The following is a 144179-nucleotide window of genomic DNA, read 5'->3' on the forward strand; positions in this document are numbered from 1 at the left end:
GATGAGATCAGGAGTTGTTGTACAAAGTTGTAGATGGTATCAGAGATTGTTGAACACAATGTGGATGATTCAGGTAAAAACTATAAGAGACTGATATAACGTAGCATGTCAGTACTGGTAGGTAATATACAATACACAAATACTGGCAGATAATCACAGCAATACAAAGTACCATCACAACAGTAGCACTAATGCAGGATGCTGTTATCATGCATTATATAAGAGCTGAGCAATATAACATACACAGCAGCAAAGGAGAAAGAAATATCTGACAACTAATGGCTGCTAGCTTTACACTCAGTGAATGGTGGATGCATAACTATCATGCAGTGAACTAGCATTAAAGGAGCTGAACATGCATTGCAAACATCATGAGGAATGCATTATGGCCAGCTAACAGAGTTGCATAACATATATTCATAAATGCATTAAACCTTACCGGAATCCGCTTGATATAAGCAATGGTTTGCAGTGAGCTGAGCACATGTCAGCTGCTCAGGAGTTCAGCAGGAATGGTTACATGCTGCAAAACCTGGGCATGAAGAAGGGTGGTTCTGAACAGTTAAACATTTGGGGAACAGAAGATTCCAAACACATGAATAAAAATGGAGGAGGGCAACTTATGAGACCTACTGGCGATAGCTTGAACAGCGCTTAAAATATCTAGCTGCACAGAACGAGCAGAACATCAATACTAGTCATGGCTGTGATTGAGCCAGAAGTGCCCACACCTGCAAAGCTTGTTGATAGACTGTGTGAGAAGTCCATGTTCGGGCTCCATGCAAGGACTCTAGGTGTTTGGTATGGACCTCAAACTTTACCGTTTGGGTTTGCCCATCCCTATTGGTGTCATATTTCCTTTAAGGAGGAAGCAGGTAATTTACCGACACCACAGACAAATGTCTACATTTCACAAACTCTAATACAGATATGTTACGTCTTGATAAAAGCACCAGTTACTGCAGATAATGGGATAATAATTTTATATATGTTTCTTTCATACACAGTTTGATAAAGAAGCTTACATTTTACTTTAAAATGGTTTCTATGGGTCTAATATACAGAATTAGTCGTTATTATCAGAAGTGGCTAATATCTTACAATCATTTCTTTCTTTTTCCGAGCAATTCTGCTTTTGTATTTATTTCAGATCTAAACAAAATAATAAAGCATTTAGGGAAAAACACACAACCTAAAAGTCCAGCACTGGAAGCCATCACTGCAAATATCTCCACAGCCACCATGGTCTTCCCCCTGGTGCTCAGATAAGCCGGGATCATGGAAATCCAGACACTGATGAACACCAGCATGCTGAAGGTGATGTACTTGGCTTCATTGAAACTGTCCGGTAATGTCCTCACCATGAAAGCCAGAGCAAAGCTTACAGCTGCGAGGAGCCCCAGATAACCCAACATGGAGTAGAACCAGATATCTGAGCCTTCATTACACTGAATGATGAGAATCCCAGGATAAGACTCAGCGTCCAGATCTTGGAATGGGGGAGAAATAGACAACCAGAAAACACAGATTACAACCTGAAGGGATGAACACAACAACACTATGGTATACGGCAGTTTTACACTCAACCATTTTCTCCAGGAGCTTCCAGGCTTGGTGGATTTAAAAGCAACACAAACGATGACAGTCTTGGCAAGAAGTGAAGAGACGGCTACGGAGAAGAAAAATCCAAAACTGGTTTCACGTAATCTACAAGTTACATCATTGGGACGACCAAGGAACAAAAACACAGAGAGAAAGCTGAGAAAGATGGAGACCAGGAGGAGGTAACTCAGGTTCCGGTTATTGGCTCTCACAATAGGAGTGTCCCGGTAGGAAATAAATATCCCAAACGTGAAGCCGGTCACAAGACATCCGAAGACCGAGATACAGGAGAGTACAGAAGCCATTGTGTCATTCTGGTAAGAGATGAATTCCATCACTTTAGGCAGACATTGGTCTCTCGTCTCATTTGGCCATTTGTCACTTTGGCATTTCATGCAGCTCTCGCTGTCTGTAGGAAAATGTGATAACATATTACATATATTGTGGTAAAAATAATTATTATCTTTCTATCATCAATATATTATCTACTAGATGGAGGCGTGATACTATCTCATCGGGAGGGCGGTAATTTCACGATGGGGACAGGCTTTGCAGCATTGAGAATCTCTCCCCCCCATGTGCTCACCCACATATCCACTCTCTCTTTCCCCATGTTCTGACTTCTCCCATCTGTGCTCTCTTCTTTGACCTGTCTACCCCATGTGCTATCCCCCTTGTCTGCTGTCTCTCTCCTTCCTGTGATGTGTTCTCCCCTCATATGCTATCTCTCTGAGCTGTCTCCCCCCTGTGCTCTGTCTCTCTCACCCCTGTGTCTGACCGTGTACAGAACATACCACAGCTCCTGGGCAGGGGAGGAAGCAAAAGACAATACTGACATTACAGCAGGAGATCGCAGAGGATACATTTTGTGAAGTAAAATATTGTTTGAAAACAGTCAATGAAATATTTTACCTCACAAAAAGAATCCTCTGTGATCCCCTGCTGTAATGTCAGTATTGTCAGCTGGTACCACCAGCAGTTTCCATATTGAGACACCCATCACTTGGGTGTCCTACTATGGCAATCAGAGAACTTCCGCCGCTTGGAATTCTGGGATCTGGACACATGTGGATGGAACAGGATGTGAAGACATTACGAGGTAATTATATATTAGATATATCTATTATCTATTTCTATTATCTATTATCTATCTATCTATCTGTTATCTATTTATATATCTATTATATATCTATCTATCTATATATTATCTATCTATAATCTATATATTATCTAGCTATCTATTAACTATCTGCAGTGGGGGAAATAAGTATTTGATCCCTTGCTGATTTTGTAAGTTTGCCCACTGACAGACATGAGCAGTCTATAATTTTAAGGGAAGGTTAATTTTAACATTGAGAGATAGAATATCAACAATTAAATCCAGAAAATCACATTGTATAATTTATATACATTTATTTGCGTTTTGCAGTGAGAAATAAGTATTTGATCCCTCTAACAAACAAGACTTAATACTTGGTGGCAAAACTCTTGTTGGCAAGCACAGCAGTCAGATGTTTGTTGCGTTGATTATGAGGTTTGCGCACATGTCAGGAGGAATTTTGGTCCACTCATCTTTGCAGATTATCTTCAAATCATTAGGATTTTGAGGCTGTCGCTTGGCAACTCGCATCTTCAACTCCTTCCATAAGTTTTCTATGGGATTAAGGTCTGGAGACTGGCTAGGTCACTACATGACCTTAATGTGCTTATTTTTGAGCCACTCCTTTGTAGCCTTGGCTGTATGTTTTGGATCATTGTCTTGCTGGAAGACCCAGATTTTACAGTGCACAGCTCCATCCATTCTCCCATTGATGTGGTGAAATAGTCCTGTGCCCTTAGCAGAGAAACAACCCCAAAATACGTTTCCACCTCCATGCTTGACAGTGGGGACGGTGCTTTTTGGATCATAAAGCATTTCTCTTCCTCCAAACACGGTGAGTTGAATTAATGCCAAAGACCTCAATTTTTGTCTCACCTGACCAAAGCACCTTCTCCCAATCACTCACAGAATCATCCAGGTGTTCATAGGCAAACTTCAGATGGGCCTGCACAAGTGCCTTCTTGAGCAGAGGGACCTTGCGGGCACTGCAGTATTTTAAACCTTTACAGCGTAATGTGTTACCAATGGTTTTCTTGATGACAGTGGTCCCAGCTGCCTTGAGATCATTAACAAGTTCCCCCGTGTAGTTTTAGGCTGATCTCTCACCATCCTCATGATCAAGGATACCCCACAGTCTTATTGGTGGGTAGGGGATCAAATACTTATTCAAAATTCAAATAAATTTATATAATTTATACAATGTGATTTTCTGGATTTTATTTTTGATATTCTCTCATTGTTAAAATTAACCTACAATTAACCTCTTAACCCCCTAGGGTGGTTTGCATGTTAATGACCGAGCCAATATTTTACAATTCTGACCACTGTCCCTTTATGAGGTAATAACTCTGGAACGCTTCAATGGATCCCAGTTATTTTGAGGTTGTTTTCTCCTGACATATTGTACTTCAAGATAGTGGTAAAATTTCTTTGATTTGACTTGCGTTTATTTGTGAAAAAAAATGGAAATTTGGTGAAAATTTAGCAATTTTTCAACTTTGAATTTTCATGCCCTTAAATCACAGAGATATGTCACATAAAATACTTAAGAAATAACATTTCCCACATTTACTTTACATCAGCACAATTTTGGAACAACATTTTTTTTGTTAGCAAGTTATAAGGGTTAAAAATTAAACTGGATTTCTTATTTTTGCAACACCATTTTTTTGGAGGACCAAATCACATTTGAAGTCACTTTGAGGGGTCTATATGATAGAAAATGCCCAAAAGTGACACTATTCTAAAAGTTGCACCCCTCAAGGTGCTCAAAACCACATTCAAGACATTTATTAACCCTTCAGGTGCTTCACAGAAATTTTTGGAATGTTTAAAAAAATGAATATTTAACTTTTTTTCACAAAAACATTCATTCCGATCCATTTTTTTATTTTAACGGGAGACATTGGACTGCAAAAGTTGTTGTTCAATTTGTCCTAAGTACGCTGATACCCCATATATGCAGGTAGTCCACTGTTTGGGTGCATGGCAGGGCTTGGAAGGGAAGGAGTGCCGTTTTACTTTTTCAGTGCAAAATTGGCTGGAATTAAGATTGGATACCATGTCGCATTTGGAGAGACCCCGATGTGCCTAAACAGTAGAAACCCCCCACAAGTGACACCATTTTGAAACTAGACCCCTTAAGGAACTTATCTAGATGTGTGGTGGGCACTCTGAACCTCCAAGTGCTTCACAGAAGTTTATAATGTAGAACCGTGAAAATAAAAAATCATATTTTTCCCACAAAAATGACTTTTACAAACCAGCCCCTTTAGTGATGTCACAATCCCAAAGGTATAAGGCACTTTCCTTCAGTCTGCAGTCACTTCGTGCCTGGGAAACTGCTGCAACCAGACCCCTCAATGCATGGTGACGTCTGGCTCCTCCCACCAGCATGGTATGCCTGAAATGAACTAAGCAATACGTGAGTTTTATTTCTTCTCTTAATCGCCTTTTATTTGTATTCGCTTTGAACATAATTTAATTGTCTCATATTGTAAAATCTTTTTATATCTTCTGTAAACACTGCCTATCTTTTGGGAGTAAAATATAAAATTATTAGTTTCGTCTCCATGTTCTATTCCGAACTTTTACGTGCCTGAATTAATTACGCTACAAATTTGGGTTGGCTTCGTACCCCTTTATTAATTTTAATTATTAATAGAGAAATCAGAAGCTGGTGGCAGCAAAGTGTGCTCTGGGCTAGGTGGGCTAGCTGGCAGTGACGGAAGGGGTTTTATAAGCTGAGTGTCTGGCTGCAACCAGAGCTTTTATAATTCCCTCACTGCAGCGTGCCTAATAGCCAGCGCACAAGTGGCCCGTCCGGTGACTAATTATCCTAGGTGCAGTTCCCTGACTGACCTGAGGGTAAAGGGGGTGCAGGAGAGCTGCGACTTCCAAAGAGCAACTGGAAAATGGGATATAGATAAATACCAGCAGTTTGTAACACATCGTTGGCAGTGGTGGAATAACTAAAATTAGCCCCCCTGCAGTAAATTGTTAGGTCAAGACTAGCTTGCTGTTTTTCATCATAGTGTGGCAGTGGAGGGATAACTAAGATATGTCCCCCTGCACATGTAATAGCCGTGTGCGGCCAAAAGTCATATACCTCCTGATCGTGACATAACTGTTGAGTCCTAGAAGGAGAAGGATATCACTCCATAAAAGAGAAGCAAAAATCAAGAAGGTGCTTGAGCTAATCGCAAAGACCTTCTACAACCGAATTCCAGAATGACTGTCTGTCAAACCTGACACACCCATAACTATGAGGTCTGTATAACATACAGTTGTGGCCAAAAGTATTGACACCCCTGCAATTCTGTCAGATAATACTCAGTTTCTTCCTGAAAATGATTGCAAACACAAATTCTTTGGTATTATTATCTTCATTTAATTTGTCTTAAATGAAAAAAACACAAAAGAGAATGAAGCAAAAAGCAAAACATTGATCATTTCACACAAAACTCCAAAAATGGGCCAGACAAAAGTATTGGCACCCTCAGCCTAATACTTGGTTGCACAACCTTTAGCCGAAATAACTGCGACCAACCGCTTCCGGTAACCATCAATGAGTTTCTTACAATGCTCTTCTGGAATTTTAGACCATTCTTCTTTGGCAAACTGCTCCAGGTCCCTGATATTTGAAGGGTGCCTTCTCCAAACTGCCATTTTTAGATCTCTCCACAGGTGTTCTATGGGATTCAGGTCTGGACTCAGTGCTGGCCACCTTAGAAGTCTCCAGTGCTTTCTCTCAAACCATTTTCTAGTGCTTTTTGAAGTGTGTTTTGGGTCATTGTCCTGCTGGAAGACCCATGACCTCTGAGGGAGACCCAGCTTTCTCACACTGGGCCCTACATTATGCTGCAAAATTTGTTGGTAGTCTTTAGACTTCATAATGCCATGCACACGGTCAAGCAGTCCAGTGCCAGAGGCAGCAAAGCAACCCCAAAACATCAGGGAACCTCCACAATGATAAGAACTGAATGAGTTAAATAAAATCTGCTGGACATTATTTTTTCTTCAGGGATATGACTCAGCCATTTTCCCTTGTGAACCAAGGTCAAATATTTCCTGCTTACATGGCAAAGCTGTTGTAGAAGAACAAGTTGTGTAACTATTTTTCTTTTCTTTATTGCGCATGACTGTAAATATCTAAATTCCTTATCATAAAAGGGGAAAGCTTGACTGAGGGGGCAGAGGCGCTCAGCAGGCATCCCGAGTTGTATCATACAGCTTGTGTCTGTGTAATTCTTCTCGACGGGGCAATCAATTAGAGACATATGATGTCCTACACCCAAGAACATCGGTCCTTTGGATGAAAGAAGTATCTGAGGGATCCTGACAGTTTCCTGGCGCCCAAACAGGGACCTGAAATAGGCACCTCTCCGAGACCACCCGACCTACGGACCACTCCGGTTACTGATGAAATTGTGAACAGCAGACCTAAACACCTGGCCAGGTAAGAGATCATTCTTCTCTTCTCTGCTCTTCATAATATATCATTTTAACTAAGGTCCGTATCAAGGGGAATCTAGTAGAGGAGGGGGCCATAAAATCAGGTCCATATAAGAACTCTGAGGAAATAGGGTGTGACATACATATGTAACTTCTGCTCGAATGAGAGGTTATTGTAGATTCAGCCTGTATACTGCTATTTTTAGGAGAAGAGCTGATGCAAATCAAAATGGGTATGGTGCATGGACGTTTGCGGGAACAGTCCCAGGGTTGAATATACAAAAATTTCACCACGTACGTAAGGGAGATGAATGGTGGATATTACTAGCATTAAATACACATATCCCATTGAATGATACGTTGAGAGGTCTAACATTACGGAATCTAAGGCTGGGTGAACAGTTCATACTGCGCAGCCCGGACGGACAAGTTTTTCACAATAGACGATTCCGCGTTAGGAACCAAGGAGGTTGTTGAGTGGCTGCCTTGATTCGAAAGATTGTGGAAAGTAGAAAAATAAGCTGCACAGTAGGTATTCGTTCAAAGAGTGGTGATATTGCCTAACTGGGTTATGTGACAGCGTCCTTTCGGGGAGGTCACCGCCTAAGCTTAAATCAACACCCTTTACGAATAAACCTTGTGACAGATAAGAGTGTGACCGAATGAGCACAGGACCACGAAATGAGCCTGTGACAGGATATGACTGAAGAACCCCCGACAGATGGATACTTTGTTTACAATCCTGTGTGTTGTGGGAGTGTTTCTGTTCGGATGTTACATAGCATATAAGTACATGAAACACGTAGTACAAGGAGGAACAGACACCCCATTTAGCCTGTTAGCACCTTAGGAAGAAGGTAACGAGGTATAGTAGAGCCTAGTCTTGAGCTTACCCAATACACCACCTAAGGCAGAGGACTAACAGGAAGGAACAAGAGAAACTGGATAGAAAGATGGGGAACAGTCAGGGAAAGACACCCGAAGAAGGAGACCGATTATGTGATATAATTGAGGATAGATATGGAAGAAGTGCAGCAAGGAACCTAGAAAAGGTATTAAAAAAATTCAAGGTAGAAGGGAGAGAGGCTTTGAACGAAGACAAATGGAAAGAGATAAAAGACACAAAATCAGGAAAAATCACAGATGCGGGATGGGGGGAACAAGTTGAAGCATGTTTAAAGTGCTCACAAGTTGCTCAGAAGGAAAAGTGGGAATACAATGAGAAGACAGGGAAATGGGTATATCCAAAGAAGTCCATAATAGGGGACCTAGGAGAGAAAATGCATGAGCCCCCACCCTATCCAGTCCCTTTGCCAGTGCCACCACCAGTACCTGTGGCTCCTCCACCGCCGACTAAGCTGTACCCAGAGATGCAGATAGCTACCATGCCACCTAGTGGCAGTAATGAACCTGGATGGGTCTGCAGTAATTGTGGTCAACAAAACGCTAATTGGAGGGATGTTTGCTTTTTTTGTGGTGCACCTCGACATCATGCACCCAATATATTAGCCCCGGTTAGGACCTCCACTAGACCTTTTAGAGAGCCTGGACCAAATGGGGAACCTGTAACAAGGTATATACACACTTCCCATTATCAGCCTTGGACTGCAACTGAATGCATGGCTTTGTTGTCCAACGCCCCTGACCCGATTATCAATCCAGCCCGATTTGCTGCGTATTTAAGACAGGTGTTGGTGGTACACAGGGGTACTTGTAATGATGGAGAGGATATGCTTAGATTGAAGCTACCTTTGCCACTTCAACACGAGCTCTGGCAGGCTCTGATACCTAGAAAACCAGCAGAAAATGCGGAGAACAACCCCCGTACACAAGCATCAGTAGAGATATTTTTAGAGGTTCTTGATACTTTTATGGGAGGTAAACAGAGACAGCGAGGTTCGCAGACGGCTGTTTCACAACAACCAGGACAAACAGTAGCTGATTTTTATCAGACACTAGAAATGGGATTTAGCGATGAAGGACTGGATCTAACAAGTCCGGGGGTACAGAGACTGCTTGCTAAATCCTTTGTAGATGGGTTAACATCAGAGGTAAAATTGAAGTTGAAAAATTGTACTCCTGATTGGAGGTCAGCAGATGATGCCCATGGTCTGAGGCAGAGAGCCATGGGAATTGAAATGGACTTACGGGAAAACAAAAAAGAAAAAGGGAAAGTATTTTTCACACAAGATTCAGAAGGCTCAACAAGGGGAGCAAGGAGAAGGACTTTTACTTGCCATTACTGTAAAAAGCCCGGTCATTTCCAGAGAGATTGCCGCAAGAGAAAAGCAGATAGGGAATCTCAGTCTAGAAGGGAGGAAGCAACTGACTGACTAGGTTCAATTAGAATGCAACTTGACTCTAAGGAACCAGTAGTTAAAATTCAAGTCAATGGAAAAAAGGTGCCCTTTCTAGTAGACACCGGAGCAACCTCTTCGGTGGTCAATGACAAGGTAATAACTCCAGATCTACTTTCAGAATACTCAACCTTTGTCTCAGGATTCAGTGGACAATCTAGCCTAATTCCTTTTAGTAAACCTTTGCCGGTTAAGATAGGACCTAAAATGTTCCTGAATAAGTTTTTATTTGTCAAAAGAGCACCAATTTGCTTATTGGGAGTAGATGTACTAAAGAAACTACATGCAGATATCAAATTTGCTGAAGATGGTACAGTACACCTTACTATCCCAGATGGGGACGAGGACACTCTTGAGGCTTGCATGATAATTCAAGCTCTCGAGTCACAAGGTCCTGATGACACCACATCACAACTATGGGACCCAGCCCTAGACAAATTACCTAATAACTTATGGGCAAAAGGGAATGCGGATATTGGCCTACTTCCCGTATCCCCAGTTGTGGTAGAGGTGCCTATGGATACAAGGTTGCCACAGCTGCGGCAGTATCCTATCAGTGCCCAACAAGAGGCTGCCATTGAGGCACAAGTCACTGATCTTGTAAGCAATGGAGCATTGGTGTCACAAGATAATACACCATTGTTTCCCGTCAAAAAGAAAGGAGGACCAAGTGATGCCCCAAAATATCGCATGGTACATGATCTGAGAGAAATAAATAAAATCGTTGTCCCTCTGACACCAGTGGTGCCTAACCCACACACGCTATTGGCAAAAATCCCTAGTCAATCGAAATGTTTTTCAGTGATTGATTTGTCGAACGCATTTTTCTCAGTGCCCCTCCACAAAAGCTGTTGGCATCTGTTCGCTTTTACATTTAAGGGCAAACAATATGCCTGGACCAGACTGCCACAGGGCATGCAGCATTCACCCACACTGTACACGCAGGCATTGCAGTCTGTGTTGGCCGGCTGGCCACATCCACCTGATATTGTGCTCTTACAATATGTGGATGACCTGTTGCTTTGTGCACCTGATGAGACTAATTGTAAAATCCATACACTATCACTACTGATGTTTCTATCAGATAACGGATGTAAGGTCAACAGAGAGAAATTACAGTTCTGTCAACCAAAAGTCATATTTTTAGGGCATTGTCTATCTCATGGTACCCGACACCTAACTAATGACAGAATCACAATTGTCACCCAGATAAAAGAACCGACAACCCATAAGCAGTTGAGAGCATTTTTGGGTTTAGTTTCGTCTTGCCGCCAATGGGTCATACATGCTAGTGAACACATGCAGCCACTGTATGATTGCATCAACACAACACCTTTCCAACTGACTGACATTGCACGGACCTCATTTCAGTATCTGAAGAAGGCCATAGTGTCAGCCCCAGCATTAGGTATACCCAACTATGATATACCCTTCCAACTGATGGCCGCTGAAATTAGAGGGCATGCTACTGGCATTTTGACACAGAAACATGACAAGAAGAATAGACCCCTTGCATACTATTCTGCCAAATTAGACTCTGTGGCACAGGGAACACCATCCTGTGTTAGAGCAGTCTCTGCAATCGCATTGCTGCTTGACAAAGTTTCTGATATTGTACTGGATAACCCACTAACTGTCTGTACCACACATGACATATACGGTATCCTGAATCAGGTTTCTTCTAAACATATTTCTATGGCAAGACAACTCAGATTGCAATGTGCCTTGCTTATGCCTCCTAATGTTACTTTTACCAAAACTCAGAATCTGAATCTGGCTACACTGTTGCCAATTGCAGATTCTGAAGGGGGGGATATAGATGAGAACACATTATCACTTTCTTTTGAGCCCCCACACGAGGTTGAACATGATTGCATAGAACTGATGCAGCAAGAAGTTGTTGGCTTGCCCAATGTCACAGACACACCATTGTCAAATCCAGACTTTGTGCTTTTTGTGGATGGCAGCAGATATGCCGATGAGAGTGGAAAATTCCACACAGGATATGCTGTGGTGTCACCACATGAGATTATTGTAGCAAAGGCACTTCCACCCCAAATGTCTGCACAAGAAGCTGAACTAACAGCTCTGAATGAGGCATTAAAATTTTCCAAAGGAAAAACAGCAAATATCTACACTGACTCAAGATATGCCTTTGGGATAGTACATGATTTTGGGGTTTTGTGGCGCACAAGGGGTTTCATGACAGCAGCAGGAACACCCATAAAACATGCCACACTGATCAGAGAAATCCTCGAGAATGTGGCCCAGACACAGGGGGTGGCCGTTATGAGGGTGCCAGCACACACCAGAAAGGACAACATGGAAGCAAAAGGCAATGAAAAAGCAGACCAGGCGGCGAAACAAGCTGCCTTGGGGACTCCAGAAAAGGTAAACATAGTGCACCAAGATGCATCAGGATTGTTTACAGACTTACAAAAGTTCCAAGAAGATTCCACCCAGACGGACAAGGAAACTTGGGAGAAGATGGGTGCCGAAAAAACGAACGGAATATGGAAGAAAGATCAGAAGTACTGCCTGCCTAGGGTTTTGTACCCAAGGATGGCAGAAGCAGTTCATCTTCCAACTCACATGTCCGCCAATGGAATGACACGCCTAGTCACGAACGATTGGATTGCTCCCGGGTTTGGGAAGGTGGCGCAGCTACACTGTACCACCTGTCCCATATGCCTAGCACACAATCCTGGACAAGTGGTGAAGACTCCACGGAAACACAGTCCTAGGCCGTTATATCCCTTCCAGAGACTACAGATCGACTACATTCAACTCCCCAGAAGTGGACCATATGAGTATGTTCTGGTGTGTGTTGACATGTTCTCCGGATGGCCAGAAGCCTACCCGGTGAAAACGGCTACAGCTCGAGCCACTGCAAAGAGACTAGTGATGGAACTAGTACCACGATTCGGTGTACCTGAAACAATTGAATCAGACAGAGGTACACACTTTACTGCTGAGGTAATGCAAAATGTAATGCAAATGATAGGTGTAGAACAGGCGTTCCATACACCCTACCACCCACAGAGTTCAGGGAAGGTAGAAAGAATGAACGGAACACTGAAATTAAAAATACAGAAAACCATGGAACAGACCCATAGACCATGGCCAGAGTGTCTCCCATTAGCATTATTCTCAGTAAGATACACACCTGCGGGGAAAACTAAACTGTCACCCTTCGAGATATTGTTTGGAAGACCACCGAACACAGGGTTGTACTACCCACAGGTCTTAACACTTAATGTGGATAATTTGACGAATTATGTGATCCAGTTGCAAAAGCATTTAACTCAAATGCATTCTCTAGTTTTCTCTTCCATTCCAGATCCAGACAGTGTGGAAGGAACTCACTGCCTGCAACCCGGTGATTACGTATATGTCAAGAAACACTCCAGAAAAATGCTTGAACCCCGATACCAAGGACCTTACCAAGTACTCCTGACAACGCCTACTTCTGTTAAGTTGGAAGGACGACCAACCTGGATCCACGCATCACATTGCAAACTAGCCACAGGAGTTAGCAATACATAAGAGTGCATAATGCTTTGGTTTGGTTTTTCTGCATTGTCTATATTAATGATAGTAGCTGCGTGGGACAGTTTAAATTCTCCAATGTCCTTGAATAATAAGTTTATACAACATCATGAAAAATTACTGAAAGACTGGTCAAATGACACTCAGTCTCCAGCAGATTGCTGGATCTGCACACATTCACCAGTATCAGCCACTAGTATTCCGTTTCTGGTTATTCCTGTTCCACCTGAAGAGTTATTTGCCTGGACCAGTTGTTCTGATACACTTGCTAATAATGCCACAAATAATGTGAAGTTATGGAATATGACTGTTGGTATACCCATTGTGGGATGGGTAGGATACCCTTGGTGGCAGGGTAACCTTTCAGGAAGTAGTACACACCTTCAATATTTGGCATATAAAGGAGGGGTTTGGGTACCCAGGAATAGAACTCGGTTAACCTACCTGGGGCAAGTTCCAACATATGGTCTACAAGTTAGTTTTAATGTAACTTCTCACTCTACTGATGCCTTCAAACCAATGCTGCTAGAGAGAAGGTTACATAATATGTCATGGGAATATTCCAATTTATTTCCCCAGGGCACTAACGAAACTTGTATTGAACTTCCCGGTAATATGCCTTGTAACGAGTCCTCTGGATATGAGAAGGGAACCTCTCCTTGTGGAAATCCTGATGCAGGTTATTGTAGTCCCTTAGGACAATCTCCACCTTGGTGCATGCTCCAGAATGCATCTGCGTTCATAGATTTAGTGCATAGACTGGTATTACAACATTCAGCCCTATGGGACCTACCTAGTGACATGTACTGGGTATGTGGAGACAATGCATATAAATGGCTGCCAGTAGGGGTAAGAGGTGCTTGTACTCTGGGTCGTTTGACTCCAGCTACTTTTGTTATTCCGAACGACCAGTTGAATACTCAGAGCATACCTAAACACACGTTATACAAAAGAGCCGCTGACAATACACCTCGTCCCTCTGGGAGACCACATATAGTGCAGATGATTATGGCCAATAAAATTGTCAGCTTTATTTTTATTTATCCTATGATTACTCAAATGTGGGATAAATTAGTCAGGGCTACAGATTATTTGGATGATCAAATCTGGGATATACTGGATATACTGAACACCACTGTTGCTGTCCAAAATCAGCTTATTATAGTCACTAATCAACATACTATAGTACTAGATTATTTAACGGCAGCGCAAGGTGGTATGTGTCAGGTCATCGGACCCGCTTGCTGTCATTATATAGATCCCAACAGTACTATAAAGTTAAAATTAAAAATAGAGGATGTTCAAAGACTTAGAGATCAGTATGATAAAGACAATGATTGTACTAAAGATAGTTGGTGGTCAGACACTTTCTCCTTTCTTAATCCAGCTAATTGGTTTAAGGGTATTGGAGGCTGGATAGCTGGGATTATACTAAGTTTATTACGTATTGCCGTTTGTCTCCTTATAATATATGTGCTATTGAAACTTGTTTTGTGGTGTATCTCTGTATGCAGGAAAAGATGTAGAAATAGATAAGGAAGTTTGACTGTAAACTACAAGAATTTAACTATTACTCCTTTGAGTCCTAGGTTGACATCTCATTTCTGGCATGAAGGAGCGTACTCTTGCAATGATGGACATGGCTTCAGTATCTGGGGGATGGAGAAGGTAGAAGACCTGTCTCCCTTGGGCAACCCGTCGGCCTGGGATAGTACCTGGTGAACGAGCCACTATACGCTGTTGTTGCAGGATCCAGTGTTCCAGATTGTGGAAAATGAAGATGTCAAAGGGGGGAATGATAAGAACTGAATGAGTTAAATAAAATCTGCTGGACATTATTTTTTCTTCAGGGATATGACTCAGCCATTTTCCCTTGTGAACCAAGGTCAAATATTTCCTGCTTACATGGCAAAGCTGTTGTAGAAGAACAAGTTGTGTAACTATTTTTCTTTTCTTTATTGCGCATGTCTGTAAATATCTAAATTCCTTATCATAAAAGGGGAAAGCTTGACTGAGGGGGCAGAGGCACTCAGCAGGCATCCCGAGTTGTATCATACAGCTTGTGTCTGTGTAATTCTTCTCGACGGGGCAATCAATTAGAGACATATGATGTCCTACACCCAAGAACATCGGTCCTTTGGATGAAAGAAGTATCTGAGGGATCCCGACAGCCATGTTTGACTGTAGGGACCGTGTTCTTTTCTTTGAATGCCTCTTTTTTTCTCCTGTAAACTCTATGTTGATGCCTTTGCTCAAAAAGCTCTACTTTTGTCTCATCTGACCAGAGAACATTCTTCCAAAACGTTTAAGGCTTTTTCAGGTAAGTTTTGGCAAACTCCAGCCTGGCTTTTTTATGTCTCGGGGTAAGAAGTGGGGTCTTCCTGGGTCTCCTACCATACAGTACCTTTTCATTCAGACGCCGACGGATAGTACGGGTTGACACTGTTGTACCCTCGGACTGCAGGGCAGCTTGAACTTGTTTGGATGTTAGTCGAAGTTCTTTATCCAACATCCGCACAATCTTGCGCTGAAATCTCTTGTCAATTTTTCTTTTCCGGCCACATCTAGGGAGGTTAGCCACAGTGCCATGGGCTTTACACTTCTTGATGACACTGCGCACGGTAGACACAGGAACATTCAGGTCTTTGGAGATGGACTTGTAGCCTTGAGATTGCTCATGCTTCCTCACAATTTGGTTTCTCAAGTCCTCAGACAGTTCTTTGGTCTTATTTCTTTTCTCCATGCTCAATGTGGTGCACACAAGGACACAGGACAGAGGTTGAGTCAACTTTAATCCATGTCAACTGACTGCAAGTGTGATTTAGTTATTGCCAACACCTGTTAGGTGCCACAGGTAAGTTACAGGTGCTGTTAATTACACAAATTAGAGAAGCATCACATGATTTTTCCAACAGTGCCAATACTTTTGTCCACCCTCTTTTTTATGTTTGGTGTGGAATTATATCCAATTTGGCTTTAGGACAATTCTTTTTGTGTTTTTTCATTTAAGACAAATTAAATGAAGACAATTATACCAAAGAATTTGTGTTTGCAATCACTTTCAGGAAGAGACTGAGTATTATCTGACAGAATTGCAGGGGTGTCAATACTTTTGGCCACAACTGTAGAGGATATGCTCCAAACAATTTCAAATTCAGATCTAGCCTGCTGTATCACATTTGTCACAGAATATTATTTTTACTCTGCATGAGCTCTGCACACAGCTGAATTTCACCACCACAAAATGAGAAGGTGGATGGATGGTGTGCTGTATCACATTTGTAACAGAAAAAAAATGCTTTTTTACTCTGCAACAGCTGCGGAAAGATTAATTTCACCATCACTAAATGACAAGATGTGATATGGCGCGCTGTGTCACATGCCCCATGCTCATCATACACCACCATTATTTTAGCCAAAGTGCTCAAAATACTTTAGTTGCAATGCAAATATTTTCCTACACTTTAAACGAATGTTTCTGATTTTACCCGATTTTATGAAAATTTGCTTGTGTTTGATCACAAATCTGAATGTGCCATATTCGGGCCGAATTTATGTTTGGCGATCGTTTTCTGAACATATTCACTCTTCTCTAAATAGAAGGTGCCAGATGTCAGTTACACCCCTCAGACTGTACATACCGGTTATATTGGAGATCTCGCCTTCTGGACACGGGACACAGTCATAGCAGCAGATGTGAATTGTCGGTTTCGCCTTTTTCCAGGTTCCAGGTGAGCAGGGATCTGAGCAGCGGGATACTGGGACCTGAGAAACAGATGGGAACTATTATTTGATTGATGGAAATCAAATTTGTGTTGAATTTTAAGAAATTCACAGGTCCCAGCCAATGCAAACAATTTTCAATCTGATTCACACAAACCACCAAATAATTGCCGCCAGCATTTTATACATTGCACAAAATTACTTTAGATTCTTTGGAGTAAATTCATGGACTTCAGTGCGCTGCTAGACAAATTCACTTATCCAGGTTATGAGAAAGATTAACCGTTTATTTCCCAACGCGTTTCAAAGTGTATACCACTTCTTCATCAGGGGATGACATGTGGTTAATCTTTCTCATAACCTGGATAAGTGAATTTGTCTAGCTTAAGTTTTACGGTCATAGAGTTGACCTTTGGACGTGCAGCAAGCTGACTACGGATCTTATATGCCTGAACCTCTCCTGAAAAGGGTGAGTAGATTCTAATTTATTCTTCTAACAATAACCCGGATAAGACCCTATTGCGCTTTTTTGTTCCTTTAGTTTGATTACAAAATTACTTTAGACATAGAAGGCTCAAAAGACTTCAGGTGCAACTGCACAGTTATCTCTTCATATGGTATAGCTCAAGCAATCAGGACAGACTATCATAGGCAGTATAAAAGCTGAGGCAGGGACTGCAGCAGACATTTTAGAGTAATTTAGAGTAGTAAGAGAACAGCAACACTTATAGCTCAGCAACAGAGGTCAGAAGAGAAAGCTCTAAACTAATGGACTTAGGCCGGGATCACACATGTGAGAAACTTGGACATCTCGCATGTTAATGGCCGGCACTGCCACCGGCACTTGGAAGCGGAGCGAGCGGCTGCATAGAAATACATACAGCTGCACGCTCCTGTCCAAGTGCCGGTGGCAGTGCCAGGTGTTAACATGCGAGACTCGTCTGAGTTTCTCGCATGTGTGATCCCGGTCTAATACTCCAGAGATAGAATTACCGCCTTGCTTCCCTTTTTCTAATTGTTTTCCATGTGTTGATGTTTTCATATGCTAATGTTGGTAATGTCTATGATTAATATTGGTGGTACTGCTGCATAGTAATATGTACTATTGCTCACATGTATCGTACTGCCACATTCAGACATGTTTTACCATTCTTTGTAGAACTATATTGTATTATGTTGTGTTCCTTTAGTGTAATACTGTATACAGTATAATATAATGTGATGATGTGTACTAATTCTCATGTACAGTTTAGGGAAAGTAAAGTGCATCCTTTTGGGACATTAGAGGAGGTCACCTTAGTACTATAGTTCTTATAGATAAGGGTAGGTGTAGTTCCTTTGAGGGCCAGTAGATGGGGGCATACTAGTGTGCACTGTAGGTATAGTTTATAGGATGGTTTTAGGGTGTTAAGTGTAGGGGGGCTGCAGAGTGGTAAGACAGGAGTTTCTAGGAAGTTAGGTTAGATGGGGCAAGGGTGCCCGAAGTGTCCACATGTGCTAAAGGTCCGTACAGTTTGGCAGCCACATAATGTTAAAACACTGCAGCCCATGTTATCCACTGCCATTGTGCATCATAGCAGTGGGCCAAAACAGGGAAGAAAAGATGTGGCGACTCATCACCTGGGCGGATGCCTTTAGGGCAGGAGTTGGTTGGACTGAGGAGATGAAGGAAGTTGGAGCTTCAACAAGAACAGAACAGACAGGCCGGATACTTTACCTGAGGTAACAAAACCTGGTGACTCATGATTTCGAGTCTGGGGCAAAACAGGCAGAAGGAATTGTCATTATGGTGAGGTCAGGCCAGGAAGGAACTGAGGAGCAGTCTAAGACAGTCGGGTCTGGGCATGTGCTGCACAGAAGCAACAGCAAAGCAGGGAAAGATAAGGAAACGAGTGAATTCCATGATGTGCCAACTGTGGATGTAACGTGTGAAGTACTAGGTAAAGAGAATGTTCAAGTTATCCTCGACTGTGTCTCCATTATTGGTGGTCACCTGGAAGAGGGACTGTGGTCGCCTGGGAAGTGCCCGGGGGCACCTGAACTTGGAGATGTAGATATGCTGAGAAGAAGAATACAGTGTTTTACAGCCCGCTGTAAAACACTGCCAGAATGAATTAGTTTATCTCTGTGCAGCCTCCCCGTCTGACCAGAGATGAGCTAATAAGTGTGGGAAAGTTTCTGAACTTTTTCCCATGCTCATCAGTTCACCTCAGGTCAGCCAGGGGACTCCGCGAGCCTCACTGACGTCCCTGGCTGATGAACGTGGGAAAAATTTCAGAAGCTTTCCCACGTTCATTAGTTTATCTCCGATCAGCCGGGGAGGCGTCACAGAGATGAACTAATTCATTCTGGCAGTGGTTTACAGCGGGATGGTCGCATTAGCACTGGTCCCGTTGTAAACCACTTAACCCCTTCTGATGGATTGCAGCAGGGGACCTGACTGACCAGCGGAAAGGTAAGGATATTGTTGCTTTTTTGTTTTATTTTTGTTATAGGTCCATGGTTTATTTATGGATTAGCAGAGGTATAAATATGGTCAAAAACTTGGTGTCTCTATTTCATTAAAAGAATTTTTATTTAATTATCTGTGTATGGCTTTTTAACCGTTTAATAGTCTAGGGTTAATAATGAATAGGTGTCTTATTGACACCTCTCCATTATTAATCAGCTTAATGTCACCTTCCAATAACAAGGTGACATTAACCTATTAATATTAACCCATTAGCCACCGCTACAGGGCAATGGGAATAGAGAGGCTAAGTGCCAGAAAAGGCGTATCTTATAGATGCGCCTTTTCTGGGGAGTCTGGGGGCAGATTTTTGTAGCCTGGGGGGGCAAAAACAATAGTCCCTCTCAAGGCTATTTAAATCTGCCCTTACTCACTGGCTTTCACTCTCTGGTTGAGATTTTACAGCGGAAGCCCATGTAATTTTTTTCAATTAATTAACCCCTTTATTTAACATCTACATTTCCCAAATTTTACACACATACCCTAACCTAGTTATTAGTCAAAGACATATAAAAAAATGAAATGAAATGGTTTACTGTATGTAAACCATGTGTCATTTCATGTCGGGTTTTTTATTGATTGTTACAGAAACCGGCAATTGATTTAGAGGCTATTCTGCTATGTAGAACTCTATGAAATATATATATACAGTGGGGAAAAAAAGTATTTAGTCAGTCAGCAATAGTGCAAGTTCCACCACTTAAAAAGATGAGAGGCGTCTGTAATTTACATCATAGGTAGACCTCAACTATGGGAGACAAACTGAGAAAAAAAAATCCAGAAAATCACATTGTCTGTTTTTTTTCATTTTATTTGCATATTATGGTGGAAAATAAGTATTTGGTCAGAAACAAAATTTCATCTCAATACTTTGTGATATATTGGCAATGACAGAGGTCAAACGTTTTCTGTAAGTCTTCACAAGGTTGCCACACACTGTTGTTGGTATGTTGGCCCATTCCTCCATGCAGATCTCCTCTAGAGCAGTGATGTTTTTGGCTTTTCGCTTGGCAACACGGACTTTCAACTCCCTCCAAAGGTTTTCTATAGGGTTAAGATCTGGAGACTGGCTAGGCCACTCCAGGACCTTGAAATGCTTCTTACGAAGCCACTCCTTCGTTGCCCTGGCGGTGTGCTTTGGATCATTGTCATGTTGAAAGACCCAGCCACGTTTCATCTTCAATGCCCTTGCTGATGGAAGGAGGTTTGCACTCAAAATCTCACGATACATGGCCCCATTCATTCTTTCATGTACCCGGATCAGTCGTCCTGGCCCCTTTGCAGAGAAACAGCCCCAAAGCATGATGTTTCCACCACCATGCTTTACAGTAGGTATGGTGTTTGATGGATGCAACTCAATATTCTTTTTCCTCCAAACACGACAAGTTGTGTTTCTACCAAACAGTTCCAGTTTGGTTTCATCAGACCATAGGACATTCTCCCAAAACTCCTCTGGATCATCCAAATGCTCTCTAGCAAACTTCAGACGGGCCCGGACATGTACAGGCTTAAGCAGTGGGACACGTCTGGCACTGCAGGATCTGAGTCCATGGTGGCGTAGTGTGTTACTTATGGTAGGCCTTGTTACATTGGTCCCAGCTCTCTGCAGTTCATTCACTAGGTCCCCCCGCGTGGTTCTGGGATTTTTGCTCACCGTTCTTGTGATCATTCTGACCCCACGGGGTGGGATTTTGCGTGGAGCACCAGATCGAGGGAGATTATCAGTGGTCTTGTATGTCTTCCATTTTCTAATTATTGCTCCCACAGTTGATTTCTTCACTCCAAGCTGGTTGGCTATTGCAGATTCAGTCTTCCCAGCCTGGTGCAGGGCTACAATTTTGTTTTTGGTGTCCTTTGACAGCTCTTTGGTCTTCACCATAGTGGAGTTTGGAGTCAGACTGTTTGAGGGTGTGCACAGGTGTCTTTTTATACTGATAACAAGCTTAAACAGGTGCCATTACTACAGGTAATGAGTGGAGGAAAGAGGAGACTCTTAAAGAAGAAGTTACAAGTCTGTGAGAGCCAGAAATCTTGATTGCTTGTTTCTGACCAAATACTTATTTTCCATCATAATATGCAAATAAAATGAAAAAAAAAACAGACAATGTGATTTTCTGGATTTTTTTTTCTCAGTTTGTCTCACATAGTTGAGGTCTACCTATGATGTAAATTACAGACGCCTCTCATCTTTTTAAGTGGTGGAACTTGCACTATTGCTGACTGACTAAATACTTTTTTTCCCCACTGTATATATATATATATATATATATATATATATATATAAACTGTGTTCCAAATTATTATGCAAAAAGAGTTTAAGAGTGATAAGGTTAGAATCTTTTTGTTTGTCATTTAAACTCATTGCTGGTGATGTGTGTCAGGGCTCTTTATGTCACTGAAAGCAATTGCAGATACCTGTGCAAATTAGTTTGGCAGGTGTGTCCAAATAAAGGCAAGACTACTTAAGAAGGCTGTTCCACATTATTAAGCAGCCTACATTTTTTGCCAAAATGGGAAAGAAAAAGGATGTGTCGGCTGCTGAGAAGCAACAAATTGTGGAGTATTTAGGTCAAGGCATGACTACAATCAACATTGCCAGTACACTTCATCGTGATCATCGCACAATCAAGAAGTATGTAGCTGATTCCCAGCACACATGTCTGCGTGCTGATAAGGAAAAATTGAGGACTCTTTCCAACAGGCAATTGCGTCAGGTTAAAAGAGCAGCTGCAAAAATGCCTTGTCATAGCAGCAGACAAGTTTTTGAAGCTGCTGGTGCCTCCAACATCCCCCGAACAACAAGATGCAGGATCCTTCAGAGGTTTGCAGCTGTGTGTAAGCCATCCTGTCGACCACCTCTATCCACTGCACACAAGCAGAAACGGCTCCAGTGGCCAAACGATACATGAAGACTGACTTCCAAACTGTTTTGTTCACCGATGAGTGCAGTGCAATGCTCGATGGTCCAGATGGATGGAGTGGAGGATGGCTGGTTGATGGACACCCCATGAAAACACGGCTAAGGCCTGGATCACACTTCCGTTTTTTTAAATCCGTCCAAATCTGTCGTTTTCCGTTAAAAACGGATCCGCCATGTTTTTGGCGGATCCGTTTTTTTTCCCCATAAACGTGGCGATGGCTGCGGGCGGCAGCAGGTAGGCAGCAGCCACAGGCTGAAGTCAGGCTGTGGCGGACGCTGGGAGCGCGGATGTGCAGTTGGTATCTCTCCTGTCTGCGGTGAGTCTCTCTCCGGTCCCTCCAGTTGCTGCTCTCTTCTTCTAGCTCTCGCTCTCGCTCCCTCTAGCCTTCCTGCTTCTCCTCTCCCGCTCTGTCGAGTGCCCCCTGCTGGCATCCTCAGCTCCTTTTATACTTGCTCTGCCCCATCCCTTCTAGAACTCTCTCTGGTCCGTCCTCCAATTATGTCCCCCGGAAACAGTCCTACACTATTTCCAAGGACAATGAGAGGAAAATGGTGGCACCTCATCTTATATAGACACAATGACGCTATGCAACCAGCCGATCAAAGTAATGCCAGTAGCCAACATGCCTATGGCATTACTGTCATTGGCAGGCAATCCCGCATGTTTAACCTCTTCACTCCGAAGAATGTTTTCACCTTCCTGACCAGGCGATTTTTTCAATTTGGACTACTGTCCCTTTATGAGGTAATAACTCTGGAATGCTTCAATGGATCCCACTGATTCTGAGATTTTTCATGACATATTGTTCTTCATGATAGTGGTAACATTTCTATGCTATGATTTACGCTTATTTATGAAAAAATCAGAAATTTGGCAGAAATTTTGAAAATTTTTCAAACTTAGTTTTTAGTCCTTTAAAACATAGAGTCATTTCACACAAAATAGTTAATAAATAACATTTTTTTTCTGCTAGGAAGTTAGTAGGGTTTCAAATTGACCAGCGATTTCTCATTTTTACAACAAAATTGTCAAGACTCTGGACAGGATGGTGCCACAGGCTGAAGTTGAGCGGCGATGGCCGCGGGCGGCAGCGGGTAGGCCGCAGCCACGGGCTGATGTCAGGCTGTGGTGGCTGCAGGGAGCACAGACAGGCAGTTGGTGTCTCTCTGCTGTACGGCTCGGTGCCGTCTCTCTCCTGTCTGCGGTGAGTCTCTCTCTGGTCCCTCCAGTTGCTGCTCTCTTCTTCTAGCTCTCGCTCTGGCTCTCTGGCACCCTCTAGCCTTCCTGCTTCTCCTCTCCCACACTGTCGAGTGCCCCCTGCTGGCATCCTCAGCTCCTTTTATACTTGCTCTGCCCCATCCCTTTTAGAACCCTCTCTGGTCCGTCCTCCAATTATGTCCCCCGGAAACAGTCCCCCTTGGAACCTTGGTGACAGTCCCCTTGGCTCCGGTTCGGTTACACAGCGGGGACTCCCCCTCCTACACTATTTCCAAAGACATTAAGAGGAAAATGGTGACACCTCATCTTATATAGACAAAATGACGCTATGCAACCAGCCGATCACAGTAATGCCAGTAGCCAACATGCCTATGGCATTACTGTCATTGGCAGGCAATCCCGAATGTTAAACCTCTTCACTCCGACGAATGTTTTCACCTACCTGACCAGGCCAATTTTGTCAATTCGGCCTACTGTCCCTTTATGAGGTAATAACTCTGGAATGCTTCAATGGATCCCACTGATTCTGAGATTTTTCATAACATATTGTTCTTCATGATAGTGGTAACATTTCTATGCTATGATTTACGTTTATTTATGAAAAAATCAGAAATTTGGCAAAAAATGTTAAAATTTAGCGATTTTCAAACTTTTAGTTTATAGTCTCTAAAATCATAGAGTCATTTCACACAAAATAGTTAATAAATAACATTTTTTTCTGCTAGGAAGTTAGTAGGGTTACAAATTGACCAGCGATTTCTCATTTTTACAACAAAACTGTCATGACTGGACAGGATGGTGCCGCCTCCATCCTGGTCAGGTCAGGGTTTCATCTGCCTCTCTTTGGTTCTTGGGACGGCTATTTAACGTTGGCAGTTCCTGAATTGTGTGTTGGTGGTACCTCCGTATACTCGGCTAGTGGTTGCTGACCCAGGTTTACTTGTCTGTAAATGTTGTGCCTCTATGCTTGTGTGTCTTGCTGTATATGACTCGGTTCTGTTTCCTGACTTCTGCTTTTGCATTCTGCTTTGTACTGTTCTGTCTCTCCTGGTAATCAGACCCTGTGGCTTGTCCCTGTTTACTCTTTGTCTTATCCTTATGTACTTCACTCCCTTCTGACTTTGACCCTCGGCTCTCCTTGACTACGTTTTCTGTTTGTGCCCTGCACCCTGTGTGTTTAATGTCTTTCCCTGCATTCACATGAAGTGGCTCCTCCCCTTGTCACGTGACTTCTCAGTGTCAGGTCCTGCACTGCATTAGTTTAAGGTCCTTGAACTCGGCGTGCCTTGTTTCTGCACTCCCTACATTTATTCAAGTGCCCCCTAACAGCGCCTCCTAAGCAGCACCAGTGTGTCACGACAAAAATTTACAAAACCATTTTTTTAAGGAATGCATCACATTTGAAGTGACTGAGCGGTCTATGTGACAGAAAACACCCAAAAATGACAACATTATATAAACTGCACCCCTCAAGGTGCCCAAAACCACATTCAAGAAGTTTATTAACCATTCAGGTGCTTCACAGGAATTAGTGGAATGTGGAGAGAAAAAAATAAACATTTCACTTTTTTTCACAAAAATGTTACTTTAGATCCAACTTTTTTATTTTTACAAGGGTTACAAAAGAACATGTTGAGCACCCCCTAGGGCCATGTATATTACTCAGTACTGGGCCGGTACTTAAAGGGGAAGTGTCACAGCGGCAGTGACCCTGTCTGTGGCCCTGGGCATCCAATAAAAGTGGATATTTACAGGGGAAAAATAAAGAGTTTGTAAAGTGTTCTTGATGCCATCTGTGGTTTCTGGTCAGAGGCGACCAGCGCTGCAGAGCAGATCCTCTGGGACTGATGGTGTGATGCAGCAGAGTTGGTATAGCTCTCCACAGGCAGAACTTAGTCCAAGGACAGATGTAAGATGTAGAAGGTGAAAAGGTGTTGCAAAAAGAATTCAGAGGACACAGCTGAGTGCAGTTCCAAAGCTTTACTCTTGTGTGCACGGATACCCGCTTGGTGCTGCGTCCTCCAGGTGAGGGGTCCAGCAAACTTCCAGGCAGATGAAGAACACCTTTCCAAAACTCCCTTCAGTGTGTTCCTTTCCTGGCCGTCTACCTGTGGTGATTTCTTCCCTCCTCCAGCACCTTCACAAACAGTGTCACAAGCCAGCAGATGCGGATCTTGTCGGGAATAACCTCTAGGTCCCTGGATACTATGTGTCTGCCTTTTCAGCGCGTAATTGTGGATTTGGCTGCGGCACTTGCAATGCTCAGAGTCTCTGGTTTATCTAGCTGAGTCCATTGTCCACTACACTAGTTTTAGGGCCAGTCCCTATACTGCAACTGATCCCTCCACCCAACGTCAGCCAGCATGGAACGAGCCCTACGGACAGTATGGTCGCTGTACCGTGCCTCTAGGATCCCTTCCCTCTTCAGGGAGCTTCCTTCAGTCTCTTTCCATCCCAGCAGCTCCTCCTGACATGAAGCTGCTTCAGCACACATCTGTTACTTTCACTTTCTCCTCATGTTCTGTTCTCTCTGAACTGCACTGTCTTCTCCTGCTCTCTTCCTAATAGCTCCACCCACCTCCCAACACCCTTTAACACCCAGGGAGGGTTGAGATCCTCCTCCCATAGGGTACATCCAGATGCCCTGCTTCTATATGGTGTGTGTTGGGTGCAGGTGTTACAGTCCTGTCAGGTGCCTCCACATTATCTGTGGAGTGGGATACCACACCTTCGGGTGAGGTGCAGTACCTCTGTGGTGACTGAAACCTCAGGGGCACCACATAGCCCCCCTTTTAAATGCAGCATGTCCGCGGACTGGAACAGAGTAAAATGATGTTCCAGGAACATACAAAATTTTTGAACACACGTGTCAGCAGATAAAACATATTCAAACACAACTTCTCTTTATGGGAGGCACTTTCCCTTTAACGTTACATAACACTTAAATTACAAATAACTACATTTACTATATTATACTACTTAACATTTTCCATTTTTACATTAAGTGCTTTCAAGTCCTACAAAATGCAATCACTATCCTTCTCCAGGAACCTATGGGTAGCAACCGTCATTAACTAAAAAGTTTGCCACGAGCTTAGAAAACACTATTCCTACAAAATACTTAAAAAGTGGTTTGGTACCGTGTTAGCCAGTTGAAAAAAATATATAAAGTGCTCTTAGTGAGAGAAACAAGATAGGAATCTTGTGGGTGTGATACCTTTTAATGGCTAACAAATTATAGTGAATGATGTTACAAAGCAAGCTTTCGGGACTGCTTACGTCCCTTCATCAGGCTTATATAACAAAATATTTGAAGAAAGCTTATTTATATACAGTATGAAGCACAGGCTAGTGTGATACATGGACATTTCAGTAAACAAACAATGAGCTTGAAGAGAGAATCCTTAATTAGGTAAGATTAGACAGGAGGTGTGAAAGTTCTGTGAGATCAAAGGGCTGGTGGTGCCTTCATTGTTTTTGGAGGAAATAGCTCAGATATGGTAATGGACCATAAATCCTTCTGACAAATTGAGTCCTGTGTGAATAGAATCAAACATTGTAATGAGTTTGTGTTCCCACACTCTCCGATGTTTCTGTGATTTTTGTTCAGTGGAGATTTTAAGACAACAAACCTTTTAGAAGCTAAAAGTTATATGTAAAACCAAGAGGAAGCACCTTAAGAGGTGCTAAGCTATTTACAAGAACGTTTTGGATCATTCAATGTTCATGATCACATGATCCTATTACCTAGAAACCTGTGCAAAAACTTTAGCAAAACCCTACTGGGTTAACTTTAATTTTTACCTATTTACAGTCTTGTAGGTCCTCTGTTATTTACTCTGGCTGGATAGTGCATCTTCCAGACTGAAAGTAGCATCATGTGCTGTGGTCACAACAGGTGACGTACTTATTGCAGCAGGGATGGATTCTGCTTGTGAGCCTGTCACTGCTGCTGTGGTGGCAGATGGGAGTTCTGCTGGTACCTGAGATCTATCAGCCTCTGAATCAGAGTCAGTTACAGTACCTTGTTGTGAGTTCATTTTCTGGTCTACCAGTCAGGCTCCCTCTGGTGGTAACAGGAGGTAGTGAGGCTGATTTAATCAGTAGAGATCTGCCACCTGATAATGAGGATGACGATTGGACCTCAGGAATCTCAGATTGGATTTAAGACAGCCGACGCCCTACTCTGGTGCTGGTGATTCCTTCTGCTTGTCAGGTCTTGGCTCTCAGCTCTGTTCCAGTCAGCTCAAGCTAAGTTTCTCTGTTAATGTTCACACTTGATTTTGTTGTTCTATTCAGTTTTTTGTGTGGTCATCCAGCCCTGGCTTGGGCTGTGCTGAATTTCCACTCTTATTTATCTGTATTTGCCAATTTGCTTTTTTATTAGATTGGCCTCTTTTTGCTCTGTCTCAGAATATTTCAGAATGCTGATATAGTGGGTGAAGTCTAGTGACTTCAAGGTTAATTTTGTTATCAGAAGTGTTGGACATTATTTTGTAGGGTTTTGGGCAGATTGCAGACAGTGTCTGTCCTTTCCTCTCCTTTCTAGTTAGTTTGGGCCCCATCGTTTGCTCAGCCTATTTTCCTACCTGTGTTTGTGTTTTCATCTTGTTTCACCATCAATACATGTGTGGGGGCTGTCTATTCCTTTGGGGTCTGCTCTGGGGCAGTTAGTTTTCCCTTTTCTTTCTTTAGGCTTACTTAGTCCTCCAGCTGTGACGAGGCATCTAGGTTCATCGTAGGCACGCTCCACAGCTGCTGCTAGTTGTGTGGTAGGATTAGGGATCTGCAATCTGCATAGTTACCAACCTCTCTGGTTTTTCTGAACTTAGCATGACTAGGCTTTTTCCTCCTCGGTGACCCATTCATAGCAGAATCACCAGCCATACCGCAGATTCTAGGGTAATTAAAAGCAGGAAAAAGTTGTTTAAAAAAAAGTGTCAGAATTGTTTTCTATATATATATTTTTTCCTCTTTTTCTCTGGGGTCGTAGGAGGATTTTTTTTTCCCTAATGGAGATTAAGCAATTGTCTGATCGTGTGGAGCAGCTTGCTGCTGAAGTGCAGGGAATTTCCACCTACCTCATTCAGTCACATACTGCTGAACCTAAGATCCCTGCTCCTGATGTGTTTTCTGGGGATCGGTCTAAATTTCTGAATTTTAAGAATAATTGTAAATTTTTTCTTGCCTTGAAGCCTAACTCATCGGGGAGCTCTGCGCAGCAGGTTAAAATTGTCATCTCCTTGCTGCGCGGCGATCCCCAGGATTGGGCTTTTTCTCTGACACTTGAAAATCCTATTCTGACTAATGTGGATGCATTTTTTCAAGCCTTGGGGTTGTTGTATGATGAACCTAATGCTGTTGATCAAGCTTATACTTGGCACAGTAATCTCAATCGAACCATTATAATTGTCCACGGTCCAATTGACTGAAAAGAAGGAATCTTTATCTCCATTATTAAATATTGCATCTACTACTCTCCAAAATTCCTCATCTCGGGTTATAATGTTAATTTTCCTGTAGTTTTTCACAATGTCTTCCACACCAGACAAAGGTTGTGATGAAATGTCCACTACTAGACTTCGGTTCAATAATCGAAAGTCTTCATCTAAAATTATGTGATTGGAGACCCAGAATGGTGGAAAGATGAAAGTTTTGTTAATGAATAGAGGATCTACTTCAGTTGATATTCTAGCTTGATAACAGAACATCCCACACATTATAAGGACACTGACTTCTGGGTGCTTCAAAATTGATGAAATATTATCAAATGTTCCATCTTTTGCACGTTTTATGGTGAAGGCCACACAGATCCCATGTTCTCTCATGTGTTTTGTTAGTATCTGCAGTTCATTTTCTCCAATACCATCATCTGATATTAAAATCCCAACCCAGGTCCAGCCAAAATGCTTCAACAGTTTGGTGATTACCATATTGTGGATGTGGTGATTTTGGACTGTACGGAAAACATGTGGATAGTGGCGTCTATCAGATAATGAGTGATCAGTGGATCCATAGCTGATCTGCAAAACATGAAAAATTTTATGGGGTGACTCATTAAAGTGTTGGCAAAACACCTTAATAAGTCACAAAATTTTTGCGCAGCTTGGTAATTGGCAAAAAATGTTGCGACTTTTTGTGTCTGACCTCTTTCACACATCAGGTTTTCGCCGTCAGGCGCGATCCGGCGCTTTTGACAAAAACCGGATCCGGCGAAATGCAATGCCGGATCCGGTTTCCCCCCCATTGACTTGCATTAGAGCCGGATCGAGCCGGATGGCCATGCGTTTCATCCGATTTTCGCCGGATCCGGCAATGTGACGCGATCCGGCGTCTGGAAAAAACGGCTACTGTAACGTTTTTTGTCTCCGGCGAAAAAGCCTATGAGCGCCGCAATGCGCCTGATCCGGCGACAGCCGGATCCGGTGGCCGGATCCTTTTTTTTGGTCTGAGCATGCTCAGTAGCTCTGCCCACAAGACATATATAAAAGCAAGACAGTGGGACCCTCAGCCACACCCAACATGACACCCAAGCCAAGAACCAGGAGCAGGAGAAGGCAGAAGACATCTGCAGCAGCACCATCAGCACCACCCCAAATGGAGCAGCATGCTGAACAACGGGAGGGGAGTCCAGCAGCAGATGAGAGACGGTAATTATCAAATCCCCCATTCCTCCAAACTAGGGCTATGGAATATCAAGATATTCATTGGCCCTTTGTTTCTCTTTATTCAACAGCCGCCCAATAGATGCAGCAGCAGCAGCAATGGCGGCAGCAGCAGGAACACCACCCACAGCCATGGAGTCTGGCCATGAGGAAGACAGCACATCTTCTTCTGGGAGCCCTCCCTCGCATCGTCAGCGTTTGACGGTAAGTTTTTATTTCCAAAATCCATCATCTCTGTAATATATGTCTATTCATTGCCTTTTATTTAGAAACAGGAATCACAAGATGAAGAGGAGCTCCCAGAAGAAGAAGGAAGGGGTGGACAGACACTTGGAGTGGGCTCACAATTGGTAAGTTTTTTGCATCAAACGCAGAAACACAACATCACACTACACACAACACATAGAAAACAATGTTCTGCAGACCACACACAGCGAACAAATGCCTACATCCAAAGACATAACATTTTTTGTTTTCTTCTCTAGTCTTCCCAATCTGGTGCTCGGCCAAGAGGTCCTCGCAGTGCCTCCCGGGGTCGTCGGCGACAGCAACGCGGCGGTCACCAGCGTGTAAGTATAAATATTTTTGCTTTGTTTTTTTTGCACTTTTTATTTCATTTCTTTTGTGGAGGCTAATTATGTTATTTTTGTCTTTTTCTTTAACAGCCTTCACAGCGTGCTCCCGACTCTGACGGTGAGGATGGAGGGATTGATGTGGACCACCTCATCGATCTCGTCAGAGAAAGGGAGCCGCTCTGGAATATGGCTGACTGCCGCCACGCTGACCTGATCGTTACCCGACGACTCTGGGAGGAAATCTGTTCGCTCCTTGTGGACCGCTGGGAGGACCTCGAAGCTCGGGCCCAGATTAAAGAGCGTAAGTATATACAGTACCGGTTGCTTGATTTAAACCAGTGTTTCCCGAACTCCAGTCCTCGTGGTCCCCACGGATCATGTGTTCAGGATTTCTATTTACTTTGGAAATCCTGAAAACATGACCACTGGGGACCATGAGGACTGGAGTTTGGGAAACACTGATGTTGTATACTAACCACTTTGTCCTTTCTCGTTTCAGGGGAGAGAATTGTGAAGCGGTGGCGGTCTGTGAGGGATCGTTTCAAGAAGGAGTTCAATAAAGAGATGCGGGCCCCGAGTGGATCTGGAGGACGCAGGAGCAAGTACAAGTACGCACGAGCCCTGTCGTTCCTCCGGGAGACAATGCTCACCAGAAGGTAAATATTACACACCACATGTGACAAAAAAATGTTTAGATGTAACTTTTTTTTTTCAGCCAGGGCCATACCATGTCAGTATTTTAATTGTTTTTTTTCTCTTTATTCCACAGCACGGTGAGCAGCACTCGGGAGCCTGCACGATTGGACCCTTCTGAGGCGATCCCTGAGGAGACCGGCACCGAGGGACACTTCGACCGCCCCGGTACATCTGCACCTTCCCAGCCTTCCCACACATTCGACCCATCTGTCCCATCCACCAGCACAGGAGCATCGTGGCCGCCTATATTACATGAAGCTGCTGGTGAGGAGATCGCTTTCCCTTTACCCCACCCTTCTGCCCCTGCCACCTCTAGTACACCTGCGGGTACTGGGCGGCAGCGGCAGAGGGGTCAGGAAAAGAGTTATGCGCCAGAGTTCCTGCATCTGAATGCATCTTTCCAGAACTGTCTAAAAGTCTTGTCAGAGCAAATCTCCGCAGGCTTTCAGCAGATCAACTCCAGCATTCTGGAGGTGAAGACACTTCTGCAAACCATGCATTCAGAAGCAAGATCTTCGCCAAACCACACCTTTTTCAGGTCTGTTGTGGAGCGCATGGAAACGCTATCTCCTACCCAGCAGATGCATGTAATGCATTCGTGCCACGGTGCTCTACAGCAGGTTACCTCCCAACCTCCACCTCCCACCACTGTAGTTCCTCCACCTGCACCCCCTCCAGCCACTTTCCATCCTCCCCCTCCTATTACATCTGCACCCCCTCCAGCCACTTTCCATCCTCCCCCTCCTATTACATCTGCACCCCCTCCAGCCACTTTCCATCCTCCCCCTCCTATTACATCTGCACCCCCTCCAGCCACTTTCCATCCTTCCCCTCCTATTACATCTGCACCCCCTCCAGCCACTTTCCATCCTCCCCCTCCTATTACATCTGCACCCCCTCCAGCCACTTTCCATCCTCCTCCTCCTATTACATACCAGCAACCTGCCCAGTACCAGCAACCTCCCCAGTACCAGCAACCTCCCCAGTACCAGACATCTCCCCACTTCCAGCAACCTGCCCCGTACCAAACTCCTTCCCCGTACCAAACTCCTTCCCCGTACCAAACTCCTTCCCCATACAACTTTCCATCAACATCATCTGCTCCTACAGTCCCTGCCCAACCATCCACTCCACCGCCCACCACCTCTTCTGCCTCCCACATGTCCACCCATTCTGTAGCTTTTTCCACACCATCACCTCTAACTGTTCCTTCCCCACCACGATCCCAGTCCTCTCTCCACACTCCCAGTGTCGAAGTGTCCCGCAGCCCCTACAGCAGTATTTCCACCACACACTACACAGATTTATGATGTGTTTTGTAATAAAAATGCCCTAGAATCATAGAATCATAGAATCGTAGAGTTGGAAGGGACCTCCTGGGCCATCTGGTCCAACCCCCTGCTCAAAGCAGGATTCGCTAAATCATCCCAGTTAGATGTCTGTCCAGCCTCTGTTTGAAGACTTCCATTGAAGGAGAACTCACCACTTCTCGTGGCAGCCTGTTCCACTCATTGATCACTCTAACTGTCAAAAAGTTTTTTCTAATATCTAATCTGTGTCTCCTCCCATTCAGCTTCATCCCATTGCTTCTAGTCTTTCCTTGTGCAAATGAGAATAAAGTTGATCCTTCTACAATGTGACAGCCCTTTAGATATTTTTAGACAGCTATTAAGTCTCCTCTCAGTCTTCTCTTTTGCAAACTAAACATTCCCAAATCCTGCAACCTTTCCTCATAAGACAGGGTTTGCAGACCGGTCACCATTCTGGTCGCTCTTTTCTGAACTTGCTCCAGTTTGTTGATGTCTTTTTTAAAATGTGGTGCCCAAAATTGGACACAATATTCCAGATGAGGTCTGACCAAAGAGGAGTAGAGGGAAATAATTACTTCACGTGATCTAGACTGTATGCTTCTGTTAATACATCCTAGAATTGCATTTGCCTTTTTTGCTGCTGCATCACACTGTTGACTCATATTCAGTCTGTGATCTATTAGTGTACCCAAGTCTTTTCCACATGTGCTGTCACTTAGCCCTATTCCTCCCATTCTATATATGCTTTTTTCATTTTTATTGCCCAGATGTAGTACTTTGCATTTCTCCCTGTTAAAAAACATTCTTCCAACTGGATGTGCAGCCATTTACGACCACTCTTTGGGTCCGATCACTAAGCCAGTTATGAATCCACCTAACAGTTGCCTTGTCCATTCCATACTTAGTCATTTTTTCAATAAGGATTGTATGAGAGACTTTGTCAAATGCTTTGCTGAAGTCAAGATATACTATATCTACAGCATTTCCTTGATCCACCCAATCAGTAATACCATCATAGAAGGAAATTAAATTAGTCTGACATGACTTATTAGTTACAAACCCATGCTGACTCTGTTTAATCACTTCATTCTTATCCAGGTATTGACATACATGTTGTTTAATAATTTGTTCAAAGATCTTTCCTGGTATAGAAGTCAGACTCACCGGCCTATAGTTGCCTGGGTCCACCTTCTTCCCCTTTTTGAAGATAGGAACAACATTTGCTCTTCTCCAGTCTTCTGGCACTTCTCCTGTTCTCCAAGAATTTTCAAAGATTATGGAGAGGGGTTCAAAAATTTCTTCTGCTACCTCCTTCAGTACTCTGGGGTGTAATTCATCTGGACCTGGAGACTTGAATACATTTAGGTTAGCTAAGTGTTTCCTCACTATCTTTCTGTTTATAGATATCCTGGATTCTTCTATTCCCTTAATAGGACAGTGAATAACAGTTGATGTTACATTTCCTTTCTGAGAGAAAACAGATGCAAAATAGGAATTTAAAAGTTCAGCCTTCTCAACATCCTGTCTTACCATTTCATCATTTTTATCCTGTAAAAATCCTATAGCATCTTTGACTTTTCTTTTACTTTTGACATATCCCCAAAATCCTTTATTATTGCTTTTGACATCTCTTGCAAGCCTCAATTCATTTTCAGCTTTAGATAATCTGATTTGTGCCTTGCAGGTTCTGCAGACAGCATTATATTCTTCTTTAGATATGCCTCCTTCTTTCCATTTTATAAACATTTTTTGCTTCCTTTTTAGCATGTGCTTAAGTTCTGTGTTCATCCATCTTGGTTTCCTTAAATGCTTCCTATTCTTCCCTCTTTTCGGAATTGTTAACAACTGTGCTTTGAGAATTTCATTTTTCAAGATTTCCCATCCTTCCTGGACATTTTTGTCTTTAAGGATATCCAGCCCTGTTGGTTTCAAACCTTTATTAAAAAAGTTTTTTTAACTTTAAAAACAATTTACAAAAAAAAAATATTTTAAATAAAAGTTAAATTATTGTTTACACTGGTTGTCTGTCATTTCTTTCTGCGTCGAAATATGTTTAAAAAAAAGGTTAAATACAGGGTATTTAAAAGGTGAAATGGCATTCAAAACCAGGTATATAACTGTGGGTAAATTTTAGCTTTTTGCCACAGTTGTGTTCCTGGTTGTGTTTGAAGCAAAGTATTTCACCTAAAAAGTTGTGTTTATTGTTGGTGATTTCCTAACAATGTACACAACTTTTGATTAAAGGTGAAATACTTTGCATAAAACACAACCAGGTACACACCTGTGGCCTAAAGCTAAAAATAGAGACCATGACAAGATAGCCAACTTTGGTTGGCAAAGGTATATACTGTTGGTCCAGAAGGTACACATGTTTGGTTAGGGCACAAATCTTTCACACTCTGTCATCCTGCCAGTGTACTCTGCCTTGAGGTGACATAAAGTATAGTGCAAAATTGTCCCTCATTACTGAAACCGTCACAGAACTTCTAGTGGTAATGTCATGGTAATCTTGCAAGGTGGTTTCTTCAGAGGTGTCCTCAATGGAAATGGGTTCCTTGCAGATAACAAAATTGTGGAGTACCACGCAAGCTTTGATCACCTCGTCAACAGTTTCTGTCTTGAGGTTGATCGCAGTCAATAGGACCCGCCATTTGGCCAGAATACCAAAGGTACATTCAACAATTCTTCTTGCTCTTGTGAGGCGGTAATTAAAAATGCGTTTTGGTCTTGTCAATCCTCTGCTAGAGTACGGTTTCAAAAGGTGTTCTGACAGCTGGAAGGCTTCATCCCCTACACAGACAAATGGCATAGGTGGACCAGATGTTTGCGGCAGCGATCTAGGGGGTGGGAACTGGAAGGTGTTTCCATACAGTTTACGCCCCATGGCAGACAGTTTGAAAACTTGAGAGTCATTGGAGCAGCCATAGGCCCCAATATCAACAGCAATAAATTTGTATTCCGCGTCAGCGATGGCCATGAGGACAATTGAAAAATATTTCTTGTAATTGAAATATTCCGATCCCGATCCGGCTGGCTTTGCAATGCGGATATGTTTCCCGTCCACAGCGCCCAAGCAGTTTGGAAACTGACATATCTGTTGAAACTTGTCAGCAATTTCAATCCACCTCTCTGTTGTGGGCTCTGGTAAAAACTCTTCAGCTAAGGAGTCCCACAGTGCACGGCATGTGTACTTCACTATTCCAGATATGGTGGAAATCCCGAGTCTGTACTGGAAATGCAGTGATGAAAGGGATTCTCCAGTTGCAAGAAATCTGTGGGGAATTAAAAAACAATCAATTAATTTTAAATCACAGCATTACATACCAAAACTGACCTATAACACTTGGAGATACAAACTACCACCAACAAGATTGCAGTGAAAGTGTGCTCTGATGCGAGCATATCCAATAAATGTGGCTTACCTTAAAGTCACCATCAGACGCTCTGCGGGTGAAACGGAGAAGCGGCAATAGGTGTCCGCTTTTCTTATGAGGTGTGCAATGCGCTCCACCAAGTAATCAAAATTCTCCATTTTCATCCGAACATATCCAAAAAATTTATCCGGGTTTCGTCGAAGGTCCATGCAGAGTATAGAATAGACCCCACGCGTCATTCTCTTGGCTGTGATGGGGTGGATCCACAAACGTCGTCTACGATGCCTGATGCGCTGCTGTCTCGCTCTCTCCTTCTCCAGAACAATCACCCTCAAACGATTCGCCTCCGCTGTAAAATCCGCCAAATTCTTCAAAATATTTCCAATGACAACATCCATCTTCGCCAGTAACTTGCTCTTCTCTCCAACCTGCACTTTCTCCTCTACAACCTGTCAAAGGGCTGTAGGAACACGCTATATATAGTTTTCCAGTAGCCAATCCCGTTCGGAAGGCCACAAGGGTCAATTTTAAAAACCGGATCCGGCGTAATCCATCGAAAAACGGATAGAAAAACGGATGAACCGGATGAGACGGATCCGGTTTTGTCTGTCAAGAACAAGACGGATCCGGCAGAAAACCGGATCCGTCACATCCGGTTTTACTAAACATTTGCCGGATCCGGCGTTCCGGCACGACGCCGGATCGCGCCTGACGCCGAAAACCTGATGTGTGAAAGTAGCCTTTACCTGCCAGTCCTGGCCATCTAAGCAAATACGAGTGTCAAGTGTCGCATTGATGGGGCACAGTCTCATCTTTATGGACAATTCTCCATTGTCATGCTATCACTTATCAGAGCCCAGTCATGGGGGAAACGCGTTGAGAGTCTGGTGTTTTCATCTATATATAAACTTGGTTTGCAGGTAACTATGTGGTACATCACATGAGGACAGATAAGTACAGCTAATTTGTTATGACTGTTTTGTCCTTTTGGCTTATCTATCGTTATCCTTATCTACATGTATTGATGTAGTACCCAGGTGTGCTTTTACAGTAGTTTGAATATCGATTTTAAATATCCGTGAGCAATATTGTTGGGCGGCTGGAGCAGAGTTCTCTTCACTTGCTATTAGAGGAAGTGCTATTGTAACAAATGGAAGCAGAGGCAGAGATGGTGAAGTTCACATTCGTTTTTATTTTTTAAGTGGAACCTCGGGGCCACGGTCTGGGGGGCTCCGAAGGAGGCATAACTAGGGAGCACCAGGTACCCGTAGTAAAGCCCCTCAGGCAGGGCAAGAATGGAATACCCGGAGGACACAGGTGCTACCTCCAGTTAGACCCTGAACACGTGGCAGCTGTCCCAGCGGGACCAAAAGGGATAACAAGTTACAGCAGAGTCCGTAATGCGCTGGGTCCTGGATCCGGTTAGTTGGTACATAGTTGGTTCCAGTGACCTTCACACAGTCCTTGGACTCGGATGGCTGTAGACGGAATGGGATGGCTTAGGCCCAGATGGTTGCTGATATAACCAGGTAACACAGGATACTGATATGCTGTGGAAACAGAGAGCATTAGACAATGCACAGAGACTGCAGATGCAGCGCAGACAGGTTAGCATGAGAACCGGATGTAGCAATGAAAGATACTCGTTGCTCCGGCGCTCTCCCTATGGAGGAGAGGCCAGAAATACAGCCAGTGAGCTGCCATTGGTTGATTGCATTTTTTGAATAATGCACGCCGCCCCTTTAAGAAGGCAAGAGAGCGGGCGGGTGTGCCCTAATAGTCTTAGCTACAGATCTCCTCACAGGACGCCAGGAGGAGGAGGCAGGAGGGAGGACAGAACGCTGAGCAGCAGCATGAGAGGCTCGAGATGAGTGCCCAGAACGGAGAGCAGCGGCAGGCCTGGATGCAGCGCCAGGATGGGGGACAGGTGTAACAGCTATTTGCAGTCGGAGAAATATTGCACTGATTGAGGGACCTTCACACATTGGCTCTCCGTGGAAACACACTAAAGTGTGGAAGTACTCACAGGTTTAAGCCTACCGTTCCCTATCGCAGGTGGTATATTAGTCAAAGTTGGTGGCGTAGCAGCCACGTGGATCATGTCCTGGCTAGAAGCAAACAGGATAACCAGCATGAACGAGAGCACATGTGCAGCGTCATCTCTCCTGACAGGATGAGGCTTCACTCCTTTGTGGAGGAGATTATGAGGAGAAAGATGTCCCCTCAGTGTGGATTTTAATGGAAACTGCTGGGAACAGTAGTGTATGCTGGAGATGAGCGACTTTGCCTTTTATAGGGTCGAGTCTGGTTTCATGGATCCCGACTTTCGCAAAAGTCGGGTCGAACGGAATCGGCCGACTATAGGGAAAAGTCGGAGGCCGACTGAAACACGAAACCCAATGCAAGTCAATGGGGAAGCAAAGTCGGCAGGGAGTGGAGGACAGGAAACACACCTACAGTGCCCATTTCAATGCCAACAACATCAATTCTTATTACTGAAGCTTGTCAACCTTAATTTACTTTATAATAAGAGCTACGCATTGAAAACTGGGGATTATTTGGCTAAAGATGTGGGGGTGGTAGGGCTGGTCCAGGTTTTCATGTGCCCTGGGCCAAAGAGTGTCAGTGCGCCCCTTTAACACATGCCACAAGTCATGATGCTCCGATACGGCACAGAAATATAGATATAGTATAATGACAAATACTTCACTGCTTACATGACATGACTGATCTATTTTAAATTCTACATTAGCTCAAAAAAGGACAATATATTACTCCATACAGTATTATGGCCACCACATTGTGCGCCATACAGAATAATGAGCCCCATATATTTCTCCGTACAGAATAATTGGTCACATCTAATGTTCCATACAGTATATGCTGAGCTCCACATAATGCTACAGTATATGATGGTCCCCATGGACGATGCTCCAGTGTGTTATGGGCCCAAATAATGCTCCATACAGTATATAATGGGCCCCATTTCTAATGCTCCAGTGTATAATGGGCCCCGTAAATGCTGCTCCAGTGTCTGATGTCCCCCATTTGCAATGCTCCAGCATATGATGGGACTCATGGATGATGCTCCAGTGTATGATGGGCCCTAATAATGCTCCATATATAATGGGCCCCATTTCTAATTCTCCAGTGTATAATATGCCCCATAGATGCTGCTCCAGTATCTGATCTGCCCCATTTAGAATGCTCCAGTATATGGTGGGCCCCATGGATGATGCTCCAGTGTCTTATGGGCCCTAATAATGCTCCATGTATAATGGGCTCCATTTCTAATGCTCCAGTGTATAATGGGCCCCGTAAATGCTGCTCCAGTGTCTGATGTCCCCCATTTGTAATGCTCCAGTATATGATGGGCCTCATGGATGATGTTCCAGTGTATGATGGGCCCTAATAATGCTCCATGTACAATGGGCTCCATTTCAAATGCTCCAGTGTATAATGGGCCCCGTAAATGCTGCTCCAGTGTCTGATGTCCCCCGTTTGGAATGCTCCAGTATATGATGGGCCCTATTTTTAATGAACGGAGGCATGGTATATGAAAAGAGGTCCATGGAGTTATCTGAAGTGTGTACTGCCACATCCTTCACTTTTGGTGTGGGTGAAGGACACAAGGAAAGGGATTGCTCCTGACCAGAAGCCTGCACTGACGACTCAGTGCTTGCATTTTTTGAAACTTCAGAAGAGGAGGTGATAGAGCTGGAGGCTGTTTCAGCAATGTAAGCCAAAAACAGTTCCTGATGATCCGGCTTTAAAATCAGTCTACCTACTCCCAGAAAAGGGATCCTTCCAGGTCTTCCGGAGCTACACCATGACGCAGCCTCAACACCTCCTGCCATAGCTGCTATTGTGTTTTGGCACTACCAGCAGATGCACCACCATCACTAACAGGTGGTCCCCCATGCCCATGTCTGCGGCCTCTTCCACCATACTTCCTCATGTTTTTAAAAAGGGACCCAAAATACTAGCAGATATATGGTACTGTATCAGAAGCATACAGTTCTATACAGTCTAGGGATAACAGTAAATCTCCATATATATTTCATGAGTCATACACAGATGCTCACAGGCTCAGTATGGATTACACAATAAAATAAAAAGTTGTAAAAGGGTACAGTATCACCCGATACAAGGTATATATAGTATAGTGTAAACATTCTGAATCTCCGTATATATTTCAGGAGGCAGACACAAACGCTCTCAGGCCCAGTATGGATTACAGAAGAATATGAAAAGCTGTAAATGGGTAATTTAACACAAGCTTACAGCTGTATATTGTGTTGGGGTAATCTTAAATCTCCAAATATATTTCCGGCGTAACAGACAGACGTTCACAGGCTCATTATGGATTAAACCTGAATCTAAATAGCAAACAAGGTTACTGTATCAGAAGTGTACCTCTGTATACAGTGTTGGCCAAATTTGAAATCTCGGTATATATTTCCGGAGTCACCCTCAGACGCTCACTGAGTCTGGGTTTGACCATAATAAAAAATGTTGCTAAAAAGGTACTGGATAACAAGATAGCAAGTATATATATTATAGGGTACAATTGAAATCTCAGTATACATAGTCCCATAGTCACTCTCAGACGCTTACTCAGTATAGATTTGACCGTAACACTAAATGTCGACCAAAGGTACTGTATAACAAGATACAAGCTGTATCAAGTATAGGGTAAAAACTGGTATCGACGATTCACCGTATATATAGACGGCGTAAACCACACACGCTTACTCACTATGGATGATACCTTAATAACAAATTTTGAACAAAGGTACTGTATCAGCACATGCCAGGTGTATCCAGTCTAGGGGTAATTTTAAATTTCCGTCTACACTTCCGTAGTCAGACACAGACACTCACAGGCTCAGTATGTATTACACCAGAATTTAAAAAGTAGAAAAATGGAAAGTTATTCGAGGCGTACACCAGTATACAGTGTTGTGGTGCTTTTAAATCTTCGTATATATTTCAATCTAAGTAAGCCAGTCCAGACTCTCCGCTACTGGAAACTACATGGATGAAAGTACAGACGGAAAGTCGAGTGTTTGCAGAAATTTGGGAATTACTCATCGCGGGAAAACCTCCCGGTAGATGTTGCAGAGGCGATGCAGACCCTCGATTACTGTGTCTGTGGAGACAGCGAAAATGGTTCTTTGTGAAGAAAGGATTGATTTATCGCAGTAGCGTGGATCATGTCACCTTTACTCGTCTCCATCAAATTGTGATCACAGGGAGAGATGTAGTCATGGTCCTCACTGCCTATGTGTCTGGTCATTTTGGAGGGCAAAAGACAGAAGCCACAGGCCATAGGCAATTCTATTGGATTGGCATGAGAGGAGACATTGAAAAATGGTGGCAGGAATGTCACACGTCTGTGACTATCACAACTGTGAAACGTGATCATAAAGCACCACTGCATCCGCTTGTAAGTTGACGTCCATTACAAATGGTAGCCATTGATCATCTGAAGGTAGAGGCCAGCAGGATAGGCTATAGCTACATCTTAACCATCATCGATCAATACACCAAATTTCTAGTGGCCATCCCTGTGAAGGATTTAACTGCCCATACTACACAGTGGTGGAGTAGGGAAACATAAGTATTGCAACTTGCAAGTGCTGTGGCCATGACCAAGCAGGGGGGCACACTCATGGGTGACGGTACTGGCACAGGGCCCCTCATAGTACGCTGCTGTGTCTGATGGTGAGTGGGCCCCCCACGGTCAGAGACACTGTGTTGTACTATGAGGGGCCTTGTGCCAGTGCCGTTGGCCATCAGTGGGCCCATCCACCTGTTCAGAGCAATGGCACTTGGCCGGGTGCACCAGGTGTTGACTCCTGCCCTTTGGGGGGATGGGCAGCCCAGTTAGGGAGGATGAAAAAATGGCATATGTTGATGTCTAGGCTGGACACTCAGCAGCTGTAAATGGCAGAATTTGGCAAGTCCGAGCAAGAGGAGAACAAAAGCGAGGCAGTTTTCTGGCAACCTATGTGTCATTAGGGGAGGTGGGACAAAATCCTTTGAAACCAATGCATGGTTCATTTTAATGAAGGCTAGATCATCAACATTTTGGGTCGACAGACGGGTCCTTTTTTCTGTCAGGATTGATCCAGCAGCACTGAAGACTCTTTCAGATAACACACTAGCAGCAGGGCAAGTGAGCTCCAGTAAGGCATATTGTGCCAATTCAGGCCAGGTGTCCAGTTTAGAGGCCCAATAGTCAAAGGGGAATTACCTGTGAGGGAGACATCGATATGGGAGGAGAAGTAGTTTGTAACCATAGTTGACAACTGCTGTCTCCTGTCACTTTTAATCGATGCAGTATTAGCAGTCGTGTGAGCGGTACTTGAGAAATCAGTCCACAACGTGGTCATGAAACCTCTGTCACCAACGGCTCTTCGGCTGTGTGCACCATGAACACCTCTTCCATTGTGCCCGCTAGGACTCGTGGGAGAAACAGCACCGTTGCTGTGTGCTGGGAAAGCCTCAAACAAACGGTTTACCAGAGTTGCTTGTTTGTTAGCCAATAATACCTCTAGGTTCTCCTGTGGCATGATGTTGTGTAATTTGCCTTTGTAGCGTGGATTGAGGATGTTGGCCAGCCAGTAGTCGTCATCCTTCATCATTTTGGCAATGCGGGGGTCCCTTTTTAGGATCCGCAAGGCATAATCGCACATGTGGGCCAATGTTCCAGGTGTCAATAATGCACTGCCACTGCTGGGTGGAGGAACACTTTCTGGCAAATCCACATCCCTACAGTCATGCACAAACCCTGTACCTGACCTTGGAACGCCAACATTTTCTCTTGCCCCCTGAGAAGCATCCTCCTGCCCAAAATAATCATCCCCATCATCCTCCTCTCTTCCTCTTCTTCCTCCACCTCATCCAGGAGAGGTCCCTGACCAGGCAATGGCTGACTGTCAGCAAGGCTTCCCTCCTCCTCCTCCTGTTCCTCCTCCGCTGCAAACGCGTGTTCCTTAATGTGCGTCAAACTTTGCATGAGCAGACCCATAAGTGGGATGCTCATAGTTATGATGGTGTTGTCTGTGCTTACCAGCCATGTGCATTCCTCAAAACACTGAAGGACTTTGCAGAGGTCTTTCAGCTTTGACCACTGCACACCCGACAATTCCATGTCTGCCCTCAAACTGCCTGCCCGCGTATCCTCCCACAAATGCATTACAGCCTGCCTCTGTTCGCACAGCCTCTCAACCTTGTGAAGGGTGGAGTTCCACCTTGTTGCAACGTCTATGATTAGGCGGTGCTTGGGGAGGTGTAGCAATCGCTGCAGCTTATGCATACGACTGGAGAGTACGACCAAGCGACGGATGTGCGAGCACAGTCTTCGCACCTTATGGAGCAGGGATGTTAACTCTGGATAATTATTAAGGAAGCAATGCACCACCAGGTTCAAAGTGTGAGCCAGGCAAGGTATGTGTATGAGTTTTGCAAGGCCTATGACTGCCTCAAAATTACGGCCGTTATCACTGACTACCTTGCCTGGCTCAAGATGTAGACTGCCCAGCCATGACTCAGTTTGTCGCTGCAAGTAGTCGGCCAGTACCTCCGCGGTGTGTCTGTTGTCGCCGAAAGACATCATCTTTAACACAGCCTGCTGACGCTTACCACTAGCTGTTCGATAGTGGGACACCTCGTGTGCAACACTGCCTGCTGCGGATGGAGTGCTCGTGCGACTGCGCTCTGTGGACGAGCTCTCACTTATGGAGGAGGAGGGTCGAAAGCCTACAGGCAACTGTTTTCTATTCCGTGGGCTAGGCAGCACTGTTCCACCGCCGCTGTCCCTTGTGGAGCCTGCATCCACCACATTAACCCAGTGCGCAGTGATGGACACATAACGGCCCTGGCCATGCCTACTGGACCATGCATCTGTTGTGAGGTGCACCTTTCCACTCACTGATTGCTTGAGTGCATGGATAATGCGGTCTTTCACATGCAGGTGGAGGGCTGGGATGGCTTTTCGAGAAAAGAAGTGCCAACTGGGTAGGTCATAGTGTGGGACTGCGTAGGCCATGAACTCGTGGAAAGCTTCGCTTTCAACCAAACAGTAGGGCATATTCTCTAATGAGATTAATTTGGCAATGTGGGCATTGAAACACAGTGTATGCAGATGAGAGGATGAGTACTTTCTTGTCCTACTCAGAGTGTCTGGTAGGGTGAGCTGGACTGGAGAGCTGCATATGGGGGAAGTAGCGGTAGACCAGACGGAGTGAGAGGGGGTTGGTGATGGTATTGGTGGTGATGGCCTAGATTCAGTGTTGTGTTGCAAAACTATTGTGATTCCCTGAGTGCTTTGGCCTTGTGACGACACCTCAACATTTAATGCTGGTGGTGTGCTTAACTGTGGTGGTGGTGTTACAGTGGGGGAAGTGATGGAGCATTGCTGGCTAACTTAAGTCGAAGCAGGTGCACATGTGCTACCTGAGGTTTTGTAGTCCGTCCATGCTTGCAAGTGCATGTTGGTTAAATGACTAAGCATGCAACTGGTATTCAAATTTCTGAATTGTTTACCTCAGCTAAAGGTCCATCCGCACTTCTTACAGGTAACCTTTGCCTCATCAGTAGGATTTTGGACAAAGAAGAGCCACACTGCACTCTTCCTACTATGGTATACATTTTCTGGCCTTGCACGCTGTGCTAAGTGGACCATCTGGCCAAACTGTCCTGCAACTCTTTTATTTTTGGTCCACATTTTTGGACAGCTACGGGCCTGCCAGATAACCGCAGCTGCGATGTCAATGCCTGCTGCGGATTCTTCTCCTTATCTGAACTATTGCCAGCGCCACCCTCCTCCCCCAATGGATGCCAATCCGGGTCAAGAACTGGGTCATCCATCACCTCCTCTTCAAAGTCATCTGCACCTTCCTCTTTACCTTCCTCTGTGTCACCATGTAAGGTGGTATAGTATGCAGGGAGAGGCACCTGAGTTTCATCAGGGTCAGATTCTGGCTCAGTAGACAGCGAGTGCAATGTAGTGCTCTGGGTCAATGTACCAGCAGAATCATCTAGCATTGGCTGTGCATCAGTGCACTCCATGTCAGATTCATCTTGGACTGGGGAATTCAGGATTTGACTGGATAACCCAGGCATGGTATGTGAAGAGCTCCATAGAGTAATCTGAAGTGTCAGCTGCCGCATCCTTAACTTTTGGTGGGGGTGAAGGACACAAGGAAAGGTGTTTTTCATGACCAGAACCCTGCACTGACGACTGTGTGCTTGCAGGTTTCCAACATTCAGAAGAGGAGGCAATAGAGCTGGTGACTGTTTTGGCAATGTACGCCAAAACCTGTTCCTCATGCTAAGACTTTAAAAGCGGTTTTCCTACTCCAAGAAAAGGGAACCTTACAGGCCTTCTTGGGCCAGATGATGACGCAGGCTCAACACCTCCTGCCTTAGCTGCTATTGTGCTTTTGCCAGAACCAGCCGATGCACCACCACCATCAGTACCAGCTGCACCCCCCTGCCCACGTCGGCGGCCTCTTTCACCATACTTCCTCATGATTAGGATGTACCCAAAATACCAGCAGAGAGATGGTACTGTATGAGGAGCGTCCAGCTGTGTAAGGTGTATTAAAAAAATTAAATCTACGTATATATTTTGTTAGTCACAGACGCTCTCCCAGTATGTATTTGACTGTAATACAACAAGCAGGTATACGGTACTGTATCAGAAGTGTACAGCTGTATGCGTTTTTTGTGTAACTAACAATCTCCATATATGTATTTACGGAGTGTCACACACGCACGGTGACTCTGTATAGATGTGACTGTAATGCGAACAGCGGATATACAATACTGTTTGAGAATCAGACAGCTCAATGGAAAATCTCCTATGTTTGTTTTTCCAGCGTCACACACAGATAGCTTGTATTTGTCCGTGATACCAACCAGTACACGGTAGTATGTGAGGAGCATACACCGCTATACAGTGTCTGTATGGAAAATTGTAAATCTCCGTCTATTTTTATACGGACTGACACACTCTTTCTCTGTATAGTTTGGACTGTAATTAAACAGCAGATATACGAAACCCTTTGAAAAGCGGACAGCTCTATAGGGTGTAGGTCTGGAAAAATGGAAAATCTCTGCTTGTTTTTACAGACTCACACACAGATATCTTGTATTTGTCCGTGATACCAGCCAGTACACGGTAGTGCGTGAGGAGCGTACACCGCTATACGGTGTCTGTATGGAAAATTGTAAATCTCTGTCTATTTTTATACGGAGTGACAGCACGCTGTCTCTGTATAGTTTGGACCATCATCAAACAGCAGATATACGAAACTGTTTGAAAAGCGGACAGCTCTATAAGGTGTAGATCTGGAAAAATGGAAAATCTCCTCTGCTTGCTTTTCCAGACTCACACACAGATAGCTTGTATTTGTCCGTGATACCAGCCAGTACATGGTAGTGTGTGAGGAGCTTACACCGCTATACGGTGTCTGTATGGAAAATTGTAAATCTCCATCTATTTTTATATGGAGTGACACATGCTGTCTCTGTATAGTTTGGATCGTTATCAAACAGCAGATATACGAAACTGTTTGAAACGCGGACAGCTCTATAGGGTGTAGGTCTGGAAAAATGGAAAATCTCCTCTGCTTGTTTTTCCAGACTCACACACAGATAGCTTGTATTTGTCCGTGATACCAGCCAGTACACGGTAGTGTGTGAGGAGCGTACACCGCTATACGGTGTCTGTATAGAAAATTGTAAATCTCTGTCTATTTTTATATGGAGTGACACATGCTGTCTCTGTATAGTTTGGATCGTTATCAAACAGCAGATATACGAAACTGTTTGAAAAGCGGACAGCTCTATAGGGTGTAGGTCTGGAAAAATGGAAAATCTCCTCTGCTTGCTTTTCCAGACTCACACACAGCTTGTATTTGTCCGTAATACCAGCCAATACACGGTAGTGTGTGAGGAGCTTATACCGCTATACGGTGTCTGTATGGAAAATTGTAAATCTCCGTCTATTTTTATATGGAGTGACATACGCTGTCTCTGTATAGTTTGGATCGTTATCAAACAGCAGATATACGAAACTGCTTGAAAAGCGGACAGCTCTATTGGGTGTAGGTCTGGAAAAATGGAAAATCTCTTCTGCTTGTTTTTCCAGACTCACACACAGATAGCTTGTATTTGTCCGTGATACCGGCCAGTACACGGTAGTGTGTGAGGAGCGTACACCGCTATACGGTGTCTGTATGGAAAATTGTAAATCTCTGTCTATTTTTATACGGAGTGACGCACACTGTCTCTGTATAGTTTGGACCGTCATCAAACAGCAGATATACGAAACTGTTGTAAAAGCAGACAGCTCTATAGGGTGTAGGTCTGGAAAAATGGAAAATCTCCTCTGCTTGTTTTTCCAGACTCACACACAGCTTGTATTTGTCGTGATACCAGCCGGTACACGGTAGTGTGTGAGGAGCGTACACCGCTATACGGTGTGTGAAAAAATGAACGCTCAGTAACTGAGCAGAACAAATAATAAAAGCTGGAGTGCTTGGAAAAAAACAGTTTGAACAGCAGTGTGCACACACAAATGCAGCTATCAGGTAGCCTGAAAAGGCAGCCCCCCTGCCCACGTCCACGGCCTCTTCCTCCATACTTCCTCATGTTTAGGAAAATGTGCGCAAATTACCAGCAGAGAGATGATACTGTATGTGGAGCGTCTAGCTGTGTTAGGTGTATTAAAAAAATTAAATCTATGTATATATTTTGTTAGTCACAGACGCTCTACCAGTATGTATTTGACCGTAATACAACAAGCAGATATATGGTACTGTATCAGAAGTGTACAGCTGGATACGTTTTTTGTGTAACTAACAATCTCTGTATATGTATTTACAGAGTGTCACACACATGCTGACTCTGTATAGTTGTGACTGTAATGCGAACGGCGGATATACAATACTATTTGAGAATCGGACAGCTCAGTACGGTGTAGGTCTGGAAAAATGGAAAATCTCCTGTTTGTTTTTCCAGACTCACACACAGATAGCTTGTATTTGTCCGTGATACCAGCCAGTACACGGTAGTGTGTGAGGAGCGTACACTGCTATATGGTGTGTGAAAAAATGAACGCTCGATAACTGATCATAACAAAATAATAAAAGTTGGAGTGCTTTGAAAAAAGCAGTTTGAACAGCAGTGTGCACACACCGATGCAGCTATCAGGTAGCCTGAAAAGGCAGCCTAATCACCACCAGCGCTGCTGCACACAACAAAAATCCTCCCCTGTCACTGCACACTAACTGTACAGTGAAAAGCGCTAGCAGCAGAAGCAGTTTTTTTTTCTTCATCCCTGCCTAACGCTCTCCCTATTCAGAATCAGCAGCAGCACCTCTCCCTATTCTAAGATCGGCAGAAGTAAGATGGCGGTCGGCGGTCACGGCCTTTTATAGCCCCTGTGATGCCACGCAAAGCCAGCCAATCACTTCAATGCCTTTCTCCAAGATGGTGGTGGCCACTGCCCATGTCATCGCGTTGCCCACAGTGTGTGTCCTCCATCGTTGGCTGAAAAAGGCGCTGGAAGCATTATTTGAAACGCGACTTTGGCGCTCGGGTCACCAACCTCATGGCCGACCTCACGCTATGGTCGGATTTCGTTTCATGAAACCCGACTTTGGCGAAAGTCGGCGATTTTTTAATTTGACCGATCCGTTTCGCTCAACTCTAGTGTTTGCTTCTTCAAGCAGCTTGAACCGCCCAGAACTGGAATTTGCCTCAGGAAGAGTGTGAGCCCTAAGGTGGGAGACTCCTCCTAGCTATTTCTATGACAGTTTGTTGTGAGGCGAATTATCAATTAACTTTCATATACACATTGGCCAGTACATACATGGCAGCAAAGCACATTTATGAGTCATCAGTATACAATGCAATGTATTACATCTCCTAACTCACATTTCCCAAACTAATCCTGACACACTGGAAGAAATCTACTTCCACATGACAACTGCCTCATTTAGCAGCAGTGGAACTGGTACCGGGATACCACAAACTCCCCCTCTTAAGAAAAGCCGTCCTCGGCGTACAGTTGGAGGGTGAAGTCTTGTACAAATGACAAAGTTAGTGATACAGAGGAAAAAGTGCTATACACAAGTGTATGGCCAAATGGAATAATTACTAGTAAAACAAACATAGGTTGTGAACATGAGAAATATTCAGAAACATTGTTGTTATAGAGTCTCTAGGCATATGATGTAAATGTTCATACCTAGAAAAAAAATGAAATAGTAGATAAGCTTGAGCATAAACAACATTCTTAGCAATAACTATAATACTGTTACAGGTAAATGGGGTTAATGAAGTTTGAGATGTCTTGGCTTTGTGAGCCAGACACAGTCCTTGACCTGTTATATTAACTAAATAAAGAAAACATATTAATCTGGTAAATCTGAGTATGTAAATGCCAGGAGGGCATATCATTCAAGAAGGATATATGGTGAGTTACGTTTTACCTGTACCAAGCAGGTAGGATGCCTTTTGTACTCTGCTCAGAGTGTCTCAAAGGTGCTGTCCATTGACTGGAAATCAGTTCAGGTTCTGTGGTCTCTTCATGTGAAAGGAAAGTATTCTCTGTTGAGGAAGGAATGAACTGTTGATAGCCAAGAAACACAACTTGTGAAGCAAAGATAAGTTCAACGAGGCTCGACAGTCTTTCATATGAACCTGGAGGATTTTGTGTTCCAATCAAAGTTGACTTGAGTAGTGGCTGACTCCCTCAGGTGTTCTTCCTTGAGATACAGTTTTGGTGGTTTCTGTGTATCGTCTGGGGTTTCCAAACAATTTTGGATATATCGTACACATCAGATGATGGAAAGGGTATAGAAGTTATTGTGTATGGTTAACTTCCCAAAGTGGATCCAATTTTCCAGTCTGATGATTGTTTCAGAGCCAGACTCGGTCGCCAATTTGTAAGGGCTTGGCTTGGGCACTTTGATTATAGTCTTCTTTTTGTCAAATTTGTGCTTCTGTAAAGGGGTGAGATAGAATTACCTCCATGTTCCCTTTCCTCTAATTATTCTCAGTGTGTTGATGTTTACATGTGCTAATGTTGGTAATGTCTATGTTAATATTTGTGGTACTACTACATAGCAATATGTATTACCCTCTCACATTTATGGTACTGCCACATTCATACATGTGTTACCATTCTGTGTAGAACTATGTATATTATGTTGCATTCCTTTTATGCAACACTGTATATAAGATAGGGAAAGCACAGTGTACCCTTCGGACATTAGAGGGGGACACTTTAGTGTTATAGTTCTCATAGCTAATGGTAAGTGTAGTTTCTTTGGGGACCACTAGTTGGGGGCATACTGGTGTGTACGGTTAGAATAGGTTATAGCTAGTTTGTATGGGGTTAAAGTAGGAGGGGCTGCCAGGTGATAAGCTGCAAGTCTTAGGGAAGTTTAAGCAGACGGGGCCAGGATGCCCGAAGTGTCCACATGGGCTATAGACCCAGTACGGCTCGGCAGCCACACAACATTAAATAGCTGCAGTCCACATTATCCACAGCCACTGGGCATCATTGCAGTAGGCTAGAACAGCAGAAGATGTGGCGACTCATATCCTGGGCTGACACCTTTAGGGCAAGAGTCGGTTGAAATGAGGAGTGGAAGGAAGTTGGAGCTTCAACGGGAATGGTACAGAGGGGCCGGATGCTTTTCCAGAGGCAACCAAACCGGGTGGCTCATGATTTCGAGTCTGGGGCGAAACAGGCAGAAGGAATAGTTGTCATGGCGAGGTTAGGTCAGGAAGGATCTGGGGAGCAGTCTAAGACGGTCCGTTTTGGATGTGTGCTGCACAGAAGCGTTAGCGAAGTATGCAAAGATGAGAAAACAAGTGAATTCCATGATGTGCCAACTGTGAATGCAATGTGTGAAGTATTCAGTAAAGAGAAGTTCAAGTTAACTTGGACTGTGTCTCAGTTACTGGGGGTCACCTGGAAGAGGGGCTGTCGCCGCCTGGGGTGTGCCCAGGGGGACCTGAAACTGGAGGCGCAGGTACGCTGAGAAGTAGAATACAGTTTTCTGTGAGAGAAGGTCGGGACACAGATGTTTCAGTGACTCTTTTCATGACTAGAGTCCTGGCCTCCCCTCACATTTGGCATAGTCGGCAGGATGCGACTACCTTTTTAAGCGGAGGAACCCCAAAGAGAGAAGATGATGATGATTTGATTGTAAATGTTGTGATCATAGAGAATGATGTGTTGAAAGCAGCAAGTGAAGTCAATGTAATTGAAACTGCAAAGAAAAGAAGCAGTGATGTTCTGCAAGTGTCAGACAAGTTGGACGTGACAAACTATGAATCCAGGAGGAACGGATGCCCTGGAAATGGCAAGTAACCTAAATGTGACTGATGTGATCAAAAAGGATAAAATACTGGACTTGTCTTATATGGAGAAAGAGACTGATGTGATGGCAAAGATGGTGACCATGAAGATGGTGGACTTTGGTGGCAAAAAGAACAACAACCTAGATGACACCCTTCATGGGCGTGACAGCGCAGAGATTGCACAAAAATCTGACTAGCAATGCCCCTCATTCCGCCCATGGTGGGAGGGATGAAAAGAAAAAGACCTCACCCTCTTTCACCCAATGCAGAGAAATGGGTGGAGCAGCAAGAAGCGACTTCACCCTGGAATGGGTGGGGCGCAGAAGAAAATATTGTGTGCAGCTGTGGCGGCCTAGGTCGCCTTGAATGGAGATGGTGACTGAGAGGAGTCGCAGATGAAGTCCGGACTGACCACTTCCTGTGGAGGAGCGCTGAGGCGGCTGTGGGAGACGGAATATCTCCGGGAGCTGAAGCATCATGTGGAGCCAGCGTTACGGTGCCAGGAGGAGGAGCCTCATTTTCCAGAACCAAAGTTGTTAACTCAGCGGGGACCAGAAACAACGACCGCCCTGGAGGAACCAGCGCCGGAAGCTGAGTATAAGCCGGAGCTCTATTTGCAAGCAGAAGGCCAGCAGTAAAGTACGCAGGCGCACCCGCGGGCCTGGCCAGCGTTCTGGAGCAGGAAAGTGTAAGTGCAATTCAGTTCTCGACCCCAGAGGGATGTTCCCTCCCTGGGTCCCTCGCTTCCGAAGCAGTTGTATGGCCCCGCAACCCTGAAGGGTCATCTGTGCCTCGACCCCATACCTCAGATGCCAGGCCTGTCATCCGGGCTCCCATCCTGAGGAGTGAGCCCCTGCATAGCAGTCCCACGATGCACAGCCAGTCCCCAGCTCACCAGATTCAGGAGGCACAGTTGGCCCCCTGTCCACCGGTCCATGAACGGCCAAGCTTTGCCCCTCTTCTGTCATTGTGGCGACAAGAGGACACAACACCTGTGGCTGCAGGGTTGTTTACTGGAGCACAGGCATGGAGCCCGATGTGGAGTGGAGTGGAGTGGCATGGGTCACGTTCCATTGAACTGTTGTGAATACTTCTTAAAGGACATTGTGCTCGTTGCACTATGCTGATTTTTTGGGACTGTTCCACATCCCTGTGAGCAAAGGAGCCATGAAGTACAAAAAAGTCAGGTGCAGTGTGGTAAGTATGGGCCACAATTTAACTGTGTTTTTCCCCCATTATACTGTTTTTGCCCCTTCTGCTAGAAAAAGCAGGAGCTTGCAAGAGACTGTAAATTGTGTTGGTCCTATGCTTTGGGGACCGTGCTCTCCTCAAAGGAAGGGAGAGCTCTATCCAGCATGCTTCCCTCAAAGGAAGGGGGAGCTCTACCTCAAAGGACTGTAGGCTCATGGACACTGGCCGTGCATTGTATATATGTTGTACCTGCTGGATGGTACTGTTTATTAAAGGACAAAACCTGGAGGACTGTGAGCCAGACTTGTATGTTTGGGGCACGGACTGCGGTGCGCTGTTATTTCATCTCAGCACACATTGAACTAATTTATTTGTCTACCTCGTGTTGTCTCCCTGCATGGAGTATCACATGTAAATAAATTAAAGTTTTATTAATGCTTGGCCGTGGATGACCAAAGTTAAGGAAAGGGAGAATGTAAGGGGATAGAAAAATATTTATTTTATACATACATTGGTACTGCTACACTGTTAAAGTGTATTACCATTGTTGCTGAATGAATAATGTATGATATGTTATGACATGTTTAACATTGTAGAGAGGGTAAGTATAGTGTATATATTGGCCGCTAGATGGGGGACATTTTAGTGCACATAGTTCCTAGCTAGTGTGCAGTACAGTACATGGTTAATTTAAGAGGGGCTTGCTGTGAGGTAAGAGAGGAACATTTCCTGTTTTTCTCCAGTTGGGCTAGGGAGCTGATGGAGATCAGTTGGGGCCAGAAAGACCCTCACCATCCAGGGGGCTAATGTCCTAGGGACAACGCAGTGGCCCCGTAATGTTTGAAGCTTAAGGCAAGCCATCCAGGTCCAGTGGGAAGAACACTACAGCAGTGACAGCAGTGAGAGCAGTGTCATGCAAGGAGAAGCCAATACTCTAATTGTAGACACAGCAGCAAGGGCAGGCAGATCCCTCGCCATTTGGCAACTGACTTCGGGAGCTGATGATCTTATGTCTGGGTCAAAACAGAAAGTTGAATGTCTACCCGTAGCAGAGCTGAACAGGAAGGATGCTGAGTACTCGTCTGGGATGGTCCAACCCGGGTATGTGCTGTGTAACCGTGAGAGAAGTGCAGGGAAAGAGAAGGAACAATGCAGTGTTAAACCTGTTGTTAATGCTGTGAAGACTACAGTATGGATGTGCTGCGTAGAGAACCCAGTAAAGATGTTTTTGTTAAAGTTGAAATGGATTTTGTCTCAGTTAATGCAAATATGACTGGAGAGGGTCCCCTGTGGCATAGGGAAGATCCTGAAGGAGCCGGACCTGAAGACACAGCTATGCTGACTAGTGAACATTGTTTTCCTGTGAAGGGAGGCCTGGACACAGAAGCCCAGGTGTCCTCAGCCATGACTACGGTTCTGGCTGACCCTTACACTTCATCCATGCGAGAATCAACAATTTCCTTGGTGTTAAGGACTTGCATTTGATTATGATATATATTTCACTGCTTGAAAAAGGTCCGCACCCTTTTTGGACCGAAACGTTGCACTGAATGGGCACATAGTGGAATGTATGTACTATGTATGTTGTATGTCTGTAGCATGTTTTATGTATGTTGTATGTATGTAGTATATATGTAGTATGTATGTTGTTGTATTAATGTAGTATGTATGTTGTATGCATGTATGTTGTATGAATGTAGTATATACGAAGTATGTATGTAGTATGTATGTATGTTGTATTAATGTAGTATATATGTAGCATGTATGTATTATGCATGTTGTATGAATGTAGTATAAATGTAGTATGTATGTAGTATGTCTGTATGTTGTATGAATGTAATATATATGAAGTATGTATGTAGTTATGTTGTATGAATGTTGTATGTATGTAGTATGTATTTTTTTTTACATTCAACACATTAGCCGGATGATGGGACTACTAATGTCCCATCATTGGCTAATGTGTCAATCACTGTCATTGTAGCAGGCATAGCCCGACGGGACTCGTAGTCTCATCGGACGATGCCTGCACACACACACACAACCCCCTGCAAGCCCGCACAGTCCCCCGGCAGCCCGCACAGACCCCCGGCAGGCCCGCACAGACCCCCGGCAGGCCCGCACAGACCACCGGCAGGCCCGCACAGACCACCGGCAGGCCCGCACAGACCCTTGGCAGGCCCGCACAGACCCCCGGCAGGCCAGCACAAACCCCCAGCAGGCCCGCACAAACCCCGAGAGGCCCGTACAGACCCCACCTACACAGTCTCTGCCCACGCACAGACCACACATTTCCCCCCTCCCGAACTGGATGTGCAAGGAAAGAAAGGGTTTATTTTCATTCCAATATTTGTGCCCCATTGACTTGCATGGGTTTCCGGTATCGGAATCGGCGATACCCGATATTTTTGGGGTATCGGTCCGATCCAATCCGATCCGATATTTCCCGATATCGGAAAGTATCGCTCAACACTAGTCACGGTCATGCTGCTTAAAAAAAAGAGTTTCCACTTCAAATTGCCTCCAAACAAATTAACATCTTTTACCCGCTTTGTTGAGAGCATCAACAAGAATTCAATTGGTCTAAAGTTTACATCTGAGTGTCATGCTACAAATATAAATTTTTGGGATTTGACGATATCAAAGAAGCCCAATGGTGGTATATGTACATATAGGAAGCCAACTGCAACAAACAGCCTGTTGAGATGGACAAGTTACTGGGTCGCCCTCCCAGGGCTGTGGGGTACTCTGTACCAGGCCGGTGTCAGGGGGAAAGGTGTCACAGCGGCGGTGACCCGGTCCGTGGCCCTGGGTGCCCAAATCAATTGTGGTTTGTGATATAGTTTATGTGATAGTTCTTGATGCCACCTGTGGTGTTTGGCAAGCAAGATGTTAAGCCAACGCTGCGTGCAGATCCTCTGGGGCTGATGGTGTGATGCAGCATAGATGGTGTAGCTCCCCACAGGTGAAGCTGTAAACCCAGGGCAGTGTAATTGCAATAGATGAGGATAGGTGCAGGCAGTGTGAGGAATGCTGGTACTCAGATATACGGTGTTAGCGCACAAATGAATGGAAGACACCAGGGCTTGCAGTTCCAAAGCTTTACTAACAGTCCATGGTACACACTGGTGCCTGCCTCCGTGCTGTGTCCTCCAGGGCAGAGACTCAATCAACCTCCCGGGCAAGTCAGGATTCTCCTCTCCAACACTCCGCCAACATTTACCTCTCCTGAACGACTCCTCTATTGCGCCTTAAGGTGTGAAGAGCTCCAGTACCATAGTACTCTGGAGTTCCTCCTGTCAGATGTTCCTAACAACTCCACTTGTATGGCAGACAGCTGTAGCCTCTCTCTGGGACTCCCTTCTCCGGAGTCCTGGCTCTCTATTCAGTTGCTGTTGTGCCCCAAGTCTTAGATGGGAGTAGTGCATTTACAGCTAACTACTCCACCGTTGTCTGCTGCAGAATCATAAGTGGCCATATAACCTCGAGGACCGGGCCCCGGCCTTGCGCTGAGAACCTATAGGCAGGGTTCCTCTTCCGACCCACAACTCCTCTCTGTTCTCTCTACTCCTCTTTCCTAGGGAAGCTTAGGTTGCAGTTCTACATCTTTCTCCTTCTGTTCTCCTGTGCCAGCTGGCTCAGATCACTGAGGCAGCTGCAGCACTCCTTCCTCTCGGACCCGTCCTCAGACTCTCCTGACTGACTGTCCAGACTCAACTAACCTGTAATTCTAAACCTTCCCAACCTTTTATATATTTCAACTCCACCCACCTCCCAGCACATCCAGTGTTCCAAGCAGGGAACCACCAGGGCACTCCTAATGTCTAGGAGGAGAGAGAACCCTCACTGTGATTATGCTGAACTACCCTGTTGTGTGGGATGCGAGTGTTGGAGTGCGGAAAGGAGTTCCCAACTTACCTAGGCGGTGGGGCACTACACACCTTAGGAGAAGGTGCAGTATCTCTGTGGCGACTGAGCCTCAGGGGCACCACATACCCCCCCATTAAACACAGCACGTCCATGGGCTGCAAGACAACAAAGTTGACAGTACAGAAACATGCAAAAATTTTTATAATGCTGCATAAACAATTCTTATACTAAGCTTCCTAGTATAGGAGGTACGTATTCTTGAATGCTACAAACAATTCTTATTTAACTATCTAAGGTTCAAGTCAAAAAGTGCAATTTTTCATTCTAAGTGCCATTATCTGTGACTCACTATCACTTCAGTATTATTCAGCTTTCCTTCTCTAGTACACGTTTCTTTATCATTTTCCTACTTTCTCTGTCTCTTCTAGACACAAGACGCTGACCACAAGTACCTGGTCCGTCACCTGTCTACTTTCAATTCTTTATTCTTAATTCTGTATCAAAACATTCTCAATTTTCTATAAAAGCCATTTCTCAGTTACTAATATTCTTATAAAACACATTATCAAATACTTTACAGTAAAACATTCAACAATTATTCTTGTAAGTGCTGGACACCGCTCCCAGCCGGGATTTCTTGCAGTGTCCTTTGAGGTAGACATCATCTTTGAAAAGTGTCCATGCAAAACATCATCCTCGCAAAGTATCCTTATGTAAAACATCATCTTTGCAAAGTGTCTTTTATGTAAAACCAAGAGAGAGCACCTAAAGAGGTGCAAACTATTTACAAGAGAGTTTGTGATAGACTCCAAGTTCATGATCACTGTAGTTCAAAATTGAAGAACGCTGCCACTGCAAAAATTAGGCAACAAAAGTGCTACCAGAAAAACAAAAACAAAAACATGATGAACAAAAGGGCACAACTGGTGCAAACAAACCCTCCTGGGTAACAAGATTTTGGAAATCCTTATTGCTGATCCCCTCCTGGGGTTCTGGAAGCCGAACTCGAACTGCTACCAGATGCAAGGTACTCATTGGCCATCCTCAGGTACTCCTCTTCCCAAGGAGTCAAGTTGGGGACCTTTGGCTTAGGCTGAAGGGCTGGAGCTGACGCAAGGGCAGCCGGTTTTCTAGGAGCAGTTGTGGCGACTGCGGGTGGAGGTGCAGCGGGTCGCTTCAACTTGTATCTCTCCAGAAGCTCCTCCGGGATACGGCGGATATTCAGGGCATACCAGCACCTGAGTCCTTCATGCCGGGTGAATGTTACGTACTCCCCAGGTTGCAGATTCCTATCAGGATGCCCTTTCCTCAGATGGGGCTCCACGTCCCGCCGGTTGAAGAAAAGGTCACTGATAGAGTTGAGCGAAACGGGTCGAAAAAATTCAAAAGTCGCCGACTTTTGGCAAAGTCGGGTTTCATGAAACGAAACCCGACCCTAGGATGAGGTCGGCCACGAGGTCGGCGACTTACGCGCCAAAGTCGCGTTTCAAAAGTTTGTTTTGCGCTCTTTTTCAGCCAATCAGGATCCACGGACACTGTGGGCAACGTGATGACATAGGCACGGGTCACCACCATCTTTCAGAAGGGCATGCAAGTGATTGGCTTGCTTTGGTGGGCGTCACAGGGGGTATAAAAGGGCGTGCACGCCGACCGCCATCTTACTTCTGCCGATCTTAGTATAGGGAGAGGTTGCTGCTGATTCTGTAGGGAGAGCGTTAGGCAGGGAAGAAGACAAAAGAACTGCTTCTGCTGCTAGCGATTTGGCCTGCACAACACACAAGTCACTGTGTGTGCAGTGCAAGGGGAGGCTATATTGTGGTGTATCAGTGGTGTTGGTTGTTGGGCTGCCTTCTAAGGCTTCCTGACACGCTGGCATTGCTGTTTACCCACTGCTCCGCAAACTGCTTTTTTAAAAGCAATCCAATCTCCCTTATCCTCTAGTCACTTTTGTCACAGCTGTGCCATCGAGCGTGTCACATAGCGCTCAGATATCAGTGGGCCTCACACAATCTACAAGTGTCCAGTGTCCAAAAGTGTACGCAGAGATTCAAAATCTCCATTATCCTCTCGTCACTTTGGTCACAGGCAGCTGTGCCATCGAGCGTGTCACATAGCGCTCAGATATCAGTGGGCCTCACACAATCTACAAGTGTCCAGTGTCCAAAAGTGTATGCAGAGATTCAAAATCTCCATTATCCTCTCGTCACTTTGGTCACAGGCAGCTGTGCCATCGAGCGTGTCACATAGCGCTCAGATATCAGTGGGCCTCACACAATCTACAAGTGTCCAGTGTCCAAAAGTGTACGCAGAGAATCAAAATCTCCATTATCCTCTCGTCACTTTGGTCACAGGCAGCTGTGCCATCGAGCGTGTCACATAGCGCTCAGATATCAGTGGGCCACACACAATCCACAAGTGTCCAGTGTCCAAAAGTGTACGCAGAGATTCAAAATCTCCATTATCCTCTCGTCACTTTGGTCACAGGCAGCTGTGCCATCGAGCGTGTCACATAGCGCTCAGATATCAGTGGGCCTCACACAATCTACAAGTGTCCAGTGTCCAAAAGTGTACGCAGAGATTCAAAATCTCCATTATCCTCTCGTCACTTTGGTCACAGGCAGCTGTGCCATCGAGCGTGTCACATAGCACTCAGATATCAGTAGGCCTCACACAATCTACAAGTGTCCAGTGTCCAAAAGTGTACGCAGAGATTCAAAATCTCCATTATCCTCTCGTCACTTTGGTCACAGACAGCTGTGCCATCGAGCGTGTCACATAGCTCTCAGATATCAGTAGGCCTCACACAATCTACAAGTGTCCAGTGTCCAAAAGTGTACGCAGAGATTCAAAATCTCCATTATCCTCTCGTCACTTTGGTCACAGGCAGCTGAGCCATCGAGCGTGTCACATAGCGCTCAGATATCAGTAGGCCTCACACAATCTACAAGTGTCAAGTGTCCAAAAGTGTACGCAGAGATTCAAAATCTCCATTATCCTCTCGTCACTTTGGTCACAGGCAGCTGTGCCATCGAGCGTGTCACATAGCGCTCAGATATCAGTAGGCCTCACACAATCTACAAGTGTCCAGTGTCCAAAAGTGTACGCAGAGATTCAAAATCTCCATTATCCTCTCGTCACTTTGGTCACAGGCAGCTGTGCCATCGAGCGTGTCACATAGCGCTCAGATATCAGTAGGCCTCACACAATCTACAAGTGTCCAGTGTCCAAAAGTGTACGCAGAGATTCAAAATCTCCATTATCCTCTCGTCACTTTGGTCACAGGCAGCTGAGCCATCGAGCGTGTCACATAGCGCTCAGATATCAGTAGGCCTCACACAATCTACAAGTGTCAAGTGTCCAAAAGTGTACGCAGAGATTCAAAATCTCCATTATCCTCTCGTCACTTTGGTCACAGGCAGCTGTGCCATCGAGCGTGTCACATAGCGCTCAGATATCAGTAGGCCTCACACAATCTACAAGTGTCCAGTGTCCAAAAGTGTACGCAGAGATTCAAAATCTCCATTATCCTCTCGTCACTTTGGTCACAGGCAGCTGTGCCATCGAGTGTGTCACATAGCGCTCAGATATCAGTAGGCCTCACACAATCTACAAGTGTCCAGTGTCCAAAAGTGTACGCAGAGATTCAAAATCTCCATTATCCTCTCGTCACTTTGGTCACAGGCAGCTGTGCCATCGAGCGTGTCACATAGCGCTCAGATATCAGTAGGCCTCACACAATCTACAAGTGTCCAGTGTCCAAAAGTGTACGCAGAGATTCAAAATCTCCATTATCCTCTCGTCACTTTGGTCACAGGCAGCTGTGCCATCGAGCGTGTCACATAGCGCTCAGATATCAGTGGGCCTCACACAATCTACAAGTGTCCAGTGTCCAAAAGTGTACGCAGAGATTCAAAATCTCCATTATCCTCTCGTCACTTTGGTCACAGGCAGCTGTGCCATCGAGCGTGTCACATAGCGCTCAGATATCAGTAGGCCTCACACAATCTACAAGTGTCCAGTGTCCAAAAGTGTACGCAGAGATTCAAAATCTCCATTATCCTCTCGTCACTTTGGTCACAGGCAGCTGTGCCATCGAGCGTGTCACCTAGCGCTCAGATATCAGTGGGCCTCACACAATCTACAAGTGTCCAGTGTCCAAAAGTGTACGCAGAGATTCAAAATCTCCATTATCCTCTCGTCACTTTGGTCACAGGCAGCTGTGCCATCGAGCGTGTCACATAGCGCTCAGATATCAGTAGGCCTCACACAATCTACAAGTGTCCAGTGTCCAAAAGTGTACGCAGAGATTCAAAATCTCCATTATCCTCTCGTCACTTTGGTCACAGGCAGCTGTGCCATCGAGCGTGTCACATAGCGCTCAGATATCAGTAGGCCTCACACAATCTACAAGTGTCCAGTGTCCAAAAGTGTACGCAGAGATTCAAAATCTCCATTATCCTCTCGTCACTTTGGTCACAGGCAGCTGTGCCATCGAGCGTGTCACATAGCGCTCAGATATCAGTGGGCCTCACACAATCTACAAGTGTCCAGTGTCCAAAAGTGTACGCAGAGAATCAAAATCTCCATTATCCTCTCGTCACTTTGGTCACAGGCAGCTGTGCCATCGAGCGTGTCACATAGCGCTCAGATATCAGTAGGCCTCACACAATCTACAAGTGTCCAGTGTCCAAAAGTGTACGCAGAGATTCAAAATCTCCATTATCCTCTCGTCACTTTGGTCACAGGCAGCTGTGCCATCGAGCGTGTCACATAGCGCTCAGATATCAGTGGGCCTCACACAATCTACAAGTGTCCAGTGTCCAAAAGTGTACGCAGAGATTCAAAATCTCCATTATCCTCTCGTCACTTTGGTCACAGGCAGCTGTGCCATCGAGCATGTCACATAGCGCTCAGATATCAGTAGGCCTCACACAATCTACAAGTGTCCAGTGTCCAAAAGTGTACGCAGAGAATCAAAATCTCCATTATCCTCTCGTCACTTTGGTCACAGCTGTGCCATCGAGCGTGTCACATAGCGCTCAGATATCAGTGGGCCTCACACAATCTACAAGTGTCCAGTGTCCAAAAGTGTACGCAGAGATTCAAAATCTCCATTATCCTCTCGTCACTTTGGTCACAGGCAGCTGTGCCATCGAGCGTGTCACATAGCGCTCAGATATCAGTGGGCCGCACACAATCCACAAGTGTCCACTGTCCACAAGTGTGCGCAGAGATTCAAAATCTCCATTATCCTCTCGTCACTTTGGTCACAGGCAGCTGTGCCATCGAGCATGTCACATAGCGCTCAGATATCAGTAGGCCTCACACAATCTACAAGTGTCCAGTGTCCAAAAGTGTACGCAGAGAATCAAAATCTCCATTATCCTCTCGTCACTTTGGTCACAGGCAGCTGTGCCATCGAGCGTGTCACATAGTGCTCAGATATCAGTGGGCCTCACACAATCCACAAGTGTCCAGTGTCCAAAAGTGTACACAGAGATTCAAAATCTCCATTATCCTCTCGTCACTTTGGTCACAGGCAGCTGTGCCATCGAGCGTGTCACATAGCGCTCAGATATCAGTGGGCCTCACACAATCCAAAAGTGTCCACTGTCCACAAGTGTGTGCAGAAATTCTAAATCTCCCCTGTCCTATAGACACCTTTTACCTTGTTTTACATTACTATATAGTTTGTTGGATTTTGTCTACATTTCTACCAAAAATGAGGAAGGCTGGTGGAAGAGGCCGTGGAATTGGGCGGGGGTTGGCAGCTGGTAATGATGGTGTTGGTGGTGGATCTGATGGTAGTGGCAAGAGCAAAATAGGACCGAATGCAGGAGGTGCTGACCCTGCGTCATCGTCTGGCTACATAAGGCCTCGAACGCTTAGTTTTCTAGGAGTTGGCAAACCGCTTTTAAAGGCAGAGCATCAGGAAAAAGTTTTGTCTTACATTGCTGACTCAGCCTCCAGCTCTATCGCCTCCTCTTCTTCAGTTGTAAAAAGTAAAAGCACTGAGTCGTCATTGGAGGCTCATGTTCATGAACCACACCTTTCCTTGTGTCCTTCACCCCAACCAAGATTGAAGGATGACGCAGGCCATCCTACTGATTACTCCATGGAGCTGTTTTCACATACCATGCCTGGATTATCAAGTCAAATGGTGAATTACCCAGGCCAAGATGAATCTGACATGGAGTGCACTGATGCACAGCCGCTGATGGATGATTCTGCTGGTACATTCACTCAGAGCACTACATTGTCCTCGCAGTGTACAGAGCCAGATTTTGACCCTGATGAGACTCAGGTGCCCCTTCCCGCACACTATACCACCATACACGGTGACACAGAGAAAGGTGCACATGACATAGAAGAGGAGGTGATGGATGACCCAGTTGTTGACCCAGATTGGCATCCATTGGGGGAAGAGGGTGCTGCTTCCAATAGCTCAGATGAGGAGCATCCACAGCAGACATCGACATCGCAACAGCTGTTATCTGGCAGGCCCGGAGCACTCCAAAGACAGGTTCCAAACATCAAAAGAGTTGCTGGACAGCTTGTCCAGAGGGTCAAAAGATCACAGCGTGCTAGGCCGCAAAATGTCTGCCAAAGTAGGAAGAGTGCAGTGTGGCACTTTTTTGAACAAAATCCTCATGATCAGGCCAAGGTTATCTGTAAGAAGTGCGCAAAGACCTTTAGCCGAGGGAAAAATCTGAAAAATTTGAATACCAGTTGCATGCTTAGACATTTAACCAGCATGCACTTGCAAGCGTGGACACAACACCAAACCTCAAGTGCCACATGTGCAACTGATCACAACGAAGGTAGTCAGCAACGCTACATTGTTTCGCCCACCGGTTAGCACAGCAGCAAATGTTGAGGTGTTGTTGCAAGGCCACAGCAGTCAGGGAATCCCACTGTTATATCAACGAAAGACTGATTCTAGGCCATCAGAAAGAACACCAACTCCATCACCATCATCAACCCTCTCTCAGTCCGCCCTGTCCACCGCTACTTCTACCATATGCAGCTCTCAAGTCCAGCTCACCCTCCCAGACACTATGAGTAGGTCAAGAAAGTACTCAGTCTCTCATCCGCGTACACTGGGTTTGAACGCCCACATTGCCAAACTAATCTCGTTTGAGATGATGCCCTTTCGGTTGGTGGAAAGCACAGCTTTCCGCGAACTCATGGCCTATGCAGTACCACGCTATGACCTACCCAGTCGCCACTTCTTCTCTCGCAAAGCCATCCCAGCCCTCCACCATCATGTGAAAGACCGCATTGTCCATGCACTCAAGCAGTCAGTGAGCGGAAAGGTGCACCTCACAACTGATGCATGGTCCAGTCGGCATGGCCAGGGCCGTTACGTGTCCATCACTGCGCACTGGGTTAATGTGGTGGATGCAGGGTCCACAGGGGACAGCGGTGGTGGGACAGTGCTGCCTAGCCCACGGTATAGGAAACAGTTGGCTGTAGGCGTTCGACCCTCCTCCTCCTCCTCCAGAAGCGAAAGCTCATCTACAGAGCGCAGTCGTACGAGCACTCCATCTGTAGCTGCCACTGTTGCACATGAGGTGTCCCCCTATCGAGCAGCTAGTGGAAAGCATCAGCAGGCTGTGTTGCAGATGATGTGTTTGGGCGACAGACACACCGCCGAGGTGCTGGCAGAGTACTTGAAGCGACAAACTGAGTCATGGCTGGGCAGTGTACATCTTGAGGCAGGCAAGGTAGTTAGTGATAACGGACGTAATTTTGTGGCATCCATAGCCCTTTCAAAACTCAGCCACATACCTTGCTTGGCTCACACATTGAACCTGGTGGTGCAGTGCTTCCTCAAAAATTATCCGGAGTTAACAGCCCTGCTCCAGAAGGTGCGAAGACTGTGCGCGCACATCCGCCGGTCGCCTGTACACTCCGTTCGTATGCAGAAGCTGCAGCGATTGCTCCACCTTCCCAACCACCGCCTCATTATCGACATTGCAACAAGGTGGAACTCCACCCTGCACATGGTGGAGCGGCTGTGCGAGCAGAGGCAGGCCATAATGCATTTATGGGAGGATACACGGCCAGGCACTTTGAGAGCAGACATGGAGTTGACAGGCGTGCAGTGGTCGAAGCTGAAAGACCTTTGTAAAGTCCTTCAGTGTTTTGAGGAATGCACACGGCTGGTAAGCGCAGACGACGCCATCCTAAGCATGAGCATCCCACTTATGCGTCTGCTCATGCAAACTTTGACGCACCTTAAGGAGCGTCTGCAGCCAATGTTGATGAGGAGGAAGAGGAGGAGGGAATCCTTGATGACATTCAGCCATTGTCTGCTCAGGGACCTCTCCTGGACGAAGTGGAGGAAGAAGAGGAGGAGGAGGAGGAGGATGATGGGGATGATTACTTAGGGGAGGAGGATGCATCTCGTGGGGCAAGTGAAAATGTTGGCGTGGCAAGGTCTGGTACAGGGTTTGTGCGTGACTGGAGGGATGTGGATTTGCCAGAAAGTGCTCCTCCACCCAGCACTCGCAGTGCATCATTGACACCGGGAACATTGGCCCACATGTCAGATTATGCCTTGCGGATCCTAAAAAGGGACCCCCGCATTGCCAAAATGATGAACGATGACGACTACTGGTTGGCCAGCATCCTGGATCCATGCTATAAAGGCAAATTACAAAACATCATGCCACAGGAGAACCTTGACCTAATATTGGCTAATAAACAAGCAACTCTGGTAAATCGGTTGCTTGAGGCATTCCCAGCACACAGCAGCGGTGATGGTTCTCACACGAGCCGTACGGGCCGGGGGCAGCTTGGCAGAGGTGTTCGTGGTGCACACAGCAGAAGTGGCGTTGGAGACAGGGGTTTCATGACAATGTTGTGGACTGATTTTTCAAATACCGCTCACACAACTGGTAATACTGCATCGATGGAAAGTGACAGGAGACAGCAGTTGTCAACTATGGTTACAAACTACTTTTCCTCCCATATCGATGTTCTCCCACACAGGTCATTCCCCTTTGACTATTGGGCCGCTAAACTGGACACCTGGCCTGAATTGGCCCAATATGCCTTACAGGAGCTCGCTTGCCCAGCTGCAAGTGTGCTATCGGAAAGAGTCTTCAGTGCAGCTGGATCAATCCTGACAGAAAAAAGGACCCGTCTGTCAACCCAAAATGTGGATGATCTAACCTTCATTAAAATGAACCACGCATGGGTTTCCAAGGATTTTGTCCCACCTTCCCCTGATGACACATAGGGTGACAGAAAAATGGCTTGCTTTGGTCCACCTGTTCCTGGTACTTCACCTATTTCGCCTTTTGCATCAGCTGAATGTCCAACATCAACATATGCCACTTTCTAAAACTCCCTAACTGTGCTGCCTCCCCCCCATGGCCGGGGTCACCACCTACCGCACGACACCGTGCGAGTGCCGTTGCCCTGGACAGGTGGGTAGGCCGACTCTTGGGCGCGGGCACTGGCACAGGGTCCCTCATAGTGCAATCAAGTGTCTCTGACGGCGGTGGTGCACACCCGCCGTCAGACACACCGCTGTACTATGAGGGGCCCAGTGCCAGTACCGACGCCCACGAGTGGGCCCCCCTTGCTTGGGCAGGGCCCCAGCATTTGCAATCTTTACCTCTCCCTGCTCCTCCTCTGTGTAATCTGGGCCGTAAAATCCATACTGTGCCTGACACCGTCTGAGCCTGCCTCCTGAGACATATATTTTGAATGTGTACGCTATCCATACATGTTATCCGGGGATACGGTACCCTTTCTAAACTTTGTGCAATGACGTGCAATCCATACTGGGCCTAACACCGTCTGAGCCTGCCTCATGCTGTATAGACATATATTTTGAATGTGTACGCTATCCATACATGTTATCCAGGGATACGGTACCCTTTCTAACCTTTGTGCAATGACGTGCAATCCATACTGGGCCTAACACCGTCTGAGCCTGCCTCATGCTGTATAGACATATATTTTGAATGTGTACGCTATCCATACATGTTATCCGGGGATACGGTACCCTTTCTAACCTTTGTGCAATGACGTGCAATCCATACTGGGCCTAACACCGTCTGAGCCTGCCTCATGCTGTATAGACATATATTTTGAATGTGTACGCTATCCATACATGTTATCCGGGGATACGGTACCCTTTCTAACCTTTGTGCAATGACGTGCAATCCATACTGGGCCTAACACCGTCTGAGCCTGCCTCATGCTGTATAGACATATATTTTGAATGTGTACGCTATCCATACATGTTATCCGGGGATACGGTACCCTTTCTAACCTTTGTGCAATGACGTGCAATCCATACTGGGCCTAACACCGTCTGAGCCTGCCTCATGCTGTATAGACATATATTTTGAATGTGTACGCTATCCATACATGTTATCCAGGGATACGGTACCCTTTCTAACCTTTGTGCAATGACGTGCAATCCATACTGGGCCTAACACCGTCTGAGCCTGCCTCATGCTGTATAGACATATATTTTGAATGTGTACGCTATCCATACATGTTATCCGGGGATACGGTACCCTTTCTAACCTTTGTGCAATGACGTGCAATCCATACTGGGCCTAACACCGTCTGAGCCTGCCTCATGCTGTATAGACATATATTTTGAATGTGCACGCTATCCATACATGTTATCCGGGGATACGGTACCCTTTCTAACCTTTGTGCAATCACGTGCAATCCATACTGTGCCTGACACCGTCTGAGCCTGCCTCCTGAGACATATATTTTGAATGTGTACGCTATCCATACATGTTATCCAGGGATACGGTACCCTTTCTAACCTTTGTGCAATCACGTGCAATCCATACTGGGCCTGACACCGTCTGAGCCTGCCTCCTGAGACATATATTTTGAATGTGTACGCTATCCATACATGTTATCCAGGGATACGGTACCCTTTCTAACCTTTGTGCAATCACGTGCAATCCATACTGGGCGTGAGAACGGCTGGCCAGCTGTTAAGCAAGCTACAGCACCTGTCCAGACAAGTACAGGGATTCCCTAGCGAGGAGACTTATTTGATTGTTTTCAATGTTGGGACAGCAATTTTTGGGGAGCACTATACTCTGGAGAATGATAGATGGGGCCCACCATACACTGGAACATTCCAAAGGTGGACATCAGACACTGGAGCAGCATTTACTGGGCCCATTATACACTAGAGCATTAGAAATGGGGCCCATTATGTTTGGAGCATTATTTGGGCCCATAAGACAGTGGATCTTCATCCATGGGGACCAACATATACTGTAGCATTATGTGGAGCTCATCATATACTGTTTCAAACATTATATGGGACCAATGATTCTGTATGGAGAAATAGATGGGCCTCGTCATGAGATGTAAAAAGTGAGGTATTTTTCATTGTACTATACCGCTATTTCTCTGCCGTATCGGAGCATGATGAGTTGTGGTATGTGTTAAAGGGGTGCTCTTTCGCCCAGGGCACATGAAAACCTGGAGCCAGCCCTCCCCCCCACAGTTTGTAGCCAAATAACCCCCATTTTTCAGTGCGTAACTTGTAATATGAAGTTAATTAAGGTTGACAAGCTTAAGAAAGAAGAATTGATGCTTTCGGCATTCAAATGGGCACTGTAGGTGTGTTTCCTGTCCTCCTCTCACTGCCGACTTTTATTCCCCATTGACTTACATTGGGTTTCGTGTTTTGGGACGACCCCGACTTTTCCCTATAATCGGACGATCTTGCTCGACCCGACTTTTGGAAAAGTCGGGTTTCACGAAACGAAACGCGACCCTAAAAAACCAAAAGTCGCTCAACTCTAGTCACTGATTCTTTTGTGGTCTGCAATGAACCCGAAACCCTTCTCCTGGTTCATGTTCAAAACTTGCCCCCAGCCGAGTGCATTCCGGGTCCCGTAATGGCCTGCACGGGCCCTCTTCTTCCGGGCCAGATCCAGACCCAGCACAACCATCTTTCTCTGCTCCCTCTCCCAATATTCAGCTGCTAGCTGTCGGATGGTGGCCTGACAACTGGCCCAGTTCTCTTCTTCCTCCCGCTCTTCCCGGGACCTGCCCTCACCCACGGGACTTGCATCCCGGTCCCAGACAAGGTCCAGCACAACCTGCCCTGCCGCTACTACTGGCGTGCAACCCAGGGCCTTCCCAGGTTCAGGGGCTGCAGTCCTACCTGGGGCCTCCTGGCGGTGTTCCGGCTCCTGTGCAGGCTTGAAGCGGTGGGCCACTGCCAGAATATCCTCCACAATAGCTGGTCTGGGTGCCGGCGGTGGGGAATTGAGTGATGGTTCCGTGTCCACAAGGGTCTCCGGTGGGACCTGCGCAGCCACGTCAGGTCCTGGCAATAGCGCGGCTTCGGCTCCCGGGGTCTCCGGGGACTCCTCCGGGCGGGCCGCAACCAGCTCTATGGACAGCTTGGAGATATAGACTGGTGCTGCCTGAGGACAGTCCGGTGCAATGGCCGCAGGTACCGGTGGAGCGGGTACCGCAGGCGTAGGCCCCTCTTGGGCATGCTGCCGGTTCAGCCTCTCCAAGGCCTCCTGTCTCAGCTGCAGCCGGGTGTCAGCTCGACTATTTGTTCTTCCAGCTGCCGGCGGTTCATCTCTGAGATCGGGTCAGACCCTTCAGCCATGGCGCCGGGGATATCCGTTTCCCCGCGCTCTGCAGGCCTCCTTCCCTCACTCTCCAAAATGGCGTTCTGGCGTTCTTCTTCCTGCCTCGGCCCCTTTCCTGCCACTGGCTTCTTCTGCCCCTCCTTCCGGGGGCAGCGTCTTCTTCCAGCGCCTCCATACCAAGCCAGTATACGAACCCCTTGGGGGGTGGGCTGTTGTGAGTTCATTCTCTGGTTCACCAGTTGTGAGTTCTCCTTCCAGACTCCATCGGGTGTTAACAGGAGGTAGAGAGGCTGATTTGATCGGTGGAGATCTGCCATCTGAGAATGGGGATGACGATTGGATCTCAGGAGTCTCGGATTGGATTTAAGACAGCCGACGCCCTATTCAGTTGCTGGTGATTCCTTCTGGCTTGTCAGCTCTTGGTATTCAGCTCTGGTTTTCAGCTCTATTCCAGTCATCTAAAGCTAAGTTTTTCTGCTAATGTTCACACTTGATTTTGTTAGTCTATTCAGTTTTTTGGTGTGGTCAGCCTGCCCCTGCTGGGGGCTGTGCTGAATTTCCACTCTTATTTATCAGTATTTTGCCAATTGGCTTTTTGTCCCGTACTAGTTCGGTCTCTTTTTGCTCTGTCTCAGAATATTTCAGCGTGCTGATATAGTGGGAGAAGTCTAGTGACTTCAGGGTTAATTTTGCTATCAGAAGTGTCGGACATGATTTTTGTAGGGTTTTTTGCAGGTTGCAGACAGAGTCTTTCCTTTCCTGTCTAGTTAGTTTGGGCCCCATCATTTGCTCAGCCTATTTTCCTGCCTGTGTTTGTGCCTTCATCTTGTTTCACCGTCAATACATGTGTGGAGGCTATTTATTCCTTTGGGGTCTGCTCTGGGGCAGTTAGTTTTCCCTTTTCTTGCTTTAGGCTTATTTAGTCTTCCGGCCGTGACGAGGCGTCTAGGAACATTATAGGCCCGCTCCACGGCTACTGCTAGTTGTGTATGAAGATCAGGGATCTGCAATCTGCATAGTTACCAACCTCTCTGGTTTTCTGTGACTTAGCTTGTTTTGTTTTTTTCTTCTCGGTGACCCATTCATAACAGAATCACCAGCCATACCGCAGATTGTAGGGTACTTAAAAGCACGAAAAAGTTGTTAAAAAAAAGGCGTCAGAATTTTCAAAAAAATTTTTTTCCTCTTTTTTCTCTGGGGCCGTAGAAGGATGTTTTTTTTCTTTTTCCTAATGGAGATTAAGCAATTGTCTGATCGTGTGGAGCAGCAGGCTGCTGAAGTGCAGGGAATTTCCACCTACCTCATTCAGTCACATGCTGCTGAACCTAAGATCCCTACTCCTGATGTGTTTTCTGGGGATCGGTCTAAATTTCAGAATTTTAAGAATAATTGTAAATTATTTCTGGCCTTGAAGCCTAACTCATCGGGGAGCTCTGTGCAGCAGGTTAAAATTGTCATCTCCTTGCTGCGCGGCGATCTCCAGGATTGGGCTTTTTCTCTGACACCTGAAAATCCTATTCTGACTAATGTGGATGCATTTTTTCAAGCCTTGGGGTTGTTGTATGATGATCCTAATGCTGTTGATCAAGCTGAGAGAACCCTGTTGGCATTAAACCAGGGTCAGGATTCTGCAGAGTTATACTGTCAAAAATTCCAAAAGTGGGCAGTCCTTACTGCATGGAAAGATAGTGCATTGGCAGCTCTCTTTCGGAAGGGTTTATCAGAGACCGTAAAAGATGTTATGGTGGGATTTCCTGTTCCCTCTGGTCTGGATGATTCTATGTCATTAGCCATTCAAGTTGATCGGCGTTTACGTGAATGTAAAACTACACTGGAGGAGTTGCCACCTTTTGAACAAACGTCTGAACCTATGCAATGTGATGGGGTTTTGTCTAGGGCGCAACGTCAGGAGTTTAGAAGGCGTAATAAGCTGTGTTTATTCTGTGGAGACACCTCTCATATTATTTCTGTCTGCCCAAAACAAGAGAAGCGTTTTGCACACACATTTGCTGTGAGCAGTGTATAACCTAAGTTTCTTTTGGCAATTATTCTGATCTGCTCCTTATCCACGTTTTCCACAAAAGGCTTTTGTGGATTCAGGAGCAGCGTTGAATCTGATGGATTTGGACTTTGCTAAACGTTGTGGTTTTTCCATGACGCCTCTGCGGATGCCTATTCCTTTGAGGGATATTGATGCTACTTCTTTGGCGGAGAATAAACCTCAGTTTTGGACCCAGGTGACAATGCGAGTTGCCCCAGACCACCAAGAAAATTGTAAATTGTTGGTGCTGCATAATCTGCATGATACTATTGTTCTAGGATTTCCTTGGTTGCAAACTCATAATCCAGTTTTGGATTGGAAATCTGGGTCTGTGGTGAGTTGGGGTTGTCAGTGTGTTCTTAGGGACGCTCCTGTTTTCTCCACCTCTCCTCAGTCTCATGATATTCCTGATTATCTAGCCGATTTTTCTGATGTATTTAGTGAGAGCAAGTCTGCGTCTTTGCCTCCTCATAGGAGTTCTGACTGTGCAATTGAGTCGATGCCTGGGTTTAAATTTCCCAAGGGTCGGCTTTTCAACTTATCAGTACCCGAACATGATGCTATGCGATCCTATATTAAGGAGTCGCTGGAGAAGGGTCATATTAGACCATCCTCGTCACCTTTAGGTGCTGGTGCTTTTTTTGTGGCCAAGAAAGATGGTTCATTAAGACCGTGTATTGATTATCGCTCCCTTAACAAGATGATGGTTAAATATCAGTACCCGTTACCTCTGATGTCTGATTTATTCTCCAGAGTTAAGAGTGCCTGCTGGTTTACTAAGCTTGACCTCAGGGGGGCATATAATCTTATTCACATCAAGCATAGGGATGAATGGAAGACGGCGTTTAATACTCTGGAGGGACATTTTGAGTACCTGGTGATACCTTTTGGGCTCACTAATGCCCCTTCTGTCTTCCAGTCCTTTATGAATGATATTTTCCGTGACCTTGTGGATAAGTTTTTGATCATCTATCTGGATGATATTTTGATCTTTTCTAGTGATTGGGATTCTCATGTGGAACACGTCCGGACTGTGTTTTGGATTTTGAGGGAGAATTCCCTGTTTGTTAAGGGATCGAAATGCCTCTTTGGTGTACAGAGAATTTCATTTTTGGGATTTATCTTGTCTCCATCGACTATTGAAATGGACCCGGCCAAGGTGCAGGCCATTTATGATTAGGTTCAGCCTACTTCTTTGAAGGCCCTCCAGAAGTTTTTGGGTTTTGCTAATTTCTATCGTAAATTTATAGGTAATTTTTCTGGTATTGTCAAACCACTGACTGATCTGACCAAGAAGGGCGCTGATGTGCTGAATTGGTCTCCTGAGGCTGTCTCAGCATTTCAGGAGCTTAAGCAGAGATTTACTTCAGCTCCAGTTTTACGGCAACCTGATGTCTCACTTCCATTTCAGGTGGAGGTAGATGCTTCTGAGATTGGTGCAGGACCTGTTTTGTCCCAAAAAGACCCTGTGACTTCTAAGATGAATCCCTGTGCCTTCTTTTCTCGTAAGTTCTCCCCATCTGAACGCAACTGTGACGTGGGGAATTGGGAATTGTTGGCCATGAAGTGGGCATTTGAGGAGTGGAGACATTGGTTGGAGGGAGCTAGACATCAAGTTGTGGTCCTCACCGATCACAAGAATTTGATTTATCTGGAGTCGGCCAAACGCTTGAATCCTAGACAGGCTAGATGGGCCTTATTTTTCAAGCGTTTTAATTTTGTGGTCTCTTTTCTTCTGGGCACTAAGAATGTTAAGGCAGACGCCCTTTCTAGGAGTTTCTTTGCCGATTCTCTTAGTGTGGCCGAGCCTACTACCATCTTAGGTGAGGGGGTAGTTCTTTCTGCCATTTCGCCCGATTTGAGACGCGCCCTGGAGGAATTTCAGGAGGATAAACCTGAGCGTTGCCCTATGGGAAAATTGTATGCTCCTGACCAGTGGAGAAAGAGAGTGATGTCTGAAATTCATTGCTCCGCATTGGCTGGTCATCCAGGTATTTTTGGTACCAGAGATTTGGTGAGTCGGTCCTTTTGGTGGCCTGCCTTATCTCGTGACGTCAGGAATTTTGTACAATCCTGTGGGACTTGTTCTCGGTCTAAACCCTGTTCTCATTCTAGTGGGTTGATGATGCCCTTGCCGGTGCCCAAGAGGCCATGGACCCATATCTCAATGGATTTTATTTCTGATCTTCCTGTCTCTCAGAGAATGACTATTATCTGGGTGATTTGTGATAGATTTTCGAAGATGGTCCATCTTGTACCACTCCCAAAGTTGCCATCTTCCGCTGAGTTGGTGCCCTTGTTTTTACAACAGGTGGTTCGGTTACATGGGATTCCTGAGAATATTGTGTCCGACAGAGGAGTCCAGTTTGCTTCCAGATTCTGGAAAGCCTTTTGTTCCAATCTGGGAATTCAGTTATCCTTCTCCTCCGCGTTTCATCCCCAGACCAATGGACAGACTGAGAGAACAAACCAGACCTTGGAGTCTTATTTGAGATGTTTTATATCTGCTGATCAGGATGACTGGGTCTCATTTTTGCCCTTGGCCGAATTCGCACTGAACAATAGAGCTAGTTCTGCCACTTTGATGTCACCCATTTTCTGTAATTTTGGGTTTCATCCTCGATTCTCTTCAGGGCAAGTGGAATCTTCGTCCTGCCCAGGTGTGGACACTGTGGTTAAGAGTATAAGAGTATGCAGCAGATATGGGACCAAGTAGTGGATAAGTTGTCACTCTCTCAGGAAAAGGCCCAGCAATTTTCCAACTGGCATAGGACCATTGGTCCCCGGTTAAAAGTGGGTGATATGGTTTGGTTGTCGTCTAAGAATATTCCTATGAAGGTTGCATCTCCTAAATTTAAGCCAAGATTTATTCGTCCTTATAAGATTTTGGAAATTCTTAATCCTGTTTCATTTCGATTGGCTCTTCTAGTTACGTTCAAGATCCATAACGTATTTCACAAATCTCTGTTGAAGAGGTTTGTTGAGCCAGTCGTTCCTATGGCAGCATCTCCTGACCCTGTGTTGGTTGAAGGCAATGTGGAATATGAGGTAGAGAAAATATTGGATTCTTGATTGGTTAGATTGAGACTCCAGTATTTGGTCAAATGGAAGGGTTATGGTCAGGAGGATAATTCTTGGGTCTCTGCCTCCGATATTCATGCCAATAGATTGGTTCGTGCTTCTCACCGGGCCCATCCTGATCGGCCTGGTGGCGAGGATGAGGGTTTGGTGACCCCTCCTCAAGGGGGGGGTACTGTTGTGAGTTCATTCTCTGGTTCACCAGTTGTGAGTTCTCCTTCCAGACTCCCTCGGGTGGTAATAGGAGGTAGAGATGCTGATTTGATCAGTGGAGATCTGCCACCTGAGAATGAGGATGACGATTGGATCTCAGGAGCCTCAGATTGGATTTAAGACAGCCGACGCCCTATGCAGTTTCGGGTGATTCCTTCTGGCTTGTCAGCTCTTGGTTTTCAGCTCTGTTCCAGTCATCTAAAGCTAAGTTTTTCTGCTAATGTTCACACTTGATTTTGTTGGTCTATTCAGTTTTTTGGTGTGGTCAGCCTGCCCCGGCTGGGGGCTGTGCTGAATTTCCACTCTTATTTATCAGTATTTTGCCAATTGGCTTTTTGTCCCTTACTAGTTCGGTCTCTTTTTGCTCTGTCTCAGAATATTTCACAGTGTTGATATAGTGGGAGAAGTCTAGTGACTTCAGGGTTAATTTTGCTATCAGAAGTGTTGGACATGATTTTTGTAGAGTTTTTTTGCAGGTTGCACACAGTGTCTTTCCTTTCCTGTCTAGTTAGTTTGGGCCCCATCATTTGCTCAGCCTATTTTCCTGCCTGTGTTTGTGTCTTCATCTTGTTTCACCGTCAATACATGTCTGGGGGCTATCTATTCCTTTGGGGTCTGCTCTGGGGCAGTTAGTTTTCCCTTTTCTTGCTTTAGGCTTATTTAGTCTTCCGGCCGTGAGGAGGCGTCTAGGAACATCGTAGGCACGCTCCACGGCTACTGCTAGTTGTGTGGGAAGATCAGGGATCTGCAATCTGCATAGTTACCAACCTCTATGGTTTTCTGTGACTTAGCTTGTTTTGTTTTTTTCTCCTCGGTGACCCATTCATAACAGTGGGCCATGTCGCTGTCACATAGTAATTCAGGCAGTGAAGGCCCAATACTCTTCGTGGTCTTTTCCTAGGACCTCCCATCTCTTCACGCCCCTCTTCTCTGCGCCAGCGGCCATTTCTAATGTCCATTTTACAGTCTATTAAATTAGGTCTTCTGCACACTTTCAAAAGTATAAAGTCTCACAAATTTCAGGTGCACAGAACCCAATGGTATCGGGTCTCGTCATCCTGTTCATGATGCCAAAAATGGGTCACCCTCCCAGGGTTGTGGGGTACTCGGTACCGGGCCGGTGTCAGGGGGGAAAGGTGTCACAGTGGCGGTGACCCGGTCCGTGGCCCTGGGCACCCAAATCAATGGTGGTTTGTGATATAGTTTATGTGATAGTTTGTGACGCCACCTGTGGTGGTTGGCAAGCAATATTTTAAGCCAACGCTGCGTGCAGATCCTCTGGGGCTGATGGTGTGATGCAGCATAGATGGTGTAGCTCCCCACAGGTGAAGCTGTAAACCCAGGGCAGTGTAATTGCAATAGATGAGGATAGGCGCAGGTGGTGTGAGGAATGCTGGTACTCAGATGTATTGCGTCAGCACACAAATGAATGGAAGACACCAGGGCTTGCAGTTCCAAAGCTTTACTCATAGTCCATGGTACACACTGGTGCCTGCCTCCGTGCTGTGTCCTCCAGGGCAGAGACTCAATCAACCTCCTGGGCAAGTCAGGATTCTCCTCTCCAACACTCCGCCAACATGTACCTCTCCTGAACGACTCCTCTATTGCACCTTAAGGTGTGAAGAGCTCCAGTACCATAGTACTCTGGAGTTCCTCCTGTCAGATGTTCCTAACAACTCCACTTGTATGGCAGACAGCTGTAGCCTCTCTCGGGGACTCCCTTCTCCGGAGTCCTGGCTCTCTATTCAGTTGCTGTTGTGCCCCAAGTCTTAGATGGGAGTAGTGCATTTACAGCTAACTACTCCACCGTTGTCTGCTGCAGAATCATAAGTGGCCATATAACCTCGGGGACCGGGCCCCGGCCTTGCGCTGAGAACCTATAGGCAGGGTTCCTATTCCGACCCACAACTCCTCTCTGTTCTCTCTACTCCTCTTTCCTAGGGAAGCTTAGGTTGCAGTTCTACATCTTTCTCCTTCTGTTCTTCTCCCGTGCCAGCTGGCTCAGATCACTGAGGCAGCTGCAGCACTCCTTCCTTTCGGACCCATCCTCAGACTCTCCTGACTGACTGTCCAGACTCAACTAACCTGTAATTCTAAACCTTCCCAACCTTTTATATATCTCAACTCCACCCACCTCCCAGCACATCCAGTGTTCCAAGCAGGGAACCACCAGGGCACTCCTAATGTCTAGGAGGAGAGAGAACCCTCACTGTGATTATGCTGAACTACCCTGTTGTGTGGGATGCGAGTGTTGGAGTGCGGAAAGGAGTTCCCAACTTACCTAGGCGGTGGGGCACTACACCTTAGGAGAAGGTGCAGTACCTCTGTGGCGACTGAGCCTCAGGGGCGCCACATTACCATCCAGTACCACTCAAAAGGGGAATACCTAAGGGGCAGTTCCTCAGGATCTAGAGGAACTGTTCCGATTTGGGCACCTTTAGGAGGCAGGCGAGTGATCTATATAATATGTTTAGAATGAGAGGCTATTCTTCACATGTATTAAAAGGATCACGAAATGAGGCTTTTTCAACCGATAGATCTTCCCTTCTTTTACAGAAAGGAGCCTGTAGTAAAGCCAGTGACAACTTGGTTAGACTTTTTGGTACTTATGATGGCCAGGCTGATAGGGTCTACCATATTTTGAAAAGGCATTGGGGTATATTGCTGGCTGACCCCAATTTGAGAGGCCTCGTTTCACAGAAACCAAGCGTTACATATAGCATGGGAAGATCTATAGGGCATCTGCTTGTACGTAGTCTATATCCGAGGCCGACTGGGGCAGGTACATGGCTGGATAGGAAGCCCTTGGGATTCTTTAAATGCAGCAACTGCTCCAAATGCATAATGATGTCTCAGTGTAAAACTTTCACCAGCTCGACCAATGGGAGAACCTTTTGCATAAGAGATTTTGGAAATTGCAGATCGACAGGTTTGGTGTATAAGGAGACATGCACTTGCCCTATGGATTACATGTGTAAAACCAGTAGAGAACTGTGGGTGAGGGTGGGTGAACACCTGGGGGATATAAAAAACAAGCAGGATACCCCGGTCGCACGACATATGAATGCTGTACATGAGGGCCATCTGAGCGACATCACCTTCAATGTGATTGAGCTGATTAAGCCAAGAGTGAGGGGAGGGAACCTGGATAAAATTATTTTGAGACGTGAATGTGAATGGATTTTTAGATTGCAGTCTATCTCCCCAGATGGGATGAATGAGTGCATGTCATATACCTCTTTTATATGAAAAAATTCCTGATTGACTAACTGTGTCCTTTAAGTCTTTGTAAAATGTATGGGGGATCCTATCTTTATGGTATATCAGAGCATGTTGGTATGACATGGGCTACTTTGTTTGGCAATATTTATATATTGTATGCGTGGATTTATTTTTGTGATTTTGTATTATTTGGCACCATTGTGATTGGATCCCCGGTATCTGTGCCACTATTAGCTCTATTCTCCCCTGCCCTTGTGTTGTATCACTATCTGGATGAGCAGAGAGGATTCCTGTAGGATGTGAAGACTATTTGCGTTCCACAGTGGAACACTTCCTACAGGAAGTGAAGCGCTCTACATCTTCATAGCGGTTTGCTTAATACCGGATGTTATTTCTTAATACCGGATGTTCCTTGGCTATTGTGTATGTGTTCCAGTGTGGAGCCCATGCCTGCAAACCTCCGGGTATATCATACACCGGAAGTGATTTTTTGATACTGGAAGGTCCCTGGCTATTATGTATGCATTCCAGGGTGGAGCGCACGCTGGGTCCTGACTGAAAACTTCTGGGTACATCCACGTGAGTTTTTCACATACTGGGGAATCATTTACTTTGGAGCCTATTATTTGTTTTTCTGTGTGATTAAAGGTCCTGTTACATTTGGCGTTGCACCAGCGATCCTGACAGCGATATGACCCTGTGAGTATCGCTGGTGCATCACTAAATGGTCGCTAGTGAGCTGCCAAACAGGCAGATCTCACCAACGACGCAGCAATGCTCGGCAGTCGTTACTTACCTATCACACGCAGTGATGATGACGACTTCCGCCCGCGTCCATGAGTCGCTCGTCGGCGCCAGCAGGAAGCCGAGGATGAGAAAATACACCAGGACGTTCTCGCTCGATCAGCAATATCCAGCGGGGGGGGGGCAGTCGGAGGTAAGTGATCATCTGGGGGGTTATTTAAACCCGGCCCCACTGACCGCCGATACCATCACTCAGCATCATGGTATCTGGCATTACCGACATCAGTATTATCTTCTACACCTCCTGATGAACCGCTACGGCGGGGAAACGCGTCGGGGTGTCTCTACACATGATAAGTGGCCATTTCCTGATCTTTGATGTATTATTTATGTTCCTTTTTGTTTAGGACATGTCATGACTATTGTAATGCCTTTTAGATATATGGTTGGTCCTTGTTTATCATGATGTGGATGTAGCTGGTTTTTACTGTTTGATATATTTTTTTCTGTGATTGTATGCATTGTATATAGGGCATTCTGATGTTTCATATATGCACTATTTTGATATTGTTTTCCCACCTATGGGATTAGGGATTGGTAGGGGATTGAGGGATAGTCCTCGTTGAGCGGAGGTGACAAAATATCGTTATTTAGGGTGCCAACCTCCACCGACAGGCAGAAATCAGATTGGCCTATTATAGGGCTTTGCAGCATCTCATAATAGGTTTTTTCAATTGTGGCATTTGCCATTTTTTTCACTGGGAAGGTGTCATTTTAAACCATTGAATAAATAGTACTTTTAAGGGATTATATGTTCACTTCTAAATTTTGATTCCTAAAAATATTGTTTTCGATTGAATCTTTTTCTAGTGATTCCATAGAACATGAGATGATGGTGTAGAAGGTGTGCTGTGCTTACTAACATTACTGATTTATCACAGATATTACAGATATTATTAGAGAATAATTATTCAATCACATTACAACACTTGTACTAAAGAAATGCAGAGAGTGTCCAGTACCTGAGGGTATCCGTATAATCCAAGGATTTGTGCTGCTGCCATAGTGGGAGCTGAGGACTGATCACCAACGACACCAACCAGCCGACCACGGCCCATAGAAGAGTAATTCGGTATTGTCCCATCCGGGCCAGACAGAAAATGTAACACATGTCGTGCTGCCAGTCGTCCATCAGAGCACGAGTCATAAAGATGATATCCCAGAGTAATATTGGGCAAAATGTCAGGATTCTTGTTGATATTATCGATGGCAAAAAGGAAAATCAGATAAGATATTTTTGCTTGAAAGTAGTACCTATAAAGAAAGATAAAAAAATAAATTTATATGTAAGTATATATATGTGTGTGTGTGTGATGGTGTATACGACAGAGCAAGAAGGGACAACAGGCCGAGGGACGATCCAACGAGATTTATTAAGGCAGGGAGCATACAACATCAAATATCCATAATGTCCTTGGAGTCCATGAGAAGTCCACAATAAGTCCACACAATTGAAACAAATCCGGGCACCTCACGATAGTCCTTGTGCCAGATATGATAACAATAATCCTTGCAATAGTCCACAGGATTCCACACAATCCCACGGACGTCACGAGCTGACCTCAACTCAGTTCGTGACTCCTTCACGTCCGCACTCAAATCACAACTGATCTTAAAAGAAGAATGTATTGTCAGGGCTCCTGGGATCAGCCCATCTGAAGGGGGGTAGGGGCCACACCTACTATTCAATGGTTTGGTCCATCAGAAGATTCTAGATTTGTAAGGGCTCCACTGAGTCTACAGGATGTGTATTGTAGGTTATCTTCTGCTTAGGAAAACAATAGCCACAGTTCCACTAGCTGTTGACACAAGCCTAAATTAGATTATGGTCCAGGTACATCACAAGACATTGCAAAGTATTGGGGGAAGGAAACATGGTTAATTTACAGCAAATACAACCAGAGAAAAGTTAAATAACATATTATACAAAATACAGGACAGGGCAAAACTACAAATCATGACAGTGTATTTATTTGTAGATGTATATATGTTGTAAGGTTGTAGCCAGACAATTCATGAGTCATGGGAGATATGTGCCTCGGTGATGTCATGCTTCCTTTGCCTACCTGAACTGCTGCCAAAGAGTGGAACCCCAACAGTGTGTATATATACAGTACACAGTATAATATATATATTAATATACAGTCATGGCCAAAAGTATTGACACCCCTGCAATTCTGTCAAATAATACTAAGTTTCTTCCTGAAAATGATTGCAAACACAAATTCTTTGGTATTATTATCTTCATTTAATTTGTCTTAAATGAAAAAACACAAAAAGAATTGTCCTAAAGCCAAATTGGATATAATTCCACACCAAACATAAAAAAGAGGGTGGACAAAAGTTTTGGCACTGTTCGAAAAATCATGTGATGCTTCTCTAATTTGTGTAATTAACAGCACCTGTAACTTACCTGTGGCACCTAACAGGTGTTGGCAATAACTAAGTCACACTTGCAGCCAGTTGACATGGATTAAAGTTGACTCAACCTCTGTCCTGTGTCCTTGTGTGTACCACATTGAGCATGGAGAAAAGAAAGAAGACCAAAGAACTGTCTGAGGACTTGAGAAACCAAATTGTGAGGAAGCATGAGCAATCTCAAGGCTACAAGTCCATCTCCAAAGACCTGAATGTTCCTGTGTCTACCGTGCGCAGTGTCATCAAGAAGTGTAAAGCCCATGGCACTGTGGCTAACCTCCCTAGATGTGGACGGAAAAGAAAAATTGACAAGAGATTTCAACGCAAGATTGTGCGGATGTTGGATAAAGAACCTCGACTAACATCCAAACAAGTTCAAGCTGCCCTGCAGTCCGAGGGTACAACAGTGCCAACCCGTACTATCCGTCGGCGTCTGAATGAAAAGGGACTGTATGGTAGGAGACCCAGGAAGACCCCAGTTCTTACCCCGAGACATAAAAAAGCCAGGCTGGAGTTTGCCAAAACTTACCTGAAAAAGCCTAAAACGTTTTGGAAGAATGTTCTCTGGTCAGATGAGACAAAAGTAGAGTTTTTGGGCAAAGGCATCAACATAGAGTTTACAGGAGAAAAAAAGAGGCAAAGAAAAGAACACGGTACCTACAGTCAAACATGGTGGAGGTTCCCTGATGTTTTGGGGTTGCTTTGCTGCCTCTGGCACTGGACTGCTTGACCGTGTACATGGCATTATGAAGTCTAAAGACTACCAACAAATTTTGCAGCATAATGCAGGGCCCAGTGTGTGTTTTTTTCATTTAAGACAAATTAAATGAAGATAATAATACCAAAGAATTTGTGTTTGCAATCATTTTCAGGAAGAAACTGAGTATTATCTGACAAAATTGCAGGGGTGTCAATACTTTTGGCCACAACTGTATACAGTATATATATACCGCCCAAAAAAATAAAGGGAACACTCAAATAACACATCCTAGATCTGAATAAATGAAATATTCTCATTGAATACTTTGTTCTGTACAAAGTTAGACTCTACTCTGAGTCTAAGAGCATTTGTGCTCGAAACACGTACAGATACCTGGAGAATATCCCCATGCGGTGAACTTTGTTGCCGTTACTTGATCACAAGCAGCCATGAATGTATTTTAAACATGATACAATAAAAATCCTGAATTCTAAATTTCTGGAGCGAGACATTCTTCCTTTTCTTACAAAGTTGAATGTGCTGACAACAAAATCATGCAAAAATCATCAATGGAAATCAAATTTATTAACCAATGGAGGCCTGGATTTGGAGTCACACAAAAAACTAAAGTGGAATGTAATGTCCTTAAAACAAGTCAAAATGAGGCTCAGTATTGTGTGTGGTCTGCACGTGCCTGTATGACCTCCCTACTGTACAACGCCTGGGCATGCTCCTGATGAGGTGGTGGATGGTCTCCTGAGGGATCTCCTTCCAGACCTGGACTAAAGCATCCACCAACTCCTGGACAGTCTGTGGTGCAAGGTGACACTGATGGATGGCGCGAGACATAATGTCCCAGATGTGCTCAATCGGATTCAGGTCTGGGGAATGGACGGGCCAGTCCATAGCTTCAATGCCTTCATCTTGCAGGAACTGCTGACACACTCCAGCCACATGAGGTCTGGCGGCAGTTCCTCCTAATTGACCTGCTTTAGGAGGAACCGAGGGCCCACAGCACAAGCATATGGTCTCAAAAGGGGTCTGAGGATCTCATCTCCATACCTAGTGGCAGTTAAGCTACCTCTGGCGAGCACATGGAGGGCTGTGCGACCCTCCAAAGAAATGCCACCCTACACCATTGCCAAACCGGTCATGCTGAGTGACGATGCAGGCAGCAGATCACTCTCCACGGTGTCTCCAGACTCTGTCATGTCTGTCACATGTGCTCAGTGTGAACCTGCTTTCATCTGTGAAGAGCACAAGGCTCCAGTGGCGAATTTGGCAATCCTGGTGTCCTGTGGCTAATGCCAAGCGTGTTGCACGGTGTTTGGGCTGTGAGTACAACCCCCATCTATGGATGTTGGGCCCTCAGACCATCCTCATGGAGTCAGTTTCTAATCGTTTGTACAGATACATGCACATTTGTGGCGTGCTGGAGGTCATTTTGCAGGGCTCTGGCTGTGCTCCTCCTGTTCCTCCTTGCGCAAAGGCTGAGGTAGCGGTCCTGCTGCTGGGTTGTTGCCCTCCTACGGCCCCCTCTGTCTCCGGGTGTACTGGCCTGTCTCCTGGTAGTGCCTTCAGCCTCTGGACACTATGCTGACAGACACAGCAAACCTTCTTGCCACAGCATGTGCCATCCTGGATGAACTGCACTACCTGAGCCACTTGTGTGGGTTGTAGAGTTCGTCTCATGCTACCACGAGTGTGAAAGCACAACCGACATTCAAAAGTGACCAAAACATCAGCCAGAAAGCATTGGTACTGAGATGTGGTCTGTGGTCCCCACCTGCAGTACCACTCCTTTATTGAGGGTGTCTTGATAAATGCCAATAATTTCCATCTGTTGTCTTTTCCATTCATAAAACAGCGTGTGAAATTGATTGTCAATCAGTCTTGCTTCCTAAGTGGACAGTTTGATTTCACAGAAGTTTTATTTAAGTGGAGTTATATTCTGTTGTTTAAGTGTTCTCTTTTCCCTTTTCATTCAGATGCCAACGGATAGTACGGGTTGACACTGTTGTACCCTTGGACTGCAGGGCAGCTTGAACTTGTTTGGATGTTAGTCGAGGTTCTTTATCCAACATTCCCACAATCTTCCGTTGAAATCTCTTGTCAATTTTTCTTTTCCGTCCACATCTAGGGAGGTTAGCCACAGTGCCATGGGCTTTAAACTTCTTGATGACACTGCGCACGGTAGACACAGGAACATTCAGGTCTTTGGAGATCGACTTGTAGCCTTGAGATTGCTCATGCTTCCTCACAATTTGGTTTCTCAAGTCCTCAGACAGTTCTTTGGTCTTCTTTCTTTTCTCCATGCTCAATGTGGTACACACAAGGACACAGGACAGAGGTTGAGTCAACTTTAATCCATGTCAACTGGCTGCAAGTGTGATTTAGTTATTGCCAACACCTGTTAGGTGCCACAGGTAAGTTACAGGTGCTGTTAATTACACAAATTAGAGAAGCATCACATGATTTTTCCAACAGTGCCAATACTTTTGTCCACCCTCTTTATGTTTGGTGTGGAATTATATCCAATTTGGCTTTAGGACAATTTTTTGTGTTTTTTCATTTAAGACAAATTAAATGAAGATAATAATAACAAAGAATTTGTGTTTGCAATCGTTTTCAGGAAGAAACTGAGTATTATCTGACAGAATTGCAGGGGTGTCGATACTTTTGGCCACAACTGATATATATATTGCTAAAAAATAAAGGGAATACTTAAACATCACAATGTAACTTCAAGTCAATCATTTCTGTGAAATCATCCTATCCAGTTGCAAGTATAAAGCAACACCGATTGTGAATCAGTTGCTCCTGCTGTTGTGGAAATGGAACAAACAAATAGTAGAATTGATCGGCAATTAGCAAGACAACCCCTATAAAGGAGTCTTTCTGCAGGGGGGGGGATGACAGACCACTTCTCTGTTCTCATTTTTTTGCTGTTTTGGTCACTTTTGGAGTTTGTCATTGCTCTCACCCATAGATTGACAGTAGCATGAGGTGATGTCTACAACCCACAGAAATTTGTCAGGTAGTGCAGCTCCAGGATGGATGTGAGCTGTGGCAAGAAGGGTAGTTGTGTCTGTCAGCACAGTGTCCAGAGCATGGAGCAAATATGGTACCAGGAGAAAGGCCAGTACACCAGGAGATGTGGAGGGGGAAATAGGATGGCAACAACCCAGCAGCAGGACCTCATCCTTTATCAGACATGCGTTCCAACAGTGCAGATAGAATCAATCCCACCTCCATACTGCTCAGCCATGGCTCACCACAATCAGGCAGTGTTCAAATTATTATGCCTTGGAGAACCCAGTCACACAAATCAAGAGTTGTGGACAGCTATCCATGCTGAGTAAGAGCAATGGCTGTCACCACTATACCTGGAGCCAGGGAAGGCTGTGTGCAATAAGGCTGCAAACCTGGTGGTGGCTCTCTGCTTGGGCAGCCTCAAACAAATGCCTTGCATGGCTCACATCCTCAACCTGGTGGTACAGCAATTTCTCCACCACTATTCTGGCCTGGATGCATTGCTGTAGAAGCACGGTCGCTGTGTGCTCACTTCCAATGACCCCTGCATATCATTGACTTGCTTCGATTCAGAGGTCTTTTGACTTACCGGTAAATTGTTGGATTTGCAATGTTCTAACATGGTGGAATTCCATTCTGCACATGTTGCTATGACTGTGGAAGCAGCAATGAGCCCTCCTGCAGTATGTCCTTTTTCATAGCCACAGATGAAGGACCTCTACACCCATTTGCACAGTTTTGAAATGGCTACTAAGATGATTAGTGTGGCACCCCCAGGAGTACGGTCACCACAGTGGCATTACCTCGCTCCTAGGGAGTGTGATGTCATGCTTGGAAGCAATGAAGGATCTCTCTATCAGGTAAATCCAGCACACAGCACAGTTCTACTCCAGGCCAGCAGAGGGAGCTCTGAACCAAACTGCTGAGAAGCTGCTCTCTGTGGCCAGGAAAGGGAATTTAGTTAGATCGTGCAGAGAGGGGGAAGAGTGTGGACGTGGAGAGACGAGCTGGGGAGGTTTGAGCTGAAGTCAGGCTCACCCCTAGCTGAAGCGCATCGTCCGGACCCCGGCGTCCGAGGTTGTGTGGATACTAAAGGTCCCACAGCAGAAACCGGAGGAACAAGGGGCTGTAAATGCTCTGTTCCCACCTAAGACTCCAAGTCACAGCAGCAACGTGTGTGAGCCAGAGAAAGACGGCTACAGCTGCCTGCCATACGAGTGGAGTTTAAGTAACATCAAGCAAGAGGAACTTGAGTGTAACTCAGAACTGCAAGTACTTCAGATTAGCGCTAGAAAGGAGACCACACAACCCATCTGAATAGATAGATTCCCAAGTTGCTTCCAGGTTGACCAATTCCTGTACCATCTGTTATCTGAATCCTGGACTGTACCTTCAGTAAAGGTAAAAGAAATTGCACTCTGTTGTGTTCTTTGAATCCTTCCTGCAACCCCTTCAGCACTGCTACATCTTTGTGCCTAACACTACACCATCTACCGCAACACCTAGACTGTGGTGACTTAAAAACCAAGAACCCCTTTGGCGCGCAACCAATTACCCACTTTGATATCAAATAAAACTCTTAAACCACAAGTTGATGGGTGAAGGTCGGTCACAGCTTTTATTGAAAAACTTTTAACACAACCATTTAAATGGCACTTAACTTTAATTAACACACGCTCGCCGCCTAATGCCCTGCTGCCAATCCACAGGCAAGTCAGCCAACGAGCCGTAACTTTTGTGCCTTTATTCCTTTCACCGCCGCTGTGACTTGAAAGTCTAGAAAAACAAGAATAGTACACATAAATTACACAAATAACCAAACATAAGGGAGGGTGGGACAAACGCTTCCAGGACCTGGATACCCGGGGAAAGAGGGGGGGGGAGAAACATTGTGCCAACCATTTATACTACAGGAAGGGGCTGGGACAACTCCTTTGCTGGCCCTATTGGCTCAGCCCTGCCCAAACTATTAACCCCACACCTGCCAATTACAAAAAGTGGGCAGAAGAAAGCGCGCTGTGCACCTGAGAAACAAGGAGGCATGAGCACCCCAGTCAGAGGCACTCTCCTTAACCAGTGCAGTGCCTGCCATTACTACTGCCTTGGGACTACAGCTCTGTCTGTGGAGAGCTATTACATATTTGCTGCCTTATACCATCTGTCCCAGAGGATCTGCACTGCAGCATCGGCTTAACACCTTAATTGCCTAGCACCACAGGTGGCTTCACGAATCATCTACCTATAAAATTTATTCAGCTACATTTCCCCCCATTTTACACGGACACCCAGGGCCATGGACCGGGTCACCACCACCGTGACCTATCCCTTTAAGACACCGGCCTGGTACTGAGTACCCGACTGCCCTGGGGGTGATTCTTTAGCAGTGACATTGCTGTCATTTGCATACCTATGCTGGTCAGCTTCATGCTGGAGCACAATTTGAATAGTCTGCATGAGGAGGTGCAAGTCCCAGAGGAAGAGGTGGAAGTAGAGGAGGTGGAATGGATAACAATACTTCAAATTTCCAGACTGTTGATGCACATGGGAGGGTGCCTTACAATGATCAAGAGGGGTCTATGGTACCAGAAAAACTGTTAGTGAAGGTGCAGGAGCAGAGAAAAAAAAAAAAAATATATGGAGGAAAATGAGGAGGAAGAGGTGATGAACATGCAACAGTGTTATGAATGGGTCACCGAGGAGAAAAAAGCAAAACAAGCTAAGCCACAGAAAACCAGAGTGGTTGGTAACTATGCAGATTGCAGATCCCTGATCCCACCACAAAACCAGCAGTAGCCGTGGAGCGTGCTTACGATGAACCTAGACGCCTCGTCATGGCCGGAGAACTACATAAGCCTAAAGCAAGAAAAGGGAAAACCAACTGCCCCAGAGCAGACCCCAAAGGAACAGATAGCCCCCACATATGTACTGACGGTGAAACAAGACGAAGGCACAAACACCGGCAGGAAAATAGGCTGAGCAAATGATGAGGTCCAAACTAACCAGACAGGAAAGGAAAGGGAAAACACTGTCCACAACCTGCAAAAAACCCTACAAAAATAATGTCCAACACTTCTGATAGCAAAATTAACCCTAAAGTCACTAGACTTCTCCCACTATCAGTGGGTCGCCCTCGCACACCCAGGGCAGCGGGGTACTTGGTACCGGGCCGGTGTCAAGGCGGGAATGTGTCACAGCAGCGGTGACCCGGTCCATGGCCCTGGGCACCCAATATCAATGGCGGTTATGTTAATGGTGTTAAAGTATATATGAATAGTTCGTGACGCCACCCATGGTGTTTGGCAAGTATGATGGTAAGCCAATGCTGCATGCAGATCCGCTGGGACTGATGGTGTGGTGCAGCAGAGATGGTATAGCTCCCCACAGGTGGAGCTGTAGTCCCAGGGCAGTGTAGGTGCAATGGATGAGGAGAGGCGCAGAATGGTATGGAGGCTGGTACCCAGGTGTAGTGGTGCTGGAATAACTGGAGGACACCAGAGTATGCGGTTCCAAAGCTTTACTCACTGTTTGCAGTTCACACAACTGCCTGCCTCCATACTGTGTTCTCCAGGTCAGGGATCCAGCCAACCTCCAGGCAGGATAGCATTCTCCCTTCCACACTCCGCCAACATGTACCTTACTGAACGACTCCTCCAATGCGCCTTTAGGTGCGAAGCACTCCAGTACTTAGGTAATACAGATGGTTAGCACTCGGCCAGAGGGTTCGAGTTCGCGGTGCCAGTGAGAAGGAACGGATAGTCCCAGAATCGCATAAACAATGTATAGTCACTGCACACGCTGATTGTACTTAATGTGAAGTAAATTTATTGCTTGACAGTGAGGAAGCGACATCAAACGACGTTTCGGCCACATCGGCCTTTATCACAAAGTCGCTGTAATAAAATACATACGTAAAAATATCAAAATTGTAAACTTTATACAAAATATATACACATAGTATCCAGAGAGCATGGAATATAAGCACTAGAATTATTTAGAAAGATGTGGAGACATCAAACACGTGAAACTGAGAGACAACGCGGTAGATAAGAAACATGAAGGAGCGTGGTCATACCCTTTTCAATTGAATGTAGGGTCTGTTTTCACCAAATCGATAGTGTCACTGCTAGGCATAAATGAGTTGATAGCATATTCTGTAAGTAGGGATAGATGAACATATCGTTAGGGTGACAAATAAAGAAAAAAAATTAAAAATAAAAAAATAAAAAATAAAGAGTAAAAAATCAAGTACTGAACTGGGTGTCTGGAGGACAGATGGATAAAACAGATTAACCAGCATAAGTGGCGTAGCTAGTTGTATACAAAAAAGACAGTGAGGGACTGTAAAAATATGCCCAGGTATCTAGCTGTCCAGACAAAAGCTGTATTCTATTTAGGGAAAACAAAGAAATATACCAAAGTTGCCGCTAAATCCTGTTCCTTGAAGAGGTGGTGGACTGGTAAATATGCCACTGCTAAACAAAGAAAAAGGGGGGACATTAGAGATGTGGCAGGATCGGTGGTCCTGGATTGGGACCATACAAAAGTTGGTGATGCAGCGGTGGTCCTGGGTAGGGACCATGGTAAGGTTGGTGGTACAGCAGTGGTCCCAATGGGACAGTACTTACTATTATTGGTGGCTCAGTGGAGTGTGAAGTCTGCACAATGGTGCCAGAGCAGTGAGTGAGCGCTGGATCACAGGCTGTGCTTTTTATCCTGTCTGGTCCGGTCATGTGACCGGAAGTGACATCAGACGCCGGGGCGTGTGCATTGGAGCACGGCCGTAGTGTCTCACAGTGATCCCCACCAAAAGATGGCGCTGGCTGTTCACACATGCGCAGTAGAGCGCAATCAAAGAAAACCTAATGAGGCCACGCAGAGACTGCTGTAGCTCTGAGTGGGACACACGCATCAGGGGGGAGGTGCAGTGTGCTATATATAAAGAGACTGGGCAATTAACATATGGAAACAAATATAAACGAACAGTATTATTGCAAATCATACATGTAAATATACAGCATTTGAATTGCGTAGGAGTCCAAACTTAAACAAACATAAAAAATAAAAGAAATGAAAAGAGTGATGTCAGACCTAGGGGAGAGAATGGAGAAGGTTATGAACTCAAATCAAATGAATTATGAAGATTAGAAAAAAGGAAAAATAAAGAAGGAAAAATAATAAAGGGAAAAATAAAGATATAAAATTACGCCACTTATGCTGGTTAATCTGTTTTATCCATCTGTCCTCCAGACACCCAGTTCAGTACTTGATTTTTTACTCTTTATTTTTTATTTTTTATTTTTTTATTTTTAATTTTTTTTCTTTATTTGTCACCCTAACGATATGTTCATCTATCCCTACTTACAGAATATGCTATCAACTCATTTATGCCTAGCAGTGACACTATCGATTTGGTGAAAACAGACCCTACATTCAATTGAAAAGGGTATGACCACGCTCCTTCATGTTTCTTATCTACCGCGTTGTCTCTCAGTTTCACGTGTTTGATGTCTCCACATCTTTCTAAATAATTCTAGTGCTTATATTCCATGCTCTCTGGATACTATGTGTATATATTTTGTATAAAGTTTACAATTTTTTGATATTTTTATGTATTTATTTTATTACAGCGACTTTGTGATAAAGGCCGATGTGGCCGAAACGTCGTTTGATGTCGCTTCCTCACTGTCAAGCAATAAATTTACTTCACATTAAGTACAATCAGCGTGTGCAGTGACTATACATTGTTTATGCACTCCAGTACTTAGTTACCCTGAAATGCCTCTCTCTAGGTGTTCCTAGTCTTTACTTGTATGACAGACAGCTGTAGCCTGCTTCGGGGACTCCACTTTGCGTCCCGGCTCTCTATTCAGTTGCTGTTGTGTCCCAAGTCTATGATGGGAGCAAGGCGTTAGCGGCTCACTACTCCTCCAGTGTCTGTTGCCGGACATAAAGATCCAATCAACCTCGGGGACCCGGCCCCGGCCTTTGCGCTCTCTGGACTGGAAGTGTTCTCTCTCTTTTTCAACCTGCTTCCCACCGTCCTTCTATTCTCCTTCGTTCCAATCTGTTCTCTCTCTCTTATGGAAGGTTAGGTTATCAATCTTTTCAGTCTCTTTCTCTGGTCTTTCTCGTGCCAGCAGCCCAGATCACTGGGACCTGCTGCAGCACGTCCCTCAGACACCCATCTTCTCTCTTGTCTAACCAGCTAACTACTAACTTTCACTCTTCCCACTCTTTTGTATCATCGCTATCCACCCGCCTCCCAGCACATCTCATGTTACAAAGCAGGGTTCCACGAGGGGTGCTCTGCTAACCCCCAGCATAAAGCTGTTAGGTGGCCCCACTGAACTATCCGGTGTGTGGAATGTAGGTGTGGAGCGTGGTCAGGAGTTCCCACCTTACCTGGATGGTGGGTTACTACACCTAAGGAGAAGGTGCAGTACCTCTGTGGCGACTGAAGCCTCAGGGGCGCCACATTAGCACTCTGAAATATTCTGAGACAGAGCAAAAAGAGACCGAACTAGTAAGGGACAAAAAGCCAATTGGCAAAATACTGATAAATAAGAGTGGAAATGCAGCTCAACCCCCAACCGGGGCTGGCAGACCACACAAAAAACTGAATAGACCAACAAAATCAAGTGTGAACATTAGCAGAAAAACTTAGCTTTAGATGACTGGAACAGAGCTGAAAACCAAGAGCTGACAAGCCAGAAGGAATCACCAGCAACTGAATAGGGCGTCGGCTGTCTTAAATCCAATCTGGGAATCCTGAGATCCAATCGTCATCCTCATTCTCAGGTGGCAGATCTCCACCGATCAAACCAGCCGCACCACCTCCCGTCACCACCAGAGGGAGTCCAGAAGGGGAACTCACAACTGATGAACCCGAGAATAAACTCACAACACAACAGTCAGGAGATGTAGAGGCTAATGATACCCTCTCTGTTGTCCATGGTTGGCGGAAAGGGGTGGAAGAAGCAACCTTGAGTGTTACTTCGCCAATAACACACCATAGACTTTGACCTCATGGAAGCATCCGACACATGAGCACCTTCTTGCAGCACTATCTTCAATATGATGTCTGCATTTTTAGGGTTAGAAATAGTGCTGACTATAGGGTTGCCACTCTGTTAGATCTACGGTAAAAGAGTACATTCAGGCAGATGCTTCCCCCTTGGAAAGGTATTTCTGCATGCTGGAGAATCAAAACACTCTTGTAGGCAATCTTAAGAGTGTTTTTCCTCAAGACAGCAGTGAGGCACACAGTGTGCATCGCCATTCTAGTCGTTCAACCCCAGGAATGTTGCCTCTTCATCGCAATAATTAGTAGCAGCAGATGTGTAAGTGGCATTAGCAATTTCTGTCGGTCATTACACACATTTTCTTTTAGACCAGCTCGTGCACCAGCAGCACAAAGTACAAGGCTGTCCTACTGTGAACAACTGGAGAGGATGGTGCAGGAGTATCTGGAGCTCAATATCAATGCCAACAGGGGCAGTTTGGACCTTTTTGCATTTTGGTCTTCAAAAATGGAAGAGTGGTCTGAGCTTGCATGTCATGACTTGGAGTTTTTGTCGTGCCCGGCAGCCAGTGTTCTCTTTGACCGTGTGTCCTCAGCGCTGCTGGTGGTGTCCTAATGGATAAGCAAATCTCACTGTCCCCTAAAAGTGTAGACCACCTAACTTTCAACAAAATGAACAAGTCATTGATCTCCAAAGACTTTTGCATACCAGTCACAGACTAGGTGATGGTTTTGTTTTTAGTGTCATGAATAGATCTTCCGTTATTGAAGTTTGTGGCTTCTGTGCCTGCTGTTGATACTGCTGCCGATATTACAATAAGTTTTTTGATATGTGGAGACTCCAAGATGGGTCTCTATCTGGTGGGTTGCCTGCAGTGAAAGGTTTGTCAGAGGCCCATTATACTATTTCTACTCTGTGGAAATTGATGCCACTTTAGTTCTGTGTGACAATAATTTATTTTTTATGTGGAAACTCCAAGTTGACTCTCTATGTCATGGGTTGCCTGTGTAAGTAGGTGTCATATGAAGAGTGAGGTGTCCCATCTATGAAGTCTTACACCGCTCCCTTAACAACCAGGTCCTCATTGAAACTTTAATTCCAAGCTGTAAATGCTGGGTCAGATCCTGATTCTTCATTCATGGCCCATGCCTGACTGCTGCTGTGCCATTTGTAAATTTCTACTCTGGTACAATTGATGCCACTTTCCATGGTGTATGCCTCTAATTTTAGCTGTTTTGGAAGCTTTTTGTCACCCCTTAAGGTGTTGTGCTTATGTTTGGTTTTTCCTCCCATTGAATTTAATGGGATACGGATAAATTCGTCTATCTGTTCGGTGAACGTCTAAATGTTCGGTGAATCAAACCAAACCTTAAAAGTGGTAGAGGGATCTGTACAGGATGCAGTGGGGACTGCAGGGATCTGTGCTAGCACCAATTCTTTTTAAACTCTTTATTAATGACCTTGTGAATGGAATCGAGAGTAAAGGTACGTAGAGTATTAAAACTGTGTAGGATATTAAAATCTGACCTTGATATTTGAATATTACAGAATGATTTGGATGAGATGTCTGATGGGAAAACACTTGGCTAATGAGGTTTAATGTAGATAAATGTAGAGTAATGCATCGAGGACGGAGTAATGCTATTGCTGCATAAATATTATATGGGAGAATACTCAGGAATACAGAACAGGAGAAGGACGGGGGATTCTGGGTACAAGTAAGCTGAGCAGCAGCACTCTATGTCAAGCAGCAGCCACAAAAGCAAACAAGATTTCAGGATGTATAAAATCCTGTGATCACAATATATTGTTGTTACCCCTTTATAAATCACTAGTGAGGCCACGTCTACTGTATAATATGAGATCCAGTTATCCAGTTTTGGAGTGCACAATTTAAAATGGACATTCAGGAGTAGTGATGAGCAAATTTGTTCAGAGAATGATCAAACATAAATTCGGCATGAATATGAACATTCAGATTCGTGATTGGAAGCACGAGCAAAATTTTATAAAATCCTTAACATTTAGTATTTTCAGCACTTTAGCAACGATAATGGCACGTGTATGATGAGGGGAGGGGGTTTGCAGAGCTCAGCGGCGCAGCGTTCTTGTAAACAGTCATTTTTTTCCTAACTTTGTGTGCATATTGTGGCTAGCCAATAAAGGCACAGGAAACACCCACAATATACTGACACAGCGGCTTGTGTCATTGGCTGCTGAAATCACATGTCTCTCTCCATATAAATAGTGGACATCTTGTTTTAGCGCCATGTTGACACTGTAGCAGCGCAGAGAGGCTGCTCCTGATGCTGGCAGTTCTAGCAGCAAGATTTTAGCTAGTTAGCTAGGCGGTTGTATATCAGTCAGATAGTGCAGCTAGTGTCCAGTGTGGCTGTAAAATTTATCTTCCAGCATTTTTTTTGCCATTACTGAGGTCCACAGGCAAAGCCGGCAGGCACATGTCCTACAAGTGTGTTGTGCTCTGCTTCTATTGTGCTCCATGCACGAGTATAGCATTCTAAATAACAGCTAAGTGTGAAGCAGGCTGCTGTATCCCCCCTTGTCACTTAGTGCTGTGGTGATATGAAACTGCTGACCCAAGACACATTAAAAAAAATTATAATTTTTTCTGTTGCTGAATGGTATGATACGTGAATATGATATGATACTGAATGATGTCATTTTATGGCAGTAATATGAAGCTGTCTGCAGACCTCAAGCACATTAGAATAATTATTTTTTTCTGTTGATAAACATGGTACAGCCCGCTATATCCCACCTTTTCATTTAGTGGCGTTGAAATTGTTCTGTGTGTAGAGCTGTTGCACATTAAAATTTATTTATTTTATTTTTATTACAAACGTGATACCGCAGCCGAGATCTGAGTGTGAAATTGGCATAGGCGTGGAGGGCAGTGAATATTCATATTAATTTCTCTTTAACAGCGAACATGTTAGCCACAGCAGGCGGATTCCTGCAGCTGTCGGGCTTTCATGTGTGCCTCTACACTTAGTGCAATGAATATTCACTTCTCTCCCCTCCCATAGGCATAAAATGCAGTGGATATTCATTCCCTTTAGTAGCGTGGACAAGTGAAAGCCCAGCAGCTGCAGGAAGCTGGCGGCTGCGGATAATACTGTGAAAGCTATTAAATAGCAATGAATATTCACTGCTCTCCACGCACATAGTCCCAATGTGTAGAGCAGTGAGTATTCTGTCAGCTCTCCTCTGCTTGTGGGAAGTGCATGATGTCCCTGCCACGCGCTGCTTACAAGCATAAAGCAGCTGCTGGCTTCAGAACAAGATGCTGCGAGGGAGGACATGAAGGAAAGTGTAATGTATGTTTTTTTCTGATGAGGCCATGCATACAAGGATGGGGATGGGGACCAGTCATACCTGGATACGGATGGGATCAAGCATACCAGGACAGAGATGGGGCCCTGCATATCAGGATAGGGATGAGGGAGGCCACGAATGCCAGGATAGGGAAGGTGGCCAATCTTATCAGGATAATGATGGGGCCATGTGTAAGGGGGTGGCGTTACTATGGACAGTAGAGACAAGCTGCCACTTTAAGAGACAGCACCCCCTTGGTTAGCGCATTGGCAGTGGGACATTCTGCACTTCCCTGCTGTAAAGACTGTTTTGGTCTCTTCTGCCAGCACTGGAGAGGGAAGAGGCTGCTTTTCTGTGTGTGAGGAGAGAGCAAAGATTTCTGCAGGAATGACACGTGCCTGAGCTGTGAAGGAAAGACTTTGTAAACTCTTCTGTGGAAAGCAAGGTGGTTTTCCTATGTTGCCTTGAGGAGCCACGAAGAAAAGACAAGAAAGGAATCAAGAGGAGGGAATCAACCGTTTCTAGGAGCATCACTGGACCTGCACACAAGGAAAAGGCCATGTTGCACAGAGCTTCCAGGAAAAAATGTGCACCATCTTGCAAAGCTGCAAGCCCCCGGAAATGGACTGAGATACCAGCGCTACTGAGAGTGTTAACCTCTTCTGTGCACATGCTAGGGTTTAGGATAGGCTGCAATAGATAGAGCACAGCAGCCATGTGGCCAGGATAGCAAAGGCCAGATAGGTTATAGTTAGTGTAGCATCATACATTCCTTTACTGTGTTGTCTTGCCAGTTGGATAAATACACTGAACTGTGATAGTTGGTGCTCCGTGCTGTTTGACGGCCCAGCTAGAGAATATTATCCTTGTAAATTATCTGTTTTCATTGCATACTCGTTTTGTGCATTTCCTAACACTGCATTCCTTGACTGTAAATAAATTAACCCTTTGTTGTTTGCACCTCATCTTGTGTACCGTAGTCTCTCTGCATTGTGGTGGTTGCCCGCCCATCGCTTCAAGTGGCGCTGTGAGCAGGGTTACTGTCACCAAGATGCAGGCGGCAGGTGGCAACGGCGAGAGTGCTCGTGTTAGTGGGGATGCTGTGGGCATTGGTGGAACCCCTGGATGGACACTCCCTATGGGCACCATATTTAGTGTGCTTCCAAAATTTGACGGCAATAATATGCCCCTGTCTGTTTCGGTGTCCCGGCTGCAAAGCACCCTGAAGATTTATAACATCAGCACAGACATTGCGTTGACTGCCTTGGAGGGAGAGGCCCGTAAAAATGTCTGTCTACAGACAGAACACACCCGTAGTACCCTGAAGGAGTTAGTGAAATTCTTGGAAGAGATCTACGGCCAGACTCATAGCGTGGGACACCTTCGCACCAAAATTTTTCTGTAGACTGCAGTGGGAAGAGGAAGGGATCTCCCAGTATGCGACAGAACTGCAGGAAGTGTTGGCAGAAGTGCAGAGGAAAGAGACGGATGGGCTCGGTGGCATGGGCTCTAAAGACTGGATACTCTGGGAACAATTCATTCTGGGACTGCACAACACATCCTTGAGGAGAGCACTGTCAGAAAGGGTCAGTGCAGATTCGGCTCTTTCATTCCGTCAAATCCTGGCATACATTTTGATGTCTAACACTGTTTTCAGAAATTTTCCTGGTCCATGACATAATCTATGCATATTCTGACACCTATTGGTGCTATTGGGTATTATTCCCATTATTCATGTGGTATATCTATGCTGTGACACATATGGTGTTCACTATTTTTTTTTTTAACTAATATTGCACTTTAATACCTAAATATTTTGCACTTAATATACGTTTTCTTACTTGTATAATTATGATGTACACCTATAGGGAATTGACATATAATTTTCACTAATTTGTATGCACTTTACTTATGAATATATATTTTATTTTGGCTTTTAGATTTTCTTCACTGTATATTTTTGAGATATATATATATTTGTTAGTACCATTTACTGCAATAATATGCTCTTATGAAATGGATAATACTGCTCTCTTATGTATATTTTTATATTATAAAACACTGATGCTTTGCTACTTTTAAAATACCTCAAATACCTTCATTTATAAAATAATAAAGTATATATATTTTTACATTCAGGACTTATGGTCAATGTTTCTTGTGTGTTGTGCTGAATCTGTGGGCAAGAAGTGGGAAAGAAAGGGATCCTATTAGTCCCTGAGCCCATCAAAGAAGATGTGCTTGTAGTACTGGGAATGAATATCCTACGAGAACTCAATCAGATAATGTTTACCAAATGGGGACCCAGTTATTGGAAGAAGGCTGCTACACACAAGCCTACTCAAGAAGTCCTTCAGCGATTGATCCACGTCTGTGTGACACAGAAGAGTGTGCCATCTAATCAGATGGTAGGGGTCATCAGGGCTCCAGGGAAAGAGCCTGTAATCTCGCCTCCCGAGTGAGAAAGTATATTACACCTTCCAGTGGGGACTCATCGCAACCTTGATGGGCTGGAGGTGATTATTCAGCCTGTGGTAGGCGGAGGAGTGGACCAAGAAATCATGATAGCTCGTACGATAGCGGTGGTCCAGCAAGGACACGTGCCCATAAGAACTTTGCACATAGGCCCCGGGGAGGTCACCTTGCCGCGAGGGACAGATCTGGCCCAGGTGCACCTTCACAAGGGCAAAGTGATGAGTCAGAAGAAGACATCTTTATCGCCGATAGAAGGTACGGGGCAGATTCTGGCAGTCGCGGCAGGGCCCGAAGAAGCTCCAACCCCGGAGTGGAATGGGCGGGTCATCCTGGATCAAATGGAAGTGGATGTGAAGGTCCTAGGCCCTGAGCGTGTGCAGGTGATAGAAGCTATGCTGTGGTAAAATCAGGCCGCATTCGCTCATCACACCGAAGATTTTGGCTGTACCGAAGCGAACACACATGAGATACCGACTGGGGACGCTCGTCCAATTCGAGAACGATACCGGCAAATCCCACTCAAGATGTATCAAGAGGTAAAGACATTACTTGGGCAGATGCTGGATTCAGGAGTAGTGCAGAGTAGTCAGAGCCCCTGGGTGGCCCCGGTGGTGCTCGTCAAGAAGAAGGATGGGACCATCCGGTTCTGTGTCGATTACAGGAAACTCAATGCTTGCACTGTGTGAGACTCATACTCGTTACCCCCCATCGAGAAATCCTTGACAGCGTTGGGGAAGGCCAAGTACTTCTCCACCTTGGACCTAGCAAGCGGATACTGGCCGTGGCAGAAAAAGACAAGGAAAAAAACGCCTTCATCCTCCCTATGGGATTGTTTGAATTTAACCGGATGCCCTTCAGGCTCTCCAATGCTCCGGGCACATTTCAATGGCTGATGGAAAAATATTTGGGAGACTTAAACTTTGAGGCTACCCTGATCTTCCTGGTTGACATCATTGTGTTCTCTGCCTCATTCGAAGTCCATCTTGCCCGGCTTGGACAGGTACTTGGAAGACTGCGGGCTCATAATCTGAAGGTGAAGCCAAAGAAATGCCACCTCTTCAAGAGAGAGATCAAGTACCTGGGCCACATAGTGTCACTAGACGGGGTTCTACCCTCACCGGAGAAAGTGGCTGCTATCCAGAACTGGCCAGTCCCTCGAACAGTGAGGGAACTCCAGGCCTTACTTGGGCTTGCCGGGTACTACTGTTAAGGGGAGAATATATAGCATATGAATATATACAAGAATCAAACTTATAACATTATATGTACACTTTGCTGAATACTGGAATACTATGGATTTAAGAGATTTCTGATTCTCTAAGACTCAATTCTGTACCAGGATGTACCTTGAAATATGCTGATGTTGACATGGACTATGGAAGTTGTTTAATCCACCTAGTCTTATCGAAACTAGTCTTATCAAAAGTCAATACACCTGCACATGAGGAAATTGCCCCCCCAATAAACCAAGGATTAGAGCATGGACAAATACCAGACTGACCTAAAGTGGGCAATTAAGAGTGATAACGGTGCAAGAATAGTCTAGGAGCAATAACCCTTAGATCATGAGTCTATAGTAATAAAGATTGTAATCTAGGTGGCAGGTGATCCATGGTGATCTGTATTGATTATTGTGTGGAAAAACTCACATGATGTAATATGCTGGGACCGCCCGATTTTTGCTATAAAAAGTTGTACACTTCTGGAAATAAATCAGAAATCATTTGAGACACAATTGCTTGCATTTGTATCCTGATTTCTCTGGCCGTAAAATCTCACATTCAATTTTTGAAGCACACAATAAAGATGAGAACACATGCATACTGTGTGCCCTAACACTACCGATGGATTGTCAAAGATTTCGCAAAGGTGGCGGGTCCAATGAATGAGCTGCTGAAGGGGACCACCAGAGTGCCGAAGACCCAGTGCATCCCTTGGGACCAAAGGCGAGATGAGGCCTTCCATGCTATAAAGAATGCTCTTACTTCAGCCCCGATTTTGGCTTACGCAGATTTTGATCAACCGTTCCTGTTATACACAGACGGTAGCCTTCATGGACTCGGTGCTTACTTTCCCAAATACAGGATGGACATGAGAGAGTCATCGGGTATGCTAGCAGGTCCCTGCAAGACAGCGAAAGAAACCCCCACAATTACAGCTCTTTCTGGTTAGAGCTCTTGGCCCTGGTGTGGGCCATGACAGAGAAGTTTGCAGGTTTCCTGGTAGGGATCAAGATTCAAGTTCAAATGGACAATAACCCCCTGGCCCACCTTGAGAATGCGAAATTAGGGGCCTTGGAACAATGGTGGGTGGCTCACCTGGCCAAGTTTGACTTTACCATTCGTTATCGCTCTGCCACTGAAAATGCAAATGCCGACAGTGGAAACACCAGTGGGGATCTCGATGAACAACTCGAAGAGGAAGAAACCCCAGACTTCTGTAAGTTCAGGACCCCAGTGGTTGCTGTCCAGTCAAGTCGGGAGGCCTGCGCACTACCCTGATCTCTGGAGAGAACCAATGAAGAATGGGGATGTGTTCAAGACGTAGATGAAGGGTTTGAAACAGATGAAATACTGGGTACTGCAGAAGCGGAAGCCAGGAAAACAAGAGAGGGATAGTCTGGATGCTGAGATGAAGAGTGTCTTACACCAGTGGGATAAGCTGGAGGTATGAAAATCGGTGTTATATCACAAGAGACAACAGCCAAAAGACACTAAAGTAAGGTGGCAGGTGGTCATCCCAGGAGGAATGGCCCAGGAAGTGGCTAAATAAGCCCACGAATTCGGAGCCCACTTCGGGTCCACAAAGACCTATCAGTGGTTAGAGCGGTACATGTACTGCCCCGGGTTAGAGTCCGTGGTAGAAGAAGTCTGCCGGTAGTGTTGGGCATGTGACCTGGTTAAGAGTACTGAACAAAGTGCACCCATCCAGACCATATGCACTAAGGAACCACTGGAAGTCTTGATGATCGACTATCTCCTCGTGGGACACTCAGCCCGGGGTCCACAGTACTGTTTGGTGATGACCGACCATTTGTCCAAGTTTGCGGTAGTCACTCCTACTAGAGATTAGACTGCCGAGTTGATGGCATGGGCAATTTGTCAAGACTTCATCCGAGTGTATGGGTGCCCAAAGCGCATCCACTATGACCAAGGTGCATGTTTCCAAGACAAGGTGATGGAAGAACTGTATCGTTTGTATGGCATCGAGCAGACCCATACCACCCCTTACCACCCTCAAGGCAACGGAGCATGTGAATGATTCAAACAAACCTTGCTGCAAATGCTGAGGACATTGGCAGAGGATAAGAAGGCATGCTGGACAGAATACCTGCCAGAGTTGGTCTGGACCTACAACAATCGGGTCCATTCCACCACGGGTTACACCCCATATCTGCTGCTGCTTTTAAGAGCTGGACAAGAGATCATTGAGTTGAAGTTAGAACTGCCAGAAGAGCTGATGGAGCGAACCGTCACTTCATGGGTGAAAGAACATCGCAACGATTGCAAACAATACGGCGGTTGGTGGGTCAGCAGCTACAGGAGAAAGAACATATGGGCCGTAAACCGATTCAGGAGATATTGCTCCATCCCAGGGACTGGGACTTCAGAGAGAAACGCCCCAGGGGTAAGCTAAGCGAGAGATGGGAAATACAGCCTTACAAAGTAATCGAGCGAGTGTATGCCGACGACCCGGTCTACAAGGTGCAGGTTGAGAATGGGGAGTCCGCCCCTGGAGTGCTCCACAGAAATATGCTGTGGCCATGGCGGTCCGAGGCCCGTCCTGTACCAATGCCACTTGAGGGTGATGCTCCAACTCTAGAACCTGTCTTGCCTGCTGGTGAAATCAATGATGAATGGTGGATTGGCCCTGACATTGTGGGGGCCCTCAGCCAGACAGAGAAAGTAATCTTCTGGAGGTACCACTGCCGACACGTGATGATGAGTCCACACAAAAGCCTACTACAACTGCTGCAGCAAGTATTCCTCTGGAAGATAGTCAAGACATCCGGAGATCCCAGAGGACTACTGCAGGGGTTCCACCAGCCCGATACAAAGAACAGTGTTCTCTGTCTGCTTCTCTGCTTGTGTTTTCTCCCCCATAGGCGCCGTTCCGCATTGCAAGTGCTTCTGTTTTGAGTTCATTTTCTGGTCTACTAGTCAGGCTCCCTCTGGTGGTAACAGGAGGTAGTGAGGCTGATTTAATCAGTAGAGATCTGCCACCTGATAATGAGGATGACGATTGGACCTCAGGAATCTCAGATTGGATTGAAGACAGCCGATGCCCTACTCTGGTGCTGGTGATTCCTTCTGCTTGTCAGGTCTTGGTTCTCAGCTCTATTCCAGTCAGCTCAAGCTAAGTTTCTCTGCTAATGTTCTCACTAGATTTGGTTGTTCTATTCAGTTTTTTGTGTGGTCAGCCAGCCCCTGCTTGGGCTGTACTGAATTTCCACTCTTATTTATCTGTATTTGCCAATTTGCTTTTTGTCCCTTATTAGATTGGCCTCTTTTTGCTCTGTCTCAGAATATTTCAGAGTGCTGATATAGTGGGAGAAGTCTAGTGACTTCAGGGTTAATTTTGTTATCAGAAGTGTTGGACATTATTTTATAGGGTTTTGGGCAGATTGCAGACAGTCCCTTTCCTTTCCTCTCCTTTCTAATTAGTTTGGGCCCCATCATTTGCTCAGCCTATTTTCCTACCTGTGTTTGTGTTTTCATCTTGTTTCACCGTCAATACATGTGTGAGGGCTGTCTATTCCTTTGGGGTCTCCTCTGGGGCAGTTAGTTTTCCCTTTTCTTGCTTTAGGCTTATTTAGTCCTCCGGCCGTGACGAGACGTCTAGGTTCATCGTAGGCACGCTCCACGGCTGCTGCTAGTTGTGTGGCGAGGATTAGGGATCTGCAATCTGCATAGTTACCAACCTCTCTGGTTTTTCTGGGCTTAGCATGTATAGGTTTTTTCCTCCTCGGTGACCCATTCATAACAGAATCACCAGCCATACCGCAGATTCTAGGGTACTCAAAAGCAGGAAAAAGTTGTTTAAAAAAAAAGTGTCAGATTTTTTTTTTTATATATATTTTTTCCTCTTTTTCTCTGGGGCCGTAGGAGGATTTTTCTTTTCCCTAATGGAGATTAAGCAATTGTCTGATCGTGTGGAGCAACTTGCTGCTGAAGTGCAGGGAATTTCTACCTAACTCAATCAGTCACATGCAGCTGAACATATGATCCCTGCTCCTGCTGTGTTTTCTGGGGATCGGTCTAAATTTCTGAATTTTAAGAATAATTGTAAATTATTTCTTGCCTTGAAGCCTAACTCATTGGGGAGCTCTGCGCAGCAGGTTAAAATTGTCATCTCCTTGCTGCACGGCGATCCCCAGGATTGGGCTTTTTCTCTGACACCGGAAAATCCTATTCTGACTAATGTGGGTGCATTTTTTTCAAGCCTTGGGTTTGTTGTATGATGAACCTAATGCTGTTGATCAAGCTGAAAGAACCCTGTTGGCATTAAACCAGGGTCAGGATTCTGCATAGTTATACTGTCAAAAATTCTGAAAGTGGGCGGTCCTTACTACATGGAATGATAGTGCTTTGGCAGCTCTCTTTCGGAAGGGTTTATCAGAGACCGTAAAAGATGTTATGGTGGGACTTCCTGTTCCCTCTAGTCTGGATGATTCCATGTCATTAGCCATTCAAGTTGATCGGCGTTTACGTGAACGTAAAACTACACGGGAGGTGCTGCCACCTTTTGAACAAACGTCTGAACCTATGCAATGTGATGGGGTTTTGTCTAGGGCGCAACATCAGGCGTTTAGAAGGTGTAATAAGCTATATTTTTTCTGTGGAGATGCCTCTCATACTATTTCTGTCTGCCCTAAACGAGAGAAACATTTTGCACACACATTTGCTGTGGGCAGTGTACAACCTAAGTTCCTTTTGGCAATTACTCTGATCTGCTCCTTATCCACGTTTTTCACTAAGGCCTTTTTCACACATCAGGTTTTCGCCGTCAGGCGCGATCCGGCACTTTTGACAGAAACCGGATCCGGCGAAATGCAATGCCGGATCTGGTTTCCCCCCCATTGACTTGCATTTGCGCCGGATCGGGCCGGATGGCCATGCGTTTCATCCGGTTTTCGCCGGATCCGGCAATGTGTCTCAATCCGGCGTCTGGAAAAAACGGCTACTGTAACGTTTTTTGTCTCCGGCGAAAAAGCCGGACACGCCGGATCCGGCGCGTCCGGCTTTTTCACACAATGAAAGCCTATGAGCGCCGCAATGCGCCTGATCCGGCAAAAGCCGGATCCGGTGGCCGGATCCGGTTTTTTGGTCTGAGCATGCTCAGTAGCTCTGCCCACAAGACATATATAAAAGCAAGACAGTGGGACCCACAGCCACACCCAACATGCCACCCAAGAAAGCAACCAAGTGCAGCAGGAGAAGGCAGGAGACCACTGCAGCACCATCAGCACCACCACCACCCCAAATGGAGCAGCAAATGGAACATGCTGAGGAGGGGAGGCCAGCAGCAGATGAGAGACGGTAATTATCAAATCCCCCATTCATCCAAACTAGGGCTATTGAATATCAAGATATTCATTGGCCCTTTGTTTCTCTTTATTCAACAGCCGCCCAATAGATGCAGCAGCAGCAGCAGCAGCAATGGCAGCAGCTGGAACACCACCCACAGACATGGAGTCTGGCCATCAGGAAGACAGCACATCATCTTCTGGGAGCCCTCCCTCGCATCGTCAGCGTTTGACGGTAAGTTTTTATTTCCAAAATCCATCATCTCTGTAATATATGTCTATTCATTGCCTTTTATTTCAAAACAGGATTCACAAGATGAAGAGGAGCTCCCAGAAGAAGAAGGAAGGGGTGGACAGACACTTGGAGTGGGCTCACAATTGGTAAGTTTTTTGCATCAAACGCAGAAACACAACATCACACTACACACAACACATAGAAAACAATGTTCTGCAGACCACACACAGCGAACAAATGCCTACATCCAAAGACATAACATTTTTTGTTTTCTTCTCTAGTCTTCCCAATCTGGTGCTCGGCCAAGAGGTCCTCGCAGTGCCTCCCAGGGTCGTCGGCGACAGCAACGCGGCGGTCACCAGCGTGTAAGTATAAATATTTTTGCTTTGCTTTTTTGCACTTTTTATTTCATTTCTTTTGTGGAGGCTAATTATGTTATTTTTGTCTTTTTCTTTAACAGCCTTCACAGCGTGCTCCCGACTCTGACGGTGAGGATGGAGGACTCGATGTGGACCACCTCATCGATCTCGTCAGAGAAAGGGAGCCGCTCTGGAATATGGCTGACCGCCGCCATGCTGACCTTATCGTTACCCGACGACTCTGGGAGGAAATCTGTTCGCTCCTTGTGGGCCGCTGGGAGGACCTCGATGTTCGGGCCCAGATTAAAGAGCGTAAGTATATACAGTACCAGTTGCTTGATGTAAAACAGTGTTTCCCGAACTCCAGTCCTCATGGTCCCCACGGATCATGTGTTCAGGATTTCTATTTACTATGGAAATCCTGAAAACATGACCCCTGGGGACCATGAGGACTGGAGTTTGTGAAACACTGATGTTGTATACTAACCACTTTGTCCTTTCTCGTTTCAGGGAACAGAATTGTGAATCGGTGGCGGTCTGTGAGGGATCGTTTCAAGAAGGAGTTCAATAAAGAGATGCGGGCCCCGAGTGGATCTGGAGGATGCAGGAGCAAGTACAAGTACGCACAAGCCCTGTCGTTCCTCCGGGAAACAATGCTCACCAGAAGGTAAATATTACACACCACATGTGAAAAAAATGTAATTTTTTTTTTTCAGCCTGGGCCATACCATGTCAGTATTTTAATTGTTTTTTTTCTCTTTATTCCACAGCACGGTGAGCAGCACTCGGGAGCCTGCACGATTGGACCCTTCTGAGGCGATCCCTGAGGAGACCGGCACCGAGGGACACTTCGACCGCCCCGGTACATCTGCACCTTCCCAGCCTTCCCACACATTCGACCCATCTGTCCCATCCACCAGCACAGGAGCATCGTGGCCGCCTACATTACATGAAGCTGCTGGTGAGGAGATCGCTTTCCCTTTACCCCACCCTTCTGCCCCTGCCACCTCTAGTACACCTGCGGGTACTGGGCGGCAGCGGCAGAGGGGTCAGGAAAAGAGTTATGCGCCAGAGTTCTTGCATCTGAATGCATCTTTCCAGAACTGTCTAAAAGTCATGTCAGAGCAAATCTCCGCAGGCTTTCAGCAGATCAACTCCAGCATTCTGGAGGTGAAGACACTTCTGCAAACCATGCATTCAGAAGAAAGATCTTCGCCAAACCACACCTTTTTCAGGTCTGTTGTGGAGCGCATGGCAACACTATCTCCTACCCAGCAGATGCATGTAATGCATTCGTGCCACGGTGCTCTACAGCAGGTTACCTCCCAACCTCCACCTCCCACCACTGTAGTTCCTCCACCTGCACCCCCTCCAGCCACTTTCCATCCTCCCCCTCCTATTACATCTGCACCCCCTCCAGCCACTTTCCATCCTCCCCCTCCTATTACATCTGCACCCCCTCCAGCCACTTTCCATCCTCCCCCTCCTATTACATACCAGCAACCTCACCAGTACCAGCAACCTTCCCAGTACCAGCAACCTCCCCAGTACCAGACATCTCCCCACTTCCAGCAACCTGCCCCGTACCAAACTCCTTCCCTGTACCAAACTCCTTCCCCATACAACTTTCCATCAACATCATCTGCTCCTACAGTCCCTGCCCAACCCTCCACTCCACCGCCCACCACCTCTTCTGCCTCCCACATGTCCACCCATTCTGTAGCTTTTTCCACACCATCACCTCTAACTGTTCCTCCCCCACGACGATACCAGTCCTCTCTCCACACTCCCATTGTCGAAGTGTCCCGCAGCCCCTCCAGCAGTATTTCCACCCCACACTACACAGATTTATGATGTGTTTTGTAATAAAAATGCCCTGTTGGTTTCAAACCTTTATTAAAAAAGTTTTTTTAACTTTAAAAACAGTTTACAAAAAAAAATATTTTAAATAAAAGTTAAATTATTGTTTAAACTGGTTGTCTGTCATTTCTTTCTGCGGCGAAATATGTTTAAAAAAAGGGTTAAATACAGGGTATTTAAAAGGTGTAATGGTATTCAAAACCAGGTATATAACTGTGGGTAAATTTTAGCTTTTTGCCACAGTTGTGTTCCTGGTTGTGTTTGAAGCAAAGTATTTCACCTAAAAAGTTGTGTTTATTGTTGGTGATTTCCTACCAATGTACACAACTTTTGTTAAAAGGTGAAATACTTTGCATAAAACACAACCAGGTACACACCTGTGGCCTAAAGCTAAAAATAGTAAGACCATGACAAGATAGCCAACTTTGGTTGGCAAAGGTATATACTGTTGGTCCAGAAGGTACACAAGTTTAGGGCACAAATCTTTCACACTCTGTCATCCTGCCAGTGTACTCTGCCTTGAGGTGACATAAAGTATAGTGCAAAATTGTCCCTCATTACTGAAACCGTCACAGAACTTCTAGTGGTAATATTTCCAATGACAACATCCATCTTCGCCAGTAACTTGCTCTTCTCTCCAACCTGCACTTTCTCCTCTACAACCTGTCAAAGAAGGGCTGTAGGAACATGCTATATATAGTTTTCCAGTAGCCAATCCCGTTCGGAAGGCCACAAGGGTCAATTTTAAAAACCAGATCCGGCGTAATCCGTCGAAAAACGGATGAACCGGATGAGACGGATCCGGTTTTGTCTGTCAAGAACAAGACGGATCCGGCAGAAAACCGGATCCGGCACATCAGGTTTTACTAAACATTTGCCGGATCCTGCATTCCGGCACGACGCCGGATCGCGCCTGACGACGAAAACCTGATGTGTGAAAGTAGCCTAAGGCTTTTGTGGATTCAGGAGCAGCATTGAATCTAATGGATTTGGACTTTGCTAAACATTGTGGTTTTTCCATGATGCCTCTGCGGACGTCTATTCCTTTGAGGGGTATTGATGCTACTCCTTTGGTGGAGAATAAACCTCAGTTTTGGACCCAGGTGACAATGCGAGTTACCCCAGACCACCAAGAAAATTGTAAATTTTTGGTGCTGCATAATTTGCATGATACTTTTGATCTGAGTTTTCCCTGGTTGCAAACTCATAATCCAGTTTTGGATTGGAAATCTGGGTCTGTGGTGAGTTGGGCTTGTCAGGGACGCTCCTGTTTTCTCCACCTCTCCTCAGTCTCATGATATTCCTGATTATCTGGCCGATTTTTCTGATGTATTTAGTGAGAGTAAGTCTGCATCTTTGCCTCCTCATAGGAGTTATGACTGTGCAATTGAGGTGATGCCTGGGTGTAAATTTCCCAAGGGTCGGCTTTTCAACTTATCAGTACCCGAACATGATGCTATGCGATCCTATATTAAGGAGTCGTTGGAGAAGGGTCATATTAGACCATCCTCGTCACCTTTAGGTGCTGGTTTTTTCTTTGTGGCCAAGAAAGATGGTTCATTAAGACCGTGTATTGATTATCGTTCCCTTAATAAGATGACGGTTAAATATCAGTACCCGTTACCTCTGATGTCTGATTTATTCTCCAGAGTTACGAGTGCCTGCTGGTTTACTAAGCTTGACCTCAGGGGGGTGTATAATCTTATTCGCATCAAGCACGGGGATGAATGGAAGATGGCGTTTAATACTCCGGAGGGACATTTTGAGTACCTGGTGATGCCTTTTGGGCTCACTAATGCCCCTTCTGTCTTCCAGTCCTTTTTGAATGATATTTTCCGTGACTTTGTGGATAAGTTTTTGATCATCTATCTGGATGATATTTTGATCTTTTCTAGTGATTGGGATTCTCATGTAGAACACGTCCGGACTGTGTTCCGGATTTTGAGGGAGAATTCCCTGTTTGTTAAGGGATCGAAATGTCTCTTTGGTGTACAGAGGATTTCATTTTTGGGATTTATCTTGTCTCCATCGACTACTGAAATGGACCCGGCCAAGGTACTGGCCTTTTATGATTGGGTTCAGCCTACTTCTTTGAAGGCCCTCCAGAAGTTTTTGGGTTTTGCTAATTTCTATCGTAAATTTATAGGTAATTTTTCTGGTATTGTCAAACCACTGACTGATCTGACCAAGAAGGGCGCTGATGTGCTGAATTGGTCTCCTGAGGCTGTCTCAGCATTTCAGGAGCTTAAGCGGAGATTTACTTCAGCTCCGGTTTTACGGCAACCTGATATCTCACTTCCATTTCAGGTGGAGCTAGATGCTTCTGAGATTGGTGCAGGACCTGTTTTGTCCCAAAAAGTCCCTGTGACTTCTAAGATGAATCCCTGTGCCTTCTTTTCTCGAAAGTTCTCCCCATCTGAACGCAACTATGACGTGGGGAATCGGGAATTGTTGGCCATGAAATGGGCATTTGAGGAGTGGAGACATTGGTTGGAGGCAGCTAGACATCAAGTTGTGGTCCTCACTGATCACAAGAATTTGATTTATCTGGAGTCGGCCAAACGCTTGAATGCTAGACAGGCTAGATGGGCCTTGTTTTTCACGCGTTTTAATTTTGTGGTCTCTTTTCTTCCGGGCACTAAGAATGTTAAGGCAGACGTCCTTTCTAGGAGTTACTTTGCCGATTCTCTTAATGTGACTGAGCCTACTACCATCCTAGTTGAGGGGGTAGTTCTTTCTGCCATTTCGCCCGATTTGAGATGCGCCCTGGAGGAATTTCAGGAGAATAAACCTGAGTGTTGCCCTATGGGAAAATTGCATGTTCCTGACCAGTGGAGAAAGAGAGTGATGTCTGAAATTCATTGCTCCGCATTAGCTGGTCATCCAGGCATTTTTGGTACCAGAGATTTGGTGAGTCGGTCCTTTTGGTGGCCAGCTTTATCTCGTGATATCTCGTGATGTCAGGAATTTTGTACAGTCCTGCGGGACTTGTTCTCGGTCTAAACCCTGTTCTCGTTCTAGTGGGTTGCTGATGCCCCTGCTGATCTTCCTGTCTCTCAGAGAATGACTGTTATCTGGGTGATTTGTGATAGATTTTCGAAGATGGTCCATCTTGTACCAATCCCAAAGTTGCCTTCTTCCGCTGAGTTGGTGCCCTTGTTTTTACAACAGGTGGTTCGGTTACATGGGATTCCTGAGAACATTGTGTCCGACAAGGAAGCTTAGTTTGTTTCCAGATTCTGGAAAGCCTTTTTTTCCAGTCTGGGAATTCAGTTATCCTTCTCCTCCGCGTTTCATCCCCAGACCAATGGACAGACTGAGAGAACAAACGAGACCTTGGAGTCTTATTTAAGATGTTTTATATCTGCTGATCAGGATGATTGGGTCTCATTTATGCCCTTGACCGAATTCGTGCTGAACAATAGAGCTAGTTCTGCCACTTTGATGTCACCCTTTTTCTGTAATTTTGGGTTTCATCCTCGATTCTCTTCAGGGCAAATGGAATCTTCGTCCTGCCCAGGTGTTGACACTGTGGTTGAGAGAATGCAGCAGATATGGGACCAAGTGGTGAATAAGTTGTCACTCTCTCAGGAAAAGGCCCAGCGATTTTCCAACCGGCATGGGACCATTGGTCCCCGGTAGAGTTGAGCGACTTTTGGTTTTTTAGGGTCGAGTTTCGTTTCATGAAACCCGACTTTTCCAAAAGTCGGGTCGAGCAAAATCGGCCGACTATAGGGAAATGTCGGGGTTCCGACCGAAACACGAAACCCAATGTAAGTCAATGGGGAATTAAAGTCGGCAGTGAGAGGAGGACAGGAAACACACCTACAGTGCCCATTTGAATGCCAAAAGCATCAATTCTTATTACTTAAGCTTGTCAACCTTAATTTACTTCATAATAATAGTTACGCACTGAAAAATGGGGGTTATTTGGCTACAGTTGTGGGGGGGTAGGGCTGGCTCCAGGTTTTCGTGGGCCCAGGGCCAAAGAGCACCCCTTTAACACATACCACAACTCATGATGCTCCGATACGGCAGAGAAATAGTATAGTACAATGAAAAATACTTCACTTCTTACATCTCATGACTGATATCCATTTTAAATTCTCCAATACCTCCAAAAACGGACAGTATATAACTCCATACAGTATTATGGCCAGCGCTTAGTGCGCTATACAGAGTAATGAGGCCCATATATCTCTCCATATGGAATCATTGATCCCATATAATGTTTCAAACCGTATATGATGAGCTCCACATAATGCTATAGTATATGTTGGTCCCAATGGATGAAGCTCCACTGTCTTATGGGCCCAAATAATGCTCCATATATAATGGGCCCCATTTCTACTGCTCTAGTGTATAATGGGCCCTGTAAATGCTGCTCCAGTGTCTGATGTCCATGTTTGGAATGCTCCAGTGTATGGTGGGCCCCATATATCATTCACCAGAGTATAGTGCTCCCCAAAAATTGCTGTCCCAACATTGAAAACAATTACATAAGTCTCCTTGCTAGGGAATCCCTGCACTACTCTGAACTCCTTGTCGTCCCCATCTTTCATCTCACTGCACTTGGCTGTTTAGGCCCTCCCACCGGCAGAGACACTTTTGCGTACTATGCGGTGCCCTGTGCCAGTGCCATCGCCCATGAGTATGGCCCCCCACCTGCTCAAGGAACCTGCACTTTCATCTGCTTTGTCACCGTGTAAGGTGGTATAGTATGTGGGAAGGGGAACCTGAGTTTCCTCTGGGTCAGATTCTGGCAGTGTAGAGTGCTGTGGGGAGCTTCACCATCTTTGCTACACAACATCAGTCCCACAGGATCTGCATGCATCGTCGGCCTAACATCGATGTTGCCGAACACCACAGGTGGCGTCAAACTATCTATATAAACTCTTTACCATTATACCACGCCATTTACATGGGCGCCCAGGGCCACCGTCCGGGTCACCACTGCTGTGACACATCCCACTGACACCGGCCCGGTACCGAGTACCGAGTACCCCACAGCCCTGGGAGGGCAACCCATATGCCGACTGCTGATCGGGCAGCGTTATTCCCATACTAGAGGGATAAGCGAGGCTCTGGCACGTGAGATCGAGCAATAACAGGTCTAGCATTTCCGTACATGTCCAGGGCTGCATGCACGCTACACTGAAAGGACCAGCTTTTGTCACTTACAGGTGCAGATAACCTGCTGAACTCCGTTAGTGATGGGGATCTGGGATTCAGATTATTCCCCGCGAACGAACGATGATTTCCCAGTAAGTTCAGGTCAACCTCTATTCCGGAGTTAGGCCTAAACGTCATTCCTGAAAAAATTACGTGTCCAAACCACAGGTGCTGTAGCTTGCTTAACAGCTCGGCAGCCGTTCTCAGGCCCAGTATGGATTCAACAACATTGTAGAAAGTTGATAAAGGGTACCGCTTCACCTGATAACACGTATATATGTAGCCTAGTTTACACATTAAAAATATATGTCTATAGATCAGGAGGCAGACTCAGATGTTCTCAGGCCCAGTATGGATTTGACCAGATTGTACAAAGTTAAGAAAGGGTACTTTATCACTGGATAGCAGGTATATATAGCATAGTTTAAACATGTAAAATCTGCGTGTTCTCAGTATGGATTACACAGCAATCTAAAAAGTGGAAAAAAGGAAATGCATTTGAGGCATACACAACTATATACTTTTATTTTTATATCTTCATATATATTTCTGTCTCAGTAATACAGTCCAGCCTCTCCGCAATAGGAAATGAGATGCATACAATTACTGACATAAAGGCTAGTGATTGCAGAAATCTAGGAATTACTATTCATGGGAAAAACTTCCGTCACAATTCTCATAGGCGATGCTGACCCTCAATTAATTTGTGTGTTGAGACAGTGAAAACATTTTTTTGTGAATAAAATCTTGCTGTATCGCACTTCCGTTGATTCCATCACTGTTACTCATCTCAATCAAATTTTTATCACAGGGAACGATGTAAACATGGTGCTCACTGGCTATCATGATCTGTCACGTAACTTTGGAGTGCAAAAGACAGAAGCCACAGGCCGTAGGCGATTCTATTTGATTGGCATGAGAGGGCACATTTTAAAATGTGCGCCGGAATGTCACACGTTTGTGAGTAGGAAAACTGTGAAAGCTGATGATAAACCACCACTGCATGTCATTGTGAGTCGACGTCCATAAGAAATGGAAGCCATTGATCATCTGGAGCTAGAACCCGGCCAGCAGGACTGTGCATAGCTACATCTTAACCATCATCTTTCAGTTCAATCAATTTGTAGTGGCACTCCCAGTGAAGGATTTGACAGCCCAGACTACACAGCAGAGGAGCAGGGAGAGGTAAACATTGCAAATGCCGGGGACCTGCCCAAGCAAGGGGGGCACACTCGTGGGCGTCAGTACTTGCACTGGGCCCCTCATAGTACGGCGGTGTGTCTGACGGCGGGTGTGCACCACCACCGTCAGAGACACTTGATTGCACTATGAGGGACCCTGTGCCAGTGCCCGCGCCCAAGAGTTGGCCTACCCACCTGTCCAGGGCAACGGCACTTGCAGTTTCGTATGCTAGGTGGTGACCCCGGCCATGGGGGGGGCAGCCCAGTTAGGGCGGTTTACAAAGTGGCATATGTTGATGTGGGACATTCAGCTGCTGCAAAAGGCGAAATAGGTCAAGTTCGCGGAATAAGAGGGGGATCAAAGCAAGCCATTTTTCTGTCACCCTATGTGTCATCAGGGGAAGGTGGGACAAAATCCTTGGAAACCCATGCGTGGTTCATTTTAATGAAGGTTAGATCATCCACATTTTGGGTTGACAGACGGGTCCTTTTTTCTGTCAGGATTGATCCAGCTGCACTGAAGACTCTTTCCGATAGCACACTTGCAGCTGGGCAAGCGAGCTCCTGTAAGGCATATTGTGCCAATTCAGGCCAGGTGTCCAGTTTAGCGGCCCAATAGTCAAAGGGGAATGACCTGTGTGGGAGAACATCGATATGGGAGGAAAAGTAGTTTGCAACCATAGTTGACAACTGCTGTCTCCTGTCACTTTCCATCGATGCAGTATTACCAGTTGTATGAGCGGTACTTGAAAAATCAGTCCACAACATTGTCATGAAACCCCTGTCTCCAACGCCACTTCTGCTGTGTGCACCACGAACACCTCTGCCAAGCTGCCCCCGGCCCGTACGGCTCGTGTGAGAACCATCACCGCTGCTGTGTGCTGGGAATGCCTCAAGCAACCGATTTACCAGAGTTGCTTGTTTATTAGCCAATAATAGGTCAAGGTTCTCCTGTGGCATGATGTTTTGTAATTTGCCTTTATAGCGTGGATCCAGGATGCTGGCCAACCAGTAGTCGTCATCGTTCATCATTTTGACAATGCGGGGGTCCCTTTTTAGGATCTGCAAGGCATAATCTGACATGTGGGCCAATGTTCCCGGTGTCAATGATGCACTGTGAGTGCTGGTTGGAGGAGCACTTTCTGGCAAATCCACATCCTTCCAGTCACGCACAAACCCTGTACCAGACCTTGCCACGCCAACATTTTCACTTGCCCCACGAGATGCATCCTCCTCCCCTAAGTAATCATCCCCATCATCCTCCTCCTCCTCCTCTTCTTCCTCCACCTCGTCCAGGAGAGGTCCCTGAGCAGACAATGGCTGAATGTCATCAAGGATTCCCTCCTCCTCTTCCTCCTCATCAACATTGGCTGCAGAAGCCTGCTCCTTAAGGTGCGTCAAAGTTTGCATGAGCAGACGCATAAGTGGGATGCTTATGCTTAGGATGGCAACGTCTGCACTTACCAGCCGTGTGAATTCCTCAAAACAATGAAGGACTTTACAGAGGTCCTCTAGTCACTTTGGTCACAGCTGTGCCATCGAGCCTGTGACAGCGTTCAGATATTCAGTGGGCCTCACACAATCCAAAAGTGTCCAGTGTCCACTAGTGTGTGCAGAAATTCAAAATCTCCCTTATTCTCTAGTCACTTTGGTCACAGCTGTGCCATCGAGCCTGTGACAGCGCTCAGATATTCAGTGGGCCTCACACAATCCAAAAGTGTCCAGTGTCCACAAGTGTCTGCAGAAATTCAAAATCTCCCTTATCCTCTAGTCACTTTGGTCACAGCTGTGCCATCGAGCCTGTGACAGCGTTTAGACATTCAGTGGGCCTCACACAATCCAAAAGTGTCCAGTGTCCACTAGTGTGTGCAGAAATTCAAAATCTCCCTTATCCTCTAGTCACTTTGGTCACAGCTGTGCCATCGAGCCTGTGACAGCGCTCAGATATTCAGTGGGCCTCACACAATCCAAAAGTGTCCAGTGTCCACAAGTGTCTGCAGAAATTCAAAATCTCCCTTATCCTCTAGTCACTTTGGTCACAGCTGTGCCATCGAGCCTGTGACAGCGCTCAGATATTCAGTGGGCCTCACACAATCCAAAAGTGTCCAGTGTCCACTAGTGTGTGCAGAAATTCAAAATCTCCCTTATCCTCTAGTCACTTTGGTCACAGCTGTGCCATCGAGCCTGTGACAGCGCTCAGATATTCAGTGGGCCTCACACAATCCAAAAGTGTCCAGTGTCCACAAGTGTCTGCAGAAATTAAAAATCTCCCCTGTCCTATAGACACCCTGTACCTTGTTTTACATTACTATATAGTTTGTTGGATTTTGTCTACATTTCTACCAAAAATGAGGAAGGCTGGTGGAAGAGGCCGTGGAATTGGGCGGGGGTTGGCAGCTGGTAATGATGGTGTTGGTGGTGGATCTGATGGTAGTGGCAAGAGCAAAATAGGACCGAATGCAGGAGGTGTTGAGCCTGCGTCATCGTCTGGCTCCATAAGGCTTCGAAGGCTTAGTTTTCTAGGAGTTGGCAAACCGCTTTTAAAGCCAGAGCATCAGGAAAAAGTTTCGTCTTACATTGCTGACTCAGCCTCCAGCTCTATCGCCTCCTCTTCTTCAGTTGTAAAAAGTAAAAGCACTGAGTCGTCATTGGAGGCTCATGTTCATGAACCACACCTTTCCTTGTGTCCTTCACCACAACCAAGATTGAAGGATGACGCAGGCCATACTACTGATTACTCCATGGAGCTGTTTTCACATACCATACCTGGATTATCAAGTGAAATGGTGAATTACCCAGGCCAAGATGAATCTGACATGGAGTGCACTGATGCACAGCCGCTGATGGATGATTCTGCTGGTACATTCACTCAGAGCACTACATTGTCCTCGTAGTGTACAGAGCCAGATTCTGACCCTGTGTAAAATAATGCATATCCTGTAAAATACTCAGGACTAGTTACCAGATAAAAATATAGTGGTTTATTTGCTTACTTCCATCAAAGAAAGGTTATTACAGAAAAACAGGTGAATAAAAATAGGTGAAAGAGAAATTGTCCATTAGATCATGTTCTGAGATCCCACATGGCAAAAGCAACATGTATTCTTCTTCTCTCCGAGATCCTGAATAGCAAATGGCTGCTGTGTCTCAGTTCGGCTTCTCACATCGCCGTCCAGCTGTTATGTCATGTCATCTTGCGTCTGTCTCTCATGATGGTGAGGGAAGAAGACAGCACCCTCTACAGTTAGCCATGAATTATATACGTCTCCTAAAGCACGTGGTCTCTACATATATGGAGCTGTCTTTCTACCATGAGCCAAGCTTAAAAATAGCCTATGTCATGTAAGCTAAAGCATTCTACAGAACTGGGTCTATAAGAAATTAACGGATTATTAATATTTAACAATTCCCCCTTTTGAGGGAGACAGACATTAATTGTAACCCTCAAATATAACGATCTTTTTTCTTCTTTTCTTCTTCTTTGACAAAATAATTTAATATCAATAATAATAATAATAATAATAATAATAATAATAATATTAGATTACTGTTATAAGTACTCAATGACATAATTGATGTGAATTCATGTTATGGTAAGCCGTGAACAATATTCATATAAAATATGTATAATTATACTTCCCTAAGTCTAAATTGAAGCATCTCAGGTCCAGTCATCATCATCTGGTGTCATCTGGTCTTCATTTTGATGTCTTCTGTCTTCTTCTTGGTTCTTTTAAAAATACAGTTTTCTTATAGCATATAGATGTGTTGTGTATCAAATCAAAGTCCATAATTTCAAATGTTAATACGAAAACAAAGTCTATGCAGCTTTAATATCTGTGCAGTGTTATCTTTAAAAACCTGGGCTTATATTGGCTCGCCTTGGATATTCTGGAATCCTCCATCGGTACTGGTCTTTGAACAGGTGTGACGTCTTTGGTCAGCAAAGCAAGGGTTAAAATGACTCTTCCTTGCTAAACATAGCACCATAACCAGTCCTTGTCCTAATGCACAGGACATATGTCAGGGTTGTAGCTTCCTGACAATTACCTTCATTGTTCACCAGCTTTCATCGAAGCTTTTCAGGTGATTGAAAACCTCTGGAACTTGATAAGAACGTGATAACACCGTTCATCTCAGCATCATAGGATCATCGTCCTCTGGTTGTCAGGTTAGACACTTTAATTGTGACTGTCGGTGGTGGATACTGCACTTGTGACTGTCAGTGGTGGATACTGCACTTGTGACTGTCAGTGGTGGATACTGCATTTGTAATTAACACAGTCTATTACTCAGTAATCATAGCTTTGTTACCTTCTGGGACTTCTGGATCGCGGCATTCTTCTTCTTGCAACTGATAAAAATCAATGAAGTTTAGAAATGTGAAAAGTCTTTATTAACATAATTTCAGTATCTTGCTTGAAGTCTTCATTCCCTATTCTATACCAAATCTGGTAATTTCCCTATCCCATAATATCACAGCGTACCATAGCAATCAGTAATATCCATATAATTATTATCAGAATTTGTACCGTATATGGATTTCAATATTTGAAATAATAAACCAATAATAAGTGATAATACATTATTATCCATTTTTTCATGTGATAGAACATTTTTATGTCATAGGTGTAATTACCTTTTTCAACCCATAGGTGTCACTGTGTTTTATGTAACCAGTGTTTTCATCTTTATTAATAAGGAATATATTTATTATACTAATAATATGTAGGAATGTATAGCCATGAACCAAAATAAGAATATATGAGTGAGCGAATGAATGAATAAAAGAATTGTTGCATATAACTCAGAAGTGAAACATTTTCTTAGTAATAGAACCATATAATTGCTATATTTAATGAAGCAATATTCTCAGTAGATATTACTTTACTAAATATTGGTGAAAGAATTAAAAATAATGAAAAATAAGAATAAAAATAAAAATAAGAATAAGGCCTTTATGTTGATGCAGAGTAGTTATGTCTTCAGTAACATATACCCTTAATATTTCCATGATCTGGATTATTTCATAATTGTCATAAACTTGTGTTATCAAAATATTCAAATCATGCAACTTTGCATGTAATTCCTCTTAGTGTAAAGAAATGACTCTTTATAATACTTATTATTATACCCAATACTTATACCATTGTACCTTATTAATATTTTTTTTTCCTATTAAAATGTGTGAAGAAGAGGTATTAATCAAATGTGATTATGTAGTCAGGATAAAAAACATATTTCCCCCTTAATACCAAAAAATATTGTTTCATGAAATAATTCATTTATCAAAACCAAAATTAAAAATAATTAATGTATAAATTATGTGAATTTATACTTGCTTATACCATTATTTGTCTGAAGATGTGTAACCATCAAAATTAATTTGAATATCATAAAATTATCCTTTGGAAAAATTAATTCAAATGTAGTTTAAGATTAACACACTTGGACAGAGAAGGAAGGTCCACTATTCCCAGATGCAGCTGGTGAATACCAGGCTCTGTGCTGGTGCCTGTTTAAAAGAGCTAAAGCTGATAAGGAAAGAATAGATTTTCTTCCTAAACTATTTTCTATTTTGTTGTGCGATTGCACTTATCCACAATTAACTAAATCAAGAAATAATAATTACTATAGAAATATAGAAATATATGTTGTATAGATAATATTTCATTATGTATCTTAATATTCTAATAATTTCCTAAAGATAAAAGCTTTGGGGGTTTTTTTTTTCTTCTCTCATGCATTCAGGATCCTGAGGTCTCACAAACGTATCACATCACTCGCTCAGCAGCTGCTCATACACTCAGTCACTGTCACTCAGACTGTGTCACATATTAACTTTAATACACGTATTTTAACCCAAATTATCCTAATTATCAATGCATTGTAAACTATTTCAATTTAGTCTCTTAATATTTCTTTGAATATTCCCCAAATACACATGACATAAATATATATGTATAGCTATACTTGACATTTAGGCCTGGAAAAAAAATTCCATTGCTTTGCAAAAGTTGAGACCCCCTTTAAAATTCTTTTCCTAAGGAACAGGGACATAGTATACTGGTATACTTGTATTATTAGAACAAGGTTCAAATTCCCCTGCTGTGGTTGTCATTCAAACCATGCAGTAAAAAAAACACACACCCAGAACATTTTAAAAAGCAATTGGTTATTTCCTTTTAAGGGTTAGATATATAAAATCATGCAATATTGCAACATCCTGTGTAAATAAAGGCATAAATCCTTGGAAGAGAATTTTTCTCGATTAAGTCCTGCTTTGAAATGAAAATTCTAAGGAAACATAAAAAATAAGGTTAATATCATATAATTCTAAATATTATTACTGATGTAGATTTTAATTTTCATTAAAAAATACAGTTCTACTATTTCTACTTCTACAAACACTCTATATATATACTGTATGACTATGTATATATCCACAAACCATAAAACTACAGGATTATACTCTATAAAATAATTACATATAACTCACTAATTGTATAACACTGTTACACAATATATATATTACTTTTTCTAACCAATTCCTACACCCATACTTATTTCTCTGCAAAAAATATCCTGAAAGGTTCTTGCCATTTTAAAGCTGATAGATTCTTGGAGCAGAGTATTCAGTTTACAGGCCATGATGTCACTCACCACCTGTTTCTGTCTGTTAAATTCGGCCATCTTTGTTACAGAAAGAAAATCAGAACTCATCATTTTTCTTAATTCAATTTGTGTCTTTTCGGTGTTCCTTTGCATCATTCCATATGGCTTATAACAAACATGTGATTTTCTTTTTCTTTCTTCGTAGATTTGATTTTGGGGAAAACTCATTTTAGAAGGTTTTGCTAATACAGGCTTCTGATAAGATTTTACTCTGCCTGTCTTCACAAAATTAGCACAATTTACTTTCCTCTCACGATTCTCGTGTTTCCTGGCAAAATCAAGAAATTGCGCACATTCAAACAAAGAATCTTTTTGTGACGCAATAACACGAGATGCAGGATTTAGAAACCAAAATTTGCTTACAAAACTCCTTATGAGGGACGGTGTTTTGACATTCTCACTCAGCATTTTGTACAAACGTTCATATATGGACATGAACGTAAAAATACATTCCTTCCGACCAATCCTTAATTTTTGAAGAATATCAATATCTGGATGATTTTCATTTGATGAACAAAAAATGAGAATTTTTAATCTGTCCTTATCAGTTAAATTCTCATGTGTCTCACCAGATAACTTTAAAGACAATCTCCTAGCAAAATTTACAGGGATCCACATTTTGAACAACTGATTCTTCTCCTCGTTAGATAAATCAAAGTTATCAGTACAACTTTCAAAGATCTCAGAGTTTCTATAAACATCTATTTTGTTGTCATAAGCAGGAATTATTTGGCATATTTTTATCAAATTCTTCCTCACGCTACTTCGGATTTGGGCCTGTGAGTCTTCTATTTTTAGTGGTACGTCTTTCCCTTGTACGTCCTCTACGTCAGTTCTGAAGTCTCCTCCTACTTCTCCATCTTGTTCCACGTCTGCAAGGTCACCTTCAATAGCTGCTACTACTTGTAACTGTTTCTCCACATTACAGTGAATCTCGGGAATATCACTATCCTCTACACAATCATTTTTAGATTTCTCTGACACAGATCTATGAAATATATCTACCATCTGTAGAATATTTTTTAATCTCTCTCTTTCTCTATTGAAAAACTTAGAATCTAACCTCTGATTCTCGAGTTCACACTCGGCATATAAACTTAACCATAAAACTTCTGAATTAGAATTGTCTACAGACTTAAATTTCAATTTACTCTGCTTAGCAAGACAATTAATGACATCCATTTTATCTTACCTTGAAATGTCTCAGCTCCTTTGATGGACAACGCTGGGTTCCTGTCTTTACACGTCTGGCTTACGTCTGGTACTTTTGGCACTTGTAGTACTTCTCAATCTATCTGGTACTTCTTACTTCTAGGTTCTATGTGATTCTTGTAAGTAGTGGAATTCCCGATAACATGCACATATGATTTGACGTTAGCAAAGTCCAATCCCCCGTGTGTGCAAGTTGAGGGAAATCCGCAAAAAAGTACAAAAATTCAGATCTGGCTGGCTCTCCAATGTAAAATAATGCATATCCTGTAAAATACTCAGGACTAGTTACCAGATAAAAATATAGTGGTTTATTTGCTTACTTCCATCAAAGAAAGGTTATTACAGAAAAACAGGTGAATAAAAATAGGTGAAAGAGAAATTGTCCATTAGATCATGTTCTGAGATCCCACATGGCAAAAGCAACATGTATTCTTCTTCTCTCCGAGATCCTGAATAGCAAATGGCTGCTGTGTCTCAGTTCGGCTTCTCACATCGCCGTCCAGCTGTTCTGTCATGTCATCTTGCGTCTGTCTCTCATGATGGTGAGGGAAGAAGACAGCACCCTCTACAGTTAGCCATGAATTATATACGTCTCCTAAAGCACGTGGTCTCTACATATATGGAGCTGTCTTTCTACCATGAGCCAAGCTTAAAAATAGCCTATGTCATGTAAGCTAAAGCATTCTACAGAACTGGGTCTATAAGAAATTAACGGATTATTAATATTTAACACCCTGATGAGACTCAGGTGCCCCTTCCCGCACACTATACCACCATACACGGTGACACAGAGGAAGGTGCACATGACATAGAAGAGGAGGTGATGGATGACCCAGTTGTTGACCCAGATTGGCATCCATTGGGGGAAGAGGGTGCTGCTTCCAATAGCTCAGATGAGGAGCATCCACAGCAGACATCGACATCGCAACAGCTGTTATCTGGCAGGCCCGGAGCACTCCAAAGACAGGTTCCAAACATCAAAAGAGTTGCTGGACAGCTTGTCCAGAGGGTCAAAAGATCACAGCGTGCTAGGCCGCAAAATGTCTTCCAAAGTAGGAAGAGTGCAGTGTGGCACTTTTTTGAACAAAATCCTCATGATCAGGCCAAGGTTATCTGTAAGAAGTGCGCAAAGACCTTTAGCCGAGGGAAAAATCTGAAAAATTTGAATACCAGTTGCATGCTTAGACATTTAACCAGCATGCACTTGCAAGCGTGGACACAACACCAAACCTCAAGTGCCACATGTGCAACTGATCACAACGAAGGTAGTCAGCAACGCTACATTGTTTCCCCCACTGTAAGCCCACCGGTTAGCACAGCAGCAAATGTTGAGGTGTCGTTGCAAGGCCACAGCAGTCAGGGAATCCCACTGTTATATCAACGAAAGACTGATTCTAGGCCATCAGAAAGAACACCAACTCCATCACCATCATCAACCCTCTCTCAGTCCGCCCTGTCCACCGCTACTTCCACCATATGCAGCTCTCAAGTCCAGCTCACCTTCCCAGACACTATGAGTAGGTCAAGAAAGTACTCAGTCTCTCATCCGCGTACACTGGGTTTGAAAGCCCACATTGCCAAACTAATCTCGTTTGAGATGATGCCCTTTCGGTTGGTGGAAAGCACAGCTTTCCGCGAACTCATGGCCTATGCAGTACCACGCTATGACCTACCCAGTCGCCACTTCTTCTCTCGCAAAGCCATCCCAGCCCTCCACCATCATGTGAAAGACCGCATTGTCCATGCACTCAAGCAGTCAGTGAGCGGAAAGGTGCACCTCACAACTGATGCATGGTCCAGTCGGCATGGCCAGGGCCATTACGTGTCCATCACTGCGCACTGGGTTAATGTGGTGGATGCAGGGTCCACAGGGGACAGCGGTGGTGGGACAGTGCTGCCTAGCCCACGGTATAGGAAACAGTTGGCTGTTCGACCCTCCTCCTCCTCCTCCTCCTCCAGAAGCGAAAGCTCGTCCACAGAGCGCAGTCGTACGAGCACTCCATCTGCAGCTGCCACTGTTGCACACGATGTGTCCCCCTATCGAGCAGCTAGTGGAAAGCGTCAGCAGGCTGTGTTGCAGATGATGTGTTTGGGCGACAGACACACCGCCGAGGTGCTGGCAGAGTACTTCAAGCGACAAACTGAGTCATGGCTGGGCAGTGTACATCTTGAGGCAGGCAAGGTAGTTAGTGATAACGGCTGTAATTTTGTGGCAGCCATAGCCCTTTCAAAACTCAGCCACATACCTTGCTTGGCTCACACCTTGAACCTGGTGGTGCAGTGCTTCCTCAAAAATTATCCGGAGTTAACAGCCCTGCTCCAGAAGGTGCGAAGACTGTGCGCACACATCCGCCGGTCGCCTGTACACTCCGTTCGTATGCAGAAGCTGCAGCGATTGCTCCACCTTCCCAACCACCGCCTCATTATCGACATTGCAACAAGGTGGAACTCTACCCTGCACATGATGGAGCGGCTGTGCGAGCAGAGGCAGGCCATAATGCATTTGTGGGAGGATACACGGCCAGGCACTTTGAGAGCAGACATGGAGTTGACAGGTGTGCAGTGGTGGAAGCTGAAAGACCTCTGTAAAGTCCTTCAGTGTTTTGAGGAATGCACACGGCTGGTAAGCGCAGACGACGCCATCCTAAGCATGAGCATCCCACTTATGCGTCTGCTCATGCAAACTTTGACGCACCTTAAGGAGCAGGCGTCTGCAGCCAATGTTGACGAGGAGGGAATCTTTGATGACATTCAGCCATTGTCTGCTCAGGGACCTCTCCTGGACGAGGTGGAGGAAGAAGAGGAGGAGGAGGATGATGATGGGAATGATTACTTAGGGGAGGAGGATGCATCTCATGGGGCAAGTGAAAATGTTGGCATGGCAAGGTCTTGTACAGGGTTTGTGCGTGACTGGAGGGATGTGGATTTGCCAGAAAGTGCTCCTCCAACCAGCACTCGCAGTGCATCATTGACACCGGGAACATTGGCCCACATGTCAGATTATGCCTTGCAGATCCTAAAAAGGGACCCCCGCATTGCCAAAATGATGAACGATGACGACTACTGGTTGGCCAGCATCCTGGATCCACGCTATAAAGGCAAATTACAAAACATCATGCCACAGGAGAACCTTGACCTAATATTGGCTAATAAATAAGCAACTCTGGTAAATCGGTTGCTTGAGGCATTTCCAGCACACAGCAGCGGTGATGGTTCTCACACAAGCCGTACGGGCCGGGGGCAGCTTGGCAGAGGTGTTCGTGGTGCACACAGCAGAAGTGGCGTTGGAGACAGGGGTTTCATGACAATGTTGTGGACTGATTTTTCAAGTACCGCTCACACAACTGGTAATACTGCATCGATGGAAAGTGACAGGAGACAGCAGTTGTCAACTATGGTTACAAACTACTTTTCCTCCCATATCGTTGTTCTCCCATACAGGTCATTCTCCTTTGACTATTGGGCCGCTAAACTGGACACCTGGCCTGAATTGGCACAATATGCCTTACAGGAGCTCGCTTGCCCAGCTGCAAGTGTGCTATCGGAAAGAGTCTTCAGTGCAGCTGGATCAATCCTGACAGAAAAAAGGACCCGTCTGTCAACCCAAAATGTGGATGATCTAACCTTCATTAAAATGAACCACGCATGGGTTTCCAAGGATTTTGTCCCACCTTCCCCTGATGACACATAGAGTGACAGAAAAATGGCTTGCTTTGGTCCACCTCTTCCTGGGACTTGACCTATTTCACCTTTTGCATCAGCTGAATGTCCAACATCAACATATGCCAAAAACTCCCTAACTGTGCTGCCTCCCCCCCCATGTCCGGGGTCACCACCTAGAGCACGACAGCGTGCGAGTGCCGTTGCCCTGGACAGGTGGGTAGGCCGACTCTTGGGCGCGGGCACTGGCACAGGGTCCCTCATAGTGCAATCAAGTGTCTCTGACGGTGGTGGTGCACACCCGCCGTCAGACACACCGCCGTACTATGAGGGGCCCAGTGCCAGTACGGACGCCCACGAGTGTGCCCCCCTTGCTTGGGCAGGGCCCCAGCATTTGCAATCTTTACCTCTCCCTGCTCCTCCGCTGTGTAGTCTGGGCCATCAAATCCATACCGTGCCTGACACCGTCTGAGCCTGCCTCCTGATGTATAGACATATATTTTGAATGTGTACGCTATCCATACATGTTATCTGGGGATACGGTACCCTTTCTCACCTTTGTGCAATCACGTGTAATCCATACTGGGCCTAACACCGTCTGAGCCTGCCTCCTGATGTATAGACATATATTTTGAATGTGTACGCTATCCATACATGTTATATGGGGATACGGTACCCTTTCTCATCTTCGTGCAATCACGTGTAATCCATACTGGGCCTAACACCGTCTAAGCCTGCTTCCTGATGTATAGACATATATTTTGAATGTGTACGCTATCCATACATGTTATCTGGGGATACGGTACCCTTTCTCGCCTTCGTGCAATCACGTGCAAGCCATACTGGGCCTATACCGTCTGAGCCTGCCTCCTGATGTATAGACATATATTTTGAATGTGTACGCTATCCATACATGTTATCTGGGGATACGGTACCCTTTCTCACCTTCGTGCCATCACGTGCAAGCCATACTGGGCCTAACACCGTCTAAGCCTGCCTCCTGATGTATAGACATATATTTTGAATGTGTACGCTATCCATACATGTTATCTGGGGATACGGTACCCTTTCTCACCTTTGTGCAATCACGTGTAATCCATACTGGGCCTAACACCGTCTAAGCCTGCCTCCTGATGTATAGACATATATTTTGAATGTGTACGCTATCCATACATGTTATCTGGGGATACGGTACCCTTTCTCACCTTCGTGCAATCACGTGCAAGCCATACTGGGCCTAACACCTTCTGAGCCTGCCTCCTGATGTATAGACATATATTTTGAATGTGTATGCTATCCATACATGTTATCTGGGGATACGGTACCCTTTCTCACCTTCGTGCAATCACGTGCAAGCCATACTGGGCCTATACCGTCTGAGCCTGCCTCCTGATGTATAGACATATATTTTGAATGTGTACGCTATCCATACATGTTATCCGGGGATACGGTACCCTTTCTCACCTTTGTGCAATCACGTGCAAGCCATACTGGGCCTATACCGTCGGAGCCTGCCTCCTGATGTATAGACATATATTTTGAATGTGTATGCTATCCATACATGTTATCCGGGGATACGGTACCCTTTCTCACCTTTGTGCAATCACGTGTAATCCATACTGGGCGTGAGAACGGCTGGCGAGCTGTTAAGCAAGCTACAGCACCTATGGTTTGCACACATAAGTTTTTCATTTTTTCAGGAATGACGTTTAGGCCTAATTCCGGAACTGCGGCTGACCTGCACTTACTGGGAAATCATCGTTCGCGGGTAATAATTGTAATCACAGATCCCCATCACTAACGTTGTTCAGCGGGTTATCTGCACCTGTAAGCGACAAATGCTGGCCTTTTCAGTGTAGCGCACATGCAGCCACGGACATGTAAGGGCATGACCCACCAGTTATTGGCCAATCTCATGTGCCAGAGCCTCACGTGTCCCTCTAGTAAGCCGGACTCGGACCGCGGGGCATGACGGAGTCTCGTTCGTTAACGGAATTAAGCTTGCAATGTGTGCATCTGTTCTGTAGCTTACATGGTTGAGGTTTCCCAGGTGGAGTCGAATTAAACCGTAGGCTCCACTCCTGGTGGTGCCCTTCTGGACATTCCTTTAAGGTTCAGCTTTGCAACCATACTGCCCACGTAAAACAAACACTTTGCCTTCATGAACGCTGTTTGGAGGGTCCTGACTCGTGGGAATAACGCCGCCCAATTAGTTAACCTGCTAGAGAGATCGTTCGTTGCTCGCAAGCATGACATCACACTCCCTAGGAGGAAGGTAATGCCACTGTGACACAAGTGCACTGATGCCCAGCCACTGCTTGATGAATCTGTTGGTACATTGACCCAGACCACTACATTCCCCTCGCACGCTACACGGCCTGAATCTGACCCTGATGAAACTCAGGCTACCCTTCCCATATAGGGTTCCATCTTACACGGTGACAAAGAGGAAGCTGCAGATGAAAGTGCAGGTTCGGCCCACCCGCCATCAGACACACCACCGTACTATCAGGGGCCCTGTGCCAGTGCCGTCGCCAACGAGTGGGCCCCCCCTGCTTGCTCAGGATCACAGCACTTGCAAAGTTGAAATACTGTGCAGTGAGATGGAAGATGGGGACAACGAGGAGTCCAGACTAGTACAGGGATTCCCTAGCGAGGAGACTTATTTCATTGTTTTCAATGTTGGGACAGCAATTTTTGTGGAGCACTATACTCTGGAGAATGATAGATGGGGCCCACCATACACTGGAACATTCCAAAGGTGGACATCAGACACTGGAGCAGCATTTACAGGGCCCATTATACACTAGAGCATTAGAAATGGGGCCCATTATGTTTGGAGCATTATTTGGGCCCTTAAGACAGTGGAGCTTCATCCATGGGGACCAACATATACTGTAGCATTATGTGGAGCTCATCATATACTGTTTCAAACATTATATGGGACCAATGATTCTGTATGGAGAAATAGATGGGCCTCGTCATGAGATGTAAAAAGTGAGGTATTTTTCATTGGACTATACCGCTATTTCTCTGCTGTATCGGAGCATGATGAGTTTTGGTATGTGTTAAAGGGGCGCTCTTTCGCCCAGGGCACATGAAAACCTGGAGTCAGCCCTACCCCCCCACAACTTTAGCCAAATAACCCCCATTTTTCAGTGCGTAACTTGTATTATGAAGTTAATTAAGGTTGACAAGCTTAAGTAAGAAGAATTGATGCTTTTGGCATTCAAATGGGCACTGTAGGTGTGTTTCCTGTCCTCCTCTCACTGCCGACTTTTATTCCCCATTGACTTACATTGGGTTTCGTGTTTCGGGAGGACCCCGACTTTTCCCTATAATCGGACGATCTTGCTCGACCCGACTTTTGGAAAAGTCGGGTTTCACGAAACGAAACTCGACCCTAAAAAACCAAAAGTCGCTCAACTCTAGTAGCGGGTACTGATATTTAACCGTCATCTTGTTAAGGGAACGATAATCAATACACGGTCTTAACCTTCGTCCGGCTGAGTGAGTACAATTGTAACTATTCCGTTTTAAAATTGCAATAACTTTTTTCGAAAAGCCGTAGAGGGCTGAAATTTTGTGACATCTCTGCAGTTTTGGTCCAGAATATATTGGCCAAATTTCAATAAAATATCTCCACCCCCTTCCGAGATAAGGGGTCGAGATATTTTTGCATCCATAACAAGCTGCATAGGTACAAATGTACCCTCATATATTTTGAATGAAGATAATGCAAGGAAAAAAGAATAATATTTTTTTTAATGATAATGCTATTTTATTATTATAAACAAGTAAAACAACTGTTCACTTACATTATAAAAGAAAATGTAAGAAACTTTTTTTATTGATTTTCTTCGCAAGTAATGCATGTTGTCTTTGCTACCGAGTGTTCATCGCAAATGGGTTTCACACAAACCACACAAGACTTTCTAGTCTTACGTTGCTTTCGCCTCAGGTCTCGGCAGACATAGCAACTACCAACAACAGGGGAGGGTCCACGACTACCATGAGGTATTTGAGGGCCAGCTGCTGCTTGCGATGCTACCAGAATGCATCGTCCAAGCACCATTTCTATTGCACCTCGAAGAAAATGGTTTCTCATCATCATTCGGTTTGTACTACGATCTCCAATTGCAGGCATACACCGCTGATTTGCGAGATCTTTCAGGAACTTTCTTCGTTGATCCTTTGTCCTGAAGCTTGGATTGTGTTCTCTGTAGATGATGTAGGATGCTAACCCAGTGACGTCAATCATATTGTAGAAAAATGCCAGAGGCCAACGTAATGTTCGTCGTTTCACAGTGTACTCTCCCAACATTTTATCCATAACATCAACTCCACCTTTTGTTTTGTTGTAGAATTTTATTATCTCTGGCTTGGCTGCTAGTGTCTCTTCAACTTCTCCCGTCATGTGCATAGATGATAGAGGCACGACTGATTTGTTCTTCTTTGGTACATATGAACAGACTGTTGCATCATGATTGTAGGCAAAATTTGTCGAGTTTACAGGCCTTTCTTTGGCAGGCTGCATGTTGCTAGGTAGGAACCTTTTGTTTTTTCTCACTGTACCAACTAGTGTCATGTTCCAGGAGTTCAATACCTTAGCTAGTTCCATGGTTGTAAAGATGTTATCGGTGGTGACATTTCTTCCAGAGCCTTTATACGAGCTCACTAGGTCCAATACTGTTCGTTCACCAATGTTTACTTGTCGAGGACCATCAGTTGGTTTCCCAGTGTAGAGCTGACCTTGTAATGGGTAGGCGTTTGACGAGTCACAAGCCCAGAAAATCTTTATGCCATATTTAGCTGGTTTTGAAGGTATATACTGGGCAAATTTAGTATTGCCTCTAAATGGAAAGAATTGCTCGTCGACGGTGATACAATTATATGGCTTGTAGGCTCTCTTCAGATTTCTGTTCAGCATTGTCCAGATGTCCCGTATTGGTGCAGCTTTATCTGTTTGCACACGTTCTGCACCTGTATTTTCGTTGTCAAATCTGATAAATCTGAGTATCATCTTGAAGCGGTCACGAGACATGGCTGCACGTATAAGAGGCAGAGCAGCAACATTCCACATTTCCTCCAGAATCTCTTTGTTGTCTCTGTGCACACCAGCAGCAATCAGTGTGCCCAAAAATGCATGGAGTTCAGTTTCAGTAAATTGCTTGAATGTTTTTTGTGGTGGCCGTTCAGAAGAATCAGGAAAACGTTTTACCAGTTCGTTGTTGTAAGCATCACAAACTCTCTTGGCCTTTCGATTCGTTTCTCGTAATATGATGTCACACATCTCGGGAGTCATGATTGACTTGAATATCTCTTTTGCTGTATACAGGTTGCTGATTGCTGCAGGGCCACCTCTTTGTCGTAGGACATTACGAGATTTTATTTGTGCATTTGGCAGTGGATCACTACACCATTGAGTTTTATCCTTAGCAGTCCAAATGTCACCTGCACTTTGAGGCACAGACTCATCCTCAACACTTTCGTCTGAGTCGTATTCTTTTTCCTGCTCTATGACCATTTCTTGTTCAATGTCTGAATCTTCTTCAGTAACATCCACTTGTGGTACACAGTTTTCATCATCAGATGCAACATATGGTTCTTCCTCATGCTCAGAATCAGATTCTTCTAGCATTCGCATTATTTCGTCAGACGTAAATCTGTGAATATGAAAAAATGAAAAATAAATAATTTTCCGAAATACTACACAATACTACATTATTGGCTTTTCACAAAATGATACTAACCTGCAAACACGTTTTCTTGGATTATGGCGGAAACTAGATCCAGCATCACTATCACTCATGATGACTTGGTAGATGAATTTTGGCTTCGTAATTTAGTTCAGTAACACGTGGCAAGTAGAATGAAACTCGATTCTAAAGTGCAGATAAAAAGTAAATTATTTCTAGTGATAATTATTTATAAATGTCATTTATATATTATGTAAACCGTATACGGTTTCAGAATTTTCATTCCATCTTCGACTGTTTTTTCGACCAATAGGAAAATTGTAACAGAGCCACCATCTTTATTTTGTGCTGAATATAAGTAAAACATCGTAAAACAATTTGTAGATACTAATTATTATCCATTTTTCGTATAAAAATCATATCTATAGTGATAAGTTTCATACAAAATATATGTAAGCCAAGTCCAGGCTCAAAGACAATTTCTGACTGTTCTGTCCCCACATAAGGCGAATGAAGGTATAACTGGCTGTTAGATGCTGTGAGACTTTTCTACCTTTGTATCCAAGAAATTGAAGACTTCACAAGCCTAGAAATGTGTGTGCTCACAGCAATGAGATGAACAGCAAAATGGCTACTGAGAGGAGGGAGGCAGGAAGAGAAGTAGAAGCCACTCCCAGTTTGAATCAACTTAATTGACAGCAACATAAGTGAGCAGTAACAACACCGGCCAATAGATATCAGCATAACATTTGTAGCTGAATGAACTTTAGTTTCTGAAACCAAGTAAAGGAGAAAGTCTTGCCACAGTGGAGGTATATATGAAGGTACAATTGTACCTCTGCAGCCTGTTAACGTTGTAAAATTATGCAGCCTGACGAAGGATAAGACAGCCGACGCCCTATCCGGGTGCTGGTGATTCAGTCTGCTTCTCAGGTCCTGGACTTCAGCTCTCTTCCAGTCTTCTCAAGTTAAGTTTGTTTTTTGCTATTGTTCACACTTGCTCATGTTGGTCAATTCAGTTTGTTGTGTATTCAGCCTGCCCCTGCTGGGGCTATGCTGAAATTCCTCTCCTTTTAATCAGTATTTGCCAATCTGCTTTTTGTCCCTTATTAGATTGGCCTCTTTTTGCTCTGTCTCAGAATATTTCAGAGTGCTGATATAGGTTTAGAAGTCTAGTGACTTCAGGGTTAATTTTGCTATCAGAAGTGTTGGACAATATTTTTGTAGGTTGTTTTGGGCAGATTGCAGACAGTGTCTTTCCTTTCCTGTCCTTTCTAGTTAGCCGGGCCCCATCGTTTGCTCAGCCTATTTTCCTGCCTGTGTTTGTGTATTCATCTTGCTTCACCGTCAATACATGTGGGGGGCTGTCTTTCCTTTGGGGTCTGCTCTGGGGCAGTTAGTTTTCCTCTTTTTCTGCTTTAGGCTTATGTAGTTCTCCGGTTGTGATCCAAGACCTTAATCTCACTGGCAAAGAACAACTGGATTTGCTTGTTAACTGGTTAGGCCCTGAATCAGCAGAGCGCATAAAGACAATAAGGGCAGTTCATGTGGACTATTCAGAGGCAGGTCTTATTGCAGCCTGGGAGAGACTGGAACAAACCTACGGCAGCTCAGAAGCCGTAGAATGTGCCTTATTTAAAAGACTGCAAACTTTCCCAAAGATAACTAACAAGGACAATAGAAACCTTCAAGATCTGTGCGACCTGCTAAAGGAAATAGAATTGGCAAAGTTAGACCCACGTCTCTCAGGACTGAGCTACCTAGATACTGCGCATGGCATTAATCCAATAGTGTCCAAGTTGCCACACAGCATGCAGGATAAATGGGCAGACCACGGCTCACGGTATAAAAGGCAGCATGATGTGTCCTTTCCCCCCTTTTCACATTTTTCCAGGTTCATCAGTGACCAAGCTCAGAAGAAGAATGATCCCAGCTTCGACTTCACTGAGCCTTCTCCACCAGCATCATCATCATCTACAAGATATGATAACGTTGCCAAATGTAGAGATTCAATGAACACAGTATCTGTGAAAAAGACTGACGTTCCACTTACTACACCTGCTTTCACTAAAACAAATAATGTTGCTCCTAAAGTCATGGACAGTAACTGTATGTGCCCTATCCACAAAAGGCCTCACCCACTTAAAGAATGCCGTGGATTCAGAGCAAGGACTTTGCAGGAGCGTAAAGATACCCTCAAGGAGCTTGGGATATGTTATAAGTGTTGCGCCTCCTCAGACCACCTCGCTAAGGACTGTAAGGCCGCCATTAAGTGCACTGAATGCAGCAGTGATAGGCTCGTCTCAGCCTTGCATCCCACGCCATCTCCATACAACTCGCAGCCTTCTGTGACATCCAATCCTGCTCAAAAGCATGGCGGGGAGCCAAAAGTTCCTGATCCAACTGCAACTGCTGTTTCCTCCTCATGTATTGAGGTATGTGGAGAAGGGACTGTTCCTAAATGCTGTGCCAAGGTATGTCTGGTTAAGGTCTATCCAGAAGGACAACCCGACAAGGCCTCCAAAATGTATGGCGTAATAGATGAGCAAAGTAACCGATTTCTAGCAAGGCCCAAATTCTTTGAGATCTTTAACATAAAGGGACAAATGACTCCATACACCCTAAACACCTGCTCTGGTCGTATTGAGACTTCTGGCAGGAGAGCCTCTGGGTACATAGTCTCTTCAATCAAGGGAAACGAGCATATACCCTTGCCAACCCTAATTGAATGTGACCAAATACCTGATAACAGGGAGGAGATTCCCACTCCGGAAGCCGTGCTTCATCATCACCACTTGAGGCACTTGACTAAAGAAATCCCTCCTCTGGACATGAATGCTGATATTCTGGTCCTACTCGGGAGGGACATTCTGAAGGTCCACAAGGTGCGCCAACAATATAACGGCCCATATGACGCTCCATACGCCCAATGACTCGACCTAGGCTGGGTAATCGTGGGCGATATATGCTTGGATAAGAGTCACAAGATTTCTCATGGACTCCCCTTCTTGGAGCATGATTGCTAATTCAACAATTGAGTACATAAAATCCATTACTTCTGTGAAACCTGTGGAGGTGTACTGCAAGAGAGGTAGGAGAGGAGGAGTCCTGGCACGCCTTCGGAGGAGAGGGTTCAGAACAGCTCTTCCTTCACTCCACTTGGCTAATGTCCATTCCTTATCTAACAAAATGGAGGAACTGAACTTACTTTGTAACATGAGATCTGATATGGCCAATTCAGCTGCTCTTTGTTTTACTGAGACCTGGTTGAATGACACCATCCCTGATTGTAGTCTGGATCTACCTGGTTTTGTTATCTACAGAGCTGACCGTGATTGTGTAGCTTCAGGTAAACAAAGGGGGGGTGGGGTATGTCTCTACATCAACACTAGCTGGTGCTGTGATGTTAACATACTGGGAAAAGGTTGCTCTCCAGATCTAGAGTACCTTGCACTCAATTGTAGACCATTCTACGCTCCAAGAGAGTTTTCATCTATGGTTCTGGTTGCAGTATATATTCCCCCTCAAGCATCTGTTAAAGCTGCTATTGGTGAATTAGCTTGCAAAATATCAGAATGGGAGAAAGGATCTCCAGAAGCATTTGTGATCGTAATGGGGGACTTTAACAAAGGAAAACTCAACCTGGATCTCCCCAAATTTACTCAACATATAAACTGCTTCACGAGAGAGAACAATACGCTTGATCACTGCTATACTGTCTCAAAAGGGGCCTACAGGGCAGTGAGGAGAGCAGCAGTGGGCTTTTCAGATCATTGTCTAATTCATTTAATTCCAGCCTACAGGCAAAGGTTGAAAACATCCAAACCTACAGTTTATACAAAGAAGACATGGTCTGAGGAGGCAAAATTGCAACTGCAAGCATGCTTTGAATACACGGACTGGGAGGTATTCCAGGAAACATGCTCGGGTCTGGATGAATGGGTTGATGCAGTGTCCTCATATATCCGTTTTTGTGAAGACACGTTTATTCCATCCAAATCTGTCCACTTTCGGGGAAACAACAAGTCGTGGTTTACAAATAAAGTCAGGTTGATCCGTAAGAGAAAAGAGGAGGCTTATAAAGCAGGCGATATTACTGAATTCAAGAAACTTAGGAACTCACTATCTAAAGAGATCAAGTTATCCAAACACGATTATGCAAAGATTCTGGAGGAAAGGTTCTCATCAAAAGATAATAGATCTGCATGGAGAGGATTAAGAGAGGTCACCAATTATAAAAGCCACCCCACTATAGTGAACCCCAGCAGAAGTCTGGCAGCAGAGTTAAATGAATTCTACTGCAGATTTGAGGCAAGCTCTACACACAGTGGCTATTCATCTCTAAGCTCCTCAGTCTGTTCATATAAAGATCATTCATTGTGCAAAAAAAGGCACCTGGCCCTGATGGTGTATCTCCAATGTGTCTGAAAGTATGTGCTACCCAGCTTGCCCCTATACTGACAAATATATACAATGTGTCACTGAAAGAGTGCGTTGTACCTCAGTGTTGGAAAAATTCCACAATTATCCCTGTCCCCAAGAAAGTGGGATCCTCTGAGTTGAACGACTATAGACCAGTAGCACTCACATCTGTAGCTATGAAAGTCTTCGAAAGAATTATGATGTCCCACCTGATAAAATTCACGCAGAAGCTATGGGACCCGCTTCAGTTTGCCTATAAGGAGAATCGTTCGGCAAACGACACTGTCAATCTGGCACTGAAGTACATTTTGGATCATACAGATGAACTGCACTCATATGTCCGGATTCTTTTCATGGACTTTAGCTCAGCGTTCAATACCATTGATCCGAATTTACTTCATAAGAAAATGGTAGCTCTTGGAGTCCCTCTCAACTTATGCTTGTGGATTTATAACTTCCTGACAGCCAGGACACAGAGTGTAAAAGTTGGACCATTCACTTCGGACACCTTGGTCACAAACATCGGGGCACCTCAGGGGTGTGTTTTGTCCCCGTTACTGTTTTCTCTCTATACGAATGATTGCATCTCTTCAGCAGACTCAGTAAAAATCTTGAAATTTGCCGATGATATGACACTGATTGGTCTCATCAGGGGAAATGCTGAAGACTTGTATCGGAGTGAGGTGGAAAGAATATGTGACTGGTGTAAAGCCAATAATCTTGTACTCAACACTAAAAAAACTGCTGAGATGGTTGTGGATTTTAGGAAAGATCAACATGAGATACTTCCAATCTACATCCATGACGAAGTGGTTCTTAGGGTCACAGAGACCAAATTCCTTGGTGTTATCATCTCTCATGATCTTAAATGGGGGAAAAACGTGGATGCTGTTATAAGAAAAGCACAACAGAGGATGTTCTTCCTGCGTCAGCTGAAAAGATATGGTTTGTCTAAGAATCTGCTGATCTTATTCTTTAATGCTGTCATCAGATCTGTGATTTGTTCCTCTCTGATAGTCTGGTATGGGGGAGCCACTGCGCATGACAAACTCCGCTTACAAAGGACTTTCAGAACAGCAGAGAGAATTATAGGCTCCCCCTGCCTAAAATCCAGGATCTTTATGATAAGAGTATTCGATCCCACGCATTGAAAATTTCATCCGATCCCTCTCCCCCGGGACACTCCTCATTCCAACTACTCCCTTCAGGACGTCGCTTCAGAGTCCCCAAATGCAGTACCAACCGCCATATGAACAGCTTCTATCCACTCTCTCTTCAACAATTAAATCGTCATGTGTAGACTATATACTGTATCTGTCTTGTTAGATGTTACTTGTTGTATCTGTTGTTATATATTATGTTGCCTCTTTGCCACAAAGAATTCCTTGTATATATGTAATATGTACTTGGCGATAATAAATTTGATTGATTGATTGACAAGTAGTGTTGAGCATTCCGATACTGCAAATATCAGGTATCGGCCGATATTCGCTGTATCGGACTTCCGATACCGAGTACCGATATTTTTACAATATCGAATACCGGAATCGGAAGTTCCCATAATGCAATGAGCCAGTGTTGTGGCAGTGATTGGCTGCTGAAATGACGTCATCATGATGCGCGGTCTGTGCACATCATGTTGCGCGGTCTGTGTGTGCTGCCGGTGGTCTGTGCGGGCCTGCCTGGGGTCTGTGCGGGCCTGTCGGGGGTCTGTGCGGGCCTGCCGGGGGTCTGTGCGGGCCTGCCTGGGGTCTGTGCGGGCTGCTAGGGGTCTGTGCGGGCCTGTCGGGGGTCTGTGCGGGCCTGCCGGGAGTCTGTGCGGGCTGCCGGGGGTCTATGCGGGCTGCCGGGGGTCTGTGCAGGCTGCCGAGGGTCTGTGCGGGCTGCCGGGGGTCTGTGCGGGCCTGCTTGGGGTCTGTGTGGGCTGCCGGAGGTCTGTGCGGGCTGCCGGAGGTCTGTGCGTGCCTGCCGGGGGTTGTGTGTGTGCAGGCATCATCCGATGGGACTACAAGTCCCATCGGGCGATACCTGCTACAATGACAGTGATTGACACATTAGCCAATGATGGGACAGTAGTAGTCCCATCATCCGGCTAATGTATTGAATGTAAAAAAAAAAAAAAATACTACATACATACTACATTCATACAACATGCATACACACTACATACTACATACATACTTCATATATACTACATTCATACAGCATACATACATACTACATACTACATACATACTTCATATATACTACATTCATACAACATACATACTACATACATACTTCATTCATACAACATACATACATACTACATACATACTTCATTCATACAACATACATACTACATACATACTTCATATATACTACATTCATACAACATACATACATACTGCATACATACTACAAGCATACTTACATACATAGTACATACATACTACATTCATACAACATACATACATACTACAAACATACTTCATATATACTACAGTCATACAACATACATACATAGTACATACTACATACATACAACATACACAAAGCATGCTACAGACATACTACATACATACTACATATATACTACATGATTCAAGATTCAAAGAAGCTTTATTGGCAGGACTAAATATACATTAGTTTTGCCAAAGCAAGTGTACAATTCATACATTCATGCAACATGCATACATACTACATACATACTCCATATATACTACATTCATACAACATACATACATACTACATACATACTTCATATATACTACATTCATACAACATACATACATACTTCATATATACTACATTCATACAACATACATACATATTACATACTACATACATATTACATTCATACAACATACATACATACTACATACTACATACATACTTCATATATACTACATTCATACAACATACATACAAAGTACATACTACATACATACTACATGCATACAACATACACAAAACATGCTACAGACATACTACATACATGCTACATATATACTACATTCATACAACATACATACATACATAGTACATACTAAAGTACATACATACTACATACATGCAACATACACAAAACATGCTACAAACATACTACATACATACTACATACAATACATTCATACATTCATACAATACATACATACTACATACAACATACATACATACTACATACAATACATTCATACATATAGACATCCAGTACATATAACATAGAGTACATACTCACCATCACTTGTCACATTGTTCCCCGAAGCCAGTGTCATCTATAAAAAATATTAAAATAACAAACAAGCGATATACTCCCTGATCCGCAGAAATCCACGAGTGTCCCACGATGATCTCCTGCAGTGCATCACTGAGAGGTTACTATAGTTCACTGGTCTCACTTTATGGCAAAAGCTGCGTGGGAACTTTCTCACACAGCAATGCCAAAAGTGAGACTAGGGTCAATTTTTTTACAGTGGCAGAGGAATACTGTGCGGAAGGATACCTACGTCCCATCATTGTATTCCTGGGGCCCCTAGAGAGCGGTGGCATCAGCTGATGCTGCTGTTCTCCACGGGAGACCGTCGTGGGACACTCGTGGATTTCTGTGGATCAGGGAGTATATCAGTTGTTTGTTATTTTAATATTTTTTATAGATGACACTGACTTCGGGGATCAAAGTGACAAGTGATGGTGAGTATGTACTGTATGTTATGTACTGTATTTCTATATGTATGTATTGTATGAATGTATGAATGTATTGTATGTAGTATGTATGTAGTATGTTGTGATATACAATGTCTGTAAAGTATGATGTTGCTTTTTTTTGTAAGATATGTGTCTAGAATCTTCTCCTCCTCCACACACAGAGAAAATCAGGCTGTCAGCTTGATGCTTCCACAACCATCCCCCCCTCAGCTCTGTGCTAGCTGTGCAACCTGAACCTGGCTACCTCCTAGCAAAGCCTCTCCATCCCCCCTCGCTGGACAGCTAAGTGTAACAGATGTTCCTTTGTTTAAAACTATATTGCTGAATAAAACTATCAGAGACTGCACTGCAAAAACCATACATGACAGAGAAATAATAGTCATATTTCCGTGATCGGTGTGGTCCCGGCTTCGCTACCATAGCTTTTGCGAGGTCCTCGGGCCTTCAGAACTCGAGATATGGGTTCCTTCTAAATGGTGTATCAGAACTACTGCATATTTGGGATTGAAATATTGTAATCAACAAACTACAAAGAATGATACCATGTGCATGTTTGTGCGAACTTCCCCCTATGAGATACAGTTATATTAAGTTTTGTAGTTTGATTCTAAATCCAAGAGTAAGGGGCAGACCCTCTCCAGACTGCCCCTTCCGTGATGTCACAGCAGAGTCTATAAGGCATTCCCTTGGCAAAACCAGTCCAGAGCAGCTCAAATCCTGGTGCCAGAGACATGTTCAGATGTCTTGGGATGTCTGGTTGGCCCATCCCCCACTCAGCCATATGGTTTTGCCTAAAGAGTCATGAACAACCGTGTGTAATTTCTTTCTGTTTCATCCATTTTTGCTTTATATTTGTATTGTACATATGTAATGTCTCAACTTTATAGCAACTTTTATCTGTATAACCACTGCCCTCATTTTGGGAATAAATCGTAAAGTTATCAGTTTGTCTCCATGCTCTAAGATACGAACTAAGCGCCTCTTTTAGATAATCGCTACTAATTCAAGGGGTTTGCCGCAGACCCTCTTAATTAACTCTGTGAATTAAGTAAACCGTGACTGGTGGCAGCGCGTTGTGTGTGGTTGTTTCGGCTAGTTGGCAGTACAGAAGGGTCTTATATTGCTAAAGGGGGGGCTGCGGCCACAGCATTGATAATTCCTTTACTGCGGTAGCCTAATTGCCCGTGCACAACAAGCAGCCCGTCCGGTGACTAATTATCCTAGGTGCAGTTCCCTGACTGACCTGAGGGTAAGGGGGGCGCTGGAGAGCTGCGAGTTCCAAAGTGGAACTGAGAAAGTGGGATATACATAAATCCCCGCAGTCCATAGAAGGCTGTTAGCAGTGGTGGGGCACCCAAAATACCCCCCTGCGGTAAATTGTTAGAGCAAGATTAGCTTGCTGCATTTTTTTTGTCACATGGTGCCAGTGGTGGGATAACTAAGATAAGCCCCCACTGTGCCTGTGATAGCCGTGTGCCGGCAGTGTGTCGCGTCCCTCCATCTGCTGATACACCCGTGACAGTGGTGGGATTGTGACATATTGGTGACACAGGGTCCGCTGTCCATCGCGTTTTGGTGGCAGCGAGACCCCCGTTCGTCACGTATTGGTGAACAGCGGTGGGCTGTTCGTCACATATTGGTGTCAGAGCGATGGGATAATCCTAGAGCATTAGTGATTTGGTTTGAGCAATTATTCCTCTCACCAAAAACCTGCACGGTCCTGCTGGAATCCTGCATCATAGGTTTTGGAGAACAGACTCAGTGGTTACTAGTCCTGAGACATTTTTGTGTACGTACAAGTATCCCCTCCTTTTTTTTCTTCGTTTTTCTTTTCTATCTTTTATTTGGCAACCATGGCTACGCAGGGAGAATCTTATTATAAGCAGCTTAATTAGGACACCCTGAGGTCCCTGTGCATGTCAAAGCAGATTGACTTCGCCGACAAGACCAAAGCACAGTTGGTCACGGCTCTAGTGCAAAGGGAAGAGAGCCAGGGCTCAGAAGGCAGCACCAGTGCCGAAGGTGCAGCCGCAGAGGTCCAGCTGGTGCAGACCGGCAGCCAGGAAATCCTGGACCCCTATCTGCAATTGGCCCTACAGCAACTCCCAGCCGAAGACCATGTGGGACGTCTGCAGCTGATCCAGCAAGATCAAGAGAGAGCCCATGAACTGCAGCTGGCACGGGTGAGGGGAACGCCCTCCATAGCCCGAAGCAGTGAGCCCAGCAGCGTCCAGAGTTCTAAACCCCGGCCAGAGCATTTTCCCGTGATGGAAAAGGAAGGGGACTTGGACACATTTCTGCGAGCTTTGAGAAAGCCTGCAGACAGCACCGGCTGGAGAAGGCCCAATGGGCCAGGTACTTGACCCCAGGGCTAAAAGGCAAAGCTCTGGAGGCGTTTGCTTCACTTCCACCAGAAGCCGATGATGACTATGATGCCATAAAGCAGGCCCTGATCACCAAATACCGGCTGACACCTGAGGTATACCGAAAGAAGTTCTATAGCTATAGTGATGTGGTGCAAGGACTCAGGACTCACTTTGACCAGGGGATCCATGGACTGTCCGTTGATTCCTTTGAGCGGCTACGGGACCTGATGATCAAAAACCAGTTCCTGCATCTCTGCCCAGCTGAGGTCCGACAGTTCATCCTGGACCGCGAACCAACAAATGTGGACAAAGCGGCGCAGATCGCCGACAACTACGAGGCCAACCGGAAGCCAGAGACGCGGAGGCCAGTCACCACCAGCTGGAGAGGGGGTAAGCCTGCAACCAACCCCAATGCCCCAGCTAGCCGTCCCTCCGGAGGCCCTGTCCCTGTTGCCAACACCAGGCCTACTACTGACAGTCGCCTGTGTTTCACCTGCAATCGGACTGGTCACTTCCGTCACGCCTGTCCGGAAAAGCCGAAGAGTCCCCCAGCCAAGGCCTCTGGGCCCAACGCTTCTGTTCTTTTGGTGGGAGGTGTGGTTGGGAGGATTGACGACAACGTTCAACCTGTTCAGGTGGGGGCCCGTCTTGCTACAGGCCTCAAGGACACCGGGGCTGAACGAACCCTCATCCGTCCTGGACTGGCGGCCCCTGAGGAGTTTGTTGAGGGGGAAAACCCTGACTGTCACCAGGATTTGAGACACCCGTTGTCCCTTGCCAGTGGCCTGGGTTTTTCTTGATTGGGATGCTGGGAGCGGGTTGAGGGAGGTGGGAGTGTCTGAAAACCTGCCCACTTATGTTTTATTGGGGACTGACTTGGGGAGGATGGTTGCATACTATGTCCCTGACACCCTTCCCCAATCTGATAATAAGGATAACGCTAACCCTGATGTTGATGATGATGATGATGGGAAACTGAATGTGTTACCTGCTAATGCCTTGATGAGTAATGATGCAACTAACAACCATTCTTTCCCCAGGAATAATGCTGATGGTGATGTAACTGTACCAAAGCAAGCTGATAACCATTGTGTTCTTAGGAATGATGATGATGATGTATCTGTGCCGACTGAACCTGTTAACCCTTTCTTTGAAACGGTAGATGTGTCCACAGGTACCGAAGTGCTCAGATCTGTCACTCTGCGGAGTGAGACGGCTGAGGAACCCCTGGCAGGAGCAAGCAACGGTGCTCAAGGAGATGAGGAAGGTAATGCCATGCAACTGACCAGTGCCACCGAGGAAGGTAACTGGCCCATAAGTAGCACTGCTCCTGAAGTGTTGGGGGTGGATGGGGAGGTAGAGCCCAGGGCAGCACCGGCTGGTGGGTCTGTAGAAAACCCCAGGGAGACAGCATACGTAGCAGCTGTCACACGCAGTTAGAGTGCCCAGATCGCAGGTAGCGCCCTGTCTTCTGGGCCCTCTTCTGCTACAGGAGAGGCTGAACCAGAGGTGAACCCAGAGCCGGTTCCAGAGGGTCCCAGTAAGGAAGGTACCCTGACGTCACTTCTAGCAGCCTCCAGCAAGGAGTTCCAGGCAGCGTTGCACTCAGATGCAAGCCTGGAGAAATTGAGACACCTCGCCGAAACTCACACCTCCGAGTCTGATAAGGAGAGGGTGTTCTGGGAACGAGGAAGGTTGTACCGGGAGACAGTACCCGGAGATCCCCAAAAGGAGTGGTTGAGGGAAAGACAGCTAGTCGTAACCCTACAGTTCAGAACTGAGTTGTTGCGGATTGCCCATGAGATTACACTCGCTGGACACTTGGGGATCAGCAAAACAAAGGCACGGCTGTCTCAACACTTCTATTGGCCCAAGATGGGGACAGATGTCACGACCTACTGCCGCTCCTGTAACACCTGTCAAAAAGTGGGTAAGGCTGGGCCTGCCCTTAATGCTCCCCTTATTCCTTTGCCGGTGATAGAGGAGCCTTTCCAGAGAATCACGGTGGACATTGTAGGCCCGCTGGCCGTCCCCAGCAGCTCCGGAAAGCAATACATTCTCACCATGGTAGACTACGCTACCCAGTACCCCGAGGCAGTAGCTCTGTCTTCAACCAGGGCAGATAAGGTGACTGACGCACTGGTGACCATCTTTTCAAGGGTAGGATTTCCCAGGGAGATGCTTACCGATCAAGGGACCCAATTCATGTCTCGCCTAATGGAGGCTCTCTGTGAGAAAATTCAGGTGAAGCACCTGGCATCGAGCGCGTATCACCCACAGACTAATGATTTGTGTGAATGCTTCAACGGTACCCTCAAACAGATGCTCCACATGCTGGTTGAGACCCAAGGGCACGACTGGGAGCGGTACCTCCCACACCTGCCGTTCGCTTACAGAGAAGTTCCACAGGCCTCGACCGGGTTCTCCCCCTTCGAGCTCCTGTATGGCAGGCGAGTCCGGGGACCCCTTGGGTTGATAAGAGAATCCTGGGAAGATGAGCCAAACCCCACAGAAGTGTCCATCGTGGATTATGTCATGCGCTCCCGTGACAAGATGCAGACCTTGACGCAGTTGGTGCATGACAACATGACGCAGGCTCAGGATGACCAGAAGCACTGGTACGACCAGAACGCCCGGGAGCGGACCTACCAGGTGGGTCAAAAGGTGTGGGTGCTGGTCCCTGTACCAACGGATAAGCTTCAGGCAGCCTGGAAAGGCCCAGACGTCATCCACTAACAGCTCAACCCGGTCACCTACGTGGTCACGCTTGACCATGCTCGGGGTAGACGCAAGGCCTTTCACGTCAACATGCTGAAGGTACACCACGAACATGAAGCTTGCGTCCTACCGGTCTGCAACCTGCCCGAGGATGGGGAGGAAGATCCCCTCCTGGACATGCTGGCCCAAGCCAAGGCTGATGGGTTCCTTGAGGACATGGAGATAAGTGGTTTGCTAACCGAATCCCAGCGGTTGAACTTGATGGCCACCCTGGAACCTTTCCCGGCCGTGTTCACCAACCTACCTGGGAGGATGGAGTTAGAGGTTCATGAAGTGGACACCGGGAATCACGCCCCATTACGGTGAACACCTTATCGGATCTCTGAGGCAGTGCAACAAGTCATGCGCCAAGAGATCGATGAGATGTTAAGGCTGGGGGTGATTCGACGGTCAAAAAGCGCGTGGGCTTCACCTGTAGTCCTCGTGCTTAAAAAGGATTGAACCACCCGGTTCTGCGTGGACTGCAGGGGGCTCAATGCCATCACAACCTCTGATGCCCACCCGATGCCGCGCATCGAGGATCTGCTTGAGCGGTTGGCAAAAGCAAGGTACTTATCCATCATGGATTTGAGTCGGGGATACTGGCAGATTCCCCTGAGCCCTGAGGCGCAGGAGAAATCCGCCTTTATCACCCCCTTTGGACTGCATGAGTCCACAGTCATGCCCTTCGGCATGAAAAATGCCCCTGCCACTTTCCAGCGGATGGTCAACCATCTGCTTCGGGGACTGGAGGAGTACGCAGTGGCATACTTGGACGACATCGCCATCTTCAGTTCCACCTGGGAGGAACACCTCCAGCATCTCCAGGAGGTGCTCAAGCGTCTTCACCAGGCAGGCCTGACTATCAAGCCGGGAAAGTGCCAGATGGGCATGCGCGAGGTCCA

General features: G+C 45.1%; 1 protein-coding gene across 1 annotated transcript; it reads right to left on the minus strand.

Annotated features, from left to right (window-relative positions):
- Positions 1–1103: 1103 nt before the first annotated feature.
- On the minus strand, positions 1104–82007 carry LOC141058890 (vomeronasal type-2 receptor 26-like). The gene is made up of 5 exons (XM_073555093.1): positions 81991–82007; positions 79442–79733; positions 29169–29456; positions 16704–16845; positions 1104–2011 (listed from the first exon to the last, which is right to left on the minus strand). Exons 1-5 carry the CDS (start codon positions 82005–82007, stop codon positions 1104–1106), a joined length of 1647 nt encoding a protein of 548 aa, XP_073411194.1.
- Positions 82008–144179: the final 62172 nt, after the last annotated feature.

This window comes from Dendrobates tinctorius, unplaced genomic scaffold (assembly GCF_039654945.1).
Source record: "Dendrobates tinctorius isolate UK_male_01 unplaced genomic scaffold, ASM3965494v1 ptg000216l, whole genome shotgun sequence".
Classification (NCBI taxonomy): domain Eukaryota; kingdom Metazoa; phylum Chordata; class Amphibia; order Anura; family Dendrobatidae; genus Dendrobates; species Dendrobates tinctorius.

Coding starts and splice junctions, on each gene's coding strand:
- LOC141058890 (XM_073555093.1), bottom strand. Junction 29,457..79,441: donor GATTATACGGATACCCTCAG/GTACTGGACACT, acceptor CATGTTTTGCAG/ATCAGCTATGGATCCACTGA. Junction 16,846..29,168: donor CAATTTTGAAGCACCCAGAA/GTCAGTGTCCTT, acceptor ATCAAATAATAG/TTCCCATCTGTTTCTCAGGT.